General features: G+C 43.2%; 4 protein-coding genes across 8 annotated transcripts in view; 3 read left to right on the top strand and 1 right to left on the bottom strand.

Annotated features, from left to right (window-relative positions):
* The window catches only part of LOC106572259 (protein bassoon-like), a 188,495-nt gene extending 152,835 nt beyond the window's left edge, over positions 1-35,660 (bottom strand). For all 3 annotated transcript variants that reach the window (XM_014146306.2, XM_014146305.2, XM_014146307.2), the window contains exon 1: positions 35,347-35,660. In XM_014146306.2, the coding sequence (XP_014001781.2) occupies positions 35,347-35,519 (173 nt within the window). In that variant the 5' untranslated portion in view covers positions 35,520-35,660. The remainder of the gene's footprint in view (positions 1-35,346) is intronic.
* Positions 35,661-48,786: 13,126 nt separating this feature from the next.
* LOC106572303 (helicase ARIP4) lies at positions 48,787-118,287 on the top strand. 3 transcript variants are annotated; one of them, XM_045695988.1, is made up of 20 exons: positions 48,787-48,986; positions 76,198-76,350; positions 94,423-94,651; positions 95,298-95,434; positions 95,617-95,748; positions 98,853-99,088; positions 99,321-99,503; positions 99,730-99,863; positions 101,126-101,319; positions 101,678-102,020; positions 102,223-102,400; positions 102,559-102,771; positions 102,985-103,103; positions 103,425-103,540; positions 107,439-107,538; positions 107,744-107,949; positions 109,314-109,489; positions 113,979-114,175; positions 114,410-114,786; positions 114,924-118,287. In XM_045695988.1, exons 2-20 carry the CDS (start codon positions 76,254-76,256, stop codon positions 115,838-115,840), a joined length of 4,284 nt encoding a protein of 1,427 aa, XP_045551944.1. In that variant the 5' UTR covers positions 48,787-48,986; positions 76,198-76,253; the 3' UTR covers positions 115,841-118,287. The 3 variants fall into 3 exon arrangements, with proteins under 3 accessions (XP_045551944.1, XP_045551946.1, XP_045551945.1); XM_045695990.1 differs by lacking the exons at positions 48,787-48,986; positions 76,198-76,350 and adding an exon at positions 84,972-85,121; XM_045695989.1 differs by lacking the exons at positions 48,787-48,986; positions 76,198-76,350 and adding an exon at positions 85,374-85,757.
* A 3,894-nt stretch (positions 118,288-122,181) lies between these two features.
* tmem115 (transmembrane protein 115) lies at positions 122,182-127,338 on the top strand. Its single transcript, XM_014146309.2, has 2 exons — positions 122,182-124,042; positions 124,342-127,338. Exons 1-2 carry the CDS (start codon positions 123,186-123,188, stop codon positions 124,571-124,573), a joined length of 1,089 nt encoding a protein of 362 aa, XP_014001784.1. The 5' UTR covers positions 122,182-123,185; the 3' UTR covers positions 124,574-127,338.
* Positions 127,339-142,154: 14,816 nt separating this feature from the next.
* Positions 142,155-144,179, top strand: part of rhoab (ras homolog gene family, member Ab) — a 6,302-nt gene continuing 4,277 nt past the window's right edge. The window contains exon 1 of the mRNA XM_014146310.2: positions 142,155-142,459. The gene's annotated coding sequence lies outside the window, so the exon portion shown is untranslated. The remainder of the gene's footprint in view (positions 142,460-144,179) is intronic.

Here is a 144,179-nt window from a genome sequence, read left to right as displayed (position 1 = left end):
GAAATGTTTGGAGATCGACTAAGAATGCCTTGGAGATCGTTGATGACCACTGCTCTAGAAAGTTGAGTGAAGTTAAATCTTATGCTTCTCTATGGGCTGATATTTATTCTGCGAGGCAGTCCTGGGGGAGCTGCTGGGCAGTCTCGGGGCTACTGCGCGCCCACGCGCAGCTTAGAAGGAACATTGCCTGGCACCGACTACCATTCCCCATTCAATGGCACACATACAAAATCCATGTCTCAATTGTCTTAAAGCTTTAAAATCCTTCTTTAACCTGTCTCCTCCCGTTTATCTACACCGATTGAACAAGTGGCATCAATAAGGGATCATAGCTTTCACCTGGAGTCACACGGTCATGGAAGGAGCAGGTGTCCTTAATGTTTTGTACACTCAGTGTACAGGGAGTACAAGCACAGAGTCAATGTGCAAACCTTCAACCCTGCTGTTTTCAGCGCCATGCTCCAAACTATTGAGCTACTGCAATATTCACCTTTTCAAGGGAAAATATTAATGTTGTGGTGAGGTGATGAGGATCTACACCCGTACTCATTGGCAGAGTGGGTGTATGGCCATCAAGGGTGTCACAAAGGAACATTTGACACGCAACATTTCTGGAGAGATGAGGAGTGTCCGAGTTGCCATGACGATTCCCCTCGATGACGGTGTAAGTCATTGCCGCAATCGGAGGGTCGGGCAATCTCCCCGCAATCAAGCTGTCAAGCGGAGCAGTCAAGCGTTTATTCAGGTACCATCTGAATGTGTGGTGACCTCCACGGAAAGACAAATGAAAATAAATAAATGGGGGAGGGAGGGAGGGGTTGAATTGTGGTTCCTGGAACATTCTTTCATCTTACCAATTTCAACACAGATCCCCCCCAATCCACCCCCTCCACACAAACACACGCACATACACAAAGACGCACACACTTGGCCATTCACCTCTGAACCTGACCTCATCCTTTTCATTCCATGCACTCCCAGCCGCACTCCATCTCCATCCCTAAGGATGCAGGCCAGGGTCCCCTCCCATGACCGGCATCTGTTTTCTATCAGCTCCTTGTCGGCCTTCTCCCTCGATCCTTCCCTCCCGGGTAATGACTTTATTAAAGAAGCCTGCTGCTCTCACTCTCTCTCTCTCTCTCTATGCCTCTTTCACTCACTCACTCACTCACTTTCTCTCTCTCTTTCTCTCTCTCTCTCTCTCTCTCGCTCTCTCTCTCGCTGTCTTCTCGCTCTCTCTGCATCACTCTGCCTCTCTCTCTCTCCTTCTCTCCACCCAGCCCCCTCTCTCTCAGCACTGGACATACTCCTGGTTCTTAGGCATTATCATGAAGGAGTTTTACCACATACAACTGTTTCACATTACTCCTTAATTAATCTTATTGCGCCAACAAATGTGTCCATCAGAGATTTCATTAATAGCTCGTAAAGCAATTATGAGAATTAACACATTCATTCACTTATATATTGCTAATAACATACAGCGAGACAATATTGGATAGCATAATCGTGATGATGATAATGGTACATGGTGCTCAAAGTCTCGCTGATGTAAAGGTAGAAATACAGAGGAATTAACCAGTGGAAATATCTCCCATCTCTACGGCCCTTCAGTGGCCATTAGAGTGTAGCGTGACTCAGCATGACTCAGCGTGACTCAGCATGACTCAGCGTGACTCAGCGTGACTCAGCGTGACCGTATGAGTTAATGTCTTCACTGGACCTGCCTGTGTTTCTGAAAGAAAAGGAACACTGTAACCCTCAGGCAATCAGTGAATACTGTGTGTGTGTGTGTGTGTGTGTGTGTGTCCATGTGTGCGTCCATGTATGCATGTGTCTTACATGCTGGAGAAACATTACAACATAATGTGGCCTCTTTTTCAGTCCTCTTCTGCTGTCTGGTGTTTTACCAACATCTAAATCTGTCCACTCAATCCCCAACACACACACACGCGCACACACACATACACACACAATGATCCTCTGTTCCTAAACCTGTGTCACTTCTCCCTCAGCCCACACACACTAAACAAACTAGCTACATACTTTAACCAGATTAAAGATTTTGTGAATCAGGTCTACAGTGAAACAAATCTGCCCAAATCCCTCGCTGCCTCCCTCTACAGTATATCTCATCAGACTTCCAATGTCCTCTCCCACCTCTCTCTCTCTCTCTCTCGCTCTTTCCTCGCTCCTCATATTTAAATATTTCCTCATCCCTTTGCTTCAGAGAGCAAGCTATTTCATGCTTTGTGTAATAATGGAATTATTTTAAAATGCTCAGGCTGAGAATGGGACTAAATGGGAAAGGAGATATAAATAGATTTCCCTCAGAGCCTCTCATTCCAGCAAGCCTTTTGCAAAACCTTTCCTTTATCTTCTGCACTTTCACTGAGGTTCAGCACCGCTGTACTAAAATGGCAGCAATGTAAGGAGAGAACCTCTTTAAGACCACACAGTGCATGAACAGGTAGCCTAGTTAATGTACCATTGATAATTTATGATTTGTGCATTAAGAGATTTTGACCAGACCACACCAGGCTACAGTACTTAACTTTGGTCATAAATAGTAGATGTTTGTATTATCACTTGCATGCCATAGAGTAAACATGACATGATCAAATGGGGCTGATCTAAGCAGAACTCCCATTCGTGTCCTATAATGCAATGGGATCTTGTAACTCCCAGTGTTTCAACGAGTCAGGACATAATACAGATTGATGGACTCTGGTGCTCGAGGGGACAAATTGGTGTCACACTTTTTCCCACATCCCTAGCCAATACGACTGATTAAAGTAGTTGCATTCTAAACCAGAGATGTGTATATAATGACGAGATGCTCATGTCTACGCCCTAACAATGGGAGTCATTGTCCCAAAGGTGGGAAGGCAGGCAACAAAATAAGCCCATAGAAATGCTTTGGGCTTATTTTGGACAGATTTTGGAGAGAGTGAAACCTCTCGCTTCGCCTCTTCCTCTCTGTCTAAACTACAGAACATGATGAATTGATTATTGAAGTCAGGTTTGTTAGCTAGAGCTGCGGCTAAAGAGTGACACGGATCAGGCCCCCAGACTACCGGAGTTACCTAACTGATAGTGGACAGCAAAATCTAATTTTATTTGTCACATGCTCCGAATACAACTGGTGTAGATTTGACTGTGAAATGCTTGTTTACGAGCCCTTCGCAACAATGCAGAGTAAAATATTTTACATTAAAATAGCAACACAAGAGGAATAAAATACACAGGAATGAAGCTACTGTGTATACAGGAAGTACCAGATCAGTGTGCAGGGGTATGAGGTATTTGAGGTAGATATGTACATGAAAGCAGGGTAAAGTGACTAAGCATCAGGATATATAATAATAAGAGTAAAAAACAGAGTAGCAGCAGCATATGATTAGTGTGTGTGTGTGTGTGTGTGTGTGTGTGTGTGTGTGTGTGTGTGTGTGTGTGTGTGTGTGTGTGTGTGTGTGTGTGTGTGTGTGTGTGTGTGTGTGTGTGTGTACAGTGCCTTCAGAAGGTATTCATACCACTTGACTTATTCCACATTTTGTTGTGTTACAGCCTGCATTTAAAAATGATTAAATTGTGTCACTTGCCTACACACAATATCCCATAACATCAAAGTGGACTTATGTATATTGAAAATGAAATACTGAAATATCTCATTTACATATGTATTCACACCACTTTGCTATGACCCTCCAGACTTTGCTCAGGTGCATCCAATCTCTTTTGATCATCCTTGAAATGTCACTACAACTTGATTGGAGTCCAGCTGTGGCCAATTCAAATCTTTGGACATAAAAGAAACAAACCTGTCTATATAAGGTCCCACAGTCGACAATGTATGTCAGAACAGATTTCCACCGGTCTAATGTCCATTGCTCGTGTCTCTTGGCCCAAGCAAGTCTCTTCTTCTTATTGGTGTCCATTTTTGCAGCAATTTGACCATGAAGGCTTGATTCATGCAGTCTCCTCTGAACAGTTGATGTTGAGATGTGTCTGTTATTTGAACTCTGTGAAGCATTTATTTGGGCTGCAATCTGAGGTGCAGTTAATTGCCGGTTTTCTAAGGCTGGTAACTCTAATGAACTTATCCTCTGCAGCAGAGGTAACTATGGGTCTTCCTTTCCTATGGCAGTCATCATGAGAGACAGTTTCATTATATTCGCCTGCACTTGAAGAAAATGTCAAAGTTCTTGACATGATCCAGATTGACTGACCTTCATGTCTTAAAGTAATGATGGACTGTCATTTCTCTTTGCTTATTTGAGCTGTTCTTGCCATAATATGGACTTGGTCTTTTACCAAATAGGGCTATCTTCTGTATACTAACCCTACCTTGTCACAACACAACTGATTGGCTCAAACGCATCATGAAGGAAAGAAATTCCACAAATGAACTTTTAACAAGGCACACCTGTTAATTGAATTGCATTCCAGGTGACTACCTCATGAAGCTGGTTGAGAGAATGCCAAGAGTGTGCAAAGCTGTCATCAAGGCAAAGGGTGGCTACTTTGAAGAATCTCAAATATAAAACATATTTTGATTTGTTTAACACCTTTTTGGTTACTACATGATTCCATATGTATTATTTCATAGTTTTGATGTCTTCACTATTATTCTACAATTATTCTGTAGAAAATAGTAAAAAATAAAGAAAAACCCTTGAATGAGTAGGTGTGTGTCACGTCCTGACCATAGTAAGATGTTATTTTCTATGGTAGAGTAGGTCAGGGCGTGACAGGGGGTGTTTTGTGTTTTTATATGTTTTGTATATCTATATTTAGGTTCTAGTTTTTCTATTTCTATGTTGTTGTTTTTTAGATGATCTCCAATTAGAGGCAGCTGGTCCTCATTGTCTCTAATTGGAGATCATACTTAAGTAGGTTTTTTTTCCACCTGTGTTTGTGGGTAGTTGCCTTCTGTTTAGTTTATGTACCTGACAGAACTGTGCGCTTTTGTTTTCGCTTTGTTATTTTTTCTTTAGTGTTCTGAGTAAAAAATAAATATTCATCATGAGCAATCAACACGCTGCGCTTTGGTCCCCTCTCTACGACAGCCGTTACAGAACTACCCACCACCAAAGGACCAAGCAGCGTGGGCAGGATGAATGGACCTGGGAGGAAATCCTAGACGGGAAGGGACCCTGGAGGCAGGACGGGGAGTATAGCCGTCCGAAGGAGGAAATAGAGGCAGCGAAAGCAGAACGGCGACATTACGAGGAGCTAGCTCAACGACGGAAGCCCGAGAGGCAGCTCCAAAAAGGTTTTTGGGGGGCACACGGGGAGATTGGCGAAGTCGGGGTTGAGACCTGGGCCAACTCCCCGTGCTTATCGTGGGGAGCGAGTGACCGAGCAAGCACCGTGTTATGCGAGGATGCACACTGTGTCGCCAGTGCGCAGCTACAGCCCGGTGCGCTCGGTGCAAGCTTCCCACAGTTGCCATGCTAGAGTTGGCAGTCAGCCAGGAAGAAGTGTGCTGGCTCAGCATTCCTGGTCTCCAGTGCGTCTCTTCGGCCCAGGTTATCCTGCGCCAGCTCTACGCATGGTACCCCCCGTTCACCAGTCCGGAGCCTGTGGCGACGGTCCCCAGTCCGGAGCCTCCGGCGACGGTCGCCAGTCCGGAGCCTCCGGCGACGGTCGCCAGTCCGGAGCCTCCGGCGACGGTCGCCAGTCCGGAGCCTCCGGCGGCGGCTCGCAGTCCGGTTCCTCCTCCGACGATCCACGGTCCGGTGGTACTGAAGCAGAGGGATCAGCGGGTGGAGTGGGGGTTACGCCCCGAACCGGAGCCGCCTCCTCTGCTGGAGGATCCGCTGGAGGATAAGGTTATGTGGACTGCACTAGAGCCGCCATAGACAGGAGTTACCCACCCTACCCTCCCTTTTGTTGTTGTTTTTTTTGGGGGGGTTTGTTGTTGTGTTTAGGTGAGGAGATCATAGTTAAGTAGTTTTTTTCCCCACCTGTGTTTGTGGGTAGTTGTCTTCTGTTTATGTACCTGACAGAACTCTGCACTTTCGTTTTCGCTTTGTTATTTTTTCTTTAGTGTTCTGAGTAAAAAATAAATATTCATCATGAGCAATCAACACGCTGCGCTTTGGTCCCCTCTCTACGACAGCCGTTACAGTGTGTTCAAACTTTTGACTGGTACTGTATATATGGGGAAGGGTATAAAACTATTTCTAGAGTGTTGAACGTTTCCATGAGCACAGTGGTCTCCAGTATTTGGGAATGGAAAAAATATGGAACTTCCCAGACTCTGCCTAGCGCAGGCCATCCGTCCAAACTGAGCAACCTGGCAAGAAGGAGCTTGGTCAACGAGGTGACCAAAGACCCTCTGAAAGAACTACACAGTTCCTTGACTGAGATGGGAGAACCTGCCAGAAGGACAACAGTCTCTACAGTAGGGTGACCACATATCCCGGATTGTGCGGAACAGTCCTGCATTTTGGCCCTTTGTCCCGCAGCCAAACAATCATATCCCGCATTTTATCAACACATTCAAACATCAACAATTTAGAAAAAAAGTTAATTTGTCCCATATTTCAGTCAGATATTCCAACCTGTCTCTTGCAGTCGCGTTGCGCTCATGAAAAAATGTATATCATAAGGATGTGGTAGCCTAAGCCTAATGGTAAACAGTTCTCCAATTGTTAAGATCTGATATTCTGCGTAGCGCAAGAAGAGACATAGGCCAATGTCATAGGCCTATCATCAACCAATCCTTTTGGCAAATTCCAGCTAAACTTGGAGAGAACAATTAGGACTCCTATAACTACTAACAAATAACATGTTTCTGATGAAGAGCTACAAATGTAAGTAAATAGCCGCATTAGACTGAACGATATAAGGTCATTTCGTCAAACTTCTGAGGCTCTCCATGCTCATTAGTTGCTCATTCAACGTTGCTGCTACTTTCTCAATCCTTTTTTTTAAAGTCTTTCATCCGAACTGTTTTACATTCCCTGAGCCCAACCAGAAAGGTTTCCATGGCCATATATTCCCAGATGTCGATAAAACAGCCACACATGTGGTCTCTCGCGTCTGCATCACCAAATGTTGCGCAAGGCAAAAGCGTTGGCTACACTTCAATTGCTCGTTCGGGTGCAGCGGACTGCAGGGTGTAGTACTGCCAGAGCACACATGAGTGTCACTCCCGCCACTTCTCACAACCGTGCCCCTTTAGTAAAGTTATTATATGAAAGCTGAATCTTGGATGTCTTGGAAGATCACACAATGATGAATTAGTATTCTACAAAACAGAATCAAATAGTATAGCATAGTATAAAGTAACTGTTACACCAAAAAAACAACACCTCATATCCTCTCTAGGGTATGTGGGACGAAATCGTCCCACCTACTCAACAGCCAGTGGAATCCCGTGGCGCGATATTCAAATACCTTAGAAATGCTATTACTTCAATTTCTCAAACATATGACTATTTTACACCATTTTAAAGACAAGACTCTCCTTAATCTAACCACACTGTCCGATTTCAAAAAGGCTTTACAACGAAAGCAAAACATTAGATTATGTCAGCAGAGTACCCAGCCAGAAATAATCAGACACCCATTTTTCAAGCTAGCATATAATGTCACATAAACCCAAACCACAGCTAAATGCAGCACTAACCTTTGATGATCTTCATCAGATGACACTCCTAGGACATTATGTTATACAATACATGCATGTTTTGTTCAATCAAGTTCATATTTATATCAAAAAACAGCTTTTTACATTAGCATGTGACGTTCAGAACTAGCATACCCACCGCAAACTTCCGGTGAATTTACTAAATTACTCATGATAAACGTTCACAAAAAACATAACAATTATTTTAAGAATTATAGATACAGAACTCCTTTATGCAATCGCTATGTCCGATTTTAAAATAGCTTTTCGGCAAAAGCACATTTTGCAATATTCTGAGTAGATAGCTCGCCATCACAGGCTAGCTATTTTGACACCCACCAAGTTTGGCACTCACCAAACTCAGATTTACTATAACAAAAATTGGATTACCTTTGCTGTTCTTCGTCAGAATGCACTCCCAGGACTAACAAATGTTGGTTTGGTTCAAAATAATCCATAGTTATGTTCAAATATCCTCTGTTTTGTTTGTGCATTCAAGACACTATCCGAAGGGTGACGAAGGGTTACGCGCCCGACGCGTTTCGTGACAAAACATTTCTAAATATTCCATTACCGTACTTCGAAGCATGTCAACCGCTGTTTAAAATCAATTTTTATGCGATTTTTCTCGTAAAAAAGCGATAATATTCCGACCGGGAAACCCTGTTTTCGTTCAAAGACGAAAAAATAAAAACATGGTGTCGGCTCGTGCACGCGCCCCAGTCTCATTGTTCTCTGATCGACCACTTACCAAATGCGTTACTGTTTTTCAGCCTGGGCCTGCAAAGGCATCATTCCCCGTTCTGCCGCCTTCTGAGAGCCTATGGGAGCCGTAGGAAGTGTCACGTTACAGCAGAGATTCTCAGTTTTCAATAAAGAGAGTGTAGAAGGCCAAGGAATGGTCAGAGAGGGCACTTCCTGTAAGGAATCTTCTCAGGTTTTTGCCTGCCATATGAGTTCTGTTATACTCACAGACACCATTCAAACAGTTTTAGAAACTTTAGGGTGTTTTCTATCCAAATCAAACAATTATATGCATATTCTAGTTTCTGGGCAGTAGTAATAACCAGATTAAATCGGGTACGTTTTTTTATCCGGCCGTGAAAATACTGCCCCCTACCCTAGAGAGGATATCTTATGCGATTTTAGGATGGTTAGCTGAATAGTAAAAATAACTCAACAGCACGTGCCACTAGGCAGAATGTGCTTCGATTGAAACAAAATACAGGAAGTGTAGTTAACACCGTCTGCTCTAATTTGCTCACGAAACAGTATTTCAAGAAGATCTAAATGCATATGCAAATGCTGCCAAATGTTTTTATTCATATACACTGTCCCGCGAATGTCCCGCAAAATCATCCTGTTGTCCCGCATTTGGGTATTTTAAATGTGGTCACCCTACTCTACAGCTCTTCACCAATCTGGGCTTCATGGGAGAGTTGCCAGATGGAAGCCACTCCTGAGAAAACGGCACATGACAGCAGGCGAGAAAGACAGACCATAAAGCAAAAGATTATGTGCTCTGATGAGACAAAAATGTTACTCTTTGGCCTGAATGCAAAGTGTCTAACACCATCCCTACCGTGAAGCATGGTGATGGCAGCATCATGCTAGGCAGCTAGGGGATGCTTTTCAGCGGCAGGGACTGGGAGACTGGTAAGGATAGAGGAAACAATGAATGGAGTCAAATACAGGCAAATCCTTGATGAGAACCTGCTTCAAAGAGCAAATGACCTTAGACTAGGGCGAAGATTTATGTTCCAACAGGACAATGACCCCAAGCATACAGCCAAAGCAATGCTGAAATGGCTTCAGAACAAGAATGTGAAAGTCTTTGAGTGGCCCAGCCAAAGCCCAGAATTGAATCCCATTGAAATCTGTGGAAACATTAGGAACACCCGCTCTTTCCATGACATAGACTGACCAGGTGAATCCAGGTGAAAGCTATGATCCCTTATTGATGTCACATGTTAAATAAGTCTAGATGAAGGGGGGGCAGGTTAAAGAAGGATTTTTAAGCCTTGAGACATTTGAGACATGGATTGTGTGTGCGCCATTTAGAGGGTGAATGGGCAAGACAAAAGATTTAAGTTCCTTTGAACAGGGTACGGTAGTAGACGCCAGGCGCACCAGTTTAACTGTGTAATAATAACTGCAACGCTGTTGGGGTTTTCACGCTCAACAGTTTCCCTTGTGTATCAAGAATGGTCCACCACCAAAAGGACATCCAGCTAACTTGACACAACTGTGGGAAGCATTGACGTCAACATGGGCCAGCAACCCTATCAAACGCTTTCGACACCTTGTAGAGTCCATGCCCTGACGAATTGAGGCTGTTCTGAGGGCAAAGGGGGTGCAACTCAATATTAGAAAGGTGTTCCAAATGTTTTGTACACTCAGTGTATACTCTTGTGAGTGTGCATAGAGACAGTGCAAGATAGGGTCAGTGCAGATCATCTGTGTAACCATTAAATGAACTATTTAGCAGTCTTATGGCTTGGGGGTAGAAGCTATCTCGGTGGACGGTAGCAGAGTGAACAGTCTATGGCTTTGGTGGCTGAAGTCTTCCTCTGACACCGCCCGATATAGAGGTCCTGGATGGCAGGGAGCTCGGCCTCAGTGATGTACCGGGCTATCCGCACCACCCTCTGTAGCGCTTTGTGGTCAATGGCGGTGCATTTTCCATACCAAGCGGTGAATGCAGTCTCTACTCCTGAGCTGGACTTCTTTGAACCAAGGATATATCAGAGTATAAGGCTTTGGCAAACTGGTGTAAGAACTATGAACATAGAGGCTTCCCAATGACAAGTGTTTTGCAGGGCGTACTGAAAAACGGAGAGGGAGGGAGGAGAGCTTGTAACACTGTTTGTGTTTATGTATTCGGTCTTAAGTGCAAATGTACTTGGGATTCCAGGGTGAATTCAAACCATGCAGTAGAAGTGGTTTGACAGGAAAATAAAGGAAAAGATGACACTAATGAACTCATATAGTGAACCAGTGTTAGTAAGAATGCGGTATAACAACTAACTAATCACCATTATCTATTAATAATTAAGGACTTACATTTCATTCACATCATGTTTTTCGGTCACTTAAATCAGTGATCAAGAAAAAGTATGAAACAAATCATGTTGATCTTTCTCGGATAGTCTCTCAAATCTTTGTTTGACTATAATGAATATGGACATGGTAACCATGGATATGACACACTCATTTGTATCCACTTCCTGTGTGTTAGAAACTGTTCTTCACTGATTATCACGTTGAGACGGGCGTCAGTCAGACTGGAATAATCACTCTATTACATAATTAAATCAACCAGGTCATATTCACTTTGAGATGACGGCTACAGAACGACAGAGAAGCAAAGGAGACACGTCCTTTCAGCATAAAATAAAACCTAAACCCTCTCTCTTTGTCTCTCCGACAATAGGCAGCTCAGAAAAACGTAGAGTAGTCCCAGACTTGAGACAAAAGTTCACTGAATGAACACTGCCGAAGGATTTGGCTGAGAGTGGATGTTCCTTCCTTCTCCCATTTAGCCACCCTCTGTAATGTTCTACTACCACCCACCCTCTGTAATGTTCTACTACCACCCACCCTCTGTAATGTTCTACTACCACCCACCCTCTGTAGTGTACTACTACCACCCACCCTCTGTAGTGTACTACTACCACCCACCCTCTGTAGTGTACTACTACCACCCACCCTCTGTAATGTACTACTACCACCCACCCTCTGTAGTGTACTACTACCACCCACCCTCTGTAATGTACTACTACCACCCACCCTCTGTAGTGTACTACTACCACCCACCCTCTGTAGTGTACTACTACCACCCACCCTCTGTAGTGTACTACTACCACCCACCCTCTGTAATGTACTACTACCACCCACCCTCTGTAGTGTACTACTACCACCCACCCTCTGTAATGTACTACTACCACCCACCCTCTGTAGTGTACTACTACCACTCACCCTCTGTAGTGTACTACTTCCACCCACCCTCTGTAATGTACTACTACCACCCACCCTCTGTAGTGTACTACTACCACCCGCCCTCTGTAGTGTACTAATACCACCCACCCTCTGTAGTGTACTACTACCACCCACCCTCTGTAGTGTACTACTATCAGAATAACGTTTCCTACATGTTTCCTCATCGAACTATTTAAAGTAATGTTCTCAAATTGTTTCCGAGAATGTTAAGAAACCATGTTCTTCTGTGGGAATTTCAGTATTTCAGTGTAACGATTTCTAAAGGTTTCCTCATGTTTCTATTTAAAGTCATGTTCTCAGAACGTTCAGAGAACGTCGAGAAACAACTTCCTTCTGTGGGAATCTCAGTACTTTCTGCAAGTTTCGTCATGGTGTTATGTTTAAAAAGAACCAAACAAACACTTATCAGTTGAGGCTGACGTTTATCTCTGTCACACCCTGATCTGTTTCACCTGTCCTTGTGCTTGTCTCCACCCCCCTCCAGGTGTCACCCATCTTTCCCATTTATCCCCTGGGTATTTATACCTGTGTTTTCTGTCTGTCGGTGCCAGTTCGTCTTGTTTGTTCAAGTCAACCAGTGTTTTGTCTCAGCTCCTGTTTTTCCTCAGTCTCTCTTTTTCTTGTCCTCCTGGTTTTGACCCTTGCCTGTCCTGACTCTGAGCCTGCCTGCCGTCCTGTCCTTTTGCCCTTACTCTGGATTATCGACCTCTGCCTGACCTGACCCTGAGCCTGCCTGCCATCCTGTACCTTGGCCCCACTACTCTGGATTATCAACCCCTGCCTGCCTTGACCTATCGTTTGCCTGCCCCTGTTGTTGCAATAAACATTGTTACTTCAACACAGTCTACACTTGGGTCTTACCTGAAACCTGATAATCTCAACAAGTAGCATCTCAAATGCGACAAAAATAGAACCACCAAATCACTGTGATTTCCGATAAAAACAAAATTGACTGTCCAATCGATGATACGAATCATGGATGCTACACTAAACAATCAGTGCTGAACACAACACCCCCCCCATTTTAAATAAGGCATGAAAGGAGGTGATAAAGTCTTGAAGGTAAGCAGGGCGGTAGTGCACCCTTACAGGCCGCAGAATGGGTGCTGCAGCGACAGCAACAGGTGCCTGTGGGGCAGGTGGGGCCAAGGGAGCGTGTGCCACTGGTAGTGAACCACTCAGGGTGGCATCAATGGCAGAGTGGGGACATGCATGAGGTGGCATCTTCCTCAGTATGCTGGCATGCCAGCAAGAGCTGTCAGTCAGTTTAAACGTTGCTGGGCCCAGCTGAAGTTGAACTTGACATGGTGTTGTTGACCAGAAGGTGCAAAGCTTGTCTGCGACAGAGGGTCAGAGCCTGTATGCGGGCAGCTCTAGTTCACGTCCTTGCATCAGCTTGGCAGGAGAAACTCCAGTGGTGGAGCGGTGAGCAGCTCTGTAGTGCAGCAGAGTTTGCGACAAGGACTCAGTGAAGGAGCAACCCTGAGCTAGGTGAGCTCTCATTCAGTTTTTCAGTGTTTGATTGAACCTCTCTCCCCCTCCCCCGTTGGCCTGGGGGTGGTAGTAGGCTGTTCTGATGTGCTTGATCCCCTTGATTTGGATGTAACAGCTGAACTTGGCCGAGACCAGCTGAGGACCGTTGTCCGTGGTCAGAGTTGCAGGCAGTCCCCAGCAAGAAAATAGCTTATTCAGGAAGTTTATGATGGTCCCTGAAGTGACAGAACCCATGGGTGTGACCTCAAGCCAATTTGAATGGAGGTCATATGCAACCACCTGGAAGTGTTGGTGATGTGGCACATTGTAGAGTTCACCGCAGATGTCCAGTTGGATATGTTCCCATGGATGGGAGGGCCAGGCCAGTGGTTGCAGTGGTGGTGGCGGCAGAAGTGGGCCTGTCTTTCCACTGACAAGACATGGAGCACAGTCACGTACTAGCCCTTCAATATCATAATTGATTCCTGGCCACCACACCAGGTCTGGGCAGCGCTGCTTCACCTTCACAATGCCAAGGTGGCCCTCATAAGCCATGGCCAACACTCATCATCTGAGGACGCTTGGTATGATGGTGCAGTTTCCGCAAGCCAGACGTGTCATTCCAGCATGACAGCTCATGTTCGAACCTGGCATATGGTTCCGACGGGAGCTGTGCCAGCCAGCCATTGGCTACGTATTCCCGCAAGGTCATGAAGATGGGGTTGTTGGCTGATTCTTGGGTCAGCTCCTTGAGTGACACTTTGTCTTGGAGACCTCCTCTGAGTCATCCTGGGCACAGGTGAAGTCTGGGGAATCAGAGCGCGAAAGGAGATAGGCCACCACATTGTCCCTGTCTGGCGTGAACTGCAGCTTAAAGTTATACTGCTGGAGGAGGTCTGACCAGCAGTACATTCAGAGGGGGTTGTGACCCGACCCGGAAGTAGACATCAAGGCTGTGAGGACCTGGTGGTCAGTGCACAGGGTGAAAGAATGTCCGTAGAGGTAAATGTGCCACCGCTCACAGACCCAGACACATGCTAGTGCCTCCCTCTCTCCAACAGAGTACTTCTGTTCAGTGGGGCTCAATGTGCAAGACGTGGAAGCTACCGGCTTCTCAATACCATACTGAAGATGAGAGAGGACTGCTCCATCTGCTGTAGCTGATGCGTCACAGGTGACCAGAGTTGGCCTGGTGAGGTTAAAGTAGGCCAGGATGGTTGAAGTGGCCAGCAGTTATTTGACAGGCCCAGTACACCTCCTATTTCAACAGCTGACACAGAGGGGAAGTGATGGCTGAGTACTGGGGCAGGAAGTGCAGTAACCCGTCATTCCCAGAAATGAGGCGAGTTGTGTAGCAGATGTCGGTTCCAGGACACGATGGATGGCTTTCATGTTTGACTGCAGCGGTTCGAGCCTTCGGGCTGACACGCGGAACCTGACAGAGTCAATCTCTGGCATTGAGAACAGGCACTTCTCAGTGTTGAGTGTGAGGTTGTAGGGGAACATTGAGGTAGCCCTTGCAAAGGTCCAGTTTGTGAAGATCGTCGACCTGTAGAAGTGACTGGTCAGTTCCTCCATGGTCGGCAGTGGGTACCGATCAGGTATGATGGCCTTGTTGGCCGCTCTCAGATCCAAGCAGACCTGCAGCTCTCCAGACTTCTTTTTAGCAATGACCAATTTGGACACACATGGGAAAGCATCCACCGGCTTGTGTAGATCCTTAGTGACCTCCTCGCGTAAAGCCAGTGGAATACGGCGTAGAAGTTGAATAACTAGAGTCACCGTAGGGTCGAGGAGAGGCTTATGTGTGAATGTTGTCAGGGCACCTATGCCGTTGAAGAGGGTGAGACATTACTCTTGCCATGGGGAGGCCACGTGCACTATTGTTAAGCCACTGTTGTCCAACAGAGAGAACCCCAGGCTGGTGAACAGGTCCAGGCCTAAGATATTAGTGCCCTGATGTGGAAGGGGAACTGAGTGAGGACCTTGTTGCCATACTGCACAGGTGAGGGGGTAAAGCCGATGACATCAATAACTGAGTGCCTATATCCGTACAGGCTAAAGCTGGGCGGCTGGAGGCGCAGGTGGGACAAGAACTGCTCGTAGGAGGCCATGTTGAGGAGCACAAGAAGAATGCAGGAGTCACCCAGGTATACAGCGCAAGTGGAAAACCCTCTCGGGTTTGAGCCAACAGTGTGAATGACAGCAGGGGGTGTGTTCATGGGCCGTGAGCATTGGAGCACAGGGGCCTGGGCTGGAGCTGACCTACACCACTTTGAAAAATGGTTTGTATCTGACATCGTCTACTTGTCTGTCCACGAGCAGGGCAGTCAGGAGCACATGCTTTGTGTCTATTGGAACCACAGTTGGCACACCGTTGACACGTCTGGGGTCTCATCAACTGCACTGAGGCATTCATGCCACTGTCTGAGTGACAGTTACACTATGAGCACTAAGACTGCTGCACAGCTTGAACGGAACTGGAATCATGTGTCTGTGCCTCAGATATCCTGTTGGGGCTAGGGGGCAGTATTTTCACGGCAGGATGAAAAACATACCCAATTTGAACAGGTTACTACTCTGGCCCAGAAACTAGAATATGCATATTATTAGTAGATTTGGATAGGAAACACTCTTAAGTTTCTAAAACTGTTTGAATGGTGTCTGTGAGTATAACAGAACTCATATGGCAGGCAAAAACCTGAGAAAAAGTCAAGCAGGAAGTGGAAAATCTGAGGTTGTAGTTTTTTTCAAGTGATTGCCTTGACTGTATACAGTGACTTAGGGTTCATTTTGCACTTCCTAAAGCTTCCACTAGATGTCAACAGTCTTTAGAATGGTGTTTGAAGATTGTATGGTGAATTTGATGGGAATAACAGCACAAGGAAGTAGGTGTCCCATTATAAGGCATGGGCTCAGTCACACGCAAGGACTTGGGAGCGAGCTGAGTTCATATTCACTCCTAAAGAGAACGGATAGGTCCGGTTGGAATTTTATTCAAGATATATGATAAAAACAACCTAAAGATTGATTCTATACATCGTTTGACATGTTTCTACAAACTGTAGTATAACTTTTTTGACTTTTCGTCTGGACTAAGTAAGCATGCGCGTTGTGGATTTGGATAGTGAACCTAATTATTTGGACATAAATATGAACTTTATCGAACATTTATTGTGGAGCTGGGGTTCCTGGGAGTGCCTTCTGATGAAGATAATCAAAGGTAAGTGAATATTTATAATGTAATTTCTTTGTTTTATTGACTCCAAGATGGCGGGTTTCTGTTTGCTTGTTATTGGTGTCTTCTGGGCTGTACTCAGATTATTGCAAATTGTGCTTTCGCCGTGAACCTTTTTTGAAATCTGACAAAGCGGTTACATTTAGGAGAAGTGTATCTATAATTCTGTGCATAACTCTTCTATATTGATCAAAGTTTATGATGAGTATTTCTGTAATATGTGTGCTCATTGTGCTCATTCACTGGAAGGTTTGGAGGGAAAACATTTCTCAACATTACGCGCCAATGTAAAATGCTGTTTTTGGATATAAATATGAACTTTATCGAGCAAAACATACATGTATTGTGTAACATAATGTCCTAGGAGTGTCATCTGATGAAGATCGTCAAAGGTTAGTGCTTCATTTAGCTGTGTTTTGGGTTTTCGTGATGCATCTAGTTGCTTGGAAAATGGCTGTGTGGTTTTTCTTGTGAAGTTTATGTCCTAACATAATCTAATTTTATGCTTTCGCCATAAAGCCTTTTTGAAATCAGACAATGTGGTTGGATTAACGAGAAGTTTATCTTTAAAATGGTGTAAAATAGTTGATTGTTTGAGAAAATGGAATTATGAGATTTTAGCTGTTTTGAATTTGGCACTCTGATTTTCCACTGGCTGTTGTCAAAATCAATCCCGTTAACGGGATAAGAACGGGAAGAGGTCCCCAAGAGGATATCTTAGTTGCACAGTGAACTACTGATTACACTTGGGAAGCTATAGGTACAGCTTTTGCTAAAGTCAGATCATCATCTTCAAGGAGAAGCCTCTCCCGCACGAGTGAGCTTGAGGTTCTTTCAATTAACTGGTCCCTGATCATTTAATCTCTAAGATAACCAGACTGACATGACTGCGTTATCCCTTTAAGATCATTGACATACTATGTCACTGACTTAACCACACGCTGTGCATGCTTTCGAAAATGCAGCCTCTTCAGAAGCACACTCTGTTTCTTTACAAAATGTCCAACCAAAAGTTCAACAGCTGCATCATATGTGTGTGCTTCCTCAAGCTCTTGGAAGATGCGCAGGCCCTTGGCGCTGTCACGTGTGCTCCCTCTCTGGCCTCTAGGTCACCAGGCTGCTTGTTATGGCGCACACCTGTCACCATCGTTACACGCACCTGCGCATCGTCAGACTCACCTGGTCTCCATCACTTCCTTAATTACCTGCCCTATATATGTCACTCCCCTTGGTTCCTTCCCCAGGCGTCATTTTTTTCTGTTTCTGTTTCTTGTCTGTGCATTGTTCGAGGTTATTGTTTTGTATTATGTTCCGTTTATTTTATTAAAACACTCACTCTCTGTACTTGCTTCCTGACTCTCAGAGCACATCGTTACAGGCACTGAAACAGTGGAGAGGAATGGCCCTTTTCCTCTCAAGGCTAACGACATCCAGTCCGGTAGCTAGTATGTATATGTCAGAGAAATTCTATAGGAAGAGAGACTGCAGATTCTTCAAAACAATTTTATTATAAGATTTGCAAAAATGAATAATAGTCAGAGTTGAAAGCTCCATGAACAGAGTTAGCGCTCAGCTTTTATAGAAAAGTTCAACCTCTTTGTCTATATGGCAGTTAGCAAATGTGTGCAAACAGGGGTGGGGAACATAGTGTATAAAAGGCATTTAGCTTGTCTGTGCAGATTAAGATAGCTGACATAACCACCATTGTCTGTTCCTTCCTGCAAGTTTCCACACAGAGGAGTTCCTACAGATAGTACAAACAGGATGTCACATACTGAGGTCGCACCCGGCTCTTATCTGTATGCCCAGACGTATGGCTAAGTCACACAAGACAAGACTGCACCAGCAAGAAAAACACTAGAATATAACAATGGACAATTATCTAAGTAAAAACAGCATAGTATGTCTAATTTTGTAATTTTCCCCAACATTTCCTCCCTTTTGAGACTAAGTCTCTAACTAATGGAAAATTACTAATAAGTATTTTCATCAAGCAGCATGAACATAATTTGGAAAGAGTGAAAAGGAAATACATTCTTACACTTAGTACATAAAAATTGCAAATTACCTCTGTCATTGAGTTTCAAAACTTCACATAGTACAATTCATTCTCAGAGGGGGAAAGGAACATATGAATTAAACATCAGTACACACTTCACCACACACAAGGCAATCACTTCATTTGGTGTCTGTTTGCGAGATCACTGCTGAGCTCTTTCAGATGTTCCACTACAATAGTCAAGTTACCCTCACCCTGGGGTATGAATGTACAGCAATGGTCACCTATCATTTGGCACACTCTGCAGGAGATGTGATGCTACTACTACAGCAAACTTCCCTTCCAGTGAGGTGGTCTACTGTATACAGGGATCTGTGGCTATTCTTTCAAGTGTTGTACCTTCTTTAACAAACCCCTCACTGAAAGTTGACACTAGTGTATGAAATGACAACACTATCTCTGCTACAATCTGCAACTAACACCCTTATGCAAACATTTTGTCTCAAATACATGCCCCATATGTACTTAGCCTCCGGTTACAAATACATTTGCACATAAATCATTCCATCTTACCCATAACATGTTAGTCACTACTTCTAGTCCACTTCTATAGTTATAAACATACTAAACATGCTCAAGTCAATTGTACTGCATCATCCAGAAACCCATATGTATTGATGCGCTTTAACATTTTAATTCTAATAGCATGGTAAAACAAAACCCCTACTATCAATGTCCCCATCATGGTTATATAACCCAAATTTAGAATGACAGTCCTTAATGCTTCACGTTGAGTCACTCAAATTCAAGACCCTCAACTTAGCACACACCGACACGGTTAGAATGTACATTTACAAACAGTATATTCATCATATATTTCCAGCATGAACTATTCTCATCACTTGTGGTAATGACAGATTGGTATCTCAATGTATTTTAATCTAAATTCTAATAAACTTCCCAGTGTTTAGACCTCCAAAATCAAAATGATACTTCAAATAAACAGTTTAGGGCAACCCTAAATCAATTTTCAGGCACAGTTGACTGTCCCCCTCCTTCCCAGCACTCTTCTTCTGGCGTTTCTTCATGTTCTGCTTCAGATGGCAATGGCACATGTTCAAAATGGATGGCCCTTGATAATGTCTCTCACCTGAGCCGCTCTGTCTTTTACAGTCCATTATGTCTTGTCCATTTTCCTACCAGTACACCAGCATTATGAAATAAGTTTTGACAGGATCTCTTTCTATGATCACTCCACGTGGACTCATGTCGCACTCCTGAGAGAAAAGGCATGAGAGAAAAGGCAATTGATAGCTTTGACTGGATGCTGTGTACTGGTTGCTGGCTCGGACACAGGTCTCATGGTAGGAGTGGTGAAGGACAAGGTCATAGTGAACGCCATTTCTTCAGCTGGTTGGGGGGTGTGAAGTTCACACTATTACCATCGATTTATCCTTTCCATGCATCAAGATACCATCTGTAGTCACTATCGCCATAACTTCGAAAGAGGACAGACCAAAACAACATTTTAAGACATATTCACCATATGACAAATTATTACATTCCCAATTTTCTTAATACCAACATTTCTAAGACAAATCTCAAAGAGCATAACAACCCACTTGTTGAAACCATTTTGCAAATTTGCTTATATTCCCTTTACCTCTTCGGGAGAAACCCTGACTGTACAGCAGACCCAATCTGATGAGATTTGTTTCAAAACAAGGCAAAAACAAACAACACAACAACAGCAATACACTTGTTCATATAAACTAGAGACCTTTCTTTCTTTTATAGGCAGACTTGTGAAGAAACAAATGTGCATATATACCAAAGGCCCCAGGGGACCGGTAATTAAAAAATAACAACACTGCCTGTTAAATAAAAAATAAACAAATTAGAATAACAAATCAAATTGAAATTACAACTCTTTATTACTCCACAAGGAAATAATAAGGTAATGATAAAATAGACTAGAGACAGGTGTCCCTCATTCAGGGGCAGCACTCTCTCTCCTTCTCGTGCTCTAAATCACACATAGGACTATTGCTAAATGATAAACTTCTTCCTAAGTATTAGTGTTTACATGGCCCATTTAAATCTCACCCCCATTGTTTTCTATCCCTTTTCTTTCCCTCAGAAACCATTTAAAAACATTTCAAACATTTCCCTCATTCTGCGTACCCAGTTTACAACCAAATTAAAAAAGACCCCACACAATAAATCAAACATGTTATTAACACCACTTAACAAATACTCACAATTGAGTTGTGTGTGCGTGTTGGTGTTCGTGGTAAAACGTAAGGCAAAACAAATAAATGGCCAGGCCTTACTTATTTGGGAGCTCCCTTTACTCCCGAATCCGATTACCTTTATACTTTATGAAACTGCAGAATTTCACTAACTACTCTCCCACGGCAAACATTTCAAAGGGAGAGAAAATAAACATTTCATTCGTTTTCATTTTGCTATATCTTAATCAGTCCAAACAATAACAATTTGAAATTCTTACTTTCCAATTAACTTCCCATTTCCTTTGTTACCTTCACTAGTCTACATCTCTGTTTCCTTTAACTCATGAAGCCCTTTCAATCACCATCAGATTTCCCTTCCACTCTAACACTTTCCCTCTACAATCTCTACTATACTCTACCTTTGTCTTTCCATCTAACGTTACTTTACCAGGTGAAGAAAAAGTTTTCAATTACAGTCAGATAAGTTCTGTTCACAGGGAGGCCACTGTCATCTCTTCACTCATTAATCGTTTGTTTTAATCCACCCATCATTTATGTATCCTTTATTTAGCATGCACTACCCTTAGACACGGCGATATTTGTCTCGCCACCTACAGTAGTCCAACGATTTACTCCCTTTCACACCCTGATCTGTTTCACCAGTCCTTGTGATTGTCTCCACCCCCTCCAGGTGTCGCTTATTTTCCCTAGTGTATTCATTCCGGGGTTTCCTGTCTCTCTGTGCCAGTTCGTTATGTTATGTTTATGTTTAAAAAGAACCAAACAAGCACTTGTTCTCAGTTAAGGCTGACATTTATCTCAATGTGTAGCATCTCAAATACAACGGAAATTGAACCACCAAATCACCTAGTGATTTCCGAGAAAAACATATCTATAAAATAATGTCCAAACGATGATACAAATCATGGGTGCTATACTAAACAATCAGTGCTGAACACAACACACGGTTCTATTTAAAGTAATGTTCTCAGAATGTTCCGAGAATGTTAAGAAACAACATTCCTCTGTGGGAATTTGAGTACTTCAGCATAATGTTTTTCTGCAGGTTTCCTCATGGTTTTATTGGTCATGTTCTCAGAATATTAAGAAACCGTTCCATAATAACCATAAGAAAACATTAGTAACGTTCAAAGAATGTTCTAAGAAAGTTATTTAAAAACATATACATTCTGTTCTCATTGGCTGACCACACTGCTCGCGTCGCGTGCGCGAGCGTTGCAAAATAAATTTAGAAATCTATGTTATTCAATTATTGCACCCACACTGCTCGCGCGCACCAACGAGCATCTGCGTTGCCAAGGGCTAAAATAGAACTCCTTTCTATTTCTGATGCAGATCGCGCTGCAAGTCCTGCCTCTCCCATCTCCTCATTGGTTTATAGAAGCAGGTACCCACGTGCCATCTCCTCATTGGTTATACCCATGTGGGTGATTGAAAGACGAACTGTGTTGCAGGTTGGTGTAGTAATACTATGAAAGTTTAGATGCCAATCACCATCTAAGTTCAAAGATGAAAAAGCCTGGAAGGAGGAGAGATGACTAGAAACGATTCGGTTGACCGTTTTATGTGTGGATTAATTGTCGGAGTAGAGGACCCTGTGCATTTCAGGTAAAATAACAACTCAATATTTATATCCCAGGACAAATTAGCTAGCAACAGCAAGCTAGCTAAATAGGACAAATTAGCTGGCAAGTGCAAGCTAACTAGCTAAATTGACATAAATGTTTAATGCTTTTCGACCTGTTCCCAAATTAATGTAATTGGTTCAGAGTTTGTTTTGATATTTTAACCTGCGTGTCGTGATCGCGTTTGGTGTGGGAGGACAAAATAAATTCATGCACGATGGCGCACGCGCGGAGCCGGTTTGGGTTCCGTGTCAGTGTCACAAAACTCTATCCTCTATCTTGTTAAGTGTGTTCAGGTGTGTTGGCCACACCCACTAATTGGCCACAACTGATCTTAATGAGTGCTTGTTTCCTTTTGAAAAGGGGTATTTTTGAATAGACTAAAATGAACAACTTCGTATGAATTAAAAAACACATGGCATGCTAGTTCTATCGTGGAGTGCAGTGGACTAACTCCATGGATAGAGAACAGGACATCATAAGTTTGAATCTCACTGACACCATGCCACAATCAAAACAAAATGGGTTTGCATGATTAATGCCTAAGCAAATAAATGTCAATGTGTCCTATCTGTACTTGGATTTCAAAACAGTTACGCTAGCAGTGTTAATAAAAATCTTATTGAAACATTCAGTGAAGGTTTTAAGGAAGTTATTCAAAAACCTAACCTTAGAGAATGTTCTCAGAACATTATTTAATTATCTTCAAATACCTACAATTATAGAACCTCCCAGGAAAACATTCAGGGAATCATAGTAAAACATTCTCAGAACCTCCCTGAAACCTAAAAATTATACATTCCCAGAACAGGCAAAATGTTCACATCCATTCTCAGAACGTTTAAAAAAAAACAGGCAGTTTTACCGGTCAGGAAACATATGGCTTCATTCCCAGAATCAAGGGAGACCCAAAACTTAAATTCCCACAACTTCCAAGGAACCAAATGTGCTAGCTGGGTTCGCTCTGCCATTGTTGACTAGCCTTCTGAAGACACCAATCAAAATGTGTTTAACTATGAAGGAAAAATTATTTTACTGACGTAATTAGTCCAACCAGAGGGAAAATGAAGGTATTACCATACTGTTTACATCTATCTATCCCTTTCAGATATGAAAGGGAAAAACAACAAGGGCAGAAGGAAGGGAAGCAGCTACAGTAGAGCAGGGTTTTCCAAACTCAGTCCTGCCTCCCACGGTGGCATGTTTTGGTTTTTGCCCTAGCACGACACAGCTGACTCAAATAACCAACTCAGAATTAAGGTTTGGCCCCAAGACCGCGTTTGGGAAAACCTGTGTTAGAGCATGGCTGTTCAATTCCGGTCCTGGAGGGCAAAAACACTTCTGGTTTTTGTTTCTACCTGGCAGTTAATTGCACTCATCTGGTGTCCCAGGTCTGAATTAGTCCGTTAATTAGAAGGAGAGGATACAAAACGTAAGTGTTTCAGCCCTCTAAGACCGACATTAAGTCAGAAGATTTGAATCCATCTTTTGCCTCCTACAACAGCCCACAGTTCTGGAGTACACAGATGGTTTATGGGAGTGAAGGAATCTTGATTTGTGTGACGGAAGAGGGAGCGGTTTGAGCCAATTAAACCAGCCAATCAGAAAGCAGAAAAAAATATGACCAAACCTTTGGAATCATCAATCAACAGACCTAAATGGAAAATCCAGTTACTTAATTTCACGGTGATAAAACAGTAGGCCTACATTTTTTGTTTTATGCTTGGCAAAACTCTGCAGATTCCAAATTGCAATGGGTGCAGTGCGGTGCTTAGAAAAAATATGCCAAGTAACGTGGTTTGTGAACACACAGCTTTCTGTCAATGTAGAAAAAGTTGGAATAAAAAGTAGAGACTGTTCTTGAGCAGTAAACCACAGTGAAGGAAATTGGACATCACAGCGCCTAAAATGACATACCCAAATCTAACTGCCTGTAGCTCAGGCCCTGAAGCAAGGATATGCATATTCTTGGTACCATTTGAAAGGAAACACTTTGTAGTTTGTAGAAATGTGAAAGGAATGTAGGAGAATATAACACAAAATATCTGGTAAAAGATAATACAAAGAAAAAACCAACCGTTCTTTTGTATTTTTTTGTACCATCATTTTTGAAATGCAAGAGAAAGGCCATAATGTATTATTCCAGCCCAGGTGCACTTTAGATTTTGGCCACTAGATGGCAGCAGTGTATGTGCAATGTTTTAGACTGATCCAATGAACCATTGTATATTTGTTAAAAATGTTGTATCAAGACTACCCAAATGTGCCTAATTTGTTTATTAATAACTTTTCCAGTTCAAAATTGTGCACTCTCCCCAAACAATAGCATGGTATTCTTTCACTGTAATAGCTACTGTAAATTGGACAGTGCAGTTAGATTAACAAGAATTTAAGCTTTCTGCCAATATCAGATATGTCTATGTCCTGGGAAATGTTCTTGTTACTTACAACCTCATGCTAATCGCATTAGCCTACGTTAGCTCAACCGTCCCGTGGAAGGGACACCGACCCCAAGGAAGTGCATTTAAAGTCACAGAGACACAGGCGCACAGACACACACAAAACTATTTTCGAACCCTTTTCGATGACAAAGACAAGGACCAAGCATTTAAAAGCTGTAGACCAGCTCAACCCCTTGGAGCCACTAGGCCTTTTATAGAGCAGTGGAGTGGATGCTGTACCCTAGTATGATGCCATTTTAAGGGAGGGATTTTTTGATAAGCGGGAAAACACCTGGACACACCAGCCTGGCCTCTAAGAGCAGACCTAACATAGTAAATGTACACAGCAAATCTGCCATCCCAATTTTAACACCCGCAGTGTTAAATGTAACACTTTCTTAGAAATGACACCAGGACACACCAGCCTGGCCTCTCAGACTAGACGTAACATAGTAAAGGTATACAGCAAATTTGAGATCAGAATTTTAACACCCACAATGTTAAATGTAACAGTTTCTTACAAATGATGTGAACCACCAAAATAGTGTTAAATGTCCCCATACAGTCATCCTATCTCCCAAGTCAAATTAGCCTTTGATTGACCAAAACATAATTTGTAATATTTGTACACTATTAAAATGCTCAGAATTGAAGAAATTGTACCTTTACTCTCATCTCTATCAGGAAGCCTGAAAGAACAGGCTCAGTGGGCAGTGGAGCTTATATTCATGAGCTTTCCTTGACTGACAGCTCTTTGAAACACCCTTGTGGTTGTTGCCAGGTAACAAGGTAAACAATGGGCCACATGTCATTGATGACAAGGTAAACAATGTGCCACATGTCATTCAGAGCCTAAATAGTAAGCCTCAACCCATTTTCTCTGCAAAATGCTCTCATGGTCAACAGAGCTGAACATGGACTGTTGGATATCAGACAAACAGAATCAATACACAATTGCATTTCTATTGTTTTGTAACTAATTACAGAATACAGTTCACTGATACACTTCTTCACGAGAATTAGTAAAGCCTGAGTCACCTTAGAATCTTAGACATAAGGGAATGCACATAAAAAAAAACAGCATACAATAAGTGAACTGGACAATTTATAGGTGCCTCTGCATTACCATTATAAACGACAATATGTTCAGAACTGTAAGTATTGATCAGACATTTATTTGATCTTATACAATTAGGCCAGCATAGCTGAAATATTGATCAACATGAACACATAAAGGTGATCAAATAATGCTGAGACATCATTTAACATAAAAAAAAGATAATTAGAGAAAGCGTAACACAGTCCTCGGCTGCCCTACAGTGTGCAGGACTCATTGATTCGTACAATCTGTAACACTCATCTCCAGTCCGAATGCTTGAAAAAAAACGATAAAAAGTAACTAACTGTGATATCATATCACATAAAAGTTGATTACTTAGGCTTTAGGAAATGCAACCAACTACAGAGATTGATGGGGAGAGGGAGAGGAGGGGGACAAATCCAGCTATGACTTCCTCCTTTTCAGACCTCACACTGGGCAGAAAGGGTCCTGGGATGGACAGTTCACACAGGTTCCCCACATATGGCTCTGGATCAAGGAGGATTTCGTTGAAGAGGAGATCCAGGAGCCTGTCTACATCGACTGTAATGTTTTTGGAAGGGAAATGTTTGTTAAACGGGTAGTGAATTACATTTCCTTTTATTTAGTGTTCTGAGTTGCTATCAATTCATTGATGTAGTGACCTACTCATTCTACAATGTTTTTCTGGTGTTTTTGAAGTACTCAATTTCAAATATTCAATATTTGGTTGCGCACTTTTTGGTGAAACTGTTTAATGTTTGTATTTGGAATGTTTGTGTGCATGAAATGCTCATATGATGCATATTTGAAATGAATATCTATGACTTACAATATGTTGGGTCTGTCTTCACAGGCTTCATAGCATATCCCCCCTCCCCTTCTTTGCCTTGGGAAAGCTAATTTTGTTTCACAGCATTCCTGCTGTGATGGTTGCCTGGGAGGTTGTGCAGACAGAGTAGTTGTTGCATTTTCTAAAATGTCTATTACAGCTTGATGATAGTGGAGAGACAACAGGAGATGGAAAGTGAAATAATAATACCACCCCTCCCAATCATCATGATTAGCCCCAATGATACAAGCTACATCAACTGTAAGACAACCCACACAATGGAGCAACGCGGACTGTGAACACACACACACACACACACACGAACACACACGCATACGCAAACTCTACACACACATACATTGTAATATGTGTAATATGGCAGTATTACACATTTTGTATTGTAGATATGTAGTGATGTAATGTTGTTTTATGATCTACTGTTTCATTTTTTAGATTTTTGTGTGATGTAAGTGCCTTCATGTGTTTGGACCCCAGGAAGAGTAGCTAATGGGGATCCCTAATAAAGACACATACAATAGAATGAAAAAATACGATTTTCAGGGGTAAATTGCCAATGCTATACATACCCGAAACTCCTTTTGTGGACAACATTCCTTCCTGTCAGCTGTGTGCTGGCAGTTCTCAGACACTTAGGGTTTAGGGATGGAAGAACAAAAACCATATAGTGACTATCAGGTGTGTTACAGAAAATATACCATTCACAAGTCAAAGCAGCCACAGCCACAGTTGCATTATCTAACGTTAGACCCCCGATCCCCCCAAAATGTTGGCTACCGTGTCAGACTCATCAAACTCTGATACTTACATTATGGTCAGCGCTTGCAAGGTCCACTGGTCCACTGTCAATGATGGTACAGCATCCGTCTTCAGGATTAGCTTCCTGGCAACACCCCATCCAATGTTCTCCCCAATTGATAAAGCAACTTCCCTTGAAATGTGCACTGCACATGATCATAATTTTCTGTGCAGCCTGTCCACCTGAAATGAAAAGCAGCCACTGCTGTCGGATGTCTTCCTTCTTCTTCTACGGTATGGCATCCAATCACCACACAGTGTGCTTTTGCCGGTATAAGTAGCTTGCTAGCTAACAGTCCCACCACAGATGAAAGGTCACCAGTATCTTTGATCGTACTTTCTGCTTGAGCTAGCTACTAGTAGCTATCTTACGGTTTGTAAACAAAGCCAAAGCAAGGCGCAGGCGCACATGTGATGACGGTTTTAAGGCAGTACATATTTAAATTAGTTAAGATGATAAGACGCTACCATTGGTGTATTACATTCCCGGCTTTATGTGACGTTGTATAAAGCTGGAAGTAAATCCTTGGTAATGCCTGCCTCCTGAATCCAAGTGTTTGACATGTGGGGAGGGGACCAGTAACTTTATGATCAAACTTTATGAATGTACCAGCTACACTTATTTTTCATGCTTTGAACTGGATTTATCCAAATATCATGCAATTTGATGAAAAACATGATTTTCAATGTTTGGAATCTTTAAACGAACACTTTTCAAAGTGTTCACCAACTAACTCCCCTAGAGTGTTAGACCCTAATACCATGGGTGTTGCAAATTGCAACTTAAATGCTGTTGCTGTTACACCTTTCTGAGTGTTAGGGAATAACACATGTAGTGTTACAGTATTTGGGGATGGGGGGGTGTTTTAACATTGTCAGTTGCAATGCGTTCTTTGCATATTTCCCAGAATGCCTTTCAAGTGAATGTAAGAGATAGAATGTGTTTCAATTAAAAGTAAACCCTTTATGACCATATATTATACATTTATTTATGGTCTAGTTATCATCAACATTGTGTTCTGAAAATCTTGGCTCATGGGCCACATCAAACCTGCAGGTCACAATAAGACGGTTTGTGAAGTGATTAGTAATTCCTATTGATATTACGTTTGATACCGGAGCTCTGAGGCATGCATCGAAATCGCTAAGCAGTTTACTTCGAAGCAGTGTGCCTATACCTGTATCACTTTATCAGAAGCATGTGATCTATGATGTACAAAGTTTCATTTCGTTGAACAACCACCTGATTGGTTTAGTATTGGTTAGGTAGAAGAGAAAAAAGCTACTCTGCGCATGCACTACAGCGTGTAGGACATCATCTATAATAATTTGGCTGCTCTAAATTATTTTCACCAGTAGGGGCCACTAGTGTACACTGTGTCGATCAAAGCCTCTCATAATTAACCTATTTTTGACACAATTGGCTGGAAAGCCTCAACGCTTCAGGAAGCTGCATTACTCCATCACTAGTAATTCCTATCAGAATCCAGCCAGAGGAAGGATATCCAACAATTGGAATATTTTATCACCCACAACCTGCATTCAGAATGACTGCTATGGTGAAAGACAAGACTACCTAAACCATTTAAACTGGAACAACCATCTCAGTAACGGGTGTAATAAGTCCAACCCCTTACAGATTGGATTCATTTAGAAATACTTATTTATCTTTGTGTGGTATAAGATCAATCAATCGATTTGCATGCATAAACATATAGTTGAAGTCGGAAGTTTACATACACCTTAGCCAAATACATTTAAACTCTGTTTTTCATAATTCCTGACATTTAATCCTAGTAAAAATTCCCTGTCTTAGGTCAGTTAGGATCACCACTTTATTTTAAGAATGTGAAATGTCAGAATAATAGCAGAGAGAATGATTTACTTCAGCTTTTATTTCTTTCATCACATTCCCAGTGGGTCAGAAGTTTACATACACTCAATTAGTATTTGGTAGCATTGCCTTTAAATTGTTTAACTTGGGTCAAATGTTTCGGGTAGCCTTTCACAAGCTTCCCACAATAAGTTGGGTGAATTTTGTCCCATTCCTCCTGACAGAGCTGGTGTAACTGAGTCAGGTTTGTAGGGCTCCTTGCTCGCACATGCTTTTTCAGTTCTGCCCACACATTTTCTATAGGATTGAGGTCAGGGCTTTGTGATGGCCACTTTAATACCTTGACTTTGTTGTCCTTAAGCCATTTTGCCACAACTTTGGAAGGATGCATGGGGTCATTGTCCATTTGGAAGACCCATTTGCGACCAAGCTTTAACTTCCTGACTGATGTCTTGAGATGTTGCTTCAATATATCCACATAATTTTCTTTCCTCATGATGCCATCTATTTTGTGAAGTGCACCAGTCCCTCCTGCAGCAAAGCACACCCACAACATGATGCTGCCACCCCCATGCTTCATGGTTGGGATGGTGTTCTTCGGCTTGCAAGCCTCCCCCTTATTCCTCCAAACATAACGATGGTCATTATGGCCAAACAGTTCTATTTTTGTTTCATCAACCCAGAGGACATTTCTCCAAAAAGTACGATCTTTGTCCTCATGTGCAGTTGCAAACCGTAGTCTGGCTTTTTATGGTGGTTTTGGAGCAGTGGCTTCTTCCTTGATTAGCCTACCAGAAGCTTCTAAAGCCATGACATAATTTTCTGGAATTTTCCAAGCTGTTTAAAGGCACAGTCAACTTAGTGTATGTAAACTTCTGACCCACTGGAATTGTGATACAGTTAATTATAAGTGAAATGATCTTATCTGTAAACAATTGTTGGAAAAATTACTTGTGTCATGCACAAAGTAGATATCCTAACCGACTTGACAAAACTATAGTTTGTGAACAAGAAATTTGTGGAGTGGTTGAAAAACAAGTTTTATTGACTACAACCTAAGTGTATGTAAACTTCCGACTTCAACTGTGGATATTAAAACAGACTATTTTAAAAAATCTACCTGCAACAACACATTCTGGGAAGAATGATAATGCCCCTCCCACATCTTTTTCACTCTGAGAGTTAATAGAAATTAACTCAACACAGTCAAGTAAGAACAACACCACGCAGTGTTGATTCCACTGTGATAAAAATAAGACTTCATTTATTCACTGCATGTTTTGTCAATTTCAATCCCACAGGTGTTAACCCCACTAGAATTAACACTCAGATATAACACTCACAACACTTTTGACCTTAACACTGAGATTTGAACACTTGCAAATTTGCTGTAAGATATGTTATGTTTGGTATGGTTACATAAGACAGTATACTGTAACTTAGAGCACCCCAAGAAAACATTGCCAAATTACAAACTCTTAAATCAATTGTTATAATCTTATAATGTTGTTCTAAAAGTTTGGTTTGAGGTTAACATCAAATCAGCTCTAATTTTGGAAATAATCCCACAACATCCTGCGGTAAGCGTTACACGATCAGTGAAAAACTTCATAAAAAGTGGGATACATTTGTGAGAATGAGACGGGAGAATTGGGAGTCTACTCGTCAATATGTGTGGCACATTTCATTACTTAAACTTCTACAACTATGAAAAAAGGAAGGAGGGCTTCAGCAAGAAGTGGCTTCTCAATGTGGATGCTGCCCTTGCCATCAATGGGGCTTCTAAAGCATCTCAAACAGCCAGCAGCACCAGCAAATACAGATGATCAGTGAGATATACCTGCTGGAACGTGTGCTACGGGTGGGTGTTGTTATCGTGACCAGTGAACTGAGATAAGGCGGAGCTTTACCTAGAATAGACTTATAGATTACCTGGAGCCAGTGGGTCTGGCGACGAATATGTAGCGATGGCCAGTCGACTAGAGCATACAGGTCGCAGTGGTGGGTGGTATAAGGTGATTTGGTAACAAAACGGATGGCACTGTGATAGACTGCATCCAGTTTGCTGAGTAGAGTAATGGAAGCTATTTTGTAGATGACATCGCCGAAGTCGAGGATAGTCAGTTTTACTAGGGTAAGTTTGGCGGCGTGAGTGAAGGAGGCTTTGTTGCGAAATAGAAATCAGATTCTAGATTTGATTTTGGATTGGAGATGTTTAATATGATTCTGGAAGGAGAGTTTACAGTCTAACCAGGCATCTATTTATAGTTGTCCACATATTCTAGGTCGGAACCGTCCAGGGTGGTGATGCTAGGTGCGGGCAGCGAAAGGTTGAAAAGCATGCATTTGGCTTTACTAGCGTTTAAGAGCAGTTGGAGGCCACGGAAGGAGTGTTTCATGGCATTGAAGCTCATTTGGAGGTTTGTTAGCACAGTGTCCAAGGAAGGGCCAGAAGTATACACAATGGTGTCGTCTGCGTAGAGGTGGATCAATAAAAAAATGTACCAAATGTAAACATGTCTGCAAGCTGTTGGTAGCTAACTACTGATGCTGTCATGTTATAGATAATACAAACCTATGGGAAAGAGCAGTTTTGACAGCAACGGAGGTCACTTACTGTATAGTTGCGGTAATCCGGCTATTCTGTGGCTCCGGGAGAGTTTTCTATACAGCCTGCTGAGTGTGGGTTTATGCAATGCTTCAGCCATGGATCCGATCTCGGATCTGGGGGCATTTCGGGGAAGCCCCCAGAGCCATGCTTTCTTTGGAGGGGTGGATTGCGGATTTTTCTCAATGGGACATTTTATTTTGTGATCTTAGGACCTCTGGATTTTGTTTATGTACTGTCATATCAATAAAATAGCTAGCTAAGTTTGTCACTGGTATGAGCTAGTAAATTTCCTAAACCTAGAGGCTGGTTGATTGGGGAGGATGGGTAGGATTACAGTGCATTCGGAAAGTATTCCGACCCCTTCCCTTTTTCCACATTTTGTTATGATACAGCCTTGTTCTAAAATACCCCATAATGACAAAGTGAAAACAGTTTTTTTTTTAAATGTTTGCAAATATATATATATATTTTTACAGAAATACCTTATTTACATAAGTATTCAGACCTGTTGCTTTGAGACTCGAAATTGAGCTCAGGTGCATCCTGTTTCCATTGATTATCCTTGAGATACTTCTACAACTTGATTGGAGTCCACCTGTGGTAAATTCAATTGATTGGACATGATTTGGAAAGGCACAAATCTGTCTATATAAGGTCCCACAGTTGACAGTGCATGTCAGAGCAAAAACCAAGCCATGAGGTCAAAGCAATTGTCCGTAGAGCTCCGAGACAGGATTGTGTTGAGGCACAGATCTGGGCAAGGGTACCAAAAAATGTCTGCTGCATTGAAGGTCCCCAAGAACACAGTGTCCTCCATCATTCTTAAATGGAAGAAGTTTGGAACCACCAAAACTCTTCCTAGAGCAAACCACCCAGCCAAACTGAGCAATCGGGGGAAAGGGGCCTTGGTCATGGAGGTGACCAAGAACCCGATGATCACTCTGACAGAGCTCCAGAGTTCCTCTGTAGAGATAGAAGAAACTTCCAGAAGGACAACCATCACTGCAGCACTCCAACAATCACTCCACCATCCAGGTAGAGTGGCCAGACGGAAGCCACTCCACAGTAAAAGGCACATGACAGCCTGCTTGGAGTTTGCCAAAAGGCACCTAAAGGACTCTCAGACCATGAGAAACAAGATTCTCAGGTCTGATGAAACCAACATTGAACTCTTTGGCCTGAATGTCAAGCGTCACTTCTGGAGGAAACCAGGGACCACTCATCACCTGGCCAATATCATCCCTACGGTGAAGCATGGTGTTGGCAGCATCATGCTGTGGGGATGTTTTTCAGCAGCAGGGACTGGGAGACTAGTCAGGATTGAGAGAAAGATGAACAGAGCAAAGTACAGAGAGATCCTTGATGAAAACCTGCTTCAGAGCGCTCAAGACCTTAGACTGGGGCAAAGGTTTACCTTCCAACAGGACAATGACCCTAAGCACACAGTCAAGACAACGTAGGAGTGGCTTCGGGACAAGTCTCTGAATGTCCTTGAGTGGCCCAGCCAGAGCCCAGACTTGAAGTACTGAGTAAAGGGTCTGAATTCTTATGTAAATGTGATATTTCTGTTTTTTTATTTCTTACACATTTCTAAAAACCTGTTTTTGCTTTGTCATTATGGGATATTGTGTGAAGATTAATGAGGGAAAAAACGATTTAATCAATTTTAGAACAAGGCTGTAACGTAACAAAATGTGGAAAAAGTCAAGGGGTCTGAATACTTTCCAAATGCCTTGTATAACGCGAACGTCTAGCACGTTTGAATCACATCACGGACAACTTCAGTATTTTAGCTAATTATCAACTTTGCAACTACTTACTCCTTTCAACTACTTTGCAACTTCTTAACTTGTTAGCTCACCCTTACCTCTAACCTTAACCCCTAACCTCTAGCCTAGCAAACATTAGCCACCTAGCCAATAGCCACAACAAAATCGAATTCGTAACATATCATACGTCTTTCCAATTTGTAACATATTGTACGAATTCGAGTTTGGAACACATCATACCAATTGTAGGACGTAGCATATGGTATGAAATTCAAATTCATACATATCATACCGAATGTAACGTATCATACTATGTGGAGGGAATCAAATGTACATTTACTATGTTTCGTCGACACCCTGAGTCCAGGTTGGACACACACACACACACACACACACACACACACACACACACACACTTGGTCTATGTGTTAGTCATAATGAACATGAAAATTGGGGCCCATCCCTCCAGGGAGCGCACGTAGGCCTACATCCTAACACATGCACACACACACAGTAGCATGATTAGCTCTTTCACACCTCATCTCAACACAGACCAAGTAGGTCTACTTATTACCAAGAACAGTTAGAGTTACTGTGATTTGTAGTTTGTAATATGTGATGACAAGACCAGACGAAGGTGACAAAATAGGGGGGAAATAAATATTCCGTGTTGTGATGTCACAGTCACACTCGTGTCCAAATGTCATAGCAGGGGACAAGCCTAACACATCTCCTCTAACTATACAACCACCAATAGAGCGATATTCGCGCAAAAGGGTGACGAGCAAATTCACGCTGCACGTGATTAGATAGGTTCACATGGACTTTTATTATGCCGTTATACCAACCCGCCACCGTTATGATCAACCGGGACTTTACATAATAACATTCTTGTGTGTCAATACTTGGAATTTATTTCATTTCGAATGCAGAAATGTCACTTTTCCTGCAGCAGCTATGAGCTGTCATCCTTTCGAAGCTATCTAACCTATTATATAATGACGGGTATGCTGTGTTAAGCTACACATTATTATCAAGCCATTGATATGTCTGTCTTTCTACAACACAATGTAAAAATCTAAATAATCAAAAGGACTGATAATTCGATGTATTTCAAATTAAATATCTGTTAGCCTATGCATTACCAATGAATGTCATTCCCGCCAGCCATCCCAACACTGATGCGAGCTGGTACACACAACACCAGAATCTGAAGATGGGGTCGTTTGCACATCATTATCGAGAGAGTGGCGACACGTACTTCAATGTCTTACGATAGCCTACATACTACTAGGCTAAACAACACACTCTCTCTCTCACATACACGCACACAAAAAGCAGCAGCAAAAGCATCTTCCTCTGCAAACACCCATGCAGAAACGAATGAGCTCGAGCATCCTTCATGACAACCTCAAAATAAGCCACAATTCAGTGGTCATTTCTTTTAATGCTAGATACTTTTTTTTAACCAATGACTTTACAGTTGATGAAGGGAAAACGCTACCCATGACACGTCCCAACAGCTAGGCAAAAGCCAAGTAAATCGTAAAAGCATGACAAAACCAACTGCCAGAGCCTAACAGCATCGTTTCCCTGCCTACAACACAACACAGCAGAGCATTTGACGATATAAATGATGTAAAGCATCATATACAATGTCAAGTGTATAAGGATATCAAATCTATCATTTGTCAAATACTTGGCATCAACTGCACCGTTGCTAATGACAGGTCTTACCTATTCATTCCCGGTCCGCCACCCATTCCTCCCCCGGCAGCAGCACCATTGGCGGGCTTGATGAGCTGTCCAGAGCCCAGTGGTGCTGAAATGGAACCAGGCGCTCCCGCCATAGAGATGGAGCCCGGTTCCCCGGGTTGTCCGCCTCCCTCGATGCTCCCTTCGTTCCCCATCCTCTCTGGTTAGGAGATCGAGGAGAGTAATTGTATTTCGACTGTTGTTATAATTATAATAATATAAAAAGCTCAGAGGAGCGAACTCAGCGATGCTGCTCCTCCAACGCCATCATCACCTCCGATCCAGAGACCTGCGTGGGGCACGCGCACAGACGGAGGCGAGAAACAGCCAGGGCACGAGCTCTGCTGATGACGCTGAGGTTGCCGTGCGCGTTCTTATATCAGAAGTATCTCCCGGTTCTTGGAGGAGAGAGACAGCCTAGAGGATATCTTGGGGGGATGATCTGTTGTAGGATGCAGATGTATGAGTTACTTTCGTGGCATTAACATCAAGCAGAACTTCTGATGTCGAGAACAAAAGTATTAGTATTGCAAACAAAAGGAATGATATTGAAAGCAAAACATAAACCCAGAAGTGCTGAGAGCAACAACAAACAAATTGCAAGGAAATTATTAAGAAATGTGAGAACAAATTAATTGTAAATGAATGCAAGACAACTTGTTTTCAGTTAAACATTTTTCTTCAATTTTCCCTATCTTCGGCTATGTATTTTTGCTCTTGCACGTTTTTTTAATTCATTCCAACAGTACTCTACCAGGCATCCCACTGGGGTTTTGCCACTGAACCTATGCAGGGTTGGTCCTGGTCAGTCCCTGGGAGGGAGATCAGATGCTGCTGGTCAAATCCCATTGCCTCAGGCTAGTGATGGGGACATTACCCTGCATAGGGTGCCGTCTTTCGAATGTGATGTGAAACAGAAGTCCTGACCCTATGTGGTCATTAAAAATCCTGTGGCGCTTATGGTAAAAGTAGTGGTGCTAGCCCCAGTGTCCTGGCTAAATTGGCAAACTGGCCCCATTCCATCATAGCCACCTAATTTGTATATATCACTCCTCACCTCTCAACCATGCTAGCCGTTGCGTGGTGAGCATTCCGGCACAAAGTAGTTGCCACACATTGGTTGTGGATGAGGTGAGGTTTCCCCTTACTACGTAAATGCTCTTTGATTACCTGATTAGAAAGGTGATGTATAAATCCAATCAATCAATCCATTCTGTGTAGGCGGGTTTAGAGGAAGCATCTCCATTGGTCAATCAGTTTTGGAGTAATGGTTCAGCCTCATGTTACAATAAGTGCCAAGGGATATTTTTGACCACATAGAATCAGGACATCCTTTTAACGTTCCATCTGAAAGACAGCAGCCTTCGCAGGGCAATGTCCCCATCACTGCCCTGGGGCATTGGGATTTGATATTAACACCAGAGGGAAGAGTGTGCCCTACTGGCACTCCAACACCACTTCCAGCAACATCTGGTCTTCCATCCAGTGACCGACCCTGCTTTGCTTCAGAGGCAAAACAGCAGTGGGATGCCAGGTGGTATCCTGCTGGAATGTATTCAAAAAAACTTGCAACTGCAAAAAAGGCAGTGAAAGCACAAGCCAGGGTGATAATGTAACCATTGTTTTTAAATGCAGGTAAAGAGGGAGGCGTTTGATCACAATTGTTTATAATTAAACATGTTTCGCTGAAAGCTTTTGTTTTACATTTATTTACAATGAATTTGTTCTCACATAAAAAAAATCCTTGCTGTATTGTATTTTTCATGCTCTCAATACTTTGGGGTTTATGTTTTGCTTTCAATACCATTCTTTTCATTTGCAATACTAAGAATTTTGTTCTCGATTTCAGAAGTTCGGCTTGATATTAATGGCAAAAAGTAACTCCATATACCTTTCCTACTCAAAAAAACATGTCCTCTTTGAGCAGCTGGACACAACTCTCTCAAACTGGCGCAGCAGTCTAAGCGGTCTAAGGCAATGCATCTCAGTGCTAGAGGTGTCACTGCAGACCCTGGTTCGATTCCAGGCTGTATCAGAACCGGCTGTGATTGGGAGTCCCATAGGGTGGTGCACAATTGGCCCGGCGTCATTAGGGTTTGGCCGGGGTAGGCCGTCATTGTAAATAAGAATTTGTTCTTATCTGACTTGCCTAGTTAAATAAAAAATAGACTAGCTCTGGTCCAGGTTATTAGTGCGCATTCCACCACTTCTGCAGGGTGAGAGCAACATTTTCTGTTGTGACACCAAGCCCTCAGAGCCCCAATAATACAGATGAATAAATCCTGACAGGTTAGAGTCCCAGTTCAAGGCTGATCAAATCCCTTTGTAGCTAAAAAAAAAAGACAACTTTTTTCCTAAACTTCCTTCCAGCCACCATCACATATTCTGATCCAAACCCAACAAATAATTTGCCAATGCATGGCCACCAATGCGTCTTGGATGGACAACCCGCGTTATCAGTCACTCTGACAGGCAGCCTAGCCCGTTGCGTTGACGATATGGAGGCAATGGCGCATACTTAAGGAGATTAAAATTAGGCATGTGCCAACACCACCTCAGGCGGCATGGACGGATGAATCCCATTGGCTGGGCTGGGATGATTGATTGGCAGTGTGCCAGCCTTGATCAGCACTTTGGCTGCCCACCTGTTCCCTGGACCACAGAGAAGAGCAGAGGCTGGGCGGTGCCAGTCTGCCAGTCACTTATCTCATCGCCCTCTCCCCATTCCATCACAGTCAGACTAGACTACAGCTAGACAGCTTTGTCTCTAAATGAACAGATTCTTCCTGTGATGCTATAAATGAGCTAAGCTAAAGATTTTCTCTTTGTTGGCATTTTCATTTGTTCAGGTCCCAATGGACCTCAGTAGGCCTATCACTGGAATCTACTTGTCCGTTTTTAAAAAAGAACCTCATACCTGAAACTCCAAATGACTGGACCACCTTCACTACAGTACAATGAAGCAGTTGTGTTTATCAATACATTGCCACATAGGCCCTTCAACCACAGAACACACAGTCTATATCCGTCATATCAGTTTGAGCATTGATTAGGAAAGCCTAATCAATCCAAAAGAGGAGAATAAATGGGATGCCAGAGGGACACTCAGAACAGAGCCATAGATACACAGTATAGAGTTAAATATGCCTCTGAGAATAAGCCCTGTGACAATGCCTGCCTATAGGCATTATAGCCATGTAGGCTAAGGCATATAGCCAGGCCTAATCCACCTGGAATTTAAAGGACACATAAACCCCTCCCTCTCCCTGTCATGAATGGGTTCATTCACTACCTTCCCTACATTGAGGTCTCGAAGTCCCTCTAGACCTCTCTCTCACTCCCTACCTTTCCTTCTCTCCCCTTCTCCTCCCCCCTCAATCCCTCCTGCTACCTTTCCCTCTCTCTTGCTGTCAGAACGGAACATGTTGCTGGCGTGTCGATGCTGTGTAAAGAAACACAGGGGAAATATGAAAGACAGATGGCTGAGAGAGAGAGAGAGAGAGAGAGAGAGAGAGAGAGAGAGAGAGAGAGAGAGAGAGAGAGAGAGAGAGAGAGAGAGAGGACCGTTTCTAAAACTTTGACCTCGTAACTTTTCAGAGGCTCGGTGGGCACTGTGTTGAAAGCTATTGGACATTTGAGGACGTTTGTAGCGTTTCAGAGTGTGTTCTGACTTCAAGACACACTCTGAAACTACAAGGGTAGTGTGAGAAGAGACTTGGGAGGGAGGAGGGGGTTTGGCCATGTCTGTTAGGTCAACTGAGGTGAAGACCAATATTACCACGCCCTCATTTCTGAAATCTGTCCAGATGATCAACAGCCGATGAACGATCTGAGACAGAAACAATGGCAAACGTGGTAATATGGCATCACGCAAACAACATATAAAACAGTCATGTGGTACTTAATATGTCATTTACAGCCCTATAGGAACTCTATAAAGGATTTTAAACAACTCACAGGCTGATGTAAAACACTCATAAGGCTGTTGCTTTATACCCTGATGAAGGCAGCTTGTCTGTCGAAACGTTGGTCATTAGGTTATTAAGTTATTGCATCTGAGCTCCTAGAGTGTGCGGCTCTCCTTTCATTTTTCAAGTGTTGCTTTATGTAAAACAGCATATGGCACCACTGATAAATGAGCAGTGACTCATTTGGGTCTACTTACAGAAGACAAGCACATGGAATTATCAAGGGTAAAATGCTCTGTTCGCTTCCTATAGGTTTATTATTTCCAGCTGTGCTCCAAAAGGGATTTGTTATAATGACACAACTTAAAAGCAATGCGGTCTATACTTAGATGAAAGCAGTGGAGGCTGCTGAAGGCAGGATGGCTCATAATAAAGGCTGGAACGGAGCGATTGGAATGGCACAAAACACATGGAAACCACGTGTTTGATGTATTTGATACCGTTCCACTGATTCCGCTCCAGCCATTACCACGAGCCCGGTCCTCCCTAATTAAGGTGCCACCAACCTCCTATGCATGAGAGCATGTTTGGTGCTCAGAGTGCACTAGGAAAATGTCCATGGTGAGTTACTCCATCTAGTGGATGAGTACCGTCATTGCACTAATAGCTGCAAACAGCAGCATTATCATCAGTAATGTGATCAGTTGGTGTAGCACAAGGTTGGCCCACCCTCCTCCTGGAGCTCTACCCTCCTCCTGGAGCTCTACCCTCCTACCCTCCTCCTGGAGCTCTACCCTCCTACCCTCCTCCTGGAGCTCTACCCTCCTCCTGGAGCTCTACCCTCCTCCTGGAGCTCTACCCTCCTGCAGGATTTTGTTCTATTCCTAATCTAACACAACCGATCCTGCAATTACTTGTATTCATGTAGGGATGGAGCAAAAGCCTGCACAACCAGTCGACATGTATCATACTTCTTTAGAAATACCACAGTAATCAATATAAGAACCATTATATGAGTGTCTGTGATTTGGTTGCATTCTTGAACATAAGCTTATCACCTGAATCAATATGTAATAAGGAAAGGTTGCCCTGTTTAGGCCTACCAAAATAATACAATAATCCTGTAATGGCAGTAGGGTATGATGCCTCTCTTTCAGATCTGGGTGCAGTGAGACCACTGTCAGAATGGGCCCTGCTTTGCTCTGTCTCACAGCAGAGGGTTTAAAAACAAAACATGATAAGCCACAGAAAACTGACAGAGGCCTGAAATGGAAGAACGACAGCATCTCTCCGAGGATAAGCTAGACTGGGGTGGGCTGGGTGGGGGGTCATTTTAGGCCCTGGTGCTGGGAATGCTGCTGACTTCACGTTGGAGAGCTTGTATGCCTGACTGACTGCCAGCCAAGGCTCGTTGTGATTGATGTAGGGGGGATTAGCAGAGCAGTGAGGGAAGGAGAACCGAAGGCTCCTCAGGAAATTGGAACAAGTTCCATAGCTCAGGGCCTTAGCTCTCCGGGCTACATATTTTGGTCTCAATCTCCCACCACGTTCACAACCCCTCAGATTCCTGTCGAGGGAGTGGGAGACAGACAGAGGGTTGACTGACTGCATTTGAGCTGATAGAAGAGTTATTGCAGATGATAGACAGATTATAGATAGATAATGTTCCATCATAACATAGAACATAATATTGGGAAAGAATAAAAAGAGAGGGAAAAGAGTCGATGTGAAAAGGCCATACATTTGCATTTGACGTGCACTGCCCACAGAAATTATTCACACCCGTTGACTTTTTCCACATTTTGTTGTGTTACAGCCTGAATTTAAAATTGATTAAATAACATCAAAGTGAAATTATGTTTTAATTTTCTTTTTTACAAATTAATACAAATATGAAAAGCTGAAATTGTCACGCCTGCCCCCGCTCTCCCTCTCTGGTGCTCGAGGGCGCCAGGCTGCCCTTCATTACGCACACCTATCACCATCATTACGCGCAGCAGCGCTCATTGGACTCACCTGGACTCCTTCCCTTTGTTGACTGCCCCGTCTATAACTGTCTGCTCCCCCATTTGTTCCCTGTGCCTGCATTAATGCCGTTATGTGTTCATGTACAGACGTTGTCCTATCCTGTTCCATATCCGTTGATAATTAAATGTTCCCTCCCTGTACCTGCTTCTCGTTTCTAACAGCGTCGCTCCTCGCAGAAATGTATTGAGTCAGTAAGTATTCAACCCCTTTGTTATGGAAAGCCTAAATAAGTTCAGGAGTAAAAATGTGCTTAACAAGTCACATAATAAGTTGCATGGACTCACTATTTGTGCAGTAATAGTGTTTAACATGAGTTAAGTTAAGTTAATTTCACCATGAGGCCAATGGTGACTTTAAAACAGTTACAGAGTTTAATGGCTATGATAGGAGAAAACTGAGGATGGATCAACAACATTGAATTTTCTCCACAATACTAACCTAATTGACAGAGTGAAAAGAAGGAAGCCTATACAGAATAAGGCACGAAAGTAATTCTGCAAAATATGTGGCAAAGCAGTTAACTTTTTGTCCTCAATACAAAGTGTTATGTTTGGTGCAAGTCCAATACAACATATTACTGAGTACCACTCTCCATATTTTCAAGCATAGTGGTGGCTGCATCATGTTATGGGTATGCTTGGAATCGTTAAGGACTAGGGAGTTTCTCAAGATAAAAATAAATGGAATGGAGCTAAGCACAGGCAAAATCCTAGAGGAAAACCTGGTTCAATCTGCTTTTCAGCAGGACAATAACCTAAAACACAAGGCCAAATATACCCTGTTGTTGCTTACCAAGACAACATTGAATGTTCCTGACTGGCCTACTTACAGTTTTGACTTAAATCGGCTTGAAAATCTATGGCAAGACTTGAAAATGGCTGTCTTGAAATGACCAACATCCAACTTGACGGTGCTTGAAGTATTTTTTTTAGAATAATGGGCAAATATTGTACAATCCAGGTGTGTTAAGCTCTTAGAGACTTACTCAGAAAGACTCACAGCTGTAATCGTTACCAAAGGTGATTCTAACATTTATTAACTCAGGGGTGTGAATACTCACGTAAATGATATATTTCTGTATTTAATTTTCTATAAATTTACTAACATTTCTAAAAACATGTTTTCACTTTGTCAATTTGTCAACAAAAAGAAATGTGCGGTATTGTGTGTAGATGGGTGAGAAAAATATATTGAATCCATTTTTAATTCAGGCTGTAACACAAAAGAATGTGGAATAAGGCACTGTATGCATTGATTTGACCCAGGTCTGAAAGCTAGTAAAGGTACATTTTGTAGAGTAGGCATATGGAGCTACAAAAGGCTCCACTCACATACCTCATCATGAGTCCAAGAGTCATGAAACTCATCATGACTCCCCTTTTTCAATTATCTCACTTTCTTCAGTAGCTTCCGCGCCCCTACTAAACGTGTTCCGATTGCATTCCAAACACGTAACATTTTCAAAGCGCTGTCGTGGAGAAACAAAGCAATCATTACAAGTTAAGAAGAAGAAAGGATTACATGGATTTAATTTAGCTGTTGATTGGCTAATTAATGCTTTTCACAGATCAATTCTGTCTGCTTGTTAGAGTGGAAATAAACACTGCTGCTACTTCACTCTCCAACCAGGTGCATGAATTGAAGCGCAAAGTGAAGTGAAGAGGAGATTTGGCAACTCTGGTAGGGCAGTGGAAGTTGATAAAAACCTTTCTTTAATGATATAACCAACTGTTCCAGTGTGGTGATGCTGACGGTTTCTCGGGACTGATGGCTTCTATGGTTGTGGCTATTGAAATACAGCTATACATTTTAGTAAATTAGCACAAGGTTTCTCAAACTTGGTCCTCCCCCTGATTTAGCAGACACTCTTATCCAGAGCGACTGGGGTTAAGTGCCTTGCTCAAGGGAACAGATAGATTTATTTCACCTAGTCAGCTCGGGCTTTCAAACCCGTGCTTCAATCCAAGTAGCATAATAAAATCCCCATCAAAATCAGTTAGTTTAACTAAAAGATATCTGGACCACCGCATCCGCCTATGTCGGCCTTCCGCACCTGTGGTGGAAAGTGACCGAGCTACAGCAGTGGCTGTCAGACCATGAGACATCCCGAAAATCGGTCTTCTCACGAAAATGTCTGTTTGACCACTCTATGGAAAGATGACTCTCACAAACATGAAGGTGTTCATTGTTTTGCGGAGTGTCACGGGACTTGTCTGAAGTGATTGCCTCGCCTGGTTCACCAACTACTTCTCTGATAGAGTTCAATGTGTCAAATCAGATGGCCTGTTGTCTGGACCTCTGGCAGTCTCTATGGGGGTGCCACAGGGTTCAATTCTTGGGCCAACTCTTTTCTCTGTATACATCAATGATGTCGCTCTTGCTGCTGGTGAGTCTCTGATCCACCTCTACGCAGACAACACCATTCTGTATACTTCTGGCCCTTCTTTGGACACTGTGTTAACAACCCTCCAGACGAGCTTCAATGCCATACAGCTCTCCTTCCGTGGCCTCCAACTGCTCATAAATACAAGTAAAACTAAATGCATGTTCTTCAACCGATCACTGCCTGCACCTGCCCGCCCGTCCAGCATCACTACTCTGGACGGTTCTGACTTAGAATATGTGGACAACTACAAATATCTAGGTGTCTGGCTAGACTATAAACTTTCCTTCCAGACTCACATCAAACATCTCCAATCCAAAGTTAAATCTAGAATTGGCTTCCTATTTCGCAACAAAGCATCCTTCAGTCATGCTGCCAAACATACCCTCGTAAAAGTGACCATCCTACCGATCCTCGACTTCGGCGATGTCATTTACAAAATAGCCTCCAATACCCTACTCAATAAACTGGATGCAGTCCATCACAGTGCCATCCGTTTTGTCACCAAAGCCCCATATACTACCCACCACTGCGACCTATACGCTCTCGTTGGCTGGCCCTCGCTTCATACTTGTCGCCAAACCCACTGGCTCCAGGTCTTCTACAAGACCCTGCTAGGTAAAGTCCCCCCTTATCTCCGCTCACTGGTCACCATAGCAGCACCCACCTGTAGCATGCACTCCAGCAGGTATATCTCTCTGGTCACCCCCGAAGCCAATTCCTCCTTTGGCCGTCTCTCCTTCCAGTTCTCTGCTGCTAATGACTGGAACGAACTACAAAAATCTCTGAAACTGGAAACACTTATCTCCCTCACTAGCTTTAAGCACCAGCTGTCAGAGCAGCTCACAGATCACTGCACCTGTACATAGCCCATCTATAATTTAGCCCATACAACTACCCCTTCCCCTACTGTATTTATTTATTTTGCTCCTTTGCACCCCATTATTTCTATTTCTACTTTGCACTTTCTTCCACTGCAAATCTACCATTCCAGTGTTTTACTTGCTATATTGTATTTACTTTGCCACTATGGCCTTTTTTGCCTTTACCTCCCTTATCTCACCTCATTTGCTCACATTGTACATAGACTTAATTTTCTACTGTATGTTTGTTTTACTTCATGTGTAACTCTGTGTTGTTGTACGTGTCGAACTGCTTTGCTTTATCTTTGCCAGGTCGCAATTGTAAATGAGAACTTGTTCTCAACTTGCCTACCTGGTTAAATAAAGGTGAGAAAAAAAACTATACAAATGAATAGAAATGGCAACAAAAATGAGGGGTTAAATGTGTCACAAAAAATATATATATTTTCGGAGCTTTTTTGAATCTTCTAGAAATAGAGTGCCACGGAATGAGTCATAATACCCATAAAACGTAGCAGTCAAACAAGGAAAGGGTTCCAATCATTTTCGCAGCATTCATTTTTCTCCATAGGGGAATATAGAAACACTTAAAATAAGGACTGTGTTTTGTGTAGGTTTACCGTGGCGTGAGGTTTTGATAACTGTGTTTATCCCTCTAGGACAGGGTCTGAATACTTCTGTAAATAAGGTATTTCTGTTTTTTATTTTTACTACCCTGCAAAAATGTCTAAAAACCTGGTTCCACTTTGTCATTATGGGTTATTGTGTGTAGATTGCTGAGATGTTTTATTTTATTTAAACCATTTTAGAATAAGACTAACATAACAAAATGTGGAAAAAGTCAAGATCTCTGAATACTTTCCGATGGCACTGTGTCAATATATTCACTTGTATTCATCCCATAAAAATGAAATGCTAATTAGCTGCTAATGTGGCTATCGTAAAGAACTACAAATGCCATGATGATCTGGACGAGACTGCTGAATCAAGGCAAAGGTAAGAATCTCTGGATTATGTTTGGTAAATTTAGTAATTAATAAATTGTCAACATTTCTTCAAATTGAAAATTCTGTGAACTATCTTATGCAAGTTTTAAATTGACACAATACCTGTTAGCAAAGGTGTCAGCTAGAGATGACGTGCAGGAGCTTGCAGGGATTTGTAGTCTTGTATGAAGTCTACTTTGATGCTAATTAGCATTTTCAAATCTGAGATTAAGTAGAGGCGAATGTATTGATAAAAGTCACCTTGTCCCAAAACGTCTCGTCGGGGTAAGCCTACACGAATAACAGCCCTTATTTTAAGTGTTTCTAAAATTCTCTATGGGAAAAATGAATGGTGGAAAAATGACTGGAACCATTTCCCTGTTTTACCGCTAGGTTTTATGGGTATTATTACACCTCCACTGAACATTGAAGGAGCTTTTTATACATTTCAAAATGGCCTCCTATGCGTTCAGGGACCAGTCATAATGAGAATGCAAAACATAATGTGATTGGTGAGTGAGTCTTAAAAAAATCGGACCAATTCTATTGAGACATAGAGTGACCAATATATTGTGGTTACATACAGTTGAAGTCGGAAGGTTGGAGTCATTAAAACTCATTTTTCAACCACTCCACAAATTTCTTGTTAACCAACTATAGTTTTGGCAAGTTGGTTGGGACTTTGTGCATGACACAAGTAATTTTTACAACAATTGTTTACAGACAGATTATTTCACTTATAATACACTGTATCACAATTCCAGTGGGTCAGAAGTTTACATACACTGAATGTGCCTTTAAACAGCTTGGAAAATTCCAAGAAAATGATGTCATGGCTTTAGAAGCTTCTGATAGGCTAATTGACATAATTTGAGTCAATTGGAGGTGTACCTGTGGATGTATTTAATGTAAATGTAAATGTAAATGTATTTCACGGCCTACCTTCAAACTCAGTGCCTCTTTGCTTGACATCATGGGGAAATCAAAAGAAATCAGCCAAGACCTCAGAAAACAAATTGGAGACCTCCACAAGTCTGGTTCATCCTGGGGAGCAATTTCCAAATGCCTGAAGGTCACGCGTTCGTCTGTACAAACAATAGTAGGCAAGTATAAACACCATGGGACCACACAGCCGTCGTACCGCTCAGGAAGGAGACGCGTTCTGTCTCCTACAGATTAACATACTTTGGTGCGAAAAGTGCAAATCAATCCCAGAACAGCAAAGGACCTTGTGAAGATGCTGGAGAAAACACGTACAAAAGTATCTATATCCACAGTAAAACGAGTCCTATATCGACATAAGCTGAAAGGCCGCTCAGCAAGGAAGAAGCCTCTGCTCCAAAACCGGCATAAAAAAGCCAGACTACGGTTTACAACTGCACATGGGGACAATGATCATACTTTTTGGAGAAATGTCCTCTAGTCTGATGAAACAAAAATGGAACTGTTTGGCCATAATGACCTTTGTCATGTTTGGAGGAAAAAGGGGGAGGCTTGCAAGCCGAATAACACCATCCCAACCGTGAAGCATGGGGGTGGCAGCATCATGGTGTAGGAGGGCCTGGTGCACTTCACAAAATAGATTGAATTATGAGGAAAGAAAATTATGTGGATATATTGAAGCAACATCTCAAGACATCCGTCAGGAAGTTAAAGCTTGGTCGCAAATGGGTCTTCGAAATGGACAATGACCCTAAGCATACTTCCAAAATTGTGGCAAAATGGCTTAAGGACAACAAAGTCAAGGTATTGGAGTGGCCATCACAAAGCCCTGACCTCAATCCTATAGAAAATGTATGGGCAGAACTGAAAAAGCATGTGCGAGCAAGGAGGACTACAAACCTGACTCAGTTACACCAGCTTTGTCAGGAGGAATGGGACAAAATTTACCCAACTTACCCAATTTTGACCCAAGTTAAACAATTTAAAGGCAATGCTACCAAATACTAATTGAGTGTATGTAAACTTCTGACCCAATGGGGATTTGATAAAAGGAATAAACACTGAAATAAATAATTCTCTCTACTATTATTCTGACATTTCACATTCTTAAAATAAAGTGGTGATCCTAACTGACCTAAAACAGGGAATTCTTACTAGGATTAAATGTCAGGAATTGTGAAAAACTGAGTTTAAATGTATTTGTCTATGGTGTATGTAAACTTTCGACTTGAACTGTATTAGTGATCAATAGACTAGTATATAGTTATAATATCAGTCACACAGTTGGTCAACTTGAGTTGGTTTTCTTTGGTCAAACTAATATGGCCGTATGTATAATGTCACTCACATCAGGGAAAGAAGACAAACTCTGCAACGAACAAGAAGTGCATGAAGCGTTCGTGACCTTTGTGCTGTCATTCTGTTGCCAAACTTTGCATCTGGACTGTTCTTCAAGTAAATGTGTTTTTATAAAATGTTCTGTGGAAATTGTTAAAGTTGTCCTTATGCATAGAGTTTGTATGGTTGGTTTAACTTTGCAATCGATCAATCAAATGTATTTATAAAGCCCTTTTTACATCAGCAGATGTCACAAAGTGCTGTACAGAAACTCAGTCTAAAACCACAAACAGCAAGCAATGCATATGTAGAAGCACTGGTTTTTGTTTGGCATACATTTAAAAGTGAAAATTATGAGCCTCAGCGTCAGTCTTCTAACCTGGAATTGTCCTTAACTAAATCAAGGGGCGCTTAACATAAATGGCCAGTAGGGGGCGCCACAAGAACGAGACAATTTATAAATTAGGCAGCAGACTTTTTCGGATCATTACTCAGTAGACTGCAAGCCTACTGGGTGAAATCTCTAGAAAAAAATAATGGCAAAAAATATATATAATTCCCTTGATCAATTAACCGAGAATTAAATGTGTTACTGTTAGGAATAGAGAGAATGCAGGCTTGTCAGAATGAAGAGCATATCAGATTGGGAAAGCTTCCATTTCATAACTTGAAAACCCATAGGAATTGGACAACAATTTAAAAGTGGTTCATTTTATGGCTTTGGCCATGCTTCTTTGTTGTTTGATATTTAGGCCGAATTTATCATATTTCTTCATTTAGATGGTATAGCAATTGGATATTACATGTTTGTCTAAAGTACAGTTTAGCTCAACGTGTAGCAAAAGCAAAAGCATACTTGAATCAACGTAATAATAACCAGTTTGCACAGTTAATGTATTATTTAACTTTATTTATATTAATGTGTTACGCAAACTCGACCCTGTGTCTCACTCAATTTGTTCCCCCTCGTCGACGAATGTTTAAACATTTGGCAGTGCGTTTCCGGAACTCTCGTATTGTTTAGGTTTTTTTTGTATTCCTGAAGGGGACCGACAGCATAGCATCGCTGTTCCTCAAGAAACTGACTAAAGAAATTTCAACCTGCATGTAACTGAACATTTATTGAAAATTGACTGTAAATTATTCAAGACATTTCACGCAGTGAATACGAAAGGTGAGCATACTTTTTTCGTTTTACATGCCAAATTTAATTGAGGGGGTTTTCATTGTGGGAGCATTGGTCGTGTTTTGGCTGTCTGTGTCAACTGTGGGCAATGAGAGCCTTAGTGCACATCGACGGTGCTCAGACTGCATTGCCATTGCAGTGAGCGCATGTTATGAAACGCGTGGGTTTTCGTAACTACAGTCAGCGTGTTCCGGAGTCGAGTCGGGGGGCAAAGCATTGGTAATGGAGGATGGTTCATTGTTGCAATTCAGACAAAATAATAATTAACTTCCAATAGAGAGTTATAATAGTTATGGCTTGCTAAAAGTGAGATCTGAAATTCAAAACTAGTTTAACCTGTGGTTTTGGCGGTGTTGTTTTGATGTGACACAAGAACATGTATTACTTATGTTATCTTGTGTACATTTTGTTTTGTTTAGATAATTTAGTCTATCTGCCTCAACATCTTACCTCCAGTTTTTTTTGTTGCATAACCATATTTTGGGAGAATAAGAATTGGGATTTAGGCCTACCAGAGATTCAACTATCTAAATGTGGTGTTAATGGGATTGAAAGGTGTGTTGTGCTGAGTGATTAGGCTCTTTGCCCTGCCCTGATCCCCTGGTTTAACAGACTAGTTCTTTTGTTGAAAGGAATTCAAATATATTTGCTTAATCTCCCTTTTAGATCATGTATCTGATGAACTCTATGTACCAGTCCCGAATGTCTTTGAAAGTAATTGAAATACCCTAAATAATATTTGAACCCAGGTCTGTCCCAGGCACAACATTAAGTGTTCTGTTCTGTCTTTTTAATCCATCACACTTGTTCTTATTTCTTTGCTCTTGTAATCACATTTTTTTTTGGGGGGGGGGGCAATGTGTTCAAGCTGCCGCATCAGCTCCATGTCCATTGTCATGTTGACCAGCCGTGGTGATTTCTGCAGCAGTTGATTTCTTTACCTTTAATCAACCACTCCATTAGCTTAGTGGTTGTCGTGTCTTTCCTTACCCCCACTTGGTGCACGCTGAAAAGTCTTAACCACACAAGACAACGATGTGCTCAGAGTATGTCTGTACTCTCTGCCTTTTTCTCACCTCAGTTCAACGTGAGGAGTGTCTCAGAGCAGCACACAGATACCAGATGTGATCTGTCGGGAACATTTTAAAAGGCCTTCTCCTTTTAGAGCGTCCGCGAGTGGCTGCTGCCGGCGCTCGCTCACTCTGTTCCCGCTAACGAGCACAGCGGGCGAGGGAGGGTGACATGACACCTAGCCCAACTGTCTCTCCTACGCACTGGCCTCGCTCCCTGTCTAGCCCGAAAACAGAGGAGGGGTGCTGCTCCTCTTTATCTCCACCCTCGAACTCCCCAAGCGTATAGCTCTGTCCCGGTCTCATCCTTGTCTCCTCTTAATCATGAAGTTCATATTCACTGTCCCCTCCCCCTGTACACCCAGCAGGCTATGTTCTCAAGCCCCTGTTACAGGTGTAAAGACACATGTAGAAATATACACTAAATGGCTCTGAGCTGCACCATCTCTGCTCTTTTTGCTGAAGCCGATTCACCCTAGCTCCATTATTTATGTCCAAATGGTCTGTACGTGGTACGTACTGTACTAGACCGAGTGGAGGGGCATCTCTCCGCCTGGGTAAAGGCTTCTCTGAAGAGGAGTAGCCTATTTAGTAGAGGTTTAAAAGCGAGCCCAGCAGAACAGAGATAGGCATATCACTCACATGGCCTATATGAGATCCTAGCAGGCAGTCCATAGACCGGGATCACCATGATTCTTATACTTGGAATGTGCTGGGTTATGTAATTGAGTAGCTGCCAGTAAGACTGGGATTTTATAACACTTACCTCTGTTTTGTGTATATGTTCAAGGTCAAATTTGTCAGTGTTTTCAATTTCCTGAAAAGTTTCACTTTTGGAGATACAAGGTTTTCTTTTGACCGTGATGATTCTTTGATTCATTTTCCAACTAATACATTTTTATAGTGATCATGTTTTAGTTTTCCATTACTAGTCACTAGCTAATTCACTCAGGATATTGTTAAATGCATGTTTTGAGTGCACAATTTCATCATTTGATAGGCTAACTGTTCTAAGATCCACAAGGGTCCTTTGTCAAGACGCCAGTTGAATGCTGAGTCCGTTGAAGAGCTCTTTTTGAACGCTTTCTGAAACCAAATAAATAAGACCACTGTTTTTGCCGGTTGGCTGCCTGTTTCTTGATGAAACAGTCTAAAATATTTAGAGGCTAAGGTCATTGATAATAGCCTATCGTTCTGGCACTTTTCAGGCTGCTCATTTCAATGTTTTTAGGTAGTCTCTTTATGTCTTTAAACACCTCTCAACATTCACAACTTAAAAACAAGGGGTGTGGTGTGTTTAAGATATCTTTGTTTTACTTCGTATAGTGTGTGCGTGCATGTTTGTGTGTTGAATAGAAGGGAAGGGGTTGTTCATGTGTGTGTATGCCCATCTCTTTTGGTACGTGTGGGTCACTGGATATGGTGTCTGTCTGTCTGTCTGCTGAGTATATAAGCAGTCTGTTTGAATGGTAAGGGAAGGTAGGGTGTCTGTCCGAATCTAGGCTCCAACATCACTGTTGATGATGTACCAGTGAGCAGGGGATTGTTCAACAGAAACCCTGTTTGTCCCCACCAACCCACAGGGATATGCGATCCCCTCCCAGACCACTCTTTTTAGTCCTCCTTCTTTACCGAATCTGTCTGTTGTGTCCAAGTGACCCTTTGCTAAAACCGGATTGGATGGTACTTCTTCTCTGCTCACTCAGATCATTGTTTTTTTCACATCCACTATAGTTTATTGGTGTAGAGAAGCTAGGTTGTACAACATTACTATTTAAAAAAAAAAAGTGGGAGGGGATTAGGCTTCCTGTTTTAGAAAATCCTCTGTTGGCATTGGGTTTATCTCCTAAAAATACCTTGGTGACCCGGGGTCAGCATTGTTCACCGCAGCGGGTCACAAACGGAGAAGCTTTTAATAGAGTCATCAGGGAGCTATTTCAATCTGCCCCCGTCTGTCTGCCTCACCACTAGGCTAAATGCTGAATGTAAGCTAATGATCTAGCTGGGTATTAGAAGTGGCACGATTAAACTGAACATTATTGACACCGATCGCAGGCATTTTGCTGATATCGTTCATTACGATAAGTAGCCTATAATAGAGAAATGTGACGTTTGAAATGAAATGCTTGCTAACATGGGTGATTGTTAATGGGACATTTGATGACCGCAACCACCAAACTAGTAGTAGTAGTAGCAGCAGTAGTAGTTTAAAAGATAAACTGTGGTGCACATTAAAGACCTGCTCTGAAACTTTGGCGACTACCAAGTATTTTTTTTTAAACCTCTTGCTTTGGGGCTGGATGTGTCAATGTGTAGTTCATACATGCATAATCTATGAACAGAATTACTGTCTTACCTTAATTAGTCACAACATTTGAAAGTGACTGTTTTTCTGGAAGCTGTGTCGAGCAATTTTCCCTACATTTTCTCCCACGTGGGCCAGCCCCCTAGCATTTTGAGTTCTAGCGAATGAGCTTCAGCCCGTTGCCATTTTAGTGATCGCTAGCAAGATGCACACAGCAGAGCGAGAGAGAGCGCAATGACGGTGCACATATCTGCACATGTGACGTGTTCCGCAATTTTCTGGGACCACTTTTGGCCCATGAGTGCTACTTTCAGAACTTCTGGCTAAAAAGTATACAAAAGTACCAGATAATCTCTTTAACCTGTTAGGGCTAGGGGGCAGTATTGACACGGCCGGATAAAAAACGTACCCGATTTAATCTGGTTACTACTCCTGCCCAGTAACTAGAATATGCATATAATTATTGGCTTTGGATAGAAAATACCCTAAAGTTTCTAAAACTGTTTGAATGGTGTCTGTGAGTATAACAGAACTCAAATGGCAGGCCAAAACCTGAGAAGATTCTATGCAGGAAGTGGCCTGTCTGACAAGTAGTGTTTCATCTTGGCTCTTTTTATTGAAGACTGAGGATCTTTGCTCTAACGTGACACTTCCTACGGCTCCCATAGGCTCTCAGAGCCCGGGAAAAAGCTGAACGATATCGAGGCAGCCTCTGGCTGAAACACATTATCGCTTTTGGCAAGTGGCCGATCAGAGTACTATGGGCTTAGGCGCGTGCCCGAGTCGACCGAATGCTTTATTTTCTTTCGTCTGTTTACCTAAACGCAGATTCCCGGTCGGAATATTATCGCTTTTTTATGAGAAAAATGGCATAAAAATTGATTTTAAACAGCGGTTGACATGCTTTGAAGTACGGTAATGGAATATTTAGAATTTTTTTGTCACCAATTGCGCCATGCTCGTCACCTTTATTTACCCTTTCGGATAGTGTCTTGAACGCACGAACAAAACGCCGCTGTTTGGATATAACTATGGATTATTTTGAACCAAACCAACATTTGTTATTGAAGTAGAAGTCCTGGGAGTGCATTCTGATGAAGACAGCAAAGGTAATAACATTTTTCTTATAGTAAATCTGACTTTGGTGAGTGCTAAATTTGCTGGGTGTCTAAATAGCTAGCCCTGTGATGCCGGGCTATCTACTGAGAATATTGCAAAATATGCTTTCACCGAAAAGCTATTTTAAAATCGGACATATCGAGTGCATAGAGTTCTGTATCTATAATTCTTAAAATAATTGTTATGCTTTTTGTGAACGTTTATCGTGAGTAATTTAGTAAATTCACCGGCAGTGTTCGGTGGGAATGCTAGTCACATGCTAGTCACATGCTAATGTAAAAAGCTGGTTTTTGATATAAATATGAACTTGATTGAACAAAACATGCATGTATTGTATAACATAATGTCATAGGGTTGTCATCTGATGAAGATCATCAAAGGTTAGTGCTGCATTTAGCTGTGGTTTGGGTTTATTTGACATTATATGCTAGCTTGAAAAATGGGTGTCTGATTATTTTTGGCTGGGTACTCTGCTGACATAATCTAATGTTTTGCTTTCGTTGTAAAGCCTTTTTGAAATCGGACAGTGTGGTTAGATTAACGAGAGTCTTGTCTTTAAAATGGTGTAAAATAGTCATATGTTTGAAAAAGTGAAGTTTTTGCATTTTTGAGGTTTTTGAATAACGCGCCACGGGATTACACTGGCTGTTACGTAGGTGGGATGATTTGGTGCCACCTACCCTAGAGAGGTTAACGTTATAAACATATGTGACTCGACACCTGGATTTGGTCTTCTGTAACAACATTTTGAAATTGTGTTTTTTTACATTATAAAAGTAGCGACTCAGAGCTACAAATTGGTATATCATACACTGCATTTGCAGAACAATGGGAAAGTAATTCTGCTTTGAAAGTTGATCAACTTGTAAACTCACTTTTGAGAAAATCGCCTTTGAATGTTTTGCTATCTAGTGAAGAGCTCTTCTTTGTCTATGCCCATTCGGCATCGTTCTCACCCTAAGCTTTAGCCCCACCTATCTCATTTCGCTCTCGAAGCACACACTTGACGCTCTGGCAGATGATTTGTTTCCCTCTGGATAACATGAAAACAGCCTAATCAGCTCTGCTGGCAAAATTTCATTACGCTTTTTTGCAGACATTTACTGACACCGGCCCTATTCAATGGGTGTTGTACACACGTCTCGTAACTTTAGGTAATGAGCCAGCCAGCCAACGTTAGCTAGTTAAACAATAAACAGTGCCAACAATGCCACAGTGCTGGGAGCTAACCAACCATGTTCAATGTTAGCTAGATAACATTAGACTCTAACTAGAACAGCACACGACTCTGGGGAAACGAATGATAACGTCAGCTAGGGAGCCAGCTAGCTAGCTAACAGTACACTAGCTTGAAATGAAACTACTTTCTGTCAAAATTAGTCTAGCGTTACATGTTTTTTTAAATCTTAAATGTATACGTCATCGTGCATGGACGCATCTCCAAGTCAGGAATGCCATGCCATGCCATGGTTGCCCTTAGTTTGAAGATGTAATCCGGAGACAGGTGTTTCCTCCATCTCTTTAGCTATCATACTCTAATTCCACTGATATCAAAACGTGAGCCACACTTATGCAGCTCCACTACACAATATGTTTTTTTTTAAAGCCGTGTTTGACAGGATTACCAACACAGACTGATGAACTTCTATGGCAAACCAATCCGAACTCCTCTCTCGGCATGTCCAGCCCACTCATTATCTCAGCCAATCATGGCTAGTGGGAAGGTTGCTCCCTTTTTTCTGTGGCTTAACTATCAAGGCTCGTAATTTAACAATTGTATTCGTACTTACAGATGGCATACGAGTTTGTTATTAAGGCACATGAAAGTTCACATGTTCAAGAAGGCATGTCTGCCCCAAGAAAATGAATTTTGATGAAAAAACAAACATTTTTTATGTTCAAACGGCTCTCCTGTGAAGTAGTGACTTGCGACATACGCCTAGTTTCCTGAATCGGGTCACATGTTTTATTGATCATTATCACTTCAATTCAGGCAGTTTGATATGGATTTTTGTCCATATCGGCCAGTTCTAGTGGGTATTGTATTTGAGGGGGGGGGGGGCTTGTTAAAAAAATCAATTTGCGTTATGAACCACCAAAGCAAAACAATTGTTTTATGACATTACTTTGATGGGGTTTTTTTTTCTCTGTTTAGTCTTACCCAACATGCCTTTTTGTTATACAAGCAAATTGATCAGCTTAAGTTGAGCTTGTCAACGTTTTTATTTTTTTATGTTTACTTAGCGATGAAATGGTAGAGGTTACTGATAAAGTGTTTTGGAGATACAGCACATTATAGACCTACTGTATCAAGGGACAGACTCGCATCCATATTTAGCTATACATCAGAAGGGCTGCACTGCCCACTTCCCACTATGTGCCCCTTTTGATGCATGCCCTTTTGGTGTTCATCAAAGTGCCTGACTGAGGCTCTGTCCCCTTGGAGACAGACAGATCTCAGGACATCAGAGGGGGACTTCCCACTGTGCCCTGGACTGTATACTGTACTGTAGTCTGGAACTAGGCCCATTTTAATGTTCACCGCTGGATTTCCTTTTTGTGTTTTTATAAGGACAAGCAGGAACAGCGTATTCAACCTACGCTGACGTGCATTCCTAACTGTGTGCATCTTGTTTAAGCATATCTCATATCACTTTACTTGTAAGTAACAGCGGCATTAGCCAGCTCTTATGTAAGTCAGCTTATGCAAGCAGCTGTCTTTCGTTTCAGTGGCCTCGTTAAGCATTTCTTCCCCCCCCCCCCCCCTCCACTTTTCTTGCCTTCGCAGATGAAAAAATGCCTTTCCATTGTGTTGAAGTGGCTTAGGCAACACGACACGTACAAAATGAACATGTCAAAGACTGACCCACCCCCCACCCCACCCTAAGGGACATGGTAGACACACAGAAGTGTGTGACATCTCACGTTTTGTGTGTGTGACCTATATCTCAACGTGTGTGTTTATTTGTGTGAGGAAGTGACGAGGAAACTGTAGCGAGATTCTATGGCCGGGACAATACCAGTATCCATTTTTTTTCCCAAGGCAAAAATGAAAACATGAGGCAGATAAAACTTTTTGGTCCTTTTTAAAAACATGCATTTGTAAAATATTGTGTGCTATAGCTTGTAAAATATACTGAGTGTACAAAACATTAGGAACACTTGCTCTTTCCATGACAGACTGAACAGGTGAATCCAGGTGAAAGCTATGATCCCTTATTGATGTCACTTGTTAAATCCAATAAAAAGAGTGTAGATGAAAGGGAGGAGACATGTTAAGCCTTGAGAAATTGAGACCTGCATGGTGCATGTGTGCCATTCAGAGGGTGAATGGGCAAGACAAAATATTTAAGTGCCTTTGAACGGGGTATGGTAGTAGGTGCCAGGTGCACTGTTTTGAGTGTGTCAAGAACTGCAATGCTGCTGGGTTTTTAACGCTGAACAGTTTCCCGTGTGTATCAAGAATGGTCCTCCGCCAAAAGGACATCTAGCCAACTTGACACAACTGTGGAATACTTTCGACACCTTGTAGAGTCCATGTCCCGAAGAATTGAGGCTGTTCTAAGGGCAAAAGGGGGTGCAACTCAAAATTAGGAAGGTGTTCCTAATGTTTTGGACACTTAGTGTGACTATATGTAACTCTGGGTGACAACATAATGTTTGTTTCCAACATTGGGGCTAATTTTCCTAAAGAAGTCAACTCCGCTTCGTGTTTTGTTTCCTTGCCACGATACTAACGAGTATCGCGATACTGGTATCGTCCTGGCCCTACGAGATTCCCTAAAAACATGCCACTTCGAAACAGCTATGACCGGAAGTGACTTTTTCGCAGGTTAGGAGAGCTTACCGAGCAGGTTGGTAGAATTAATGTAGCACGTTAGTAGAATTTGGTTAAGGTTAGAGAAAATGCTCTCCTAACCTGCTACGAAAATAAACTTCTGTGCGTAGCTGTATCGAAGTGTCGTGTTTTTAGGGAGTCCCAACTGCAGCCCCATGCGACTCCTCTCGCTTCCTGTTTCCAGCCTGGTGGCTTTGTCCCCCATGACCTTCAGTCCGGCCGTTTGGCTCTGTCCTGAGGGTGCTGGGCTCGTATCCTTCTGACCATGTCTGTGGTGTCCCTTGACCCTGCGTTACCTCATCTAGAAGCTTGGTGGCCCTATTTTAGCAGGGTTTAGGCTATGTACTCCCCACCCCCGTTTGGCATGTGGGTTTCGAGGACACGAGACAACCAGACCCCTCCCCCGACCCGTCCCACTGCTGCCGGGGATCATTCAGGAGGAGGATGCAATGCATGTTTTGAAATGTCATGAAGACCTCTCATAACTCCTTAGATTAGATTAACTTTATTATCCCACCAGGGGGAAATTTGTTTGGTCATGTGCTTAAAAGACAAACACAGAATGGTGCACAATAAAATTGATATGAAAAGTTCAATGGGCTACATATTTACTGTGGATGTTCAATACACACTCCCTTCAACCAATAAATAGTCTTTGCTAAGTCTTTCCATTAAACAGCCTAATGGCTGAAAGTCCCTGTATCTATTTGTTTCTTTTCAATAAGTATTTTCCCCCTAGTCAGGCTGCGGCTGCTTTGGGTGAATTTAGGAGGAAGTTGGTACTGTCCTTTTTAGAATTATCCTTCTTTAGAATGTTTGTCATGTTTTTGGAGTATGAGATTTGTGTACTGGCTGTTGGCCGACTCTTGGCCTATACCATTTATCTTGCTCGCTGTTTTTATGTGTTGCTGCAGTTTGGTCTTGCACTCTCATGTTTACAAACGCGCATAACAGGCCAAATGACAGGACACTCTGCAGGACAGATTTGTAAAACATCTGCAAGATATGGCGATCAACATTGCAATAGATCAGTTTAGGCTTGGGCGGTATCCAGATTGTAATGCCATCATAACGACCTTGTGCCATAACGGGATATTTGGTAATACCGACACTGAACACAAAGGGCGCTATTTTCAAACCCCACTGAGCTTTTGTAATCTGAAGGTTAGCATTGCTAACAAGTACATGTAGAGTCCCCATAGAGAATGCTAACGAGGCTCTGGCCTAAAAATGCTACTCAGTTTGCTGCAGGCACAAAACAAACATTTGACAGCGAGGCTCTTGATCCCGAAGGGGATTCTCTGCTGTTACCAAGCAAAGCTGGATTTTGGAAGAAGCTAACAAGCTACTAAATTAGCAAACCAATTGTGCAACTGCAGAACATTTAGCACATTTTAAACAGTTAATATTTATAAGATATCTACCTGTCAAACATTTAGTTGTGAATTCCATACTGTAACTAGATCACCTGGTGCGAGCTGCACAACAGTGAGTTACTCACAAGTCTCCGGTCTCATCATTGTGTGCTTGGAAACAAACGCCACATGACTGGGGACTACCAGTAAGCTTCATAATGAAAAATTGTGACATGTAAAATGAAGACAGCAATCTACTTTATCTTCCACCGTATTGCACAAGTTGACTACAGGTATTTACTTAAAAAGTAGATGCAAATATTCAAATTCATTTAAAAAAAACCATCCATTTATTGAAAACCATCCTGTATTTTTTTTCCAAAATACCCCGGTATACTGTATAATACCCAAACCTTGTTCAGGTTGTGCAAAAAGAGCATTCTCTGTTGTTATTTCTTTTGTTTTCTTTGAATTTCAGTTTATCTATCTCAATTCCCAGGTCACTCTATCGACTGGTTTCCCCCGTTGATCTTCGTGAGGGGTAGTGCAGTTTTTTTCCCTACTCTACATGGAGAAAGATACACTTATATTAAACACAAACCATATATTCCAATACAATCGTTTCACAAACCAAGGTCATGTACCGCTGAATAGGGCTTGTTGTATCTCCTGTCTGAAAAGGCAGCCCCTCTCACTGTAGAATTGAAACAGTGACCCGACCCCTTCCTGGGAGGCTAACAAGGTCATTGTTAACCTTCCAATTAGCTTGCTCTTTTGTTACTGACAATTCCTCCATTGCTATCCTCTTCCCACCAACCATCATTTTCTTCCTTGAATTCAAGTCACTATAGCTGAAAGTTGTGTTCTATGAGCTACTTAGCGTCGGTGTTTTAGAAAGTTCCTTAAAAGCTCTTTGCTCAAGGTTGTGTCGGCTAACCTGACATTGAAGCTGGGTTGGATCATGATGATATGCACTGCATTGGGCATTGGCACAAGAAAAGGCTGTGAGTGATGTGAATTTAATTTCACCAAGCTGAGTGATGAGCTCGACAATGCATCATGAGAGCTTTGCCTCACAGGAATAGGCTGCTGCCAGCGTCTTTCATTCTGCTGTTTGACTCTTCCCAGGGATCCACAACTCTGACAAGTCTTCCCTCTAGTCTGTTTGTGTTTTACATCTTTTGTGTGTGTGTCCAGGCCGCTTCTTTGTCTACAGTATTTCTTTGACGAAACAGCAGCACGATTCATCAGTGAAAACCCCACAGGAGGAGTTGTGTGGAAAGGAAGAAAGATGAGGGTTTCTTTCCCTCTCTATAGTTGTTTTTATCGAAAGGAGCCTAAAGCAAACTCTGATTGCCAGACCTGTATGCTTTAGCTAAGTCCTAAATGAAAAACATTTGATGCTAGCCATTAGGATAGCCTATGTGATCTGGCATGACAACAAATACAACAGAGTTGGCTAAATCACAAATAAGTCTTTGAATGGATGGAAAGGGTTTCCCAAAAATATTCTCAATGAAATGTTAACTACAAAGTAGCTGGCAGAATGAAATCATGATTATTTGCATCAATCCAGTGGCCATTTGTTTTGTAAACTCTGCAATCACATGAGCGCTACAGCAACACCGCTTAACCAATCAACGGTCTCTTCCTGATGCACTGCATCAAAGGGTAACTACACCCAAAAATTGAAATTTCTTCAATTTTTCCCAGGCTTAAACAATTGTCTCCTGATGTGGTTTAAACAAGTGATTTGAGAGCCCTATAAAAACAGTTCACACTTTAGTGTAACTGGGTTTGTACTGTATGTATCCCAGTGTTTCTGTGAGGTAGGAAAGCCCGTAGACATGATTGGACTCACTGTCTACAGGTCTGGTCCTGTCAGTAAAGTGTATTGTAATCCAACCCTGACACATTGTTAGCCTTGGCATATACTTCTAGCTCTGCCTCTTTCTGCTGCCCAGTTATGCAAAGACTGTTAATTGCATTACATCACAAGGAGTGCTGTATTGTTTTTCCATTACGTAAGGCCAAGTCAGTGCCATTTAAGATGAGGGAGGATAAAAAAAAATTCTTCATGAGTTTGGCCTTATTTCTATTACAGCATATTGGATGACTCATTCATATTCCATTCACCCAGTTCAATGTAACAGCTCAGGTTTAGGCTACAACATGATACTCAAATTCTCCCTATACCCATCATGAGGTTGCTACAACCTAGCCTATGAATGAAAGTTTACAACGTAGGTGCACACAGGTCGAGACAAATTTCAGGCGACAGACCGTGACACATGGACAGACAGTGACATTCACTACCGCCTTACGTACTCTTGCCTGCATCTAGCTTGATATAGGGTGTAATCATTAGTCCAACAGTTGCAAACAGATGTTTATCCCCGTTTTTGTTCTGTTTTGCTTCCGTCTAAGAAACTTTTTTTCAACAGAATCGGCGGAATGAATACACCCCTGATCACGCATAGACACAGTTCACTTTCATAGCAGCAACGTATTATATTGGTCAGTTTGTCGTTCTGTTCGAGGAAAAAAAAATAGCCTATTCCAAACAGACTCTGGGACAGTTGTGGGGTGATATCCCAAATGAATACAACCAGTAGGCCTACAGGCTGCATAAAAAAAGAAAACACTTTAAAAAGCAATGAGTCTTGTACATCGGATCAGAACGTTTAGCTTAAAATGTTGATGTACTATTTCTTCACTTTATAAGCGCAGCAATGCACACAAAGCAGTAAGCTACGCGCAAATGTTTGTTCCACAATGCAATTAGCGGGAAACACTGTTGTAACAAGTGGTTTCTTGTGACAGAGATTAAAATATCTGTTCGAAATTTTGAAAGAGGGGAATATGTAAAGATGCAACAACTAGCATAGGTTGCTAATATGACTCGGATTGTGCCTTTGGCTACTGGACAATGAAAGAAAGTTGATTTGAAAACCAATAGAAACAGGCTACTGGTTTTAATGTCATATGGAAGTAAGTCTCTTTATAAAATTGCCTTTATGTTTCTATGGTCGGATTTTAATTTGAAGCAAGGTAAGACATGCCTCGTAATGTAAAACGTTTAGGTTTCAAACAATTTAAGTATATGTTTTCAAAATGCATACTGCCTCCAGCTCATTGTAAAGTGGTGTGTGACGCGCTGAAGCCTGCCAACCGTTGCCTATAAGCACTTGAATGGCGAATGGGAAGCGCGCATCAATTACCAGTTGAGAAATTAAAATGGTAGCTATATTTAATCGTGGCCTTAAACAGTTAACACGCGGTTGCGCTTAGAATTGTTACGCAATGATTGGGCTTATAAAAGCACGCTTCATTCCAGCAGCCACAACTGAGCAGTTTGAGAGGCTCTAGCAGCAGCTCTCTTGCGCCATCTGACAGATTTTCCGTTTACAAGCTCTGTACCAATTTAATTCCACTAAATTATGCAAATGAACCTATACATCCATAAGCATGACCAGTCAAGTGTATTTCCATTGACTGGTATTTCCATCAGTGAATAGGCTAAAATAAACATTATTTTACAAAGGGATTTTCTTTCTTCTCCCAGACAATTGGCCAGCTCCCGTGTGTGTGTGTGTGTGTGTCTGTGCTTTGAATAGTGGAAGGGAAGGAGGTGTCCTCTCTGCACCTTTTTTATTTAACTAGGCAAGTCCTTTAAGAACAAATTATTATTTACAATGACAGCCTACCAAGAGGTCAAAGACCTCCTGCGGGGGTGGGATAAAAAAATATGTAGGACAAAACAACATGGCGAGATACCACAACACTACATAAGAGACCTAAGATGACAACATAGCATGGCAGCGACACATGGCAGCAGCACAACATGGTAGCAGCACAAACATGGTTCAAACATTGTTAGACACAGACAACACAAAGAGCAAACAAGGTAGAGACGACAATACATCACGTGAAGTAGTCACAAGTGTCAGTAAGAGTGTCCGTGATTTGAGTCTTTTGACTAAAAAGATGGAGATAAAACTGTCCCGTTGAGTGTTTTTTGCAGCTTGTTCCAGCCACTAGCTGCAGCAAACTGAAAAGAGGAGTGACCCAGGGATGTGTGCGCTTTGGGAACCTTTAACAGAATGTGACTGGCAGAACGGGTGTGTGTGGAGGATGAGACATGCAGTAGTAATTTCAGACAGGAGAGAGTGAGGCCTAGGAGTGGTTTTATAAATAAGCATTAACCAGTGGGTCTTGCGTCGGGTATACAGAGCTTGTCAGTTTACAGAGGAGTATAGAGTGCAGTGATGTGTCCTATAAGGAGCATTGGTGGAAAATCTGATTGCCGAATGGTAAAGAACATCAAGCCGCTCGAGAGCACCCTTACCTGTTGATCTCCGTAATCTAGCATGAGTAGGAGGGTCATCTGAATCAGCTGGGGTGAAAGAGGAGCGATTACCATAGATGAAAGTCTAGATTTTAACCTTAGCCTGCAGCTTGGATATGTGCTAAGAAAAGGACAGTAACGTCTAGCCATACTCCCAAATACTTGTGATGTGAGCTTGAGCTAGTTAAGAGGTAGTAATCACACCAGTGGGGAGAGGAGCATTCTTCTTACCAAACCATATTACCTTTGTTTTTGCAGTGTTCAAAATAAGGTTAAGGGCAGAGAAAGTTGGACACTCAGAAAGCTTTGTTGTAGAGCATTTAACACAAAATCTGGGGAGAGGCCAGCTGAGTATAAGACGGTATCATCTGCATATAAATGGAGAGAACTTCCTACTGCCTGAGCTATGTTTTTGATCTTAAGGTTGCAGTGACACATTCATAAACTGAGCATAATACAGTTTGCATACCAGAGAGAATACTATAGACGTCAAGAAAGCCAGTCAGTTGATTGTCAAATTTTTCCAACACTTTTGATAAACAGGGCAAGATAGAAATTGGCCTTTAAATCACTCCCCCTTTAAATAATGGATGCAACATGGCTGCATTTCAAGCAATGGGAACCTCCCCAGAGAGGAGAGAAGGGTTAAAAAGGTGAGAGGATGATGATAGGGGCTGCAGCCTTAAAGACGACGAAAGGATGTAAACTAGGGATGCACCGATATGCATAAATAAGTACAGGTAATTTATCGAATAGCACATTTGATTTCAGCCATAATATTTGTTCTATCTTTTCAGGGGGATGAAATTGAAATTGTAGCCAGCTCTGCGATGTTTGTTTGAAAAAGAGATACTTTTTTCAAAGTATCATTTTCAATTAATCGAAAATGAGACATGGCAATCTGCACAAAGGCAAAAAGGCCATTTTTAAACAGTGGATGAGCTTTTCTTAGTAATCTACTTGAGAACCATTTAGGGTTCAAGTAAAACCTTTGAATAAGGCACGCTTTTAGGGAGGTTTAGTGCTTTTATATTTAATAATCTCAACCCACCCAATTCATATTCATTATATAAATCTAGCAAAAAAAGAAACGTCCCTTTTTCAGGACCCAGTCTTTCAAAGATAATTTGTAAAAATCCAAATCTTCACAGATCTTCATTGTAAAGGGTTTAAACACAGTTTCCCATACTTGTTCAATGAACCATTAACAATTAATGAACATGCACCTGTTGAACGGTCGTTAAGACACTAACAGCTTACAGACTGTAGGCAATTAAGGTCACAATTATGAAAACTTAGGACACTAAAGAAGCCTTTCTACTGACTCTGAAAAACACCAAAAGAATGATGCACAGGGTCTCTGCTCATCTGCGTGAATGTGCCTTAGGCATGCTGCAAGGAGGCATGAGGACTGCAGATGTGGCAAGGGATATAAATTGCAATGTCCGTACTGTGAGATGCCTAAGACGACGTTACAGGGAGACAGGACGGACAGCTGATCGTCCTCACAGTGGCAGACCACGTGTAACAACACCTGCGCAGGATCGGTACATCAGACCTGCGGGACATGGCAACAACAACTGCCTGAGTTACACCAGGAACGCACAATAGCTCCATCAGTGCTCAGGCTGTCCGCAATAGGCTGGGAGAGGTTGGACTGAGGTCTTTTAGTCCTGTTGTAAGGCAGATCCTCACCAGACATCACCGGCAACAATGTCGCCTATGAGCACAAACCGACCGTCGCTGGACCAGACAGGACTGGCAAAAAGTGCTCTTCACTGACGAGTCGCGGTTTTGTCTCACCATGGGTGATGATCGGATTTGCGTTTATCGTCGAAGGAATGAGCGTTACACCGAGGCCTGTACTCTGGAGCGGGATCAATTTGGAGGTGGTGGGTCCGTCATGGTCTAGGGCGGTGTGTCACAGCATTGCAGGCAATCTCAACGCTGTGCGTTACAGTGAAGACATCCTCCTCCCTCATGTGGTACCCTTCCTGCAGGCTCATCCTGACATGACCCTCCAGCACGACAATGCCACCACGCACAGAATGAGCAGTATGGCTAATTTCCTGCAAGACAAGAATGTCAGTGTTCTGCCATTGCCAGCCTGGATCTCAATCCCATTGAGCATGTCTGGGACCTGTTGGATCAGAGGGTGAGGGCTAGAGCCATTCCCCCCCAGAAATGTCTGGGAACTTGCAGGTGCCTTGGTGGAAGAGTGGGGTAACATCCCACAGCAAGAACTAGCAAATCTGTTGCAGTCCATGAGGAGGAGATGCACTGCAGTACTTAGTATCTGGTGTGGCCACCAGCTGCATTGACTGTTAGTTTTGATTTTGACCCCCCCCCCCCAGTTTGCTGAAAATAAACACAGTTGACAGTGAGAGGATGTTTATTTTTTTTGCCGAGTTTAGGCACGTTTTTTATTTTGTCTGGTTTAGTGACCCAGATGAAGCTAAATATATTTTGCTCAAATGATTTGAAAAACGAATCAGGAGTAGGCAGAGCCATAAGTGAGTAAACTGAGATATGACTAAGGAGTTTTCTCTATTCTTACAAGTTTTCTATTGAAATTCATTGTGGAGGGCTTATTTATATTTTTTGTGACATGAATACCAAGTATGTCTACTTCACCATCAGCCCGTTTTATAGGTAAACTGCAGGGTAATGTAAAAGTTGTATTTTAAAGATCCAATACGTAATATTGTACACTTATCATAATTAGGTTTTAGTCCAGAGAGTACAGAAAGGTTATCTAGATCTTCAATGAGACATTGCAGGGATCTAGCTTGCGGACTTAATATAAAACTTGAGCCATCGGCATACATGGACACCTTTGTTTTTAAGCCTTGGATTTCTAATCCTCTGTTATTGGATCTGATTTTAATAGCTAGCATTTCGATGGCCATAACAAATAGATATGGTGACAGCGGTCACCCTTGTTTAAATCCTCTGGACAATTCAAAACTCTGCGAATTAGCCGTTATTTACTATTTTACACCTGGGGTTGCTATACATTATTTTTACCCATTTTATAAGAGAATTACCGAACTTGAAAAAATCCAGGCATTTTATAAATAAAATCCAGTCTTACTTTATCAAATGCCTTTTCAAAATCTCCTATAAGAAGCCAGGCCTGGTATTTAGATGTTTCATGATGTTCTATTATTTCTAGTAGTTGTCGTATATTATCTCCAATGTATCGTCCATGTAAAAAAACCTGTCTGATCAGGATGAACAATACCTGGTAAAACCCTTTTTAATTCTGAGTGCTATGCAATTCGCTAGAATTTTTGCATCACAACATTGAAGTGTAAGGGGTCTCTAGTTTTTTAGATTTGCCGTCTGGGTCTTGTTTTAATAATAGAGAAATAAGACCTTCCTGCTGAGTACCTGACAGACTACCATTTCTATAGCAGTAGTTAAAACAATCTAACAATGGAGTTTTTAGTATATCAAAAAAGGCTTAATATACCTCTACCGGTATGCCATCAAGCCCTGGGGTTTTTCCAGACTGAACGGATTTAATAGCCTCAAAGTTCTTCCTCTGTAATTTGGCCTTCACACTGATCTTTCTGTACATTTTCGTTAATTTTCCATTTTTATATTATTTGGAAAGAATTCCTTACCATAATCTTCATTCAGTGGGAGAGGATGAGACGGAAAAGAGAACATCTGCCTAAAAGAATTAGCTTCCTCTTTTTAAAATATCATTCGGAGAATCTTAGATGACTCCGTCTTCAGTAACGAGTTTCTGCAAATAATTTTTGTTAGCGTTCCTGTATTGGAGATTCAGGAAGAATTTTGTGCATTTTTCTCCATATTCCATCAAGTTTGCTTTATTTTTGTAATAGATTACATTAGATCATTCTTGAATAAGTTCTTAGAGGAAAAAACGTATTTTTTATCTCTGTAGTATTGTTTTTATTGCAATCTTCCTGTACTATTAGTTAATGGATTTCCCTTGTTATTCTTGTCTTTAGCCAGAAAGTGCTTTTTTTTATTATTATTGATGAATATTGAATTGAATGACCTCTGAATGTATGACATTTTTGGCTGATACTGATATCCGATATTTTCCTTGGCAAAAAAACCCGATACCGATAAGCAATATTTAAAACTTTTGCTGCCTTTTATGCATTCTAGTACAGTTTAATAGTTACACACACTGATCAAAAATATTTTGGGGGGGCATTTACGTATGTCCCCATTACCAGTAAAGCATAGTTCTTTCACTTACTTGCTGTGCTGTTTCATTGTTCATTTCTTCAGTCTCAACCAGGTTTTCCTTCATACATGTCAACCAATGAAGTTTCAGCTCTGTCTGTCCGTGCCTCTCTTCCTCGGTGCGCACTGTCACCGTTTCCATCTTGTCCAGCTTTGTCTAACATTTCACTTAAACCTTGTTTCTTGTCTGCATCGAAGTAGCGGTCCTTGTACCTAGCATTGAGCATGGTGGCGACACAGTAAAGAGGCTCAGAGAGTATGCCACCGAATCGCTTGTTCACAGCCTCTTGTAGATTACTTTTGCAAGTTTTAACCCCAAAACTGTGTCAGCAGTTTTGTTGAGCAGGCGTTTCAATGCCATGACTAGGGTTGCAAACTTTCCGTTAAATTTCCAGAATTTTTCCATGGGAAGTTGAGCCCTGGAATTTGGGGAATTTTGCTTAAATTCATCAAAAGGTTAGCTTATAACAGTGAACCTTTTTTGTGGGATACACCAGGCAATTCTAGGTCTTATGGCATATTTTGGTTAAACTATCCCGAATTCAATGGAATTACAACCCTCTGCATGCACAGTGCATTCTTCCATCACGTGCAGTTTAGTCTTCCATCACATGTACAACTGATTCTCAAGATCTTGCACACTAATGAGATGCTATTGAGCCCACACTACCACACTGTCTGAGCCAAAGACTACATGCTTTATGGTAAGTTTGGATTACAATACTGGGTGGGGTGAATATATTTTATGACACATGATTTTTTGTTAACTTCTATGGACTAGGTGACCTGCGGGACACAGCCAGTGAAATATCAGGGTGGAAAATTCAAAAACAACAAAATGTCATAATTCAACTTTCTCAAACATACGACTATTTTACACCATTTTAAAGATGCACTTCTCTTTAATCTAACCACATTGTCCGATTTCAAAAAGGCTTTACAGCGAAAACAAAACATTAGATTATGTTAGGAGAGTACATAGACAAAAATAATCACAGCCATTTTCCAAGCAAGGACATGTGTCAATAAAACCCAAAACACAGCGAAATGAAGCACTCACCTTTGACGATCTTCATCAGATGACACTCCTAGGACATTATGTTACACAATACATGTATGTTTTGTTCGATAAAGTTCATATTTATATCCAAAAACATCATTTTACATTGGCGCGTGATATTCAGAAAATGTATTCCCACCAAAACGTCCGGTGAATGTGCACATCAATTTACAAAAATACTCATCATAAACGTTAACAAAATGCATAACAATTATTTTTAAGAATTATAGATAGACTACTCCTTTATGCAACCGCTGTGTCAGATTGTAAAATAGCTTTACGGAGAAGGCACATTTTTCAATATTCTGAGTACATAGCTGGCCATCACGGCGAGCTATTCAGACACCCGCCAAATTCGGGGCAACCTAAACTCAGAATTAGTATTAGAAATATTGTATTACCTTTGCTGATCTTCGTCAGAATGCACTCCCAGGACTGCTACTTCCACAAGAAATGTTGTTTTTCTTCCAAATAATCCATATTTATGTCCAAATACCTCCGTTTTGTTCGTGCGTACAGATCACTTATCCAAAGTCAAAATGTTCCATTACCGTACTTAGAAGCATGTCAAACGCTGTTTAAAATCAATCTTTATGGTATTTTTAACGTAAAATTGCGATTAATATTCCAACCGGACAATAGCATATTCATTCAAGAAGAAAAAGGAGGGGCACGCTCGCGAGACCGAGCATATCCAATCCCTTTGTTGCCAGGCAGACCACTCAGTAACTGAGCTCCTATACTCTACCCAGTGACAGGAAAATGCTCGAACCACTTTCTGAAGGCTTTAGACAGCCAATGGAAGCCTTAGGAAGTGCAACGTCCCCCACAGACACGGGAGCTTCGATAGAGAATCAAAAGAAGAACTACAATTCTCAGACTTTTCACTTCCTGCTTGGATTTTTCTCAGGTTTTTGCCTGCCATATGAGTTATGTTATACTCAGACACCATTCAAACAGTTTTAGAAACTTCAGAGTGTTTTCTATCCAAATCTACTAATATGCATATTGTAGTTTCTGGGCCAGAGTAGTAACCTGTTTTAAATTGGGTACATTTTTCATCCGGCCGTGAAAATACTTCCCCCTAACCCAGACAGGTTAACTAGTAAAGTGTTTTAAATAATTTCTAACTTATCAATTTCTGCTAGTTAGTTTTTGCTACCATGTGGGTTTTAGCTTGCCTGAGCCTGCTGAGTGTTAATTCACCTGTTTCCATACATGTTTCATTAAAAAAATATATATATTATTTGACCTTTTATTTAACTTGGCAAGTCAGTTAAGAACAAATTCTTATTTTCAATGACAGCCTAGGAACAGTGGGTTAACTTTCTTCTTCAGGGGCAGAATGACAGATTTTTACCTTGTCGGCTCGGGGATTTGATCTTGCAACCTTCCGGTTACTAGTCCAACACTCTAACCACTAGGTTACCTGCCGCCCATTACAAAGGTTGTTTAATCTAACTGCTTAACTATTTATCTGTACATGGAATTGTATTTGTTTTACTCATTTCTTTCTAATCTTTACAGGAGAATTCCACGGGCACCATCTGATGTGTGGAGACATTTCACTGCAGCTAATGTAGAAGGAAAAGCTGTGTAAATTTGCAAATACTGTGCCAAATCATATGTGAAGAATGCAACAAAGATGCAGAATCATCTGGCCAAGTGCATAAAGTTCCCTCAGTGCTCACAACAAGCAACCTCTGACAAAAGTCCCTCTACTTCTATTTGAGGTGAAAATTATGAATCAGACACCTTATCGATAGCAACAGCTCATGGTCCTGCTGGAATCAGAATTTTTTTGGGACTCAATGGAGGAACGTAGTCGGAGAAATGCTGATGAATGTCTTGCTCGAGCTGTGTATGCAACTGGTTCAACTCTGATGCTCACAGGCAATGTGTATTGGAAGAGATTTCTGATTGTTTTTTGCCCAGCATACACCCCTCAAACCAGACATGCTTTATCTACGCATTTGCTAGATGCAGAGTTCAAGTGAAGGTTGAACAAATCATAGAGAAAGCAGACTGTATTGCAATCATCTCTGATGGGTGGTCGACACTTCGTGGGCAAGGAATAATTAACTACATCATCTCCACCCCTCAACCAGTATTCTACAAGAGCACAGACACAAGGGACAACAGACACACCGGTCTCTACATTGCAAATGAGCTGCAGTCATCAATGACCTTGGACCACAGAAGGTATTTGCACTGGTGACAGACAATGCTGCGAACATGAAGGCTGCTTGGTCTAAAGTGGAGGAGTCCTACCCTCACATCACACCCATTGGCTGTGCTGCTCATGCATTGAATCTGCTCCTCAAGGACATCATGGCACTGAAAACAATGGATATACTCTACAAGAGAGCCAAGGAAATAGTTAGGTATGTGAAGGGTCATCAAGTTATAGCAGCAATCTACCTCACCAAGCAAAGTGAGACGAATAAGAGCAGCACATTGAAGCTGCCCCAGCAACACCCGTTGGGGTGGTGTTGTCATCATGTTTGACAGTCTCATGGAGGGGAAGGAGTCTCTCAAAGAAATGGCCATATCACAGTCTCCTGGTATGGACAGCCCCATCAAAAAGATCCTCCTGGATGATGTATTTTGGGAGAGAGTGGTAAGCAGCCTGAAAGCTATAGCAGTAGCCATTGCACGTATTGAGGGGGACAATGCCATCCTCTCTGATGTTCAGACTCTGCTTGCAGATGTAAGAGAAGAAATCTGTACTGCCCTGCCCAATTCACTGTTGCTCCAAGCAGAGGAAACTGCAGTTCTGAAATGCATCAGAAATTGTGAAGACTTCTGCCTGAAGCCCATACACGCCGCAGCGTACATGTTGAACCCCAAGTATGCTGGCAAGAGCATCCTGTCTGGTGCAGAGATCAACAAGGCCTATGGTGTCATCACTACCGTGTCTCGCCAGGGCTTTGGGATGGAGATGCAATATGGCAGTCGTGCCAACATATCTCATCAGCCACCTGGTGGAAGGGACTTTGTAGATCTGAGGCTCTTTCCCCTGTTGCCTCCATCATCCTCCAAATCCCACCAACATCAGCCACCTCAGAGCGCAACTGGTCCTTGCTTGGGAACACACACACCAAAGCACGCAAAAAGCTGACCAATACAAGGGTTGAAAAATTGGTGGCCATCCGGGCAAATTCTAGGCTTTTTGAGCCTGACAACGAGGTTGGAAAGTGACAGTGAAGATGAGGCCTCAGAGTCTGATGTTCAAGACATTGAGGAGGTCCAGGGAGAAGACATGGAAGCCTGAGTGGAAGACAACCAAAGCTTTACTTTCTAGACTATCATTTTACAGATGTTGAAAACCTTTTTGGGAGATGCGATGGATCATTGGGGATCATTCAATATTTCCTTTTGTTGTTCAGTGAAATCATCCCATGTGAAGTCAACTCAGTTAAAGTTCAATTCGTAACTACATTTTTTTTCTATTGAAAGGATTTCATAATTTGCAATTGTCTACTTATGATAAGGTAAAAGGTTTTTGTTTCTGTCTCCATATATGGTAAATATATCCAATGCAAAACACATCTACATTTAAATGGTATTACTATTAATTTGCATATATTTCCGTTAATTCCCATATTCCCGTTAATTCCCATGGAAAGTTTCCACCTCTGAATATCCCCAAAATGTGCAACCCTAGCCATGACAGAGGGTATCACGTCTGCTGCAGACGCAGTTGATGTAGCTTATTTCTCCAGTCAGTTGTTCGAATGGACCTAGGAGTATGTTCAAGTTTCAAACATGTTCTCAAATGTCATTGAAATGGCAGCAGCGGTATGAGAACCAGCACATTCCTGAGCATGCAATACAGCTTTGCTCAGTACGAAATCCTAGTCGACCCACTGTGCAGTCAGTCTCCTAATGCTCATGGGGCTGACATCGCTGGTCCAAATATCAGTTGTGAAGCTAATTGCAGTGACGCCCATAGCAAGTATTTTTTTACATTTTAGTCATTTTTAGCAGACGCTCTTATCCAGAGCGACTTACAGTAATGAATGCATACATTTCATACTTTTTTTTTTTTTTATTTTTTTTTTGTACTGGCCCCCGGTGGGAATCGAACCCACACCATGCTGGCATTGCAAACACCATGCTCTACCAACTGAGCCACAGGGAAGACTAGCTCATAGATGTGCGTTTCAACAATACTGTGTAACTCCGTTAGGGCAACATCTGAAAAATAGAGCCTACTTGGTAGTGTGTACCGGTGCTCGACCAGTCGGCGAAAGCGAACATCATCCACGACAGAGAATGATTGATTGTCAAGGGCAATGAATTCCAGTATCTTGGCGTTAATGTTTTTCGCTGAAATGTTCTTGCTCTTTCAAATGACTGCAACTTGTTTAGTTGTTGGAAGTTTACGCTTAGTATTTTTCTGCTTTAGTTCTGTGTAGCGCTGTATTTTTCATGGCGTCATTACGTCATCTACCTACGTTATATAGGTATGCATGTCAGCTTTGACTTCGGTTTTGCACATCAGTGTTAAACTGGACATCAGGCCGATGTTGGCATTTGTAGCTAATATCGGCCAATACCAATGTATTGTGCATCCCTAAACTAAACCATCTGACCTAGATATTATTTGGGGGCCAAGTTTAAGGAGCTCTTTTAGCACCTCAGAATCAGTGACCGCCTGCAGGAAGAAACTGTGTAGCAGGGCACGGAAAAAAAGAGGGAGGAGCATCAGGGCTAGTTGCATTGGAAGGGCTGGGAGATGAGGAAATGTTGCTAGCAAGGAGGCATGGCTGTGTCATAGTTATCCTGACTTAATGAAGTGTTGATTAAAGAACGCAGCCATACGCTCCTTGTCAGTAACAACAAATCATCAACATTAAGGGACATGGGCAGCTGTGAGGAGGGTTTATTCTCCAGGTCTTTCACCATTTTCCAGAACGTCTTGGGGTTAGACCCACAGAGACAGAACTGCTCCTTAAAGTTACACACTTTGGCCTTCCAGATATCCTGAGCGCACTTATTTCTCATTTGCCTGAACAAGAGCCAGTCAGCCTGAGTATTTGTGTGCAGAGCCTTTCGCAAAATGGTGTTATTGAGGTGGAGTAACTCTGCCAACTCTTCAACAGAGGGGATCAAGCTGATTCTATACCAATTTACAGAGGCAAGGTCGTGAAGGAAGGCTTGCTCATTAATCTTTTTTAGCAAGCGTTTATGACAAATCAGGACAGGTCGTTTAACAGAGAAGCCATTACGAACACAGGCTGTAAAACAGTGATCGCTAAGGTCATTACAGAAAACACCGGACTGATGCCTGCCTATCAGGATTATTGTGGGATTGATAATAATCTGAGAGAGATTTAGGGAGTCCCATTGTTTTAAGACTTGGTCAGGGGGTTTAAGCATGTCCCAGTATAGGTCACCTAGCAGGACAAATTCAGACTTAGTGTAAGGGGCCAGGAGAGCGCTTAGGGCAGGTATGGTACAGGCCGGTGCTGATGGTAGATGATAACACCCAGCAACAGTCAACAAAGAGCTATCTGAAAGCTTAATTCTTAAAACCAGCAAGTTAAATTATGTAAGCAGCCAGGAGGCAGCCAGAGAGACTGGTAGTACTGAGACTGAAGAGGGGGAAATGAGAATCAGGAGGAATCAGTGGTGCTGGAGATTAAGTTCAGAGGAGAGTGGAGGTGGCTGATCACTGGAGGGTCCTCCTAACCACTGGTGAGAGAAAAGGGGGTGGAATGAGAGAGGGAAAGATGGAGGAAGAGAGGTGTTGGAGGAGAGAAGGGCGGGGGGAGAGATGGAGAAAAAATAAAGAGAACAGGGTTGAGGTATGAATGATCCCCTGCACCTTACTTCTGATCCACCCTCTTGGAAAGTCCACCATGTTCCCCTGATGAAACCCAGGGAATCCTCAGCGACTGTTGTATTGGAGACATTGAAGATGGGAGGAGATGTTTGGTTGTTGATATAGGCACGTGTGATGATGATGAAGTCAATGTTTGGGGGTTCCGATCAGTGCTTGACTTGGTCTAAAATAGGTGCCGGTACTCATTTTGGATGCTGGTACTGTTTTATATTTTGGTGCAGTTACTGCACAATACTTTTGAGATAATATTTTATTAGAGGTCCAGGAACTCAAGCAGTAGAAAATTTGAGGTGCCGGTACTCAGTTCCTGTGAGCTCCTGCCAAAGTCGAGCACTGGGTCCGATTCAGATTTTTTGAGTGGGAACAACTTACCGATACCAATATATCTGCCGATATACTGTTTTACAGTGGGGGAAATGAAAGTGTAGTTTTTCCACAAAAGTTCTCAAATTGCCATAGACAAGCAATTTTGTTGCATTACAACCTGTAATTTAAATGGATTTTTATTTGGATTTCATGTAAAGAACATACACAAAATAGGCCAAATTGATAAAGTGGAAAAAAAATACTTGTTTCAAAAAATGATTTAAAAAACAAAATGGAAAAGTGGTGCATGCATATGTATTCACCCCTTTGCTATGAAGCCCCTAAATAAGATCTGGTGCAACCAATTACCTTCAGAAGTCACATAATTAATTAAACAAAGTCCACCTGTGTGAAATCTAAGTGTCACATGATCTCAGTATATACACCTGTTCTGAATGGCCCTAAAGTCTGCAACACCAGTAAGCAAGGGGCACCACCAAGCAAGTGGCACCATGAAGACCAAGGAGCTCTCCAAACAGGTCAGGGACAAAGTTGTGGAGAAGTACAGATCAGGGTTGGGTTATAAAAAATATCACAAACTTTGAACATCCCACGGAACACCATTAAATCCATTATTAAAAAATGGAAAGAATATGGCACCACAACAAACCTGCCAAAAGAGGGCCACCCACCAAAACTCATAGACCAGGCTAGGAGGGCATTAATCAGAGGCAACAAAGAGACCAAAGATAACCCTGAAGGAGCTGCAAAGCTTCACAGCGGAGATTGGAGTATCTGTCCATAGGACCATTTTAAGCCATACACTCCACAGAGTTGGGCTTTACAGAAGTGGCCATAAAAAAAATAAGCAAACATGTTTGGTGTTCGCCAAAAGGCATGTGGAAGACTCCCTAAACATATGGAAGAAGGTACTCTGGTCAGATGAGACTAAAATGTTGCTTTTTGGCCATCAAGGAAAATGCTATGTCTGGCGCAAATCCAACACCTCTCATCTCCCCGAGAACACCATCATGCTGTAGGGATGTTTTTTCATTGGCAGGAACTGGGAAACTGGTCAGAATTGAAGGAATGATGGATGGGGCTAAATACATGGAAATTCTTGAGGGAGAGATTTGAGACTGGGATGGAGGTTCACCTTCCAGCAGGACAATGACCCTAAGCATACTGCTAAAGCAACACTCGAGTGGTTTAAGGGGAAACATTTAAGTGTCTTGGAATGGCCTAGTCAAAGCCCAGACCTCAATCCATTTGAGAATATGTGGTAGGACTTAAAGATTGCTGTACACCAGCGGAACCCCAGTGGCTAGATGTGCCAAGCTTATAGAGACATGCCCCAAGACACTTGCAGCTGTAATTGCTGCAAAAGGTGGCTCTACAAAGTATTGACTTTGGTGGGGTGAATAGTTCTGCACGCTCAAGTTCTGTTTTTTTGTGTTTCACAAAAAATATTTTGCATCTTCAAAGTGGTAGGCATGTTGTGTAAATCAAATGATACAAACTCCAGGTTCCAGGTTGTAAGGCAACAAAATAGGAAAAATGCCAAGGGGGTGAATACTTTCGCAAGTCACTGTATGCTTCAAATGTGGATTTCTTACATTGTGACAATGGACAAAAATTAAATAACTCTGTAGGCTACATTTTTATGCCAAAGCTGTGTCCAAATAAGAAGTGTGTGTGTGTGTGTGTGTGTGTGTTGCAGATGGCCTGTGTTTGTGAGGATGCCTAGATAATGCCCCCGGGTGACTGAGGGACACCATGTCTGACGAGGAGACCTCGGGGAGACACATGGAGGCCCACTGCCTCAACAGTGAGGAGGAGGATGAGAATGATGGAGATGATGATGATGTCCCCGGTAGGTGGAAACTGAAAGACACACACACACATACTGATAAATGTTGTATAAAGAAATTCCATGAGTAGAGATGATATGATTCCATATGCTACAGTCCAATGATATTATGTCTGGCATGGAAAGGGTCAACTAAGATGCCTATACAACGCGTTTTAATGGGAGGAAAATACTTGTCATTGCGGAGGTGCAAATGACCAGGAGTGATATTGAACTGATTTAATGAAAGTTGTTTGAAAACCTACAGTCATATCTTCTCAGTGGTGGGCGTCCGTCTGTGTGTGTTGCATTTTTACATTTTACATTTTAGTCATTTAGCAGACGCTCTTATCCAGAGCGACTTACAGTAGTGAATGCATACATTTCATTTCATACATTTTTGTTTCTGTGCTGGCCCCCCGTGGGAATCGAACCCACAACCCTGGCGTTGCAAACACCATGCTCTACCAACTGAGCTACAGGGAAGGCTGTTGCCCTTATTGTCTGTACCTGGCAGCGTTTACACAGATTTTCGGGGTAGTCTTTGGTAGCATGACTTTACAGGAGATGAATCCGGTCTGAACTCTGTACTGCTTCAAGAGGGGTCGGGTGGTTAGACAAACGTGTTACTGTTTCATAAGTTATCATACCATCTGGTAGTGGCTGTCTTGACTGCGTCAAATCGATGTAAAGAAGCTAGTTACGATAGCCAGCTAGCAAGGCTATTTGGTGCGCTCCCTTAGCGCAGCAGCAATCTGGTAATTACAAGGCTATCAGTCTGCCCGAGGGGCATTGCACAAAACAAATTAGAAAGCGATTGGATCATGTTCAACCAATCCGAAAACAAGCCACAGCACCGCATTTTGCGGAAGTAAAACAAAGACTAGGCCCCTTTCCAGAGAAATGCACATCGAGCACCAGGACAAAAACGTTAGCTAACGTAGCTAGCTACTAACTACCTTGGCTTGAGTAAAGAAATGCCGACTGAACTGAAGCCTGTCAACAACGGTGCTTTGTGTTTGTCATCAACAAAACCAGCCTGGTTGGTTTGACGAAACGTTGAGGGCTCTAGCCTCGCATCTTCCGATCTTCACCAGACTGAATCCTTGTAGCGAAACAGTGAATCCCAAACCACCCCCTCGCCCCTACCAACTCGCTCGGAGGGCTCTCCGTTAGCACGTGTTGCTGACACAACTCAGTGGGTGACTTCCAGAAAGTGACGAGGGGATCAATAAATCCTCCAACTTCGGGACATACTTGTGTCTTCAATGGGTAATAAAACAAACGTGAATATCAAATTAACAAATTCCCAGTTTTACAAGATACAGTGCATTCGGAAAGTAGTTGGACCCCTTGGCTTTTTCCACATTTTGTTACGTTACAGCCTTATTCTACAATGGATTAAATAAATCTACACACAATAACCCATAATGACAAAGAGAAAGGTTTTTAGAATTTTTGGCAATTGTATTAAAAATTTACAAAAAACATAATGACCTTATTTGCATAAGTATTCAGACACTTTGCTTTGATACTCGAAATTGAGCTCAGGTGCATCCTGTTTCCATTGATCATGCTAGTGTAACAGTGTAGGTTCCGTCCCTCTCTTCGCCCCAACCTGGGCTCGAACCAGGGACCCTTGCACGCATCAACAACTGACACCCACCGAAGCATCGTTACCCATCGCGCCACAAGAGCCACGGCCCTTGCAACGCAAGGGGCAACCCTACTTCAAGTCTCAGAGCGGGTGACGTCACCGATTGAAACGCTATTAGCGCGCACCACCGCTAACTAACTAGCCATTTCACATCGGTTACACTAGAGATGTTTCTAGAACTTGATTGGAGTCCACCTGTGGTAAATTCAATTGATTTGGACATGACTTCTTCCATTTAAGAATGATGGAGGCCACTGTGGTGTTGGCCCTTCACTGCTGCACAAATGTTTTGGTACCTTTCCCCTCAACAGAATCCTATCTGGGAGCTCTATGGACAATTCCTTCAACCTCATGGCTTGGTTTTTGCTCTGATATGCACTGTCAACTGTAGGACCTTATAGACAGGTGTGTGCCTTTCCAAATCATGTCCAATCAATTAAATTTACCACAGGTGAACACCAATCAAGTTGTAGAAACATCTCTAGCATGATCAATGGAAACAGGATGCACCTGAGCCCAATTTCGAGTCTCATAGCAAAGTGTCTGAATACTTATGTAATTAAGGCATTTCTGTTTTTTATTTTGAATAAATTTGCTAACATTTCTAAAAACCTGTTTTTGCTTTATTATGGTGTATTGGTTGTAGATTGATGAGGCAAAAATGTAATTTAATCCACTTTAGAATAAGGCTGTAATGTAACAATGTGGAAAAAAGGCAAGGGGGTCTGAATACTTTCTATAAATGTCACATTTATATAATTCAGGGAAAGTATTTATTGTTTGTTTAGTTTGTTTAAAAAAATACAAATAAATACTCACAAATAAGCAAAATCTAATACTAAAGTCTGTTCGGATATTCTCTTAATTAATTGTGGCCATACCTATGAGAGGGTAGGGTATCCAATGAAAAATTAATATCTTGACCAATGGGTAAAATGTTAATTGTGTAGATAATCCTCTAAAACAACCAATGGTCCAAACCTCATGTCTTTGTCATAATCCGTTCAAATGTTATTGGAGTTTTTACCCTAGTATGATGGCTAAAATTCAGGTGACTAAATCAATGGAGGCCAGAGAGAAAAAGTGGTTAAAATGAAGGAAAATTGCTCCGCATCGTGTCAGCTAGGCTGGATGCTGTGTGAGAATAAAGGCTACTTTACAGGCTCAACATGTCAAATCCTAAAAGTTGCTGCGAGAAAGCTGCACCGCTCTGTCAACAGCTCGGTGCTTATTGCCGCCCGCATGTATTAGGTTACGAAATCGGTCTTTTTGGACATACTGGTAATGCAATGTTAGAAAGACCTCACTGAAAGTTTCAGAACGTGAATAATCATATTTGTCATGTTAAAATGCATTTTAAACATCAGTAAGTTGAATTTCATCACAAAAGCGCAATTTCACCCACTCTGGGCAGTTATTTCCCTCTCCTAACCCCTCTGTGCTGCTCACTCCCTGGGTTGTGGTGACATTCACACAGCCGTTTTTGTCTATGTCACTGTGACACAGCGTTAAGAGAGACAGCCCTCTCTACCCCTCGCCTCCTCCTGTTGTCTTTGTGTCTGCGCAGCTATGTCTCGTTCAGCCGTACAGCACAGCTCTACTGCAGCGCGCGGGCGCGCACACACGCACAGCGACCTTAAGCATCAGAGTTAGGTTTAATAATAGAGTTTGAGTCTGTGTGTTCTGTTCTTTGCCATGTTTTGTTATAGAAATAGTTGGTTCACAGTCAGGAAACTGGATTGCCCTCAACATTAGGACTGGGAATTTCCAGGTACCTCACGATACGATATTTCACCGTACTTAGGTGCCGATATGATGTGTATTGCCGTTCGTTACTGTGATTTTATTGCGATTCGATGTAGTAAACATATCGCTCACCATATGTCTGCTGCAGAGAGACCAGAACATGAGAGAACGAGTTTTGATCGGTCAGGGAAATAAAAGTGCTGAAAACAAAAAAGAAGGAGAACAAACTCTGAAGGGGAAAATCTTGGAGGTTTGGTGCAGGTACTCCCAACTAGCGCAAAAATGATATCCCGATATGTAACTATAAAAATAGGAAAAATATGCCCCCCCCCATAACTACTCAACATGTAGGCTAGCTACTGTACTTTAGCTCTACTCAGTATCAGGACTTATGCACACTCACGCTCCTACTTACTCTGACACACATACGTCAGACATATGTACACATTACGTAACCCTACTACCCGTCTGTGCTCTATGCCCCAGCCTGTCTGGATGTTAACATATTAACGTATTGCTGTAGGATTAAGGTCACTAGTACCAACGGCAGGCCCGGTGAAGTGAGGATCACTCCCTCCCTCTGCCATCTCCATACTAACTCTATATCTGTCTAATTTCTTCCTATTCCTGTCTTTTGGTTACCAGATATCTATCCATATAGTTGCAAGCAGGTGCTGCACTGATCCATCAGCTTCAACACGACAACATGACATTCAACGTGCTTAGGGTTGCGTAGTTCTACTTGCATTCCCCGAATTCCCAGGTTTTTCCTGAAATCCTGGTTGGAGGATTCCAGATTTCCTGCTTATTCCTTCTTGATTCCGGGAATCTTCCAATTGGGATTTCTGGAATACCTCTGACTTTTGGGAAAGTTAACCAGAATTTTGGAACCCTAAACATGATTCAGTAGAGTTGTTTTATTGTGGCTTCCAGTCAGTGTAGTGCAGAAATACACTTTCAGAACACACCTTAAGTGATTAGTGCCATTTTGAAAACAGAATTGCTTGTTTTAAACATTTAACACATTTCCTGGAAAAATCACTGGTATACCGTAAAGGTCTCCAAGCTGCAGGAAAGGTTGTTGACCTCGTTCATAACATATCATGTACCCTCAGGTCGGCACAGTCTCTTTAACGAAATATGAAAACACTCTCAAAATAGTCTTCTGAGCCACATGATAAATGTATCAACTATCATGTTGCCATTCAGCTGTAGCTGTATGAGCCTGGGAATTGGGCCTATTTTTCCCATCAAGTCAAATAAAATTCCACACCATCTTTAGTATTTTGGTATTTGTTATTTTATTAGGATAAACATTAGCTGTTGCAAAAGCAGCAGCTACTCTTCCTGGGGTCCACACAGAACATGAAACGTGACATAATACTCAACATTAATAGACAAGAATAGCTCAGAATAGGACAGAAAAACATAAGATTTGTTTTTAAAGGCACACACAGCCTACATATCAATACATACCCACAAACTATCTAGGTGAAATGGGGGAGAGGCAAACAATTTGGGATTTTCAACACATTCATGTTTCTTATAAAAAGTAACAGTCAGTCTCTCCTCCACTCTTAGCCAAGAGAGACTGGCATGCATAGAATTTATATCAGCCCTCTGATTACAATGAAGAACAAGACGTGCTGCTCTGTTCTGGGCCAGCTGCAGCTTAACTAGGTCTTTCCTTGCCGCACTGGACCACACGGCTGGACAATAATCAAGATTAGACAAAACTAGAGCCTGCAGAACTTGCTTTTTGGAGTGTGGTGTCAGAAAAGCAGAGCATCGCTTACAAGTACACCACTTACAAGCTGTGTTGATGATATCTATCTTAGACCATGGAAGATGGTGCATCACAGAGAACATGGTGTCTTTTGGGGCCATGTAACTAACGTGACAGATTTCCTGTTACTTTCTTTTTGTGCCAACCACTGCGCGCACACACACACACACACACACACACACACACACACACACACACACACACACACACACACACACACACACACACACACAGAGGGGGAGCTTAATGCATGTTTGTCATAATTGGGGCAGCAACAGCCTGTATGTTGCCATTTGACTCATGCATGCTGGCTAATTAACTGTTCGTTCTCTTATATTACTTGAATAAGCATATTTAATCTGGGCTCTGAAGTGTGTTTTGTGCTCTTTCTCCCTCCCCTCCTTCCTCTCCTCTCTCTCGGGTAATAGTCACAGAGCACCGTCACCCATGCCACCCTCTCTCTGCGCTGTTACTGTCGCCATAACAACCGGAGCCTGGACGCTCTCTCTCTCCCCCTTTCTCTTTCTCAAAGTCGTGAGCATACTTGTTTTTCTCCCTCTCTCTGTATCCCTGTTTTGTCTTCTTGAACAACCCTTTTGCTACGATACCTTACCAACGCTCCCACGGGAAGTTCCGTTCCCACTTCTCTCTTCTTTCTTTCCTCCCATCCCTTTTCCCGTCTGCCTTTGGTTCCCTTGTGTTGGTGTGAGAGCTCAGCTCTGAGGTGTGCCCATTTCCCCCTGTGCTGTGGCCCTCCTCCTTCCCTCTGTGTGTGCCCTGAACCCTGTCCCCCAGAATGCTTTATGCAGCCAGGCCCGGGCCCAGCTCCACAGTTTTCTTAATTTTTTTCAATGCCTACTCACCCAGCTGAGACATACAGTTCAAAACAACACCAACAGCCACACATTGAAGCAGTGGAAATCTACATGTAGGGTGGCAGCAGAGGTCAGACAGACACAAAAGGTTTGCCAGAAACAAAGTATAGAGTGACTGGCTGTGTGAAGCAGGAGGACAGGCTGCAGGCATGGAGGGAGAGGAGCAAAACGAGCAGGGTGTACAGGCATCCCCACCCCCTGCTTCCTGTGGAGCAGCACAGAGCTGCAGCATATGCACCACAGTCCAGTGAACAACAGGAGCCATTGGTTAAACATTTGACTTTGAAACAAATAGGCGAGGGTGGCTGAGAGCAGCTGAAAATACCCGGTTGACGAGACTAGACCAGGTGGAGGCTCTGTACAAGGTCGGGGGGGGGGGGCGTATGTTTTCACGTGTTTATATATCGTCACCCCACGGATGTGCAAATTGTTCAGACAAGCGCACACGTGTAAGTCCTCTGCATTATTCGGTGGCAGATTTGTTTCATTTAAACGCCCCAAAAGACACTTTCACAAGCACTGGTTGGGCTTTTCATAATTACAGAAAGCACACCAAGAGCTGGTTCCTCGGCCCAGCAGCAGCTCCTGTTTTTGGGTCAAGTGTGTGTGTGTGTGTGTGTGTGTGTGTGTGTGTGTGTGTGTGTGTGTGTGTGTGTGTGTGTGTGTGTGTGTGTGTGTGTGTGTGTGTGTGTGTGTGAGAGAGACCTGGATACTGGGTGAGCAGAGCAGATGGGAACAAGAGGGATGGGGGACTGGAGACACAGCTGGGCCTGGGGATAACGTAATGATTGAACAGACTGGCAGGGCAGGTACTACAAAGGCTGTGTCACACTGTCACGAAATAGCTGCTCCCCATCAAAGAATACAGCTGTTTTATGTGTGTGTGTGCTCGATGTTTTGCACTTGTCATCAGGGCTCTAAATTAAACATTTTCATTGGTAGCAGTGGTTCTCCCAATTTTATAAAAGTTAGGAGCACGACATAACATTTAGCAGCACCAGAAATGTTGACGCAAATACCAGTCATTTGTGGAATATTAGTGCTTTTCACAATGTAGAAACCTATCTTCCATAAAAATGTTGTCTCTTTAAGAACATTGTTAGTAAGTGAAGACATGCAAGATATATGTTGTTAATTCATTGCTATGATCATTGATCTCCTGACGAAGCTATCCCTATTCATTTCTTTCTGTGCCCCCAAACGTTCGGATGTAGCCTCCCAGTAAAGTTACCAGGTCGTTAGCTAGCTAGCTATCGAGGTAACGTGACTGAACAAGGCGTAAACAAATGGCCCATGGAAAAAATGTAATATGGCCAGCCAATCTGCCGCACAAAGAAATACTGTTGCGTCTGTAATACGGGTCATATCTTTTGAACTGTTTGTGTTAGAAACAAGCCGTTGACGCTGAAGTAATGGTACAATCATGATGCTAATGCCTATGCGCTATTTTTTTTCTCTGAAACACTGAAACAACGGTAGGGAGAAGCCTAATCGTTACTATTATTATCTCGTGCTCCTATATGAAAATTCCAGGTTGTAGAGCAAAATATTTAGGTGCAAATGCAATCCAAAATGGCCCCACTTTAGAGCCCTGTGCACGCACGTGTGTGTGTGTGTGGTTTTTCAGTGTGCCTGTTGGGGGAAATAGTAGGGAAGTCTGTTCTGTACAGCAGTAAACAAATCCAGCACGTTGTTTTGTCCCTGCTTTCCTTTTGCAATGTCACTCAACGGGTACATTCTGACTTGGATTGAAATGTTGTTTATCAGTGTCAATTACTCAGTCCCTGCCTCCCTTTCATTTGCTGAGACTGATTATGTAAACGGAGAGAAATGTGAGCTAAATTACTTGCGCAAAGTTAAGGCGTGTCTATGGAAAGTGTTGCAAAGTTGAGCATGGGGGAAAACAGCCTTTTCTTTGGGGTGAGAGGAGACTTAAGGGGAAATGCACTCAAAAACAATATATATATATTTTGTTTTCATTAGTCCACTGTTGATACATTCCAAACATGTTTTGCATGTCAGCAGTCAAGTTTTCAAGATATTGGACTTTCAAGATGCAAAGTGTCACCAGCCACATCATATGAAAATACCAAAAGATAGTTTTTGAGTCATGTATTATCAAGCTCGCAACCTTCACAGGGCTGGTTCAACCTTTTCTTTCCTCTCCTCCTTCCTCCCTCTCTTGTTTCTAGCTCTTTCCTCCACAAGGTGGGGAGGGAAGTGTAACGATGTGGGTTACTGTGTGCAGCCTTCACACGTGTGTGTGTGTGTGTGTGTGTGTGTGTGTGTGTTGTAAATTGATCTGGGTAAGCTGGATGGGTTTGTGTGTTTGAAAGGGTCCGGTGGACCTCCATTGTTTTGAACGTCCCCTTTTCTTTCCTCGTTCCCCCTGTCTGAATGAACTCTCTTACCTCTGTTACCTAAGGCAGCCTTGCTAAGGGGGAGGTGTCTGCTGACGACATACTGACACTAGCGGTGGAAGGGGGGTTTGTGACTGGCAGGCAGGGCCGGGCTGCTTTCAGCGCCTCATCGTTTTATAATGGTCCCAATAACCTTCTGTCCTTTGTGGCGGTGGCCCTGGTTACAGAACCATGCTCTCTATTCTTTGTGAGACTGGGGCAGCATGGCAGAGGCAGAGTAGAGCTGACATGGATACTCTGGCTTGACAAGAGGACAGACATGAAACCCATTCCAGAGTAGGAGTATATCATCGTTCATACAGAGGTGATGGGTAAGTGTCTAAATCCTGAGTAAGGGAGAATCTGGCTCTTGCAAGAGCTGAATGGCAGTGGAGAGAGGTTTTATCATATTTTCAGGTTTTGGTATACTTTTTGTTTACTACTTCGTCTTTGAGAGTTTCTCTCAGCTTGAGCGTCTTTTGGACTTTCTTTCCATCCTTCAATAGTCTATATGTGCGTACATGGACAACCCCCCCCCGACTAGGGGCCGGCTCCAGCATGAGAGCTTATGTAAGGAGTTTTTAGTAGTTTCCTGGTTGCTGTGAGCCTGACTCAACTCACATTGCCAGCCACTCACGGGTTCAGTAAGTCAGTCAGTAAGTCAGTAGGAAAAACATCTCATCAGATAAACGGATAGCGACAGAGACAAAGGTAAACAAGAAGATAGGTTCTGCCTTACAGCTTTGAGGCAGACTTTTTCAACTAGAGGACGTGTGTTAGTGAGTTCGGGAGCAGACAGCGGTAGTCGGACTCAGACCACCTATTTCCTCACCATCAGAGCAGGGGAACGGAGAGGGAGACTACTCAGAGGGGCAAACTACACACCCTCTACACGCTTTCTGGACAACCCACACACCACTCACGGAGACTAAGCATGCTGCTGCTGGAAGAGTCGGAGACCTTTACAGGTAGGTGATCCCCTGAACCCCGCTGCCACACTGACCCTTCTTGGTGCGAGCGTCACTGACCCCTATGACCGCAGCAAGTCGGGGTGATGTCTGAGGAGGACGCTTCAAATGAATAAATGATGACCGGTAAAAGAGGTGTGGATGGATTATTTGTTGTGAGTGAGAAATGGTGATGATTTAACAAGGGTGTTTTACGTTGCGGTTACTGTCTGTGAACTGGAGTTGTTTTGTAAGTGAGCGCAACAGCGTTGTGTAACGCTCCCTACTTATGCATTAGTTTGACACCCGCTAGCCTTTCATTCTCGCTCTCTTCGCTCTCATATTGTTCCCTGTTGTGGAGCACTCCATTTGTTTGATCTGGGGGCTATTTGATTGACTGTTTCTATGGTAACCTAAACAAGTGGGAGGATTAGTGTTAGATTAAACTAGTAGTAGTCTGTCTGGGTGCAGCATTAGGAGCAACATATGGTCAACTACAACAACCATGGTTTTATACACGGCAGCCCACATCATACAGGGATGTGGCCACGTTGTTTCTATAAGATTGGGATTACTGGTAGCCTGTGGTTCGGTCTCGTTATCCTCTTCTTTCTGTCCATTCCTCTGGTTTTGGTAGTTGATTGGATGGACAGTTGTGTTGTGATCCCAGTGTGGCCACCTCTAGATGGACATGGATTTTCTATTAGGGTATGAACGTTTAAACGAAATTGGGATCATTAAAGTGGAGAAAAATCCCTAACTGAAAAATATACAGTACAGTCAAAGGTTTGGAGACGCCTACTCATTCCAGGGTTTTTCTTTTTCTACATTGTAGAATAATAGCAAAAACATAAACAATGAAATAACATATGGAATCATGTAGTAACCAAAAGTGTTAAACAAATCAAAATATATTTTCTATCCTTTAAAGTGGCCACCCTTTGCCTTGATGACAGCTTTGCACAAGCTTGGCATTCTCTCAACCAGCTTCACCTGGAATGCTTTTCCAACAGTCTTGAAGGAGTTCACTTGTTGGCTGCTTTTCCTACACTCTGCGGTCCAAGTCATCCCAAACCATCTCAGTTGGGTTGAGGTCGGGTGATTGTGGAGGCCAGGTCATCTGATACAGCACTCATCACTCTCCTCCTTGGTCAAATAGCCCTTAAACGGCCTGGAAGTGTGTTGGGTCATTGTCCTGTTGAAAAGCAAATGATAGTCCCACTAAGCGCAAACCAGATGGGATGTCGCTGCTGAATGCTGTGGTAGCCATGCTTGTTAAGTATGCCTTGAATAAATAACTTTCACCTTGAATAAATTTAGGCCATTAGCACCATCACACCTCCTCCTCCATGCTTCACGGTGGGAACCACGCATGTGGAAATCATCCGTTCACTTACTCTGCGTCTCACAAAGACACTGCAGTTGGAACCAAAAATCTCACATTTGGACTCATCAGACCAAAGGACAGATTTCTACCGGTCTCATGTCCAAAAAGTTAAAATGATTGAGTGACCGGTTGGTGCAATGGGCAGAGCGTGCTGTGGTGTGTAACGGGGCTATGGAAAGTCACTGGGGTGGTTAGATATGATTAATTTGGGTTTCCATTAAAGCGGGAAAAAACACTTCTCATCTGTGATAGGCTAAGTGAATAACGTGATGCGCCTCCGCTTGTAAAATTTGATTTTGATTTATAAGGGCGGGTCAAGTTTACCGTTGAAGCTGCTTCACTCAACTCTGCCTCACGCCCCACCACTACGGCGTTTAGTTAGCTTCTTAGCTACCTGTAAAAAGCATTAGTGTTTATTCGCCTTAGCCTATTTAGCTAGCTCAAACCAGCTAATCTGCCAAGATGGATATCAGAAATTGGCTTCGCCAAAGCACCCAAACAAAGCCAAAGGAAAGGAGAGCAATGGGCAGCAGCATCAAACCGCCGAGGCCACCGCCAAGCCCAGCAGCGACGAGTGCAGAGCCTGCCCACCCTTCCACAAGCACCACTAGGATAATGGCGCCACAGCCCCCTCCACTTCCGATTGTTCCTGACGATCTTAGAACAGAGGAGCCAGCCCAGGTTTGCCTAGAATCCTAGCTGTGGGTTTTCTGTCAAAAAACATTCATTTAATAGCAACTGGTTCATAGGAAGATGAGAAACGTTCTGTCTCTGAGGGTTGTTTCCTATGGAAGCAATTGTAAAACACACAAGAACTTGCTTGGGGCTGTTGAAATTGCTGCAATCACACACACACCCTGTTTAAGGGGAAGGGCTGTCATACGTTGTTGATGGCAATAGAACATATGGTTTTGTTTGTGAATACCGAATCTAAATTGTACAAATCAGTCTGTTTTTTTGTAGGTCGTTTGTGATTGGGTGTGTACATGATTAGGTATGTGAATGATGAGGTGTGATTGTCTGTACGGGACGTGCGCTTCTTGGGATTATGTAACAGCCAGAGGCTGCCGTTACATAAGCTTCCCTCTACCTTAGTCCATGATCATTGCACTGGTGGCCTGTGTGTGTCAACAGAAGCTTCCTTGCCACAGGGTGGTAAGCGCAGGGAGAGGGGGAGAACCCGTTGAGCTCCTCGATTTCAATACAGCCTATTGACCACTTTCTGAGCCCTTCTTTGTTCACAGCTGCAGTACTCCGAGATCTTCCAAGTTGGCACATCTTGACCTTTCTCACGTCGAATTTACACAGGAAGCCTTCTATTAGGTTGATACTGATTTTGTGTCTTTTGTGAATAATCTCCTCCGGCTCACATGGTCCGTGTATAATTTATACACACTTGAGAGTCATTTCAAGCGTATTACAACTCCTGGTTAATGCCTGCTAGGGCCTGTCTGGTAAATCCTTTGGCCTAATGTGAAACTGATGACAACCTCCTGATAAATTGGCCTGTATTGAAGCTACCAGCAGTTTTCCTGCTCTGTGACCTGTAGTGGCTCAGTGAACATGTGTTGCTGCTGTGACACCGAGCATAGGATCTTCTCTGGTTTTTGTAGTAAAACTCACTCGTGCGCTGGATTGAGCGTAATCTATAATCTCTTTACTGACGTAGATGGAGAGAGGGAGACGGTTCTAGTAGTGCCATTTTTCCTCCTCCTTTTTCAGTGGGTCAGTTCACTCACCCTTTTAAAACGTGTGTGTGTGTGCGTGCGTGTGAATTCTCAGTGTAAAAACAAAAGTCTCTCCATTTTTATCTTTTCCCTAATCAGACCTGGTCTTATTCTTTTCGGTTCCTAGTAGACCAAAAGGCTTCCTCCAATCAGAAGCACTGTGTTAGTTTATCTGATTCTGGTTTGGTGGTTTCTGGGATCTGCAGAATTAGTCATTTCTATTCTGCGGCGTGATCTCGCTCTGGTAAATGTTCTGGTACGGTTGCCTGGTAGCTGGTGTGACAGAGGCCAAGCCTGGAGCCTGTTGAAGAGCTGTGGAGGTGTCCGGTCAAAACCTGCAGGCTCTGGTCTTCTGGAACTGGACCGGGCCGTTAGTCGCTGTGGTAACCCGCTCGTCCCCAAAACATGCTACTGGCAACCCTGCCTACCACAGGCCCCCTCTGACTCAGCTTGGGGTCTCTTATCTCTCGTCCTCGCAGTCCCCCAGGCGTGCACTGTCCGTGACGTCATCCTGTTTAGTTGGCCTAGTCCCGCGCCGCCTGCAGACCTGTTGTGTAACTCAGTGGGTCAGAGCGAGCGTCAGCAGCAGAGTATAAAGTATCAAAATGACAAACACAAATATGTAGGCCAGGAAACAGGGCCTCTGAAACACTACACTCAAGGCATTTATGGACCGAAATCAGCACCGGTGTCACATGTCCACTCCACTCAGATGGCATCCTGAAAGCCTGTGGTTTCAACCAATGATGGGGGGGGGGGGGGGTGGGGGTGGGGGGGGGGAATCAATAGTTACATATCGCAATATTATTTTGGACAATATTATATTGGATACTTTGGCTCCCAAGTATTGACTTGTAAAAAATAAATACTAGGTAGTGCTAGTCGCTTATTTTTCATCCTATAGCTTGTTCTCCATCTTTTTAAATGGTGAACATGTTTTCAGCACTTTTTTTATTTCCATGACTGATCAAAACGAATTTCCTCATGCTCTCTTGTCTCTCTAGAGCAGACGTATAGTGAGCAATATGTTTGGAACATCAAAATCACAGCATCGAATCGCAATACATATAGTACGGGAACCTAAGTATCTTGATAATATCGTATCGTTAGGTCCCTGGGAATTCCCAGCCCTAGTTTCAACTGTTTCTCAACTCCTCGCATGTTTTGTCGATGGCGACACATATTTGATCTACCGTAAAACTTCAATGAATTAAAACATCACTGGCTACAACTTGCGCTTATTAAAGACAGGCTTCTATTTGAGCCAGGCATGTATTTATTTACTTACCTTTTTCTGGTCTACCTCAGACCAACGTTGAAGACGTCATTCTCACTTGTTTTGGATCAATTCCAAAATGCCTGTCTGTTGCCTTGCCTGACTTTTGCTCTGCGAATTTGATCACTGCCAGCTCGAATTTGATGTCGCCATGGCAAGCAACGATGATGGATTCCAATGTTTTTTTACTTTTTTCATGCACATGACTATGGGAATATCAAAGACCTTGTAAACAATTTTTAATTTAGATCCGGTGTTTATTTGAAACGGGTGTTTATTTGCTGGAATGATGCCCGCCTGTTAAATGGCAAAGGTGGCTATTTGAAGTTTTACTGTAATACCAACACCAACATTCAGGGGCTTGATGTTTCGATTAGTTTCCGAGTTGAATCAAGTGTGGTAGAATAGATCAAATGGACTTTGTAAAATGACTGGGTTGAGAAACCCTGGGTTAAAAAGTGTATGGTGAAGAGAAAGTGGAACTCTTTCTAGACAAATCATTGTCTGAGTGGCACATACAAGGGAGACCATGACAACATCGAGCCACTGTTGTCGTCATGGCACCCCCTGGTATTCTCCAGGGCACACTGCCACTCTGGGTTGATAATTGTCTGTCTTTGGTACTCGGTACTACGCACATGCTGCTGCTCTGTTGTAGGCGCCGCGTGACGTTAGCTAGAGCTGCCTGTAAAGCAGTGTTACATAAACAGCCAAGTCAGTGTATCACGGTTGTGTAACCCAGTGGCTTTTTGAAGACGCCCCTACCTTACACCCCTCCCATCCCAGAAACCCCAGCCCCTCTATACAAAGGAGGGGTCAGTCATCCACAGGCGAAACAGGAGAGAGGGAGGGAGTCAGTGGAGGCCTGCTGCGTGTGTAAATGTGACGCTCCTTTAAGAAGCACAGTATGCATACGAGTCAAATGAATGTGAAAAATTTGTCCGCATTCTCCATGCTTCTGGACTGAATTATGGCAGGAAGTTGAATGGTAGTCTGTCGTCGCTGTGGTGACCTTTTGTGTGTTAGTCAGTTTTTTTTTGCCTCAAATGCCTTCAATATGACTCCCGTCCCACTAACCCAATTGCGGCTGCCTCCCTTCTCCTCCCTCCAAAGTAGACCCCTGCCCCCAGGTCCAATGATGTCTATAGATAAGACACAGTCTCTTCAGTCAGAGGACTAACGTATCCCCTCTCCCATGTGTACTGTAACTGCTTTATGTGGTTGTGTAATCTAGTGGAATGGAACCAGGCAGGAGAATTATGAATGAGTGTGAATTACTAGCTAGTGGGTTTAGAGAGACCAGAGATGCTGTTTTGGTACACTGCATTGTTCATCTCCAACTAGGCACGGCAGAATTTTCCACACAAAATAACACCACCGAGCAAACAAACATACGGCTTAGTGGCGTATTGTAGGGGTGGCGGGGGAGCGATGTTCACTGTTTCCCTCAGAATGCCCTTTGCCCCCCTCCCGGTCCCCAGGAAGGAAACCGTGGTGGGGGTCGGTGGTATTGGGTCCTGAGGCCTATTCTGCGGCATTTGACTTTTAGAACTGGTTAATTTCCTTGCCTTGGTTCACTCCATGGCTGTTTTACTATTTGATATCCCAGCAGTCCTTTGTCAGACCGCCCCTCCCTCTAATAGGATTACTGGGGTTGGATGGCTGAGTTTGGGGGGGGGGGGTTGATTTAACCCATATCCCTGTATTATGTTCCCCAACCTTGTGCAATAATAGTCTGTTGTGCTACAGTGTCACTCACTGGCTATTATGATTGGACCACTGCCACGGCTCGACGTGTGTGTAGTGTCGTTGCCATGGAGCTAGTCCACTCCGTCCCTGCTCATAGAAACCAGGGGAGATGGTGTGTGTATTGCCATGACTTGTTCAGTGCCATTCAGAAAGTTTTTTTGGGGGGTTTCCTGGGTCCTGTGTTGGGAGAATGGAACTTTTATTTTTGATTATGTAACAGTGGGTTGTGTATTGTAACATCGTGTCCCCACTGTTTGGTTGGACAGTGCTGATGTTCTCCTCAAGGTGTGTGCGTGTGTGCGTGTGTGCGTGTGTGCGTGCGTGTGTGCGTGCGTGCGTCCACTGGCAACTCACCTGGTCAGAGGCTCCTATAGCAATAGTAATCTAATTGTAATCAAAGCTGACCTAGCTATTAATAGGCTTAGTGCCGGCTGTTTCATAAACATGCTTAGTACACCGGTCACGCACATTGTCCAGATTGTCATACCTTCGTACCGACCTTGTGCCATCCTGGGATATTCGTTAATACCGGCACTGAACACAAGGGGCACAATTTTCAAACCACACTTAGCATCTGTAATCTGATGCTAAATGCTAACGAGGGCAGGGTTAACATGTTATTCAGTCTCTGACCTAAACTATTTGCAGGACAGACCTACCAGCTCATAAAGTTATACAAGTAACTCAAAAATGCCACTCACCCTTTGCTGCACGCACAAAATAAATATTAGACAGCAAGGCTCTTGATCCAGGAGGGGGTTCTCTGCTGTTACCAAGTGAATGCTTGATTTTGGAAGATGCTAACCACTCCCCCTCCTTGTCTTGTAACCTTCATGAATTTTTGAAAGAGACGTATTTTTTTGTTTGTTTGTAAGTCACCTTTTGCAAGGGTTTGGCCCTGGCCCTAACACCAGGGTCATATTCATTAAGGCATTTAAAACATTTGTTTTCTGAATTACCTGTTTCAGTCTGTTTTCTTCCCTTTTTTAACCTTTGACCCAGTGCAGGGAGGTGGGAGTGACTGGTGATGTAGAGCAGGACTGATAAAATGCCTGGCAATTGACAAAGGGTTTGCTTCCTACAGAAGGGTCATTTTAGGCTATGATCCGTCCCAGAGAGAGAATTGACGTCTGGAATTTTACAGGGGCTGTAACGGAGGGACAAAGCCCAGATATACAACAAGTAGACTTATACAAACTTTCAACAACCTTCTGGATTACATTGCGTATCCCTAAATGGTTTAATTACCTATTTCATATGGGAAGGGTTTGGTGCCCAACCTTTCAGTAACCTCTATTTACACTGAATGTACAAAACATTAAGAACACCTGCTCTTTCCATGACATTGACTGACCAGGTGAATCCAGGCGAAAGCTATGATCCTTTATTGATGTCACCTGTTAAATCCACTTCAATCAGTGTAGATGAAGGGGAGGAGACGGGTTAAAGAAGGATTTCTAAGGCTTGAGACAATTGAGACATGTATTGTGTGCCATTCAGAGGGTGAATGGGCAAGACAAAATATGTAAGTGCCTTTGAACAGTGTATGGTAGTAGATGCCATTGGATGTCATTTGGATTAAAGTACTTAAGTAAATATACTTTAAAGTACTACTTAAGTAGTTTTTTGGGGTATCTGTACTTTACTATACTGTTTATATTTTTGACAACTTTTACTTCACTACATTCCTAAAGAAAATAATGTACTTTTTACTCCTTACATTTTCCCAGGGTGCAGTATATAGGGTACTGTTTTGACCAGGGTGCAGTATATAGGGTACTGTTTTGACCAGGGTGCAGTGTATAGGGTACTGTTTTGACCAGGGTGCAGTGTATAGGGTACTGTTTTGGATGCAACCTCAATGAAACAACAAGGTGTTCCTACCTCCTCAAATTCAGGTTGTAACACACAAAAAAAGTGGAAAAAGTCAAGGGGTGTGAATACTTTCTGAAGGCACTGTATCTGCAGTGTCTATTCTACTCTTGGTTAGGTGGGGCTGGGTTGAGCTGTATTAGTTGGATTGGGCCTGTCAGTGTTGGCTACAATGAGACAGTGAAGATGTATGTGGTTCATACTGGGGGGGGGGGGGCTGTTTGTGTGGGCAGTATCTTTACTGACAAAGCTGGTGATTTAAACCGGTCTGTCCAGACCCATGAAGCACCAAAAGCCCCCCTGCCCATAACCCCAGCACCAGCGCTCAGTGTTTCATAAGCGCTCCATGTTTATGAGCACTTACATAAGCACCTCAGATCTAGTCCAGGGTGCCTCCTGTCTGCAGGGAAGGAGGGCCAGACAGAGTCGTATTCAGCTCTGGCCAAGTTACTCCCTCTTAAACACAAAGGATTACTGTCTCAATGGATCTTAAATATAAATCCTTCTGGGTCTTTTTAAAAAAAACTGTTCTTGAATCAGTCTATACCACTCCTTCAGTGATGGAGAAATCCATGCCTGTTATACAGCATGCCTTTATAGGTATTCAATCGACATACATTTTCCTTGATTCACGTCTTGCATATCATGATCTCCTCCCTCCGTCTCTCTCCACAGACCAGCCTCATAGCACTCCCTTCAGCTCGGAGAATGAAGCGCAGGGAGGGGACTCTGCGAGATGGCAGTGCACCGCCCCATCTACCTCACCCTCGGGGGGGACGCCGTCCCACCCCTCTCGACCGTCCTCGCGGCCCGAGAGCCACACCCCCTCACGGTCTCTGAGGGAAACCAAAAAGCGCTCCCTCTCCTACTCCAACAAACCCGCACACATGAGGAGGAACATCAGGTATGACCTCTGCCCTCTTAGGACATCCAAACTCTCATATATAGAGGGCAACATCTAATATAGGCCCTTAACCAACTTCAAAGATTCAATGAACAGAGATATTCAACCATTAATTCCCTAACTTGTGATCTTAATCATCCATACAGCACACGTAGTGCATCTAAAGCTGTGTTCTCCAGCCTGTCTTGTTGGTTTTCTCTAGTGAATGAAGAAGATCTCTGTATTACTCAGTCTGGCAACAAGTCAACCATGCTGCCATGAGTGGGATTATTTCCCTAGTGTTTATTACATTATTAAAGCTCTCTCTCACACACAGACAGATATACTCACAAACACCCATACGGTGATAAACAGACATGCACACAAATACACTCTAAACCAGCATTTCCAAAACTCTGTCCTCAGGACCCCCACATTTTGTTTTTATTTACCTTTTTTTGTCCTGAGGACCGAGTTTGGGAAACCCTGCACTAAACACATACAGCATTAGTAATGTACTGTATCCCCATGCAATCTGGCACTCTCTAGTCAGTCTGTTGGCCCTATAACAGAGATGGATGCCTGAGGCCTATTCTGAGATCTCTACTCTCCCTCTCCACTGCTCTCTCTCTCTCTCCCTCTCTCTCTCTTTCTCTCTGGGATGTAGAAAGCTGTTGAGGGAGCACCAGTTGGAGGCGGTGACCAAAGCTGCCCAGCAGGAGGAGCTAGAGAGGCGGCAGAGGCTGGAACAGCAGGGGAAGGAAGGACACTTCCCCGTTCCCCTGCTACCTGAGTACACTCCAGGTAGGACACACACACACACACACACATGTGATTGATAGCTGGAGTGTGAAATCAGAAAAGTTTATGTCAAATCAGAAATGTATTTGTATTGAAATATAATATATCATAATATCAATGTACTGATTTGATACTTAACCCACTCCGGTAACTAACCACTGCATATCTGCCTCGGTCATCTCCAGGAGATCAGCGTATGTCTGCTAGTGTGGCCGAACGGGACCATGTGATATGCCTGGGCACCAGTTACAGTAGCACTAATGTCAGTGAGGACGTCTCCAAGGCTCTGATCACAGAAGCACACGCCCCAAAAGAAGGTGAGACCCCAGTCACTATTAGACACCGATTTGTAGTATCGCTCATTAAAATAGAGAAGACTCGGGGGTCTGTCACGCATGACATGTTATTGCACATGTACAGTCGTGGCCAAAAGTTTTGAGAATGACACAAATATACATTTTTACAAAGTTTGCTGCCTCAGTTTGTATGATGGCAATTTGCATATACTCCAGAATGTTATGAAGAGTGATCAGATGAATTGCAATTAATTGCAAAGTCCCTCTATGCCATGCAAATGAACTGAATCCCCCAAAAACATTTTAGCCCTGCCACAAAAGGATCAGCTGACATCATGTCAGTGATTCTCTCCTTAACACAGGTGTTCGTGTTGACGAGGACAAGGCTAGAGATCACTCTGTCATGCTGATTGAGTTCGAATAACAGACTGGAAGCTTCAAAAGGAGGGTAGTGCTTGGAATCATTGTTCTTCCTCTGTCAACCATGGTTACCTGCAAGGAAACACGTGCCGTCATCATTGCTTTGCACAAAAAGGACTTCACAGGCAAGGATATTGCTGCCAGTAAGATTGCCCCTAAATCAACCATTTATCGGATCATCAAGAACTTCAAGGAGAGCGGTTCAATTGTTGTGAAGAAGGCTTCAGGGCGCCCAAGAAAGTCCAGCAAGCGCCAGGACCGTTTCCTAAAGTTGATTGAGCTGCGGGATCGGGGCACCACCAGTACAGTGCTTGCTCAGGAATGGCAGCAGGCCGGTGTGAGTGCATCTGCACGCACAGTGAGGCGAAGACTTTTGGAGGATGGCCTGGTGTCAAGAAGGGCAGCAAAGAAGCCACTTCTCTCCAGGAAAAACATCAGGGACAGACTGATATTCTGCAAAAGGTACAGGGATTGGACTGCTGAGGACTGGGGTAAAGTCATTTTCTCTGAATCCCCTTTCCGATTGTTTGGGGCATCTGCAAAAAAGCTTGTCCGGAGAAGACAAGGTGAGCGCTACCATCAGTCCTGTGTCATGCCAACAGTAAAGCATCCTGAGACCATTCATGTGTGGGGTTGCTTCTCAGCCAAGGGAGTGGGCTCACTCACAATTTTGCCTAAGAACACAGCCATGAATAAAGAATGGTACCAACACATCCTCCAAGAGCAACTTCTCCCAACCATCCAGGAACAGTTGTGACGAACAATGCCTTTTCCAGCATGATAGTGCACCTTGCCATAAGGCAAAAGTGATAACTAAGTGGCTCGGGGAACAAAACATCGATATTTTGGGTCCATGGCCAGGAAACTCCCCAGACCTTAATCCCATTGAGAACTTGTGGTCAATCCTCAAGAGGTGGGTGGACAAACAAAAACCCACAAATTCTGACAAACTCCAAGCATTGATTGTGCAAAAATGGGCTGCCATCAGTCAGGATGTGGCCCAGAAGGTAATTGACAGCATGCCTGGGCAGATTGCAGAGGTCTTGAAAAAGAAGGGTCAACACTGCAAATATTGACTCTTTGCATCAATTTCATGTAATTGTCAATAAAAGCCTTTGACACTTGAAATGCTTGTAATTATACTTCAGTATTCCATAGTAACATCTGACAAAAATAGCTAAAAACACTGAAGCAGCAGACTTTGTGGAAATTAATATTTGTCATTCTCAAAACTTTTGGCCACGACTGTACTAGAGACTGACTGTGGTCCTCCTGCGCCAGACGGACAGATTTCCATGTTTGATATGCTAGGTAATGTTATGACCCGTTTCTCTAGCCTTTCAATGTCACTCATTATAACCTATAAACAGAAATGACCTTTGAACCCCAGGTTTTGTAAATGGGATCAAATGTGGGTCAGATACTTACTGTATGTCAAGTAATGGAAATGGTCTCGCTGTAGAGTGTACTTTTTATGAAAGTGCTTCATGAAATTAGCTCAAAATAGTGCTCCAAATAGCAGTATGGGTTAGTTATCGACTGGGACCGGCTCTGAGCAGTCTTAGATGGATTAGCTGGCTAGAGAAGGAGAGTCGCTATAGTATAGAACTACGTAATCTCCGGTGGGCATCGTGTGCTTTTCCTCCGCTGGCCATGACAGACACACACACCAGTCTGCTTGTGGGTATAGATCCACACCGAACAGATCCGTTCCCAATTAAAGCCAGCGTGGTGGAAGGGGGTTCATCAGAGACCAGTCTGGTGTTGCTGGGTCCTGCGTAAGAGGGAAGGCAGATAAGGTGACCATGTCAGAAATGGAAGTTCATTTATAGAGCAAATAGCTGGTTAATCCTGGTTAATGCCTGCGCCAGCCAGCCTCAGCCCAGGCAGCGCGGTGACATTTCTGCCCAGGGTTATGTAAAACCGTCCTCCACCTCCTATAATCCAACTTGTATAACCACCTATTCACCAGATTTATATAAGCTCTCTATCACCCTCCCCTCTCTTCCCCTCCTCCATGCCACATCTGAAGTCTAACAAACGTTACTTATCACTTAATATAGATGACGTGGAGAGCCGTTTAGAAGATATGGATATTATTATTATTTATTTTTTGGGGGGGCAAACAGATTTTGACGTGGCTATTTGAGACGAGGACAAGTCAGGTGGGAACTTTTTGAAAGATTTATTTACCTAAAGATACTAAGACAAATATGATGCCAGAATTATTATTTTTTTTACATTCATTTCATAGAATTTGTGAAAACACATGCCATCTTTTGGAGAAATGGTGATATTGAAACACTTATTATTGAAATGAATAAAATATCATATTTAGTTTATTTGTATGTTAGGAAGTATTGTGTAACATAATGGTCAAAATGACTGTTTTGATCAAAAGGCACCTGCACAATGCAATGGAAACTGGGTATTATATGGATCAGGTATGGGCAACTTTGATGTGGGTGGGGGCCACAGAAAAACAGAACTCATCATGAGGGGCTGCAGTGACTCACCAGCAAAACATTTTAGCGGCCCTCCTCCTGACAGCGAAGAGGGACATTTATTTTTTAATATAACTGGTGATCAATGGGCCCCACCCCGGCTGCCAAGTTGCCCATCCCTGATGTAGAAATATATTAAATGTTTCTCCATTTCCATCTACAATACTAACAAAAACACTCTTTTTCCTTTCTCAACCATAGACGTGATCGAGCTGAGCTCCGACGAGGACGAAGCCCTGCAGATCAGCAGCGAGTCCACCAATGAGGAGGAGGAGGAGGACCGGTCGGCGGCACCCGAGGCGACCGGCGCCCATGCAAACGACGCTGTGAACCAACCGGACGCCCAGGGGCGTGTCTTGGTCAACCTGAACCACCCAACCGAGGAGGCAGACCTGTTCCTCTCCCCTCAGCTGGCCCGAGTCGTCAAACCTCATCAGGTACAACTGACTCAGTACAGACATGGATTTTCTTGTTAACACAGGCAGCCTAGCAGTTAATATAGGGACAGTTTCCCTGATCCATATGAAGCCTAAAAAGCACTTTCAAATAAGTTTGTCTGTCTCTGGGGAAACCCCACGGAGACGAACCATTGTATACAATGCAGTCAAACAAATGCAACAATTGAATTATTCTGTCTCTCTCTCTCTCCCCCCCCTTTTCTCTTGTCAGATCGGTGGGATCCGTTTCCTGTATGATAACCTGGTTGAGTCTCTGGAGCGCTATGAGAGCAGCGGTGGCTTGGGCTGTATCCTGGCCCACAGCATGGGTCTGGGCAAGACCCTGCAGGTCATCTCCTTCATAGACATTGTGCTCAGACACACCCAGGCCCACACTGTGCTCGCCATCGTGCCTGTGAGTGACTACCTGTACTCTGTTACCTCTCTCGCTCTGCGTTCGGTGTTCTCTTTGTGATCCAAATCTAATCGAATGTTATGTCACATGCTTTGTAAACAATGGGGGTGGACTAACAGTGAAATGCCTACTTGCGTACATACTGGATGTAGCTTGTAGTCTCTTGACTGAGAATTTACTCTTCCTCTTCCTCTCTCTCACACTCTTTCTCTCTCTATATATGTAGGTCAACACGCTACAGAACTGGCTGGCCGAATTTAACCTCTGGGTCCCGACCTTTGATGCGCTACCCGTGGACGTGGACCCCACCCAGGTCTCCCCGCGCACCTTCAAGGTCCACATCCTGAACGACGAGCACAAGTGAGTTTCCCGTCCTCTCTGGGAACGGAGATATCCCACTCCCTCCTCTTCAAAAGCTGAAGCCTTCTTAGGCTTGATCATGGTTTTGTGTATGTGCGGGACTAGAGATGATTCACGCATAGCTCTTGCTCTGCTTCTGCTAAGTGTTCTGCATCACACAACTACCTAACGATATGGCTCTAGTACTTCCACTGCTGTGTATCAAGTGTGTGGCTTTCCATCGCACACAGCTTTGCACATTACTGCTCTCCTGCAGACATGTCATAGCAGTTGACCCAGTGACCTAATCGCTTCCTCTGCTCAATCCCTCTCTCTCCCTTTCTTGCTGTTCCTCATCCTGTCCTCTATCGACCCCTCCCTCGCTCCCTCCCTCTCTGTGAGTGAAGTGAAGCCGAGTCTTTGGCTGCTGGCTCTATAATTTTTTTCTCTCACTGTAAGCCTGGCCGCGCTCATCAGACAAACCAGACAGTGTTGCAGAGTTATCAGTCAATGATCCCGACTGTACAGGAACCAGGGAAATGTTTGTTAAAAAAAAACATAAATAAATATGAATTCATAAATAAATGCACAAACATGACTCGTCTATCGACCAAGTGTGTAACTACTTCAGGTCTACTTAAATGTGTCTAAATGGCTGTGCTATTATGTGTCCAACATTGTCACTGATGTGCTCTCTCTCTTTTCCTCTGTTCTCTGTGCTCTCTCTCTCTGCTCTCTCTCTCTGCTCTCTCTCTCTGCTCTCTCTCTCTGCTCTCTCTCTCTGCTCTCTCTCTCTGCTCTCTCTCTCTGCTCTCTGCTCTCTCTCTCTCTCTGCTCTCTCTCTCTCTCTGCTCTCTCTCTCTGCTCTCTCTCTCTCTGCTCTCTCTCTCTCTCTCTGCTCTCTCTCTCTCTGCTCTCTCTCTCTCTGCTCTCTCTCTCCTCTCTCTCTCTCTGCTCTCTCTCTCTCTGCTCTCTCTCTCTCTGCTCTCTCTCTCTCTGCTCTCTCTCTCTCTGCTCTCTCTCTCTCTGCTCTCTCTCTCTCTGCTCTCTCTCTCTCTGCTCTCTCTCTCTCTCTGCTCTCTCTCTCTCTGCTCTCTCTCTCTGTGCTCTCTCTCTCTGTGCTCTCTCTCTCTGTGCTCTCTCTCTCTGTGCTCTCTCTCTCTGTGCTCTCTCTCTCTGTGCTCTCTCTCTCTGTGCTCTCTCTCTCTGTGCTCTCTCTCTCTCTGCTCTCTCTCTCTCTGCTCTCTTTCTGTGTGCGTTCTGTCATCGTCTTCTTTTCTCAGAACCACGACCACCAGAGCGAAGGTGATCTCTGACTGGTCGCGGGACGGCGGCGTGCTCCTGATGGGATATGAGATGTATCGCCTGCTGTCCCTGAAGAAGAGCTTTGTGGCGGGCCGGAAGAAGTCCAAGAAGGCCCAAGGACCGGTGGTCATCGACCTGGACGAAGAGGACCGGCATCAAGAGCTCCTCAAAGGTCAGTAGGTCAAAGGTCACGGTCTGCACTTTCAAACTTTTCAGACCAGAAGTTATGGCAGCTTTTCTTTCATCAAAGCAAGGCCATCTGCACACAAGGCTTTTGCTCGATCTAATGTGTCACCCTTTGTTAGAACCCATGTTACTGTCGATAACAGTCACACAGTAGCTCCGTCACTTTAGCATGACTCACAGCTGCCATTATGAGTGACTCAGATAACATGAGTCACATAGATGAATTTGAACATAAAGTAATTGCTTGGATCGTACTCCTACATACACATCTTCAGGGCTACCATTGTACCTGAAATGGCTCTTAACTTGACATCCCCCCTCTCTCATCCTCTACCCTCCTGTAGGCATAGAGAAGGCCCTGTCTCGCCCCGGCCCGGACCTGGTGATCTGTGACGAGGGCCACCGCATTAAGAACTGCCACGCCAGCACCTCGCAGGCCCTGAAGAACATCCGTACCCGGCGGCGTGTGGTCCTAACGGGATACCCACTCCAGAACAACCTGATAGAGTACTGGTGCATGGTGGACTTTGTCAGGCCTGACTTCCTGGGTACCAGGCAGGAGTTCAGTAACATGTTTGAGAGGCCCATTCTGAACGGGCAGTGTGTGGACAGCACGCCGCAGGACGTCCAACTGATGAGATACCGAAGTCATGTCCTCCATAGCCTGCTGGAGGGCTTTGTCCAGAGGTGAGACTGAGAGATCTCTGGCTTGGTGCAGCTGGTTAGAACCCACATGAACTGATGCTAGTACAGTAGTCTGTTCCTGGACTAAAAAGCACTTTCAATAGAGATTCTAGTTGTAGTCTGGTTGGGTTTGTTCATGAATGTGGAGATCCACAGTATATGGCAGAGATATTTGTGGTCTAACTCGGGTTGTGTTTGTTCCCAGGCGTGGTCACGACGTGTTGAGAGACCAGCTCCCCTCCAAGGACGAGCATGTGATACTGGTGCGACTGTCGCCCCTGCAGAGGGCCCTTTACACAGAGTTTATGAACCGCTTCAGAGAGGCAGGCAACAGCGGCTGGCTCAGCCTCAACCCACTCAAGGCCTTCTGCGTCTGCTGCAAGGTGTGTGTGTGTGTGTGTGTGTGTGTGTGTGTGTCTCTGTTTTGGCATGCACAGGAATTAAAAACCGTTGTGAAGTACATGTATATCATATTCTGTATACATGTCCACATTTCATTCAAACGTCATCCTAATATTGTAGTAACGTTTGCCTGCACCAGATCTGGAACCACACAGACGTGCTGTACGAGGCACTGCAGAAGGAGAATCTGGCCAATGAGCAGGACCTGGACCTGGATGACATCACCAACAGCCACGCCCGCTGCCCCGCCCCCAACCAGAAGGGCAAGACTCCGGAGGACCCCAACAGCATCGGCGGGCTGAGTCTCAACGCTCTGCAGGAGAAGGCCAATCAGGTCATCACCTACGAATGGGTACGCAGCCACACAACACTGCCAAGCCTTTGGTTTTCCACTCCGTTTAAGTGGCAGTTGGTTGTCATCGTGGATTTATGCCGGTTGGAAAACAATTTGAGGACTGCTCATTTAGAATGGATACTGTCATAGGTTTCAGTGAAAACTGGTTATTACCTGTGCACTACAATTAGACTGTACTGACTTATCTCTCTCGCGCTCTCTCTGTTGCAGGCGAAGGAGATCATGTCTGACTATAAGCCAGGGATTTTGGAAAACTCTGCTAAGATGGTCCTGCTGTTCCACCTGATCGACGAGAGCGTCAGGAAGGGAGACAAGATCTTGGTCTTCAGGTCGGCACAAAAACAAGTCCAAGTTTTACTATTTTGTTAACTGTTTTGATAAGTTCTTCTTTTAGCCGCTTTAAAACAACTGTTGCCATGTGAATTCTTAACCAGCGGCAGGTAGCCTAGCGTCTGTAACCTTGAGCAAGGCACTTGATCCTAATTGCTCCTGTAAGTCGCTCTAGATAAGAGCGTCTGCTAAATGACGTAAATGTAAAGTAGTAGCATATATAGACGGACAAACCTCATCTCAAATGGTTTAACTAGTTTGACTGTAATTTCCAAGGACCCCTCCTCACCGTATCGCCCTCTCCACTATGTCTCCTGCAGCCAGAGTTTGTCCACCCTGTCGGTCATCGAGGAGTTCTTGGCCAAGAGGCCCATACCGGCTGGCAGTGCCAGAGAGGGAAACAACCAAAACTGGCTTCGTAACCACAACTACTATAGTATGTTTTATTTGTGCTTCCCATGACTGTATTTTTTTTGTGTGTATACATACAGTGCATTCGTAAAGTATTCAGACCCCTTCACTTTTTCCACATTTTGTTACGTTACAGCCTTATTCTAAAATGGATTTTTTTTAAAAGACATGTTCCTCATCAATCTACACACAATAACCCATAATAACAAAGCGAAAAACAGGTTTTAGAAATGTTTGAAAATTAAGAAAAAACATACCTTATTTACATAAGTAAAGACCCTTTGCTATGAAACTCAAAATTGAGCTCAGGTGCATCCTGTTTCCATTGATCATCCATGAGCTGTTTATACAACCTGATTGGAGTTAGTGGAGCAACAGATCACAAAACCCACTGTTCGGATCGGATCACGGTTTTGAGTCGTGGATGGGATCATTATTCGGATCAGCAAAAAAAAGAGACTAATATAACTTTGCTTTACATTTATTACTTAAAGCAAGGAGCTTTTCAATGTTGAAATAAAATCTTAAAATACTAAATTGTTAAATTAAAGTGCAATATGAGGCATGATACCTTCTTCCTTTGAACAATAGTGAATGAAAAATGTGCCTGTGTCCACATCATAAAAAAAGAAAGAAAGAAAGCAACGCAGACCTGAGCTTATAACGTCAAATAATTTTTCAAAAAGATGATGATTTCTACATTGTCTGAGGAGAGGGTTGACCTCTTTACAGTCACTATGTCCCCTGCCGTGGAGAACACCCTCTCGCTAGGAACTGAAGTGCCAGGCACAGCCAGGTAGCACCTTACCATCATGGCAGTGTGAGGGTATTTACACTCATTGCTTTTCCACCATGCCAGTGGATCACCATCCACGGTGCAGTTTCAGTGCTCAATAGGGTTGTAACCGTTTTGAGGGGTTTGAGCACCTGGAGGACCTCCTCTGCCACTTCCACGTCATCATCAGACAAGGTGACGATGTCTTGTCTGTTAGTACAGAGTATACAGCTGCCTGCTGCTCAAGATAGCGCTCCAACGTGTCATAAGTGGAGTTCCATCTTGTTGTGACATCGTGAATGAACTTGTGGGTCGGTAGCTGTAACATTTCCTGTTTGGTCTTAAGCACATGAGCGGCTGTTGTGCTTCGGTGGACAAAGAAACCACCTTCCTGATCCTCCCAAAGAGGCGGTCCATCTGGTTCACTGAGATTCCCCTTTGGGATGCTAAATTGATCACATATGCAAAGCAAGCCATCTGTGGCCCCAGTCCAGCCTCTATCACTGCATTTACTTGGTTCTTGGCATTATCTGTGGTGGTTGGGATATTGCTATTGGGCCTCTCTAGCTTCCACTCTGCTACTGCTCCTAGCAGTACCTGCGCCAGATTTGTGCCTGTGTGACTCTCAGAGGGGGCATGTCTGTAGCACCAGACTTCGCATCTCCCACTCCTCTGTGGTGTAATGAGCAGTCACAGTCACGTAGCTTTCCGTTGCCCTGAAGGTCAACCCGTCTGTGGTGAGGGCAACACAGAATGCCTTGGATAATTCGTCGACAATTTTGATATTTTCCTGTTCATAAAGATCTGGCACGATCTTCATACTGAAGTGGCTGCGCCAGGGGATTTCGTCGAGGGGATTTCGTAGCGTGGCTCAAGCACTTTCACCGTATTTTTAAACCCTTTGTTTTCCACAACAGAGTATGGCCTCATGTCTGCAGCGATAAACATCCCAATAGATTAGGTGATGGCTTTAGCCCGGTCTGATTCTGTAACAAAGGGCTGCTTAAATGCCGCGGTGAGAAGTTCTCTCTTGGCTGAGTTGGCTCCTGTCACTGACACACCAGGGTGATGACGATTTAAATTTGTGGCCACGCCCGATGTATTTCCATGATCCTACGGCTTTCTTGTGGCACAATGCCTACACACCGTAATTGTGTTGTCCGCCACCCATCTTCCGTCGTCATATTTGACAGGGAAGCCAAAATGCTCCCATACATGAGACTTAAATGAAGCCAGTTCTTCAGCTCCTCCGCTAGCCATGGCTGTCATCGCACTTTTTTCTATTTTACTTTTTACAACGCGAGCATCCAGGATTGATTCAACATGCTCCGTTCACGTGAACAGTACACGCAACTGCTTTAAAAAAAAAAAAAAATCAAATCAACCTTCAGGCTTCAGAGTAAAACACAACACGCATCTGTCTTGTCTTTATCTTTTCACTGCAACTCTGCATCGAGATTTAGGGAATTATTACTTTAAAAAGTAACAGCGGCAGTAAAACAGTATTTCACACTATGATAGTTAAACCTTGGGTTCACATGCATGCCGAACCGTGGGGGGTGATTGTACGGATCACGGAGTAACTACGGTCCCTTACACCACTAATTGGAGTCCACCTGTGGTAAATTCAATTGATTTGGACATGATTTGTAAAGGCACACACCTGTCTATATAAGGGCCCACAGTTGACAGTGCACGTCAGATCAAAGACCAAGCCATGAGGTCGAGTGAATTGTCTCTAGAGCTCCAAGACAGAGGCAGAGATCTGGGGAAGGGTACCAAAACATTTCTGCAGCATTGAAGGTCCCCAAGAACACAGTGACCTCCATCGTTCTTAAATGGAAGAAGTCTGGAACCACCAAGACTCTTCCTAAAGCTGGCTGCCCGGCCAAACTGAGCAATCGTAGGAGAAGGGCCTTGGTCAGGGAGGTGACCAAGAACCCGATGGTCACTCTGACAGAGCTCCAGAGTTCCTCTGGTTACATGGGAGAATCTTCCAGAAGGACAACCATCTCTGCAGCACTCTACCAATCAGGCCTTTATGGTAGAGTGGCCAGATTAGAAGCCACCCCTCAGTAAAAGGCACATGACAGCTTGCTTGGAGTTTTCCAAAAGGCACCTAAAGTACTCAAAGACCATGACAAACAAGATTCTCTGGTCTGATGAAACCAACATTGAACTCTTTGGCCTGAATGCCAAGCGTCACGTCTGGGGGAAACCGGGCACCGCTCATCACCTGGCCAATACCATCCCTACGGTGAAGCATGGTGTTGGCAGCATCATGCTGTGATGTTTTTCAGCGGCAGGGACTGGGAGACTAGTCAGGATTGAGGGATAGATAAACAGCAAAGTACAGAGATCCTTGATGAAAACTTGCTCCAGAGCACTCAGGACCTCAGACTGGGGCGAAGGTTCACCTTCCAACGACCCTAAGCACACAGCCAAGACAATGCAGAAGTGGCTTCGGGACAGGTCTCTGAATGTCCTTGAGTGGCCCAGCCAGAACCCGGACTTGAACCCGATCGAACATCTCTGGAGAGACCTGAAAATAGCTGTGCAGTGACGCTTCCCATCCAACCTGACAGAGCTTGAGAGGATCTGCAAAGAAAGATGGGAGAAACTCACTAAATACAGGTGCCAAGCTTGTAGCGTCCTACCCATGAATACTGGAGGCTGTAATCGCTGCCAAAGGTTCTTTAACAAAGTACAAAAAAAAAACAAATGTATGCATTCACTACTGTAAGTCGCTCTGGATAAGAGCGTCTGCTATATGACTACGATATAAGATATATCTATATATATCTATATATATATATCTATATATATCTATCATATATCATATATATATATCATATACTGAGTAAAGGGGTCTGAATGTATGTGATATTTCCGTATTTTATTTTTAATACATTTTCTAAAATGTCTCAACCACTGCTGTCACCACATCTCTCTGACTCCATTTATCCAGTGAGATATTTTACTGTAGCTATACAAACTGTTATTCAGCCTCTCCAACCCATGCTGCCACTTTTCCTATTGACTTACATTGACTATCGCCACCTGCTGGTTATCTTGGTATCTCTCCATTGTTCTTGGTCCTGTGTGTTGGAGACCGGGGAATGACTCTTTCTATGGTTCCTTTCTTTAGGACTGGATGGGAGCACGTCTGCCTCCGAGAGAGAGAGACTCATCAACCAGTTCAACGACCCGTCCAACACCTCCACCTTGGTCTTTCTGCTTTCCACCAGGTAATAGACCTCAGGAACACACTGGCAGAAATAATTATCATTTGTTTATAATCATGCTTCTGTACAGTCACACTAGAAACCACATTCGTTACAAACACAATCCCTCATTCACACTCTCTCACACACACACACACATACACAGTCTTACACACACACGAAACAAACACACCTCAGGTCAGTGACGTGTGCTTCTCCCCATCCCCAGGGCTGGCTGCCTGGGGGTGAACCTGATTGGGGCTAACCGCGTGGTGGTGTTCGATGCCTCCTGGAACCCCTGTCACGACGCCCAGGCTGTGTGTAGAGTATACCGTTACGGCCAGAAGAAACCCTGTCACATCTACCGCCTGGTCTGTGACTTCACCCTGGAGAAGAAGATCTACGACCGACAGATCTCCAAGCAGGGCATGTCTGGTAAGTAACCAGCTAGCCAAACAAACGCATGGAATAGATACAGACTACTCACTGGCCTGCTGAGTCTATTAGGCTCAATATTACGTGAACCTCTTATCAGTACTGCAGTCTACTCTTACCCCAAGCCTCCCCTGCTAATTGCACTTCATACGGCCAGTCCGCTTCACTAGCATACTAAACATTGTGTGTGATGTACAGCAGTCCTCTGAGCTCTGTCGGACTCTGCGAAGTCATGACTCCTCTCAGGCTAAGTGCACTCCATGCGTCCCTACTCTACTTCACGTGCACCACGGCCAAAGTGCTTTGACATCATTGTTTTCTTAACACGTTACGTCGCTCCCCTCCAATTTCAGCTATGCTGTATACACAAACAGAGAAGGCCCACACTCTTAGAATTTTTGTTGAAAAATAACAGATTTATTCCATTTTTATACATGGCCAGGGTTTTCTGTATGCCACGTTCATGTCGCACGCAGATTCCTTTTCATTTAGCTGTTGGTGGTCCTATACACACAGGGAGGGTCTAAAGGCCCTGATAATAGGTTGCTTCTTGTGTCAATTTATTGACTTCCGAACATTCCAAAGACAGTAAACTGCAAAACTTAAACGTTATAGATTGATAATGTTTGTTCATTCTGTAATGTTTTACCAACTGGATAATGGCACATCAGTTCCAGTTACTGTCTATCAACTGTAAACAGTGTTTGCCAGAAAGACGAGGAAGATTTTGGTCCGAGTTGGATTATTGCATAGGTGCACCACCATTGTAGCCGTCAAAATCTCTACCTCATGATGCAATGGTTGGAATTCTCTTTTTAAAGTGTTCATAAAATACTAATCTGCATTTGAAGGCCCCATTTTAAATAATGATGCCATTTACTTGATCAGTTTTATTTTAAAGGGAAAAATCTATGACGTTACAGTTTAAAGTTAAAGTTAAGACCTGCAGTGGCTGGTAGTGTGAAAGTCAAAAGGACCCAAACTCAGCTGAGAGGAGGTAGTGCAACACCAGGGGCTGTTTCCTTGCTGGCCTCTACCACGTTTCCTTGGCCCCCTTTTCTATGTGCACCTGTCTGAAAGGACCTGATAGGTGCAAGCAGCACCTTATCACTTGTTACCATGGACACGTGACTCATGAGCCACTAGTGTTTTTGTAATGAACACACACATACACATTTTTTTGTGCACAAATAGAAGTTCATCAAATTGGTGAACTTACTAAATGAAATGAGAGTTTGACTGTGTGATAATAGGTTGCTTCTTGTGTAAATATTTTCTGTCTGGATTTTAATGAATAAATCTTCTCCTCTGTATTTGTGTAGTAGACTAACTCCTTCTCTTCCCTCAATCCCTCTTCTCTGCAGACCGAGTGGTGGATGACCTGAACCCGATGCTGTCGTTCACACGGAGGGAGGTGGAGTCTCTGCTGCACTTTGTGGAGGAGGAGCCTGACGTGTCACAGGTGCAGCTGCAGTCCCGCCAGGAGATGGAGGCGAGCATCAGACAGGCCTGCCAGCTCTACCCTCACTTAGTCACCAAGGTAACAGATCACCTATGTACACACACTACATCAGACAGGCCTGCCAGCTCTACCCTCACTTAGTCACCAAGGTAACAGATCACCTATGTACACACACTACATCAGACAGGCCTGCCAGCTCTACCCTCACTTAGTCACCAAGGTAACAGATCACCTATGTACACACACTACATCAGACAGGCCTGCCAGCTCTACCCTCACTTAGTCACCAAGGTAACAGATCACCTATGTACACACACTACATCAGACAGGCCTGCCAGCTCTACCCTCACTTAGTCACCAAGGTAACAGATCACCTATATACACACATCTATATACACACTACATCAGACAGGCCTGCCAGCTCTACCCTCACTTAGTCACCAAGGTAACAGATCACCTATGTACACACACTACATCAGACAGGCCTGCCAGCTCTACCCTCACTTAGTCACCAAGGTAACAGATCACCTATGTACACACACTACATCAGACAGGCCTGCCAGCTCTACCCTCACTTAGTCACCAAGGTAACAGATCACCTATGTACACACACTACATCAGACAGGCCTGCCAGCTCTACCCTCACTTAGTCACCAAGGTAACAGATCACCTATGTACACACACTACATCAGACAGGCCTGCCAGCTCTACCCTCACTTAGTCACCAAGGTAACAGATCACCTATGTACACACACTACATCAGACAGGCCTGCCAGCTCTACCCTCACTTAGTCACCAAGGTAACAGATCACCTATATACACACATCTATATACACACTACATCAGACAGGCTTGCCAGCTCTACCCCCACCTCACCACCATGGTAACAGATCACCTATATACACATCTATATACACACTACATCAGACAGGTATGCCAGCTCTACCCTCACTTAGTCACCAAGGTAACCAATCACCTGTTGCTTTGACAAAGTCATTTCTGAAGATTATCATTTATTTAATGTGGTTAGTGATTCATTTTAAGGTAAAAAAAAAAACAACAACCTGTCCCTCATTTTAAGCTCAACCTTGTTACTTGAACCAAACTCATTTTAATATGGTGAAACGAATCCTTAAAAAAATATGTTTTTAACATCTAATAGTCAAAGCATAGTGTAAAAGGAGGTGAGCCGGTTCTACTCTTTTTGGGCATTTTATGGGGTTTTGTGGTGGAAAACTGAGTGGGTCGAGCATGACATGGCAACCACGTTACCCATAGATATACAACGGTAGAATTTTAAAAAATCAATTTGCTCTTTTTTTGTGAGGCTTGCATTCAATCGCCCCTCCCTGTTGCACACGACAAGCTTTAATTCCCCTTGTCACAAGGAGATGAATGGCTAATCGTCAACCCTGTTACTTTATTTTGCACTTAATAGGCACTCATTTGTTAAATTAACCTCTTGAAATGGGAAAACATAAGTTGAACATGTGCTCTTCATGACAATGTTAGAATGAGCCAAATTAAACTGCCCAAAAGGGCCTCATTTTGTGGAACGACCCATCTATATACACACTACATCAGACAGACAGGCCTGCCAGCTCTACCCTCACCTCATCACCAAGGTGTGTGTGTGTGTGTGTGTGTGTGTGTGTGTGTGTGTGTGTGTGTGTGTGTGTGTGTGTGTGTGTGTGTGTGTGTGTGTGTATATTATCTCCCCTTCGGAAAGTATTCAGACCCCTTGACTTTTTCCACATTTTGTTACATTACAGCCTTGTTCTAAAATTGATTAAATAAATACAAATCCTCAGCAATCTATACACAACACCCTATAATGACAAAGTGAAAACAGGTTTTTAGAAATGTTTGCAAATGTATTAAAAATAAACAGAACTACCTTATTTACATAGGTATTCAATACTTATGTAATATTTGTTTTTTTATTTTTTATAAATGAGCAAAAAACTCTAAACCTGTTTTTGCTCTGTCATTATGGGGTATTGTTTGTAGATTGATGAGATAAAAAAAAATAAGATTTAATCAATTATAGAATAAGGCTGTAACCTAACAAAATGTGGAAAAAGTCAAGGGGTCTGAATACTTTCTGAAGAAACTGTACATATCCATAAACACCATACTGTATTATACTCTACCCACATCTGGTGACCAAGGTTAGAACTACAATAGATTTCACTATTTCATATGGGACGGGTTTGGTGCCCAACTGTTAAATATCCTCTATTATTTATACTGAAAGTACAAAACATGCTCTTTCCATGACAACCTGGATTCACCTGGTCAGTCTACGCTATGATCCCTTATTGATGTCACCTGCTAGATCCAATTCAATCAGTGTAGATCAGGGGTTGGCAACCTAAGGCACACGTGCCAGCCTTGGCACATGAGGGTATTTGCTTTGGCCACCCCCCCAAAAATAAAAAAATAAATGGATATATTGTATTATTCTACGTGGCTTGCTAAGCCTTGGCTTGACGTTTATTATCTGACTTATTCAATTTTTTTATAAACTGGAGAAGATTTGTTTTAAATTTATTTTACCTTTATTTAACCAGGTAGGCTAGTTGAGAACAAGTTCTCATTTACAACTGCGACCTGGCCAAGATAAAGCATAGCAATTCGACACATACAACAACACAGAGTTACACATGGAATAAACAAAACATACAGTCAATAATACAGTAGAACAAAAGAAAACAAGTCTATATACAGTGAGTGCAAATGAGGTAAGTTAAGGCAATAAATAGGCCATGGTGGCGAAGTAATTACAATATTAAAAAAAACAGATCCACGCCACATTGGGTGCGGCGGGTTGCAGGAGAGTATTTAGAAGTTGAGGTTTCGGAAAATATTTTTCAAAGATATGCGAAGAAAAAGATGTAAAAAGATATATACAAGGGACAGGACAAAGACGTCTGACTGCTACGCCATCTAGGAAGAAGATAATTGAAATTGCATTGGTATGTCAACCTGATTTAGCCAATGGGCTTTCATGATTTTGCAGGAGTTTCATATTATTAGTTCAGTGCAAGATGACCCACCTCTCCCGCCAAATTTAAAACCAAGCACTGAAGATGAGAGATTCGTTTTCACGTGGCTATCAGCTAGCAAGCCTTCTTTTGTTATTTAAAAAAGTTCAGGGCGCAAAATGTCATCGGCAAAGAAAAATAAGGCAGATGTCCGCTCATTTATTGCCTCTTGGACTAAGGAATATGGATTAGTTTTACTGAAGGACCGGTCTGTTTGTGCTCTGTGTTGTAAAACTGTTGTTTGTCGGACATCAAGTGTACGACGTCATTTTGAAACGAGACATGAGGAAAACTTCAAGGATGAGGTGGACAAGGCTGAAGGAATCAAGGGCCGTGGAGGCTTTCCTCAGTAGTTCGCAGGCTTTATTTGATGGATTGCCTAACGGAGACACAATCATCTCATAGATCAAAGACATGCCTGCGTCTGCCAGAACTGTTGAAAGGCGCGTTACAGAGACGGTTGAAAATGTATAGGAGCAGCAAACTGTAGCGTTAAAAAAAATGCACCTATGTGGCTCTTTGATGAGAGTGGATGTGAATAACATTCCACGTCTGGCAGTTGTTGCAAGATACTGTGATTCAGCGCAGGTACGTGAGGAGCTGCTTTGTCTCAAACCCATGCATGATACTACTAAAGGAGAAGATGTAGCAAAAGCCTTAACAGATCATTTTGAGGAGAGGTGTCGATTTTCTTAAACGTATTCGCTATTCCAACTGCCTGTGCCCCCGCTATAGTGGGGAAACACAAAAGATTCGCAAAGCTGATTTTGAAGATGAGATTGGCCACCCCGTGTCACTATCATTCACCAAGAGAATCTGTTCTAAGGTCAAGCCTGTGGTGCTAATGGACAGCGCCTCTGTTTAGCGAGCTGTGGAATTCTTCCGCTTGTAGGCAATTAGATATTCAATAGACACTTACTTGTAATTCACGTATGACAATCATAACTGGCACGCAGATCGTTAGAAATGGGAGGATCAATTGTAAATTGGCGCTCCACACACGAAAGGTTGCCGACCCCTGGTGTAGATGAAGGGGAGGAGACGGGTTAAAGAAGGATTTTTAAGCCTTGAGACAATTGAGACGTGGATTGTGTGTGTGTGTCATTCAGAGGGTGAATGGGCAAGACAAAAGATTTAAGTGCCTTTTGAACGGGGTATGGTAGTAGGTACCAGACACACCGGTTTTAGTGTGTCAAGAACTGCAACACTGCCGATTTATTAAAAAAAATTCCACGCTCAACAGTTTCCTGTGTGTCGCAAGAATGGTCCACCACCCAACTGTGGGAAGCATTGGATCCAGTATCCTTGGATCCAGTATCCCAGGATCCCTGGATCCAGAGTCCCAGTATCCCTGTGGATTGTTTTTTTACACCTTGTAGAGTCCATGCCCCGATGAATTGAGGCTGTTCTGAGGGCAAAGTGGGTTGCAACTCAACATTGGGAAGGTGTTCCTAATGTTTTGTACACTCAGTATATAATTATAATTTTACTCAAACTACTCTCCATGTCGGTCTCTCTAGCAACCCTTCCATCATGATTCTCTCCTGGTGGACCGGCGGGAGATGAAGCTCACCAAAGCGGAGAAGAAGGCTGCCAAAAAGAGCTACGAGGACGAGAAGCGTGCGTCGGTGCCCTACACGCGGCCCTCTTACGCCCACTACTACCCCGCCAGCGACCAGAGCCTCACCAACATCCCTGCCTTCAGCCAGCGCAACTGGTGAGATGGTCCCCCAAAGACAGACACTCTTTTAGTTCCTGTTTTCACCCGATAAATCTATTTTCTCAGTAACATATACTGTACAATACTACAATTGCTTAGTCAATGTGATACCAAGTTTTTAATTCTTTTAAACTGTTCTTTTAACCCCACCGTCCTCAATTTGGACTGCCAATTTGCCACCCTCTCATCTTTCCTCTCCCTTGACCCTCCCCCACCCCTACCCCCCTTCAGGCGCCCACCCCCTCGCCAAGATGAGAAGGCCGTGGCCAGCATCCGCCCCGTTCAGTCAACTCCAAATCCCATGTTGCCTCGCCAGGCGTCTCATGCCTCAGCCTCCACGGCAGACTCCGACTCCAGCTCGGGCTTTCCCGTCAACTACCTGCAGAAGGCAGGCGTCTTCGTCCAGAAGATAGTCACCACCACAGATATCGTGATACCAGGAACCAACAGTTCAACTGATGTCAAGGCCAGGATCAGTGCAGGAGAGAGCATCCACGTCATCAGAGGAACTAAAGGGACCTACATCAGAACCTGTGACGGGAGGATCTTTGCCATCCGTGCTGCAAGCAAGCTCAAGGCAGGGGAGGAGAAAGCCGTTGCACCCAAAAGTAACAATCCCATCTCAACTCTTAGTCAGTATAGATTCTACCCATTTGGTCCATATGGATCTGTTTTTGAGTGCTGATGGTTTCTGTTAATCTAGACCAGAGAGCAGTATCTGACCCGTCTGTCTTCCCTCCCTCAGACACCCAGAAGGCATCGGAGGACTCGACGAACGGCCCCAGCGGCTGTGTGACTCGCCCGCTCTCCCCTGACAGCCCCGAGATACTGAGCGAGCTCCAGAGGTACACAGCTGCAGCCGGAAACAAGATCCAGCAGCAGCAGGCCTCCAAGGCCCCGTCTGCAGGATCCTTGGAGACGGCGCTGGCAGAGAGCACCAATGGCAGCAGCATGACCAGCCATGCCAAGCCCTGGGGAGAGACCGCGGCCCAGCCCAACACAGACTACACAGCCGCCCTGGACCTGAAGGGCACCAAGCGCAAAGCCTCCACCCCGTCTGCCGACGAATCGGCCAACAACAAGCAGCTGGCCACCGGCAAGCGCACCTTAGCCCTGTTGCCCCCCCGGGCCTTTCCCTTCACCGGGGGTTACGGCCTCCCGCCCATGGTCCTCAACCCGGCCATGCTGGGTTCCATTGAGCAACCCCTTTTCATGGGGGCTGGCTCGCCCTACTTCCAGCCCCACAGCCAGCTGGGTGACCCCTGTCTCATGTTCCCCATGACCTCTGACCCCTTCGGCCAGGGGGACAGCACCCTACCTAGCTCCTCCTCCAGGTCTTCCTCCTCCACCACTACCAGCTCCTCCTCGGCTGCCTCTGACTCAGCCTCCCTGGCTCCCTTCATGCTGGGTGCTGGTATGGCTGGCATGCTGTCCTACGGCCAGTCCGTGGGCATGTACCCTAGCTCGCTGCTCCCTGGGGGGCTCCCGGCCGCCACCCCAGGCCCCGCTGGCTCCAGCTTCCTCTCCCACTTCCCCTCCTCTGGCCTGATGGGGGCGGGGCTGGGTCGCTCTGATGCCCACGGCTCGGCAGAGAACGCTGGTAGCAGCTCAGACAGCGACGACGATGATGACGATGATGTCATTGAGGTGACTGGACAATGAGAGCCTCCAACCGTAGGGAAGAGGCATGTGGGTTGTAGGGGACAGTTAGTGGGTTGTTGGTGCTAGGAGATCTGGAGAGGAAAGGAAGGGACAATCAAGCCCCATCCACCTCCACTAGCCCTTTTCCCCATCCCAAGTGCAACATGCACGCCGTTCAGAAAACGAGTCTATTGGAATATAACACAAACTGGACAAAGCAACAAATCCTTATGCTGAATATCTAATTTAAAAATAAGAAAATAGAAGAACTGAGCACGAGAGAGAACGTAGATGAAAAGGAAACGGACTTGGGGCTTCCAAAATGTTCTGTTCTGTCTGTCCTGTTCAAATCACTGAAGCGACAGCTGGGTTTGAACCTGCAGTGACCCTGAATCGCCACCAGGGTGTACTGTTTGTTCAGAAGACTGACTAATTCGCTTGGTTGTCTTCTATAACTTTTTTGCATTTTTCCAACAGTTGATGATAGACTAGATTAATAACTAACTGACAATAGACTAGAGTTAATAAATCAAATTGAGAGACATAGTTGGTAGTAATTATGGTATGGCACAAAATATCTGTTAGATGATATTGTTCTTGATTGTCATTATTTGCTACTGAATATTATTTTATATGGTAGTCCTACTCTAAAACTGTTTTCAAAATCAATTTGATTTGCTCTTGAATTAACTGCCAGGACAGAAGTGTTGAGTTTTTTGAGAAATTGGATGATAATCAGAAAATGGACTAGTTGAGACTGAAGTCAAGAAACAGTTAGGCTCTTTGTTGGGTGAAAACTTTAAAGGAAGAACCTTCAACTCAAAGAATGTACGCTTATTTACACCTTTAACGCAGATCTTTGGGACAGGCATCACTTTTGGGAAGATCTGATTTCCACGTTTTATGTCATCTTCTGCATTTTTCTAATTGATTACCTGTCTATAGGTGATGATGTGAAACTGTGCTCTTGCGAAGCGCCAACTGTCCAAAGGGACGGTGAATTGAAAATGCCTTGCCTCTGTCTCTAAATGTTACCTAGTGGGAATAGAGAAACAGCGAGACGGGCAGTCCTAGGACCTGGATCTCACCCATAGTCTTACTGTAGCTTTTCTAAGTGATACAAATATGACCTGTGACCCCTCTGTGTGCGTCTCCTTCCCTGTCTGTTTCTGCATTGGGTACCCAAGTGTTCTAGAGGAGAGAACTTGTCTCATAATGTCTCGCTTTGTCTCGGTGGATAGCTTGAACACTTGTTTTCTGTTCCTTTGTCTCATCTCTGGCATATGTGATTTCAACTGAAAAACAAACAGCGTTCAAGAGGTCATTGTCAAACCAAAATAATTTGAGCAAATTCAAAAATGGCTGTGCCAAAAAAACTTAAAGCAAACTTAGAGGATAATTCTCTGACGCGACCAAATGTCACCAACTGCTATTGGCCTAAAGAAGAGAGGGTGTCTTTCGAATTTGGTCACAGAATGTCATTACAGACTTCGTTGTGAGCTCATTGTAAAGGGGGGGGGGGGCGGTCAGGTGTGTGTGAGACCTGGTTCTGTTTGATAACCAGCACTTTTTCATTTTCGTTACTTCTGACTGTTACTGCCCCTCTCATTACTTACATAGACTTACTGTCTCAATTCAACCCACTTTGGGAAGAGGGAAGGCCAGCACACCACCTCCACCAAGTCCCTAGCCTTGAGTCTCTTCAGCAGGAGCTTTAAACTCCAATTCTTGCATTGATTACGATACCCTAGTATCATCAGACTTGTTCTTCTTTTCATTCATACCATACTTAATGTACTTTTTCTTTTTTCAATGTTTGCATTTACCAAGTTAATGTATTTATGACAGTGCATATTTATTCATTGTTATTTTAAATGTTTGTACTTTTTTTGTTCTGTTTTTGTTTAAGGGGAATTTTTTTAATGTTATTTTACTGGAACACGTCGATTTATTGTGTTCCGTGACTTGAGAAATGGGATATTAGACATCTGACTCAGTGTGTGAGTTTCTGGACCAACCAGTCACGGGCGGTCAAACCACTCATTAGCAGAGAGAAAATGTCACCCAGTGCTTTTGTTTTTGTTCATGTCCATATCATCCAGATGTTCATTTGAATCTATATATCCTAATGGCAAATGAAAGGTAGTTCCCTCAGTTTTCAATGTTTTCAGTTGTTGTACCAACTGATCTTTTTCATAGCTTTCTACTTGAATTTCAGTATTTATTTATAAATCGATTCAGTCAGCAACCAACTGACTGTCAAGTAAATTCCATTTAGTTAAAGGGATAGTTCGGGAAGTTAGAGGTATTTTTTTGCGAGCCAATGCTAACTAGCGTTGGCACGATGACAGGAAGTCTGAGTATGTGCTAGCATGGTTAGCAAAGCCTGTACAGTACATCGTTTGTGAATGGACATGTAACAATGGATGGCTTTAAGATCTTTTGTAAATAAAATGTTTTGAATGGCATTTCAAGTTCATTTACTTTGATAAAAACGCAAATGTTTAATCGCACACTAGTATCTTATCTCACACACAGATTCTCAAGCACTATCTGAACATAAGTAACTCTTTCGCTTCACTTTTGGAGGGGACTGAGCATTTGGTCTAGAGACCTGTCCAGAGTCATATCCATCAGATGACATGACCTGAAATCAGATGAAGAGGGCAAAATTGAGAATAGCTGTCAGCCACTCGTCCTAGATGACAATGCGTTAAAAGTAGAAACAAACACGTTCGATCAAAACTGTTATCTTTACACGGAGACAGGTTTACTGTTTTGTATGTAGTATTAATTTATAGTTGTCTGGTGCATGCTTTTAGTGTTTACATCAGCTTTGGTGAAATGAGCAGTCTGCCAGCCTTCAAGTTGATAATGTTTACATGTTTTGACAATGAAACTGAAATTCTGTACATCGACTTCGCCAGTGATATCTTAAATTACTTAGCCTTAGATTTTCATCATCAGCTATGCAAGCAGATTCTGTTCAGTTGTATCTGGGAACAATAAAAAGGAATTCCATGATGTCTGCTTATTCCAGGAAGCTTGGCCACGGTGGACTGGATGTCACTTGATGGGTTTACCGCTCTTTGGTGTTGTAGCTCTGCGTTGCCGTCTGATCTATAATGTAAAGTTGGAACGGCTTGGGAATGGGAGATGCAGGCAAAGATCTGGGACTGTCACACTGCCATGGTTTTCTGTCCCAGTATGGGTCCTCTTACATGACCAAGATGCGTGGAAATTTGTGTGTTTTTGAATTGAAGACTCTGTTTTTGGGTTGCCTAACCTTGGTCTTTTACATAAACCAACCCTTTTACATAAGTCAAGCGTTCACAGGGATTTGGTTCATGCAAATTGTCTCCCTCACCACCATCGCACACTCACAATTTAACCTCACAGGTCCAGTGGTTTGTCTTTTGATTCTGTAAAAGCAGAACTGTTATTCAGAGAGATGCATAAATATTCCAAAATGCTGACATTGCCATTTGAAACACTATCAGAGCAGTACAATTGCGTCGAGTGTTGTGGCTCTTGTTCTCCATAAGGAAAGTTCCACTGAGGCATCCCAGATCCAAGCATGTCTCATCTGGGTCTCGATAAAAACAGCCTTTGTCTCGTGTTTTTATCACTGTAAGTGGACAAGCGCATTATAACTCTGCTTACTTTACACATTTTTGTTAGTTTGTTTGCGGGTGTGTCCATTTGTATGCCTGTCTTCAGAGGACAACGTTGTTCTTTGCCAGTCAAAGGTCCCTCACTTGTTTTGTTTTTTTGGTAGCCAACCATTGTCCACTGCGTTTTCTGCCAGTGAGCTATTCACGTTGTCTTGGTTTGATTTCAGATCAGATTTTGCTGTGCTCTCTCTTTATCTGTGATGTTTGATTCTCATAGAGTTCTGCTGGCAGAGGGTTTTGTCTTTTTTTACACCTGAGAAATGTGAATTCTTTAGTGTAATATTTTTTATGCCAATTAATTACTGAATAAAATGAATGTGTATGCAGTTATCCCAGTCATTTCTGTCTCTTTAATCAATGTGTGTTCAACACGCACATTTTTTTTTTTAAACCTTATTTTACCAGGTAAGTTACCTGGGAAATGGTTACATGGGAGAGGAGGGATGAATGAGCCAGATGGAAGCTGGGGATGATTATAATTTAGCCAGGACACCAGGTTTTACACCCCTACTCTTACAATAAGTGCCATGGGATCTGTAGTGACCACAGAGAGTCAGGACACCTGTTTAACGTCCCATCCAAAAGACTGCATACACCCGAGCAAGGTCCCCAATCACTGTCCTGGGGCATTGAGTTATGTTTTTAGACCAGAGGAAAGAGTGCCTCTAACTGGGCCTCCAACACCACTTCCAGCAGCATCTGGTCTCCCATCCAGGGACTGACCACAACCAATGCTGCTTAGCTTCAAAGGCAAGCCAGCAGTGGAATGCTGCTGTCCATCTCCAAACATGTCAGTTTGAATACATTTATGTTTTCGTAGTCAGATTAGCTTCTCACTACTCAGAAAGATAACACTCCTTTTGTAGCGAGTCCAGTAAAAATCTATAGAATTCCATATAGAATCCCTAAAATGTAATAAGATCTCTGGCAAAAACAACATCATGATGATATGAGGTAAGTATTCCAGGTGGGCGGACAGATGGACCAGGGATGATGTAAACACACAAAATAATGATTGGCTTATCACAAAAAAACTGATTGCATGAGAATCCTCAAAGCAAATAAATGTTGGGAATTAGGCTATGCATAAAGAGCTGGAGACTGACAGGCAGGCACCTAGACTAGAGCATCCCTTGACTGCTGTGTGTGTGTGTGGTGGGGGGGAGAGATGGAGTCAGGGGAACCCATAGAGGTCGGACAGAAGACGGGCAGGGAAAAAAATAAGAAAGTGGAACACATTAAGAGTGAATATCGAGTGCTGCAGGAGGAAATTGAACATGATGAGAGTGAGGATTAATTAACTGCGGTGGCAAGACCAGCGGTTCAAGACCGCTGAGTTTGAGCCTCATCCAGATGGTGATAAAGATGATTTTTGCCCAGTGGGAGTGAGATTTTGGGAGAGAATGGATCCTTGCCTTCTGGCTGATCCATATGTAGTGTCAGGTTGGGTGGATAAAAGAGGTTGGGGAATGTAGGGTCGTGAAAGTGACTTGAAGTGGAATCGTGTCGATTTTTTGCGTTTCTGCCATTCAGAGGGAGCGTGCGCTCCGCACCACATGCCTGAGGACAATAACTGTGTTTTGCTTTCCTCTCCGGAGCAGGGCCCTGTTGAAAGGAGTGATAACTGGAGTGGCGTTAAGTGTTGAGGAGGGTCAACTGAAGTTGAAGATTCCCATTGTCTGTGACGCCCAACGTTTGGTGCGATGCAGACCCAGTGAAGAGTGTGGTGAAACAGCGAAGACACTGTCTGTACTATTGAGTTTTGATGCAGAGTCTAAAGTCAAGTTAGGATTTGTCAGTTATCCCGTGAGAGCTTTTGTCCCAAACCCATTATGGTGTTTTAGGTGTCAAGCTTATGGTCATGTGGCAGCAGTGTGTAGGAGGGAGAATCCTAGATGTGAGAAGTGTGCAGGAGGACTTGAGACATAGGAATGTGTTGTATCTGTGGGAAATGTTGTATGTTTAACTGTAGGGGTACCCATGGTGCTGGAGATCAGAGGTGTCCAGGGAGAGAAAGGCAGGTTGAGGTTGCCAGCATCAGAGTAGTACAGAAGTTGTAGTATGCTGAGGCAGGGAAGAGAGTAGTAGAGGAAGGTGGGTCCAGGATGAGGGATCCTAAGAGGATCCCAATGAGTGGGCTGAGGCCAAAAAATGGGAAAGGGGGATACCTAGTCAGTTGTCCAACTGAATGTATTCAACTGAAATGTGTCTTCCGCATTTAACCTAACCCCTCTGAAATCAGCAGAGTGGTAGGAATAGCATGTGCTTCAGTAGGTTTGTATTTTTTGGCATTCATAGCCATGGTGATCAACTGTACCGCAGGAATGGAATGAAAATCACAGAGGATAGATGTTGTGGTGGCAGCTGTAGAGAAGTACTTGGGTGTACGAGATTTTACTGTAGAAGAGTTACAAGGTGATGTAAACGATAGTGTCCAGTCCTCCTAGGCTGCTTGCCTGGTGTAGGATCAAATGGGGCCAAAGTAGTGGAATAGTGATTAGGTTTTAATGGGTGTAGGGTTAGTTGGTAGGGCAATTTTTTCACATAGTGTAATGAATTCATACTACATGATAGTAGGCTGATGCACAGTCAATACAGTAGGTGGTGGCATGCACCTATAATATTTATTTGCGGCCCACCATAATGAAGAAGTCAACAAAAAAACTATTTCCCATAGTGCTCCAGTGCACCACGCTGGCGTGATTTGACGCTTCGTGTGACGGTGACAGTGAGCCCAAGACTCAGTTTTTTTTTGGTCAGTGTGTGAAACGCTGGATTGCCAGTAATCTGTGATTTTATATCGGAATAACGTTGATGTAACCGAATAGACATTGTGAAGACTTAATGATTTCCGCGTGAATCTCCGATTTTTGATCACCTCGACAACATTGTTTTGAAGGCCTGTAGCTACAGCTAACTAACGTTCCAGGAAAAACTCGAGCTACTGTAGCTAACTAGCGGTGATTCCTGGGCCGAGGAAAACAAGAGGGGCGCTGGTACTAATTGTTATAGTTTTTGGAGTTATACAACTAAAACCCATTAATCAAATGTTGACTGGTCATCTTATGAATTCGAATGGTGGATATAAAACATCGTAACAAACTGTCAGACTTCTTTCCCTAGCCATTTAATAGTAACTTAGCAATAACAAGCTAGCTAACTTAGCTTAAAAGCTACTTATTCCAGTGCTTGCTAGCCAGCAAGCAAATGCTGAAATATTAATTTAACTAGCTGGTTGAAGTTCTTGGTATGATTCCTAAAGTGCAGTAGCTATTTAATATTTGTGATGTATGTAAACTTCGAGTATGACACCGTTTGGTGTCAATTGAGAGTAATTCACAGGTTGCTACATCTGTTAGCTTAGTAAATTAGCCCAGTTACTCTTAATATCTAATCACACTAGTAAGGTCACTTCAGTTCGGCAGCTATAAAGGGTTATAGCGAGGTAGGAAAGTTTCCCCATCAAGTGTTTCGAACAGCGATAACATTAAAGGTTCATTTTAAACCACCCATTAGCATTGATCAATCAGATTCTTTCCCCTATGAAGCATCACTGTCGAGAGTGGATGTTGTCTGTATCAGCAGATTACGTTTGTTCTTCTTGGCACTGCTGATTAACGGCCAACACGTGAGCAGCTGCAGGTCATACGAACTTACTGATCGGCCCTTGCGCGAGACTGACAAACGACACAATGAATCGCTATCTGCCAGTTGCACGACAGCACTTCTTGGGCGCATTAACCAACACTAGCGTTGTGGTGAAGTCCATAAGTGCCATAGTGCTACTTCTGTATCTGCTCTCATGGGCAGTTGACACTCCATACGCCCTGGGTGTGACGCCTGGCTACCTCTTCCCCCCTAACTTCTGGATCTGGACCCTGGTGACCCATGCCGTGGTGGAGCAGCATGTGTGGGGATTGGTGACCAATGTTGGGACTGTCATGGCCTGTGGCCGGCTGTTGGAGCCTCTGTGGGGCGCCTTGGAGCTGCTAATCTTTTTCGCCGTGGTCAACATCTCTGCAGGCCTCCTGGCGGGCCTCTGCTACTTGCTCACGTATGTCGCCACCTTCGACCTGGACTACTTGTTTGCTGTGCGTGTCCATGGGGCACCAGCTTTCCTCGGGGGGGTGTTGGTGGCCCTCAAGCAGACCATGGGGGACACGACTGTGCTGCGGGTTCCACAGGTCAGGCTCAAAGCGTCCCCGGCGCTGGTCCTCCTCTGCCTGGCCCTGCTACGCCTCTCTGGCCTGCTGGAGAATGCCGCCCCACTGGCGGCCTACAGCTTTGGCGCCCTGGCAGGCTGGGTCTACCTGCGCTTCTACCAGAGGCACAGCCGGGGCCGCGGGGACATGTCAGACCACTTTGCCTTTGCCTCCTTCTTCCCTGAAGCGGTACAGCCAGTGGTGGGGCTGCTGGCTGGCCTGGTGCACGCAGCCCTGGTGAAGATCAAGGTGTGCAGGAAGATGGTGAAGCGCTATGACGTCGGGGCACCTTCCTCCATCACCATCAGTCTGCCGGGGGCAGATCCCCAGGACACAGAGAGGAGGAGGTGAGTGCTGTAGAGGCCCAAATAAACACACAGGGATCCATTACAGCACACAGCCCAATATTTGTTTACCTCCATTATGTGGCTGACACACTTGCAAGCTGTCATGCATACACTGTTTGTCCTCCGTTACGTAGACGGCAGTTAGGCCTACATATCACCTCGCTCTGCACCTGGAGAGGATCAGTGGCTGTTTGAAAGGGACTCCGAGACACCTGCTATGCCATGATGTAATGCAAACATTTGCTTGGTAATGGGCAGACAGTTTATTTTACAACTGACTCTGTCTGATCGTCTTACAGGCAGTTGGCGCTGAAGGCCCTGAACGAGCGACTGAAGAAGGTGGAGGACCAGTCGGCCTGGCCGAGCATGGACGACGAAGAGGACGACGATGAGGACGAGGTTCAGGCCGACACCCCGCTGCTCTCTGGACATGAGAGAACCTCGCCAGCAGGGGGTTCTAATGGTTCCCAGAACACCACGGGTCAGGAGTCCAGCATCATCAGCTTTGAGGACGCCCCCTCCAGCTCATAACAGACACACTGATACACACTCAGCCATACTAAGTTTTGACTAGCACACACACTACAGTGACACACACACACTAGCTCTAGCAGTTTTTGACACATTGTCAGGCTTATCAGTTTTTCGCTCTGACTCTCCGAAGTTGTACACCGATTGCTCTCCTGGCCCCCACCCGCATATGTCCATTGAAACAATGCAATGTACAAACACATTGGACTCTCCCTAGTTTGTCACGTCTGTCCTGAATAAACTATTGAATGGTCGTACAAAATGTTTTTTTTTTAAATTACAGCTCTTTTGACCCGAAACACCTGCTCCACACCTGCTGCTCGTCTGACTCCCAGACCTTGTGTCTGAGACGCTACGATTGGAGCGGAGACTCTTAGCAAACTCCCCATCTGTTGCTGTGTGTTACTATTGTCCCAGAGCAAGCTTTCAGCAAACGGATGCAGATTCTCAGTGGTTTTTTAGGTCATCCTTTTGTGCTGATTGGTGTTTCGTCTTCAATGTCTTTGACATCTTTCTCTTCTCCATCACTGAAAGACTGAAATACAGTTATGGCCAAATATATATTGGCACACTTGCACTTTTCTTAAATAATTCCCTATTTCTTCTAAAATAAGTTGATTAAAAACAAACAGTAACCACACATTATTGGATTTGACATTGCAGAACCAATTTAGCTTGTTTTGAATTTAGAAAGTAAAGACCAATGACATGGACAAAATAATTGGCAACCTTTGGCCAAGATAACTGCAGAAAAACGCTTCTTGTCGTCAATGAGCTTGCTGCACCTTTCTGCTGACAATTTGGCCCACTTTTCAGCAGCATACTTCTATAATTCTTCAATACTTCAGGTGGGCCGTCCACCAACTGCAGTTTTCAGATCTCGCCAATAAGTTTTTGATGTGACTGCTGGCCACTTCAGAACAGTCCAGCATCTCTTAACCATTCCTGGATGCTTTTTGATGTGTGAGGTTGTTTTCCTGCTGGAAGACCCACAACCTTCAGTGGAGACACATTTTTTGGACACTGGGTTGAACACTGGACAACGAAACAACTGATAATCTGCAAATTTCAAGCAACCCCACAGCATTACCAAACCTCCCCCATCTTTGATTGTAGGGAGGGTGTTATTTTCATTGAAATAATTTGTCAGTAAACACAGATCTGTATTGCCAAAGAGCTCTGATTTGGTTTCATTGGTCCACCGAACCTTTTCCCCAGGATTTAGGCTTGTTTAGGTGGGTTTTTGAAAAGTTCAAACAGGCTTTTTTTTGTCTCCAGCAGTGGGGTCTTCCTATGTTTACCGACAACCAAATTAAGCGTTCAAAGAAAATAACCCCCCCCCCCCACACACAATCAACCATGGGGGAGGTTTGATAAAGCTGTAGGTCTTCTTTGCTGCCTCTGGTAGTGCGGGCCTTGAATGTGTGCAGAACATTAGGAAATCCACAGATTATCATGGTGTTTTGGAGTGCAATGTTCAACCCAGTGTCTTTGTCGAAGGTTGTGGATCTTCCAGTAGGACAACAACCACAAACACGCATAAAAAGCACCTTGGACTGTTCCAATAGCCAGCGACGGGTCCAGATCTGAATCACATCTGTGATGATCCATCTATGGCGAGAGAGGGCACTTGTCAAACTTTGGCGAATAAGAGCAGTTTGTTGCTGAAGAGTGGGCCAATTTGCCAGTAGAAAAGGTACAGAAAGCTTATTGATGGCTACAAGAAGCATTTGTTGAAATGTATCTTGACCGAGTACGAGCTCCTGGGTGCCAATCATTTTGTTCATGCCATTTGTCTTTATTTTCAAAATAAAAATTGCAAATTTAAGTTTACAAAAATTAAACTGGTTCTGCAATGTGGAAAATCCAATAATGTGTGGAGACCAAACTTTTTTTTTTCTATTTCAACTTATTTTCGAAGGGTGACAATATATTTGGCCGCAACTGTAGGTCTATTTTACCATTGCTAGATCTTCTGTTTTCAAATGTTTCCAACATTTATGGGACACCTGATAATTGGACAAGTTGCTCTGTGGATGATAATGATGATGTGGTTCCTGTTTTGAGTTGTTTACTTTTGCTCTGAAGTCGGAGTTGGATTACTCGAAGGGGAACCCTGGCCATAATAGATTGAAGGTGTGTGGGTCTATCTTCATTTTTGTTCATACTGTTGATTTGAGTTCTGTCAGAATCTTTAGTTTTTCTGGCCAGCCAGTTTTATTGTTTCTTTTTATCCAAACGTGTGTAACAGGGAGAGGTAGAGGACTAAATGTTGTACACAGTGGTTTCCTGTCATTCCTGGATGGTTTTGGCCCGACAAAGTTCAGCAGCTTTTGACAATGACGGAGAAATACAGCCACTGATGCAGTCTTGACAGGCTCTCTTCTCCCCAGGGAACATCTTGTCGAAATCTCTTGCTCTTTGTTTCTTTCTAGTTTCTCCTTTTCCCCCACTATCTGTGTCACGTCTCTGAATGTTGGTTAAGATAAGATCTGCACTCGTGAGTCTTTAAATCAAATACCTTATGAGGTTTGAAATGTTAAGGTGTGGTGAATGATGCCAATACGGATGCAGTTCTGTTTAATTTGTTGGGGAAGGTGACTCGAAGCTTGGTTTTCACAGATTTTCCGTGCACCAGACAGGTTCCTCAGATTTCCACTAATGATGTGTTTCTCTTTGTACCGTGACCGTTGCGCAGACTCCTGTTTAGTTTCAGATATTTCTCTGTCTCTATATGAAATAAAATACGATTGTATGAAATGTAACAATGAATTGTCTTTTTGCAACACTGGGTAGGTAGTAGTATAGGACAATTCAGCTGATATTTATTTAGGGTGCTGCTTGCTTGCCCCTCAAATGTGCCACTAGGCGGAGCAGTTAACACAGTCTCTTATACTGTTCTGACAACAGAAACAGCTGCCCTCATCAATCTACACACAATACCCCATAATGACAAAGCAAAAACTGGTTTTTAGATATGTTTGCACATTTCTAAAAAAACAACTGAAATACCTTATTTACATAAGTATTCAGACCCTTTGCTATGAGACTCGAAATTGAGCTCAGGTGCATCCTGTTTCCATTGATCATCCTTGATATGTTTCTACAATTTGAGTGGAGTACACCTGTGCAGGGGCGGAAATCCCGGGGGGGACGGGATTTAACTATGTAATTTAAATAATATTAATAATACACAATGAAAGCAATTGTGCTGATTATAGACACTTAATAGCGCGTTTTTTAGTTTCAAAAGATTGCGACCCCCCCCACCCTTTGCCTCACAATGTTTTGATCCACTGCCAGTTCCTTAGTTGGCAAGGTAACAGAGGGGTCGTATTGACTGTCTGAAAGGCACTCATTGAACGTAACTGACGTGAGGTTAATCCAGTCAATCGCGCACACACACTAGCTGAATATGCAGAGCTAGCGCGCAAATATTAACTATTAAGCTAGCTAGTACCTATTCCATTTATGTGGCCTCGTCAAAGATGGAATCTTTGCTATCGTCAATTTATTCCAAGATCAGCATGCAGATGATGTAAGTTAGTGCTTCAAAGTCCCTGTGATAAGGTTAGCGATAAACTGAAGTCCAAACTGAACTACACTCTCTTCTACCATTGTCTTAAATATATTTAATGGTCTCGTTGCAAAAGCTAAATTGTCGCAAGGGAACTTTTAGTTATTTATTTTATTTCACCTTTATTTAACCCGGGTAGCAAAGATTATAGCAAACACCACTGAAACGGAATTGGTGCTCGCTAGCTTTGCAAATTCAGCTATTGTTGGAAGCCAGCCAATATGTAACAAACTATTAAAATTACAAAAGGTTGCAGCATATGTTGTGTAAATGGTGAACTCATACAGCTGTCAACTCTTGTCATTTTAATCCGTTTCACATTTGCTAGCTACCTTTTAGATCGAGGCCCAAATAGAATGATAAAAGATAAGATGATAGAAGCCCATCTCCTACTGTAAATAACCTACACACTGTGTGTGTGTGTAGCCAGCCAGCCAGCCAGGTAGAAAAATGGCAGAAAAATGAAAGACGGACATCAGAGTATTTTTCAGTACACCAAAACGCAAAGTAAGAACCCTAGTAGCCTAATATCTCAAAGACTAGTTGATAAAATGTTCATAAGAAAGAAATGAAATTCTAATGGAAATGTTTCACAATGATGTCATTAGGCAGAGCAGGCAACAGATGGCACATACAGCAGAGTTGGGGACAGATATGCAGGGACAGACTGGCAGAGACGGAGTCTCAGGTAAGTTTGTTGAGTCTTTGTTTGGCAACATTATGAAAGGTTCTCCATTTTTTTGACTTGTAAAATAGGAACATAATTGGAAAATGCCATGGATACCCCCACTCTCAACTTAAACTGGTGACTGAACTAAGATTTGTTAAAGGCCATGGTATTGCTGTTGTGATTAGTTGTGTAGTTTTGGGTACCGGTAGTTAGGAGTATGGCAAACACCTTATTTCTTTGGTTCCTCAATATACATTTACCATATTACAATGTAGGCTATGTGTTACAGCACTACTTTTGGTGTCCCCCTCAGGAATTGCTCTTGAGAAAATGTAATGTAATTGTCCCCTCCAAAGTTGATATCAGATTTTCGCCCCTGCACCTGTGGTAAATTCAAATGATTGGACCTGTCTATATAAGGTCCCACAGTTGACAGTGCATGTAGGAGCAAAAATCAAGTCATGAGGTGGAAGGAATTGTCCGTAGAGCTCCGAGACATGATAGTGTCGAGGCACAGATCTGGGGAAGGGTACCAAAAGATTTCTGCAGTATTGAAGGTCCCCAAGAACACAGTGGCCTCCATCATTCTTAAATGGAAGAAGTTTGGAACCACCAAGACTTTCTAGAGCTGGCCACCCAGCCAAACTGAGCAATAGGGAGAGAAGGGCCTTGGTCAGGGAGGTGACCAATAACCCAATGGCCACTCTGACAGAGCTCCAAGAGTTCGAGAACCTTCCAGAAAGACAACCATCTCTACAGCACTCCACCAATCAGGCCTTTATGGTAGATTGGCCAGACGGAAGCCACTCATCAGTTAAAGGCACATGACAGCCCGCTTGGAGTTTGCCAAAAGACACCTAAAGGACTCTCAGACCATGAGAAACAAGATTCTCTGGTCTGATGAAACCAAGATTGAATTCTTTGGCCTGAATGCCAAGCATCACATCTGAAGGGAACCTGGCACCTTCCCTATGGTGAAGCATGGTGGTGGCAGCATCATGCTGTGGGGATGTTTTTCAGCGGCAGGGACTGGGAGACTATTCAGGATTGAGGGATAGATGAACTGAGCAAAGTACAGAGATCCTTGATGTAAACTTGCTCCAGAGCGCTCAGGACCTCAGACTGGGGTGAAGGTTCACCTTCCAACAGGACAACGACCCTAAGCACACAGCCAAGACAATACATGAGTGGCTTCTGGACATTTCTCAATGTCCTTGAGTGGCCCAGCCAGAGCCTGGACTTGAACCCGATCGTACATCTCTGGAGAGACCTGAAAATAGCTGTGCAGCGACGTTCCACATCCAACCTGACAGAGCTTGAGAGGATCTGCAGAAACTCCCCAAATACAGGTGTGCCAAGCTTGTAGCTTCATACCCAGGAAGACTTGAGGCTGTAATGGCTGCCAAAGGTCCTTCAACAAAGTAGAGTAAAGAGTCTGAATAAATGTAATATTTCCATTCGTTTTTTTGGGGGGGGACAATTTAATACATTTTTGAATAAGGCCGTAATGTAACAAAATGTGAAAAAATTCAAGGGGTCTGAAAACTTTCCCAATGCACTGTATGTGCATTTACATCAATCCAAGATGGCATAGCAGTCAGACGTCCTTTGTCCTTGTCTTGTCTTGTCTTGTCGTGTATGTATATATATATAATCTTTTCTTCACATATCTTTTTATATATTTTTTTCTAAAAACTCAACTTCAAAACACTCTCCTGCAAACCGCCTCACCAATTTAAAAAAAAAGTATTATTTACCTCAAATATGAAATCCACAACAGAAGCTAGCCAGAAGTTAGCCAGTTCACTAGCTAACGTTAGGATTCAGCTAACCACGGTTGGCGGTCATCAGCTATCCCTTAGCTCGAAAAGCTATCGCCAGTTTTGTACAACGCGACTCAGACCAGAGCATACCGGACCTATTTTCTCTCCATATCCCCGGATTTCTACCGCAAGCTCTGGACATTTACACCTGGATCTTGCAGCTAACTAGCTGCTATCCGAGTGACTATTGGCTAACGTCGGTCCCGGAGCTAACATCAATTATTCCAGAGCTAGCCAGCTGAAGAGTTCCATCAGCCACTTCTGGGCTACAATCGCCTATCCGGACCCGTTTTACTGCCAATGCGGAGCCCCATCGGGCCTTCACGACTGGACCACCGACGTTAAATGCCCGAGGGAGTTATCCAACTGGCCCCTCCGTCGCGACGTAACTTGAACGCCCATCTGCGGCCAGCTAATCGTTAGCTTTCTTATCGGCTGCTATCTGAATAGGTCTATCAGCCAATTTTCTTGGGCCACTATAACTATTTTGCCAATTGAATTGGTCCCCTCTACCACACGGAACCCCACTAATCTAAAGACGGAAACGCACGAGGTGGCTAAAAACAGACCATCTTCTGCCAACTTGCTACCCATGGCCCGGCTAGCTGTCTGAATCGGCGTGACTGCAACCGACCTCACTACTCACTGGACCCTTTTGATCACTTGGCTAAGCATGCCTCTCCTTAATGTCAATATTCCTCGTCCATTGCTGTTCTGGTTAATGTTTATTGGCTTATTTCACTGTAGAGCCTCTAGCCCTGCTCATTATACCTTATCCAACCTCTCAGTTCCACCACCCACACACGCGATGACATCACCTGGTTTCAATTACGTTTCTAGAGGCAATATCTCTCTCATCATTACTCAATGCCTAGGTTTACCTCCACTGTATTCACATCCTACCATACCTTTGTCTGTACATTATACCTTGAAGCTATTTTATCGCCCCCAGAAACCTGCTCCTTTTACTCTCTGTTCCGGACATCCTAGACGACCAATTCTCATAGCTTTTAGCCATACCCTTATCCTACTCCTCCTCACTTCCTCTGGCGATGTAGAGGTGAATCCAGGCCCTGCAGTGCCTAGCTCCACTCCTATTCCCCAGGTGCTCTCTTTTGATGACTTCTGTAACCGTAATAGCCTTGTTTTCATGCATGTTAATATTAGAAGCCTCCTCCCTAAGTTTGTTTTATTCACTGCTTTAGCACACTCTGCCAACCCGGATGTCCTAGCCGTGTCTGAATCCTGGCTTAGGAAGACCACCAAAAACTCTGAAATCTCCATCCCTAACTACAACATTTTCAGACAAGATAGAACGGCCAAAGGGGGCGGTGTTGCAATCTACTGCAGAGATAGCCTGCAGATTTCTGTCCTACTACCCAGGTCTGTACCCAAACAATTTGAACTTCTACTTTAAAAATCCACCTCTCTAAAAACAAGTCTCTCACCGTTGCCACCTGCTATAGACCACCCTCTGCCCCCAGCTGTGCTCTGGACACATATGTGAACTGATTGCCCCCCATCTATCTTCAGAGCTCGTGCTGCTAGGTGACCAAAACTGGGACATGCTTAACACCCCAGCCATCCTACAATATAAGCTTGATGCCCTCAATCTCACACAAATTATCAATGAACCTACCAGGTAACACCCCAAATCCGTAATCACGGGCACCCTCATAGATATCATCCTAACCAACTTGCTCTCTAAATACACCTCTGCTGTTTTCAACCAAGATCTCAGCGTTCACTGCCTCATTGCCTGCATCCGTAATGGGTCAGCGGTCAAACAACCTCCACTCATCACTGTCAAACGCTCCCTGAAACATTTCAGCGAGCAAGCCTTTCTAATCGACCTGGCCCGGGTATCCTGGAAGGATATTGACCTCATCTCTTCAGTAGAGGATGCCTGGTTATTTTTTAATTTTTAAAATGTTTTTAAATGCCTTCCTCACCATCTTAAATAAGCATGCCCCATTCAAGAAATTTAGAACCAGGAACAGATATAGCCCTTGGTTCTCTCCAGACCTGACTGCCCTTAACCAACACAAAAACATCCTGTGGCGTTCTGCATTAGCATCAAACAGCCCCCGTGATATGCAACTTTTCAGGGAAGCTAGAAACCAATATACACAGGCAGTTAGAAAAGCCAAGGCTAGTTTTTTCAAGCAGAAATTTGCTTCCTGCAACACAAACTAAAAAAGTTCTGGGACACTGTAAAGTCCTTGGAGAAGCGTGGCTGAGGTGCACCCATGACCAGCTCTGAAACCAGATTGCATAGCAGAGAAGGTGCGGTGGGATTCGAAATGGTCAGTAATCTGTTTGTTGACTTGGCTTTCGAAGACTTTAGAAAGGCAGGGTAGGATAGAGTGGGGGGGAAAAGTATTTGATCCCCTGCTGATTTTGTACATTTGCCCACTTACAAAGAAATGATCAGTCTATAATTTTAACGGTAGGTTTATTTGAACAGTGAGAGACAGAATAATAACAAAAAAATCCAGAAAAACGCATGTCAAAATGTTATAAATGATTTGCATTTTAATGAGGGAAATAAGTATTTGACCCCTCTGCAAAACATGACTTAGTACTTGGTGGCAAAACCCTTGTTGGCAATCACAGAGGTCAGACGTTTCTTGTAGTTGGCCACCAGGTTTGCACACATCTCAGGAAGGATTTTGTCCCACTCCTTTTTGCAGATCTTCTCCAAGTCATTAAGGTTTCGAGGCTGACGTTTGGCAACTCGAACCTTCAGCTCCCTCCACAGATTTTCTATGGGATTAAGGTCTGGAGACTGGCTAGGCCACTCCAGGACCTTAATGTGCTTCTTCGTGAGCCACTCCTTTGTTGCCTTGGCCGTGTGTTTTGGGTCATTGTCATGCTGGAATACCCATCCACGACCCATTTTCAATGCCCTGGCTGAGGGAAGGAGGTTCTCACCCAAGATTTGACAGTACATGGCCCCGTCAAATGATGCGGTGAAGTTGTCCTGTTTCCTTAGCAGAAAAACACCCCCAAAGCATAATGTTTCCACCTCCATGTTTGACAGTGGAGATGGTGTTCTTGGGGTCATAGGCAGCATTCCTCCTCCTCCAAACACGGCGAGTTGAGTTGATGCCAAAGAGCTCCATTTTGGTCTCATCTGACCACAACACTTTCACCAGTTGTCCTCTGAATCATTCCGATGTTCATAGGCAAACTTTAGACGGGCATGTATATGTTTCCTTGAGCAGGGGGACCTTGCGGGCGCTGCAGGATTTCAGTCCTTCACGGCGTAGTGTGTTACCAATTGTTTTCTTGGTGACTATGGGCCCAGCTGCCTTGAGATCATTGACAAGATCCTCCCGTGTAGTTCTGGGCTGATTCCTCACCGTTGTCATGATCATTGCAACCCCACGTGGTGAGATCTTGCATGGAGCCCCAGGCCGAGGGATATTGACAGTTCTTTTGTGTGAGGGGGTCAAATGAGGGGGTCAAATACTTATTTCCCTCATTAAAATGCAAATCATTTTATAACATTTTTGACATGTGTTTTTCTGGATTTTTTTGTTGTTATTCTGTCTCTCACTGTTCAAATAAACCTACCATTAAAATTATAGACTGATCATTTCTTTGTCAGTGGGCAAACGTACAAAATCAGCAGGGGATCAAATACTTTTTTCCCCCACTGTATCCTACCCTGCCTTTCTAAAGTCTTCGAAAGCCAAGTCAACAAACAGATTACTGACCATTTCGAATCCCACAGGACCTTCTCTGCTATGCAATCTGGTTTCCGAGCTGGTCATGGGTGCACCTCAGCCACGCTCAAGGTCCTAAACGATATCTTAACCGCCATCGATAAGAAAAAATACTGTGCAGCCGTATTCATTGACCTGGCCAAGGCTTTCGACTCTGTCAATCACCACATCCTCATCGGCAGACTCAATAGCCTTGGTTTCTCAAATGATTGCCTCACCTGGTTCACCAACTACTTCTCTGATAGAGTTCAGTGTGTCAAATCGGAGGGCCTGTTGTCCGGGCCTCTGGCAGTCTCTATGGGGGTGCCACAGGGTTCAATTCTTGGGCCGACTCTTTTCTCTGTATACATCAATGATGTCGCTCTTGCTGCTGGTGAGTCTCTGATCCACCTCTATGCAGACGACACCATTCTGTATACTTCTGGCCCTTCTTTGGACACTGTGTTAACTACCCTCCAGGCGAGCTTCAATGCCGTACAACTCTCCTTCGGTGGCCTCCAACTGTTCTTAAATACAAGTAAAACTAAATGCATGCTCTTCAACCGATCACTGCCTGCACCTGCCCGCCCATCCAGCATCACTACTCTGGACGATTCTGACTTAGAATATGTGGACAACTACAAATACCTAGGTGTCTGGTTAGACTGTAAACGCTCCTTCCAGACTCACATCAAACATCTCCAATCCAAAGTTAAATTTAGAATTGGCTTCCTATTTCGCAACAAAGCATCTTTCACTCATGCTGCCAAACATACCCTCGTAAAACTGACCATCCTACCGATCCTCGACTTCGGTGATGTCATTTACAAAATAACCTCCAATATCCTACTCAATAAATTGGATGCAGTCTATCACAGTGCCATCTGTTTTGTCACCAAAGCCCCATATACTACCCACCACTGCGACCTGTACGCTCTCGTTGGCTGGCCCTCGCTTCATACTCGTCACCAAACCCACTGGCTCCAGGTCATCTACAAGACCCTGGTAGGTAAAGTTCCCCCTTATCTCAGCTCGCTGGTCACCATAGCAGCTGGTCACCCCCAAAGCCAATTCCTCCTTCGGTCGCCTCTCCTTCCAGTTCTCTGCTGCCAATGACTGGAACGAACTACAAAAATCTCTAAAACTGGAAACGCTTATCTCCCTCACTAGCTTCAAGCACCAGCTGTCAGAGCAGCTCACAGATTACTGCACCTGTACATAGCCCATCTATAAATTTAGCCCAAACAACTACCTCTTCCCCTACTGTATTTATTTATTTTGCTCCTTTGCATCCCATTATTTCTATTTCTACTTTGCACTTTCTTCCACTGCAAATCTACCATTCCAGTGTTTTACTTGCTATATTGTATTTACTTCGCCACCATGGCCTTTTTTGCCTTTACCTCCCTTATCTCACCTCATTTGCTCACTTTGTATATAGACTTATTTTTCTACTATATTATTGACTGTATGTTTGTTTTACTCCATGTGTAACTCTGTGTTGTTGTATGTGTCAAACTGCTTGCTTTATCTTGGCCAGGTCGCAATTGTAAATGAGAACTTGTTCTCAACTTGCCTACCTGGTTAAATAAAGGTGAAATAAAATAAATAAAAATGTAATGAACGTGACAAGAGTTTTGAAGTGACAAGCTTTTCCATGGATTACTCCTAGCCTTATTTAGGTGGCCTTGATTTACTTTAAAAGGCCTAATGGTAATGTTAAGCATGTATCTAGCTTGATTTCTGATATGTGTGACTAACACTAACAGCCGTGATAAGGGTAGTTTAAATTTGTTAAACGAAGTAAGGAAGCATAACCGGTCCACTCCTTGATTATCGTTCTCCTAGCAGCAGGCTATTATGTTGGCAGATACATTTTTTTCAAAAGAAGAGTCGCCCTGCAAAAGACATGCTAAACTTTGGGAATATCGATTTTTTGTAATTTATTTTTGCGCTAGTGGAGTACATCTTGTTTTTACAGCATTGCAACCACCTTTGAAAAATGTATGGATAATGGTATGTACTTTATTCTTAACATTGTATTATTTATACCAGCATTTATTTTGAAAGTTTACACAAATACTGGTATGTTGAAAGCTATTGTGTAGGCTATATTTAAAGAAATACACTTAATAAAATACAAATATATGTTATTGGAATTACTCAATAGAGTCTCCAAAAGTGAAATGGGTCTCTGGTGCTGGGCAATCAATTTAATAAAGAGTGATGGTGACTCCTTACTCTACTTACTTCATTCAATACACTGTAATAGACTGTATATGAGATACATATTGGCTTGTAGAGAACACTTTACTACCTGTCCTAGCTAAAGTGAGGTGGGAAATACTCAGCAGGGTCTCTACTAACCAAATGTGGTCCTGAAATGAATACACACTCAACAACAAAAGCTGAATGTTTTTTTTAATCAAAAATAAATTGAATTTATTTACGAATGAAATGTGATGATTAACCAGGCTACTAAGACACGGTATAATCACACCTTCTGAACAGCAATGGAGAAAAATATTTACAAGTTGTAGGCCGATATGTGCTTTTTGATCTATCAAGTTTAGCAGTATACAGTAAAAGCCTATTAACTAGTTTCAACAACAAAAAAAGGTGGATTATTTACAAGCTATATTGTCATGATTATCGATCAAGGACAGCAAAGGCACTTTTTGTAGAGTTTACAATGCATTACAGAAGACAAGGCTGACAGTAAACAGTACAATCAAGCTTTCAGAACAACAATGGAGAACATGGAGACAAAACCAAAGGGACTTCAATGACACCTTATGTGAACAGAATACTACTACTTATATTAACAACAGCTTAAACATGATTGACACAAGCTTAAGTTACAGGCCTCTAATGTGTTGTTTTAGCAGTATACTGTAAATGCCTATCAACCAAGTTTTCTAAACCAATAGCAGAGACAAGATTGAAAGATAATCTCGTCTCTGTATTATGTATTATCAAGGTCAACAAATGCTTTTTCTGTAGAGTTTAAAATATTAAACATACACTTGCATGCCATTGTGACAAAGTATATTCACACTGCCCTCTAATAAGACTGCTTTACAGAATAAGCACACACAAACACCCTAACCACTAGCATCTAACTGTTTTATAAATGGTGGGACCAATGAGAAAATCATAGTTTAGTGTCACATCCACTACAAATCCATGCATTGCCAGATATTGTAATGCCATGTATTTCTGAAGTGGAAGTAGTGTGTCCTTTAATTCTCTTTCATACTGGTTTAGCAATCCATACATTTTAAGATTTAATGTAATGCAATTACTGCTGCTAACCACATGCTGCAAATCTATGGCTATAACTGTCCAATGTGACTTTAAGTTGACAGGCACTATTACATGCTCAAAACGCCACCAATCGTGCACCGTTCCAGGCACATTTGGCATAGCCTCTTTGCTGTCACAAAACAGACTCCTGACTCACAAAAGACATTAACACAAATTGCTCCTTCAGATGTGAATTCAAAAGATCATTGAACCCATGAATTATTCGGTCATTGAACCACTTGTTGTCACTGCTTAATGTTATAATCCTCTTTAGCAAGTGGAGATGGAAGACTTTTGGCTGTCTCTGGAATATGACGTTTAGACCCAGATGAGTCATTTGTCAGAACACATTACTTTTGTCTTTCTGAAAAAAAATTGCACTTTTTCACTATGCTACTTTTCATACGATACCAGATAGAACACCGCTTGCTTCAGGAATTATTGGACATTCTCTAAGGTATATATTGATACTTGAGTTTGCCATGTAATGTGTACTATTTCCCAAATGGGTTATTATCTGAAATTGCTATACTACTAGATAATTCAAAGAGGTGTATGTCCCCAATGGTGGAACAAGCTCCCTCACGACGCCAGGACAGCGGAGTCAATCACCACCTTCCGGAGACACCTGAAACCCCACCTCTTTAAGGAATAGAATGCACCAATTTGTAAGTCGCTCTGGATAAGAGCGTCTGCTAAATGACTTAAATGTAAATGTAATATATGCAGGATATTTTATTTGTCAGGCCAAGCAATTGATCTGATGCTCTCCTTCTCCGTGGCCGACGTGAGTAAGACATTTAAGCGTGTTAACCCTCGCAGGGCTGCCGGCATCCCTAGCCGTGTCCTTAGAGCATGCGCAGACCAACTGGCTGATGTGTTTACGGACATATTCAATCTCTCCCTATCCCAGTCTGCTGTCCCCGCATGCTTCAAGATGGCCACCATTTTTCCTGTACCCAAGAAAGCAAAGGTAACTGAACTAAATGACTATTCACTTGTGTCATCATGAAGTGCTTTAAGAGACTAGTAAAGGAACATATCACATCTACCTTACCTGTCACCCTAGACTCACTTCAATTTGCTTACCGCCCCAATAGATCCACAGACGTTGCAATTGCCATCCCTCTGCACACTGCTCTATCCCATCTAGACAAGAGGAATACCTACGTAAGAACGCTGTTCATTGACTATTGCTCAGCATTAGCACCATAGTACCCTCCAAGCTCATCATTAAGCTCAAGGCCCTGGGTCTGAACCCCGCCCTGTGCAACTGGGTCCTGGACTTCCTGACGGGCCACCCCCAGGTGGTGAAGGTAGGAAACAACACCTCCACTTCGCTGATCCTCAACACTGGGGCCCCACAAGGGTGCGTGCTCAGACCCCTCCTGTTCTCCCTGCTCACCCATTACTGCCTGGCCTCGCATGCCTCCAACTCAATCATCTATTTTGCCTACGACACAACACTAGTAGGCTTGATTACCAACAACTACGAGACAGCCTACAGGGAGGAGGTGAGGGCTCTGAGAGTGTGGTGCCAGGAGAATAACCTCTCACTCAACGTCAACAAAACAAAGGAGATGATTGTGGACTTCAGGAAACAGCAGAGGGAGCACCCCCCTATCCACATCGACGAGACCGCAGTGGCGAAGGTTGAAAGCTTCAAGTTCCTCTGCATACACATCACTGACAAACTGAAATGGTCAACCCACACAACGGCACCTCTTCAACCTCAGGAGGCTGAAGAAATTTGGCATGGCACCTAAAACTTTTACAGATGCACAATTGAGAGCATCCTGTCGGGCTGTATCACCGCTTGATACAGCAACTGCACCGCCCGCAACCGCAGGGCTCTTCAGAGGGTGGTGCGGTCTGCCCAACACATCACCTGGAGCAAACTACCTGCCCTCCAGGACACCTACAGCACCCGATGTCACAGGAAGGCCAAAAATATCATTAAGGACAACAACCACCCGAGCCACTGCCTGTTCACCACCTTATCATCCAGAAGGTAAGGTCAGTACAGGTGCATCAAAGCTGGGACCGAGAGACTGAAAAACAGCTTCTATCACAAGACCATCAGATTGTTAAATGTAAATGTAAATGTTAAATAGCCATCACTAGCACAGAGAGGCTGCTGCCTATATACATACAGTTGAAGTCAGAAGTTTACATAAACTAGTTTTAATGACTCCAAGCTAAGTGTTTCAACCACTCCACACATTTCTTGAAGTCGGTTAGGACATCTACTTTGTGCATGACACAAGTAATTTTTCCAACAATTGTTTACAGACAGATTATTTCACTGTATCACAATTCCAGTGGGTCAGAAGTTTACATACACTAAGTTGACTTTGCCTTTAAACAGCTTGGAAAATTCCAGGAAATTATGTCATGGCTTTAGAAGCTTCTGATTGGCTAATTGACATAATTTGAGTCAATTGGAGGTGTACCTGTGGATGTATTTCAAGGTCTACCTTCAAACTCAATGCCTCTTTGCTTGACATCATGGGAAAATCAAAAGAAATCGTAGACCTCCACGAGTCTGGATCATCCTTGGGAGCAATTTCCAGACGCCTGAAGGTACCACGTTCATCTGTACAAACAATAGAACGCAAATAAACACCATGGGACCACGCAGCCATCATACCGCTCATGAAGGAGATCCTTGAACAACAGCAAAGGACCTTGTGAAGATGCTGGAGGAAACAGGTGCAAAAGTATCTATATCCACAGTAAAACGAGTCCTATGTCGACATAACCTCAAAGGTTGTGTGGGTGCTTTGCTGCAGGAGGGACTGGTGCACTTCACAAAATAGATGGCATCATGAGGGAGGAAAATTATGTGGATATATTAAAGCAACATCTCAAGACATCAGTCAGGAAGTTAAAGCTTGGTCGCAAATGGGTCTTCCAAATGGACAATACTTCCAAAGTTGTGGCAAAACGGCAAAAGGACAACAAAGTCAAGGTATTGGAGTGGCCATGACAATGGGACAAAATTCACCCAACTTATTGTGGGAAGCTTGTGGAAGGCTACCCGAAATGTTTGACCCAAGTTAAACAATTTAAAGGCAATGCTACCAAATACTAATTGTGTGTATGTAAACTTCTGACCCACTGGGAATGTGATGACCGGAGACACCTGAAACCCCACCTCTTTAAGGAATACCTGGGATAGGATAAAGTAATCCTTCTACCCCCCCCCCCAAAAAAAAGATATAGATGTACTATTGTAAAGTGGTTGTTCCACTAGATATCATAAGGTGAATGCACCAATTTGTAAGTCGCTCTGGATAAGAGCGTCTGCTAAATGACGTAAATGTAAATGTAATGAAATAAATAAAAGCTGAAATAAATCACTCTCTACTATTATTCTGACATTTCACATTCTTAAAATAAAGTGGTGATCCTAATTGAGCTAAGACAGGGAATTTTTACTAGGATTAAATGTCAGGAATTGTGAAAAACTGAGTTTAAATGTATTTGGCTAAGGTGTATGTAAACTTCTGACTTCAACTGTCGACTTAATCACTGACCACTTTAATAATGTTTACATATTATGCATTACTCACCTTCTATGTATATACTGTATTCTATACTATTCTACTGTATCTTAGTCTATGCCGCTCTGACATTGCTCGTCTAATATATATATATATATATATTTCTTAGTTCCATTCCTTACTTAGATTTGTGTGTACATGTTTGGAAATTTCTAGATATTACTTGTTAGACATTACTGCACTGTCGGAGCTAGAAACACAAGCATTTCGCTACACCCGCAATAACATCTGCTAAACACGTGTGTGACCAATCAAATTTGATTTGATTTGTGAAGGCTGGCCTTAGGCTGATTTAAATGTGTATAGGTGCAGCTATTAACATCACCATTAGGTTAATCTAGGTCGTTAACAGGTATGCCAGTACATCACTGTTTACATTGTGTCTTTGTCTTTGTTTACATTTTATTTCACACCGGAAGCAACAGGGCAAGCAACAAAAAACGGATATTCAACACAACACTACATTCATTTATTGTTTTGGAATTAGTATAATATAAGCACAGTGCCCCTCCAAAACTAACCACATTTGGTTATATCCTACTGAGTATTTCCCACCCCCCTTTAGCTGAGACAGGTAGAAAAGTTCTCTCTGCGGCCCAATATCTCTACGGTCAGGTAGCAATTGTAAATGACAACTTGTTCTCAACTTGCCTACCTGGTTAAATAAAGGTGAAATATATATATATATTTTTTAATATTGTCAACATACTTCTATCAGTGTCAACATTGTATTTTTTTTTCATTATTGTTTTTTCTCTTAAATTACTAATGCCATTGATTAAAAAAAATGATATAATTAGAATTATTTATCAATATTGCAATTTTTAGAAATGCGTGCTTTTATTTTGAAGGTTTAGTGATTACCATACAAAGTGACGTCATCGTTTGTGCTGCTGGCAGAATACTAGTTAGTCACTTCCTGGGTCCTTTCTTGCATCCTTTTTGGTGTGGAAATGTTTCTGAATGCACTTAGCTAGCTTTTATGTCAACAACCAAAAAAAAAAACTGTTGGATGCGGATCGAAACCGAATCTTCAAACGGAGATACGTTAAGGCAGAAATACTTTACTCATGCAACGTGCACGCGCAGGCGTGGCTCACGCTCGTTTCCGCCACCCCTCCCCCTAGCCCCTTTCGCGTACACGCGAGGTAATTCATTGTATCGGATTGAAACGAGGGTTATCGACGAAGCACCATTGCCCTGGGAAAACGACTACTAGCCTTCTAAACAACAGGTAAAACTACTTTTGAATCACTTATCGCAATAAAAGTTTCATATGACAACATTGGTGGAGTGTAATTGTAGGATAAATTGTTAGAAAGTTGTCCCTTACCGTCGTCTGTCTCGCTTTTCCAATAGAGCCGAGGACGTCCTCGATAGCTTCCGCACTGACAGCCAACTGGCTAGTTAGCCAACACCGTTGACAAATAAGCTCCATTGTTTTATCACAAAGTTTTTATCCTCAAATGAATTGAATCGCCGAATCACGCCCATGTAGCTAACGTATCCACAGAAGTTAACTTGGTACAGCTAGCAGTAACAAGTCAGTATTTCAAACAAACCGGCGTGTCAGTTTGTTGCTAGTTAACGTAACAATTACGTTAGCTAACTAACTTGACCAAGGCAAACTAGCCAAACTCGAACGTTATCGATCATCAACACGACCATATTCTGATCAGTTAGTTAACTATGTTAACTGTTTTCTGCCAAGTAGTTAACTACTGTGGCTTTTTTTTTTTTTACTTTTACGTGCAATTCTGTAAACGGGTTCTAACATTAGTTAGCTACGGTAGCTACTCTTCTTAGTTAGCTATCTAACTGTGTTAGCTATCAAACCCCATTTGTTTAGATCTGATTGGGTGGCTCAGCTCGGCCCATAAATTGCAAGTATTAGCGTTGGTCTCTAATTACCTTTTTTTGTATTAAATGTTTTACAATTTTCACTTCAGTGACCAGAGACTGTTTAGCTGGTGGAGAGCTAGCGAAGTGAGTTTGTTTGGAATGTGACGATCTGTTGATGTCTTGACGCCATCTTACTGAACATTTTAATGACCCACCCTATAGGCAAATGTACTTAGCTATAGTAGCTAACGTTAGCTACTTAAATCCATCCTAAAAAGTCGGAGTTGATGTCTGGTCAGCCAATAAACTAAAATCTGCGTGACGGTTTCTGATTGTCTTGTATGTGAGGAACTTCATTGCGCTGCTCATGCGGTTAATGGGGACATCACTGATCACTACGATACTGCGTGACATACATACTTACCCCTCGATCACACCAACAGTGTTATTGCGCAAAATGGTAGCTATGCAGCAGCATCTGGATACGGGTGCAACAAAAGTTCAACATTGACATTCTGCTACCATTTCTGTCAAGCCATCATTTGACTACCAACCCTGTGGACACCATGCCGTGGTAGAAGCTAACGCCTCGACAGTGTAATTGCGTTTTGGCACACCAGAAGTACATTAATTTCCAACGGAACACTGTATTTGCCTTGCAGCATTGAGTTGCAGGGGCAGTTGCTCTGCGTTCTGTGTGGTGTATACTTGTCGGCCACACGTCACTCAGTCTAAAATACATAGGACATGTTTTCCACCTTGAATGCACCATTCATTGTCCTGACTTGTGATCCTAACGTTCAACAATTAGTTTAACCCGACCATCAATTCAATAACTAAATGGACGGCATCATTCTCTCTCCCTCCTCCCTGCACACATATTTACATGAGGAACCTCACTCAACGTTTATTAGTGGGGGTTAAACCTGCAGTTTGTTCTGGATCAACAGCCTGGTTGGTTAACATTGGTGGTTGTTCTCTGCCCAGGCAGGGAATTGTAGGACACTGACAGACAACCATTGGGTTAAATATAAACGTAAACTATCCCTTAACCTCTGCTGGTGCTGAACCCTGTGTTTTTCCTCTGGGGAGGGTCATTCAAGAATACAAGT

This window comes from Salmo salar, chromosome ssa15 (genome assembly GCF_905237065.1).
Source record: "Salmo salar chromosome ssa15, Ssal_v3.1, whole genome shotgun sequence".
In the NCBI taxonomy this organism is placed as follows: Eukaryota; Metazoa; Chordata; class Actinopteri; order Salmoniformes; family Salmonidae; genus Salmo; species Salmo salar.
This window is presented reverse-complemented; position numbering and strand designations above follow the sequence as displayed.

Bases quoted from the DNA above. Each gene is read 5' to 3' on its own strand.
- tmem115 (XM_014146309.2), top strand. From the start codon at position 123,186: ATGAATCGCTATCTGCCAGTTGCACGACAGCACTTCTTGGGCGCATTA. The intron at 124,043-124,341 runs GTGAGTGCTGTA...ATCGTCTTACAG, and splicing joins CAGGACACAGAGAGGAGGAG to GCAGTTGGCGCTGAAGGCCC.
- LOC106572303 (XM_045695988.1), top strand. From the start codon at position 76,254: ATGTCTGACGAGGAGACCTCGGGGAGACACATGGAGGCCCACTGCCTC. The intron at 99,864-101,125 runs GTGAGTTTCCCG...TTCTTTTCTCAG, and splicing joins ATCCTGAACGACGAGCACAA to AACCACGACCACCAGAGCGA. The intron at 114,787-114,923 runs GTAACAATCCCA...TCCCTCCCTCAG, and splicing joins GAAAGCCGTTGCACCCAAAA to ACACCCAGAAGGCATCGGAG.